We start from the raw sequence: 124,358 nt of genomic DNA on the forward strand, positions 1-124,358 counted from the left end.
GGGCCCTGCCCTGGGGACCCGCAGCTGTGGGCATTCAGGGCCGCGATGCCTGGTGCCCGGGTGGCCAGGACCGGGAGCGCCCGGCTGCCATCTGCCTCCCGTGTCCCAGGTCACCCTGGGCAGGCAGACCCCTCGTCCCTGCCGACCCCACTCTGTCCACACTCGGGACCTCAGACAGGTGGGCACCCGCCATCTTCGGGTCTGAACCCACAGCAGACGCTCTGATGCCCGCCCCCCAGCCTCCCAGCCCCCCAGCGGCCACCTGTGGACACAGCAGCTTCCCCTCAGGCCGCCCGGGAGCTGGTATGGGAACAAACAGGCCCGTGGTGGCTCAGGCTGAGACATTCCCACAGAGGGGGCGGCCTCTGTGTCACCTCAAATATTCAAACCCGCCTCCCTCCTTCGTAACCAAGTCTGACATTTGCTGAGCACCAGCGTGCACCAGGTCCCAGGCTCAGCTGATCCTCAGGACCCCATGAGCTGGGTCCTGTGGCCGCCTGCCCCCCGCCCCCCATCAGCCTTGCTCCCGTCTCCAGAAACAGGGCCCACATCCCCAGGGGCCTTGTGCCAGCTCAGCTCTCACATGTCCGGTCCCCTCGCAGGCAGCAGCGCCGGTGTCAGGCTCCGGGTGAGGGAAGGGGTTCACTGTGCCGGGGTCCGCTCTGCCCATGGCCTCGGGGCAGGACCGCCAGCAGCCACCGTGGGCCACGAGGGGCGTGAGGGAAGTGCATGTGGAGAGTGGGAGACGGGGTGTGGGGGGCTCCGCGCCCTCCGGCTGCCCCCCCGGAGGGAGAGAGACGCCTCCACCTGCTGCTCCCTCTGTCCTGGGCCCAGCCCGTCCTCAGGGGAGCACTCACTATCCCCAGCACAGGGAGATGCGGCTGGGAGGGGAGGGCGCACGCGGGCAGGGCCAGGGTTCAAGTCCACCCACAGGGAAGACAGTGGGCGCTGTGCCAGCTGGAGGAGGCGCCGGTGGGTGGCCCTGGCATCTGCCCGAGGCCTGTCCCGGGCTGACAGTGTCCTGGTGGGACAGACCCAGGGGAGCCAGGCGGCGGCCACACCCCTCCCGCAGGAAAGCCACTCCCAACGGAAAGAACTGGGTTTATTTGCAGTAGAATAAATAAGAAAAACCTATCGGCAAACGTACAGCCTGTGCTCCACTTGGCGTCGCCTTCAGCTGCGGGACCCCGACTTCTGACCCACATGCATGGGGCTCCATGTTCACAGCCAACCCCAGGCCCCGGCCTGCAGCCCCTCCGGAGGGCACCCCGCCTCCTGCCGAAGGGAGCCGGAAGCACCCCATCCCCGCCGGCCCCGAGCCCTCCTCCCCGCCGGCCCGGAGCGAGCGGAGCGGAACCAGCCACACTGAGTCCTTGTTTCCGCACAAAGACAGGAGCTGCAGGACTTGGGACCCGCGCGCCTCCCCAGTGGCCCCGCGTCGCCCGCCCGCTTCGCGATGGCCTCAGAGAGACACACGTTCCCGTCTTATAAAATCTCTTCCTTATATTCACAGACACACACGGGAGCTTCGGACGAAATAATTACAAACTTCTTTTCCCCTCAAAAAGCAAACAAGCCCAACAACAAACACAAAACCTTCCGACAGCAGTAAACAGAAGGGGCCGGTCCCTCCCCTCCATCGGGGCTCGCAGCCAAGGGTCAACGCAAAGTGCTGGGTGCGCCCCAGTGACGGGATTCTTCCCTCCCCCCGGCCCACCGCCCGCGGCCGCGACCCTCACCCCCGCTTCTCCAGCCCCTGCAGGCTGCCTTCTCTCCTCTCCCTGCTGCTCACCACCCCCGCCTCGGCCCCACGCCCGGGGCTGCGGGAGCCCAGCCTGCAGGCTACCAGGCTGACCTCCGAGGACCCCGGGTGCAGCGTGGAGGACGAGGCCCCGCCTGGCCCTGCTCCCGGCACGGGGCTCGGAGGGAGTGGCACTAGGTCTCATGCAACATCCAGGCAGAGAAGGGTCCGGCCGAACAGCCAGAGGCCAAGGCCAGGGGAGGCAGGAGGGGGCGCCCCAGGGCAGAGCCCCCCCCCCCAGAGCACTTACTTCGGGGCCCGTTCACCAGCTATGGGAGCTCCTGGAGGAAGACCCGCCCACCGTGAGAGCCCACGTCCTGTGCCAAGGCCGGGGCCCCTCAGGGACCACCTCGCAGGACCCAGGAGACCCAGAGGGCACCCCGCATGGGAGGGTGTGGCCCCTTCTGGACAGGAATGTGAGCAGCAGGGACAGCGAGGGGACCCGTGTTCTTCCCGCCCGCATCGGGGTTTCCAGTCTCCCGGCAGCAGGCAGGACAGACAGCCTCGGGTTCGGGCAAAGACAGTACCATCGACCAGGGGGAGGGGGCAGCTCCCTCGCTCCCAGGGCACCTTCCTGAGAGAGGTGCCCGGGGCAGAGGGCACGGGGAGGTCAGGGGACGGCCGGGCCCCTTCAATGCCCTCTCCTACGCGAGTCACCCTGGGAGCAGCAGGAAGCAGGAGGGCCGAGTCCAGGGCTGAGCAACGTGGGGGAGGCCCCTCCCCGCCCCGGGACGGCATCGGTGCTCCCACCCCGGCTTCTGAACGCCGCCCGACAGGACGGGGCTAGACGAGCTCCGAGCTCCGACTCGGCGGCGGCCGCCGGCGCTGGTCCACCCGGCGCGAGCGCTCCGGCGGGGCAGCCACGCAGGCCGCCCGGGTTCCTCTATGTACAAGCGGCGAACCCAGGACAGGCCATCGAGGGCAGACTGACGGGCACGGGCTGCGGTCAGGACTCAACACCCTCCCCGTCCCCGCGGTGGATGGAGATGGAAGGTCGGCAGGCATTTCCCGGTCTGGGTCCAGGACTGGACACGGATGCCCACGACAGTCCCTGAGTCCCGCCTGCGGCCTGTCACTGGATGCCCTCCTCTTCCACGTAGGTTGAAGGAAACCAGCCGATCTGAAAAGAAACACGGCGAATCACTAACAGTGTACGTGTGCATGTGTGTGCATGTGCATGTGTGCATATGTGTGTGCATATGTGCGTGCATGCTTGTGCATGTGTGTGTGCATGCACGCGTGCTGGGACAGGGTGAGAACAGGCTTGTGGAGGTGGGGGACCCTTCAAACAGCGACACCAGCCTGGAGAAGAGGCGGAGCCCTGGCCCCAGTAGGTGCCCCCCTCCCCCCGCGAGAGGCATGGCCTGAGCAGATCGCGCTGAGCCCGCCCTCCAGCTGCCGCCGGAAAACGAGAATCGCCTCTGGAGGGAAGAGCACTAGCCAGGCCTCCACCATGGCCGCCTTCCTGTCGTAAAAAATTACTTTATCGATTTCAGAGAGGAAGGGAGAGGGAGGGAGAGACAGAAACATCAGTGATGAGAGAGAATCACTGACTGGCTGCCTCCTGCACGCCCCACACTGAGGATCCAGCCCGAAACCCAGGCATGTGCCCCGACCGGGAATCGAACCCTGACCTCCTGGTTCCTAGGTCAGTGCTCAGCCACTGAGCCTCAACGGCCGGTGTTAAAAAAGAGTGGAATGAAAACGTGTCCCCATCCAGCAAACACTAAGGACTTACAGACAGACTCGCCCGGAGCACGACCAGGAGGAGGAAGTGCCGGCGGGGGAACTGGTCTTGGGCGATGCCGGGAGGACCCTGGAGCCCCGGTAAAGGTGCATCTAAATGAGCACTAGCTGCCTAAAGCAAGTCACGCCCTATGGGGCTAAAATACGTAGCGTGAGATACATGCCCGGCCGGCGTGGCTCAGGGGCTGAGCAGTGACCCAGGAACCAGGAGGCCAGGGTTCGATTCCCGGTCAGGGCACAGGCCCGGGTCTCGGGCTCCATCCCCAGTGTGGGGCGTGCAGGAGGCAGCCGACCTATGATTCTCTCTGATCATTGATTGGTGTTCTATCTCTCTCCCTCTCCCTTCCTCTCTGACATCAATAAAAATATATTTTACAATGAATTTTTTTTCTTTCTTTTTTTTAAATATTTTATTGATTTTTTACAGAGAGGAAGGGAGAGGGATAGAGAGCTAGAAACATCGATGAGAGAGAAACATCGATCAGCTGCCTCCTGCACACCTCCCACTGGGGATGTGCCCGCAACCAAGGTACATGCCCTTGACCGGAATCGAACCCGGGATCCTTCAGTCCGCAGGCCAACCCTCTATCCACTGAGCCAAACCGGCTTCGGCTACAATGAATTTTTTAAGATACATGACCACACCTTCCCCAAAGCTCAGGGGGGAGTGGGCAGTCAAAGATGGGGAGGCCCTCGTAGGCGGGAAGGTGGTCGTGGAGGTGGGTGGGGAGCCACTCACCCGGCCGTTGGCCTCGCCCCTCCACCAGCCCTGGTCCCCACCGATGCGGCTGTAGATCTTCACCACGTCGCCTTCCCGCAGCGAGAGCTCCCGCATGTCCCGGGCCGCGAAGTTGTACCTGGCCACGGCCGTGCCGATGACGCGGGGTGTGAACACTGTTGGGGAGACGGGCGGCGTCACCGGGCTGCGGGGCAGGGCCCAGCCAGGGCGGGGGGACCCTCAGGCCGAGCGGCTCTCTCTCCCCAGGCGTCTGGCCCATCCCCAGGGAGGCCTGGTGGCATAAAGGCTCTGGAGGGACAGCCCAGGCCCCAGGCCCGGGGCCCCTGGCTGCTCTGTGGCCCGAGATCCCCGTGGAGGGAACCAGAGCCGGCACACCCACCCTGGGAGCATCACAGGCAATGACCGCGCTCCCACGGGGACAAGAACAGACGCCATGCTCTGACCATCACAGCGCCTGCGAGCCCCACCCCTGCCCCGCCCCCCCACCGTGTGCTCGGGCGCCACAGGCCAGGGGACAGCTGTGTGGCCGTCGCCCAGCTCTCAGCTTCCAGCCCATCCTCCGACGGAGCACCCTGATGGGACCCCAGGGCACGGTACCCGCCCCCCTCAGGCCCCCCTTCCAGGTCCCCAAACTGGAAACCCAGCTGGACCAGCTCCCCCGGGACCCAGGAGTCCTGATGGGCAGGTGACAGTGACCGCGACAGAGAGAGAAGCAGGCACAGCGGCTGGGAGGGCTCTGGCTCTGGCAGCGGAGGGAAGGCCGTGTGGTCGGCCACCGAGACCCCGCCCCCTGGCCCCCAGGTCCCACCACCCCTCGGACGGCACTGAGTGGGGCCGCAGGTCTGCTCCCCCTCCAAGGTGGCCGCCTGGCTGTCAGCCGCTACCAGAGGCAAAGCTCTCCGTGAGCAACGCGGGCGATGGCCGAGCGGCTGCGCAGTGGCCATCGGGTGAGCGTGTCGAGGGGTGACAGCAGCGAGGACAGCGCCAGGCCTGACGGGGTCTCAAGTGCAGCAGCCCCGCCTGCCCCCCGCCCCCCCCCCCCCCGCTGCTGGGACACCTGCAGGCAGGGTGGGCCAGGCCCCCACGCCCCGAGGGCAGCGGTACCTGACCAGAAGGGAGCGGAGGGGCCCTGAGAAGCAGAGCTGAGGCCCTGAGGACTGAGAAAAGAAAAGCTGTAGGAGGCACAGGAAGCTGCAAAGAGGTGAGAGAGAACGTGAAAGGGGCGAGGAGCACCCACGGGACCCACCGCACACGCTCGCAGGCGGCGGGGACGGGCCCAGGCCGTCCTAGGAGCTGGGGGGAGGGGGGCGGCCTCAAGGCCCACCTGGGCACAGCTCAGTGCCACCTCTGGGTGCCCTCCCTCCAGCTCAGCTCTCTGCTCCTGCCCCCAGAGAACAATTCGGGCCGCCTCTCCCAGGGGCAGCGAGCATGGGATGGACGTGCCAGGAGCCTGCCCCTCGCCCAGCGCACAGTAGGTGCTCACGAAGGCCCGCCATGCCTCTCCTGGCCTGCTCTGCCTGGGTGGACCCACGGCTCTGCAGGTCCTGCAGGCTGCGGGAAGCGGGTGGCTCAGGGTGAGTCCTGGGCTGGATGCCGGCCCAGCCTGTCCCCCACTCCAGGGTCACCCCCTCAGCTCAGCCCCCGGCCTGGGCCACAGGGCCTGGTCTGCACAGCGAGGCCCCTGGGGGGCGGGGCACAGGGAGGGATCTGAGGACAGGCGGGACCCGCCCTGTCCTCTCCCCATGCTGACCTTGGGCAAAGGCACCCAGGCTCAGAGCAGCAACTCAGAGCGGCATTCCTCACCTGACACCCAAGACCACCAGGGCACCGGCCTGGGAGGGCGCTCGTGATGGGCCACTGCTCTGGGCCTCGGTCAGCGTGGCCCACAGACAGCCTTCCTTGAGGGCAGGTGGGCAGTGGGGCCTGGGCCGTGGGAACCGGGGCAGAACGGACACCTCGGGGGAGCACTGGTGAGCCGTGAGCGGGCACTACCTGGGGACCGGCTGGAGGTCCTGGAGGCCGCGCGCTCCCGGGACTTGTAGGGGTACTTGAGCGTGGTATCCAGCTGCTTGAAGCTCTCCTTGAGAGAGTGGCACTGGTAGTATTCCACCAGCTCCTGCAGGACACACACCCACTGACTGCCGCCGCCTCCAGGCAGGCCTCCGGGGTGCCCCGGCCGCCCTCTCCCACCTCCTCAGGTCCACACAGGCAATTCCTCTCCTGGACCCTCGCGGGCCCCCTCCTCCTCTTCCCCCAGCACCAGGCCCTGGCGGGTGGCCAGCGTCCCAGAGACCTTTGAACCAGTCATTTCTCTCCCCAACGTTTCTAAAGGAAAAGCCTGAGAAATGCTGACGTCAGGGGGCAGGGGCGCTCCCTGCAACTCTTATGTGGAGAAAAGCGGGGACCCCACGTGCCCAACGCCAGGGAAATGCTTCCAGAAATCACGGCTTGTCCAAGTGGCCGAGGCCACGCGGGCACCAGCCAGGACAAGCGGGGGTGGACTGACGGGCACGTTTTTCACTACGCCTGCCGGGGAGCAGGCGGGGGCTTTCTGTTTTACGGGGCGCCCCGCTGTGGCCGCTGCGGGTCTAAGGGCTCAGGTGGTCTCGATACACGGCCTGCGTGTGAGGAGGAGAATGCAGGGGTCCCGTCTTAAAGTCACCTTAAGAAGGACTACGCCGGAGCTGCATCCGGCTGGGCTGTGACCCTGCAGTGGGGAGGCGGGGGGAGGGCCGGCGGGGGAGGGGTGCTGTGGGGAGCAGCCACGGGCGAGGTGGGCTCACATCAGGCCCCACTGGGCCATGGTTTCCGGCTCCGGTTGGAGGATCGGCGGGGCCCTCCCTGTCGCTGTCCACCACGGTCAACCCACCTGGCCCTTGGGGGGGCTTGGGGGGACAGTCCTGACTCAGGGGCCCTAATTGTCCCAAGATGCGGGGAGCAGGAGGTCTCTCCTCCTGGGAGTGGCGGCCATGGGGGCCAGGGCCCTCCCCCGACCCCGGGGCCCGGCTGGCGGGAGCGCCTACCAAGAGGCTTTCGAACTTCTTGGCCTCCGTGATGTGGATCCAGCTGTCTTTCTCCACCACCTTAATGTGCTTCACCTCGTCGTTGAACCTGGCGAAGTCCATGGCGAGCTGTCACCCACGGGCCCGGCGCCCCGCCCCTCGAAGTCCATGGCGAGCTGTCACCCACGGGCCCCGCGGCCCCGCCCCTCAAAGTCCATGGCGAGCTGTCACCCACGGGCCCCGCGCCCCGCCCCTCGAAGTCCATGGCGAGCTGTCACCCACGGGCCCCGTGGCCCCGCCCCTCAAAGTCCATGGCGAGCTGTCACCCACGGGCCCCGCGGCCCCGCCCCTCAAAGTCCATGGCGAGCTGTCACTCACGGGCCCCGCCCCTCAAAGTCCATGGCGAGCTGTCACTCACGGGCCCCGCGGCCCCGCCCCTCAAAGTCCATGGCGAGCTGTCACTCACGGGCCCCGCCCCTCAAAGTCCATGGCGAGCTGTCACTCACGGGCCCCGCGGCCCCGCCCCTCGAAGTCCATGGCGAGCTGTCACTCACGGGCCCCGTGGCCCCGCCCCTCGGGGCCCAGGCTCAGGAGCCAAGACCCACCGGGGCCTCCGGCTCACCCCTGCTCTCCAGCCCCTGCCTTTGGGTCCTCCCCCCCCACGCCCCACCGGCTCCGGGCCTGCCTCCGACGGCTTGTCTGTCCGTCTGTCTGTCCGCCTCTCCTGCCTGAGCTCCACGCTCCCAGCCCAGCCTGCACGGCCTCCCCCAGCCACTTCCCCACTCGGGGTTCCGCTCACCCTCCTCTCCGCCCTGGGGACCCCTCGGCCTCCTGTTTCCCCAGCGCCTGTGAGGCCTTTGCCGCCAGGGCGGTCGGTCCAAGGCCTGTCCCTGGCCCAGAGGCCTGAGGAGGCAGCCTCGCCCCAGCTTTGACACCGTCTCCTAACGTTCTCCAACTCCACACCCTCCACTCGGGCTCTTCCTCAGTCACGCCAAGCACTGCCCGCCGGGCCCTGGCCCTGGCTGCCCCTCTGCCGTCCCCTCCACGCCCTCTGTGACCTCAGGTCTCGGATCCAATGTGGCCTATTGGCGAGCCTCCTGCTCCCCCTCCTCCCCAGGTGGCCCCGCACCCCTTGCCGCTGACACGATCCCAAAGACCCACAAGGAAGAAAATGTCACACCAACACCCTTACGACCGCAGGTGCAAACCCTTCAGCAACCGGGTCTTCCCACACAAGCCACACGCTTATGAAGGACTTCACACCACAGCCAGCGGGACATCTCAGGGAGGCACGGATGGGGGGACACAGGACCCCTGCGTGGGGCTCTCAGCCCCGTCCCGCTGACAGCAGGCCTCTAATCCCTGGCCTCGAGCCTGGCCCAGGACTCCTGCCCCGTGGGTGTTCCATGCCAATGGTGACCAACCACCAATCAGATTCTGTCTCTTGGAGAGGTGACAGCAGACCCGGGAGGGGTGGGGGTGGGGAGGGGGCAGCTCTGGGCAGGAGGGCACCCCGACTGAAGACCACTGGCGGGGGCTGCAAGATGGCAGCCGTGTGACCCCCGTGCTCTCCGAGGCCACCTGTGGGGCTGCTGGGAGCCCCTGACCCTCACAGCATCCTTGCCTGCTCAGTGGCTGAGCTTGTCCAGTCCCTGACCCTCACAGCATCCCTGCCTGCTCAGTGGCTGAGCTTGTCCAGTCCCTGACCCTCACAGCATCCCTGCCTGCTCTGCGGCCGAGCTGGGAGCCCCTGACCCTCCCAGCATCCCTGCCTGCTCTGTGGCCGAGCTTGTCCAGTCCCTGGAACCTGGAAATGTCAGCCACGCTCGCAGGACAGCTGTGGGCCGACGGCAGCCAGGATGCTCACGCAGACCCGTGGACACCCTTCCATCCTGAACGTGTCCAGGTTTGGGCACTACATCCCGTGACCACCCAACCCAACGTTGACCTGCAGGGAACGTGGGCTCTGAGGTCCCGAACGGCATCGGGGACACGTACTTGATGCTGATGGCGAAGCGCTCCGCCTCGGCCGGCCGCTCCCGGATCAGGTAGGTCCCGCTGGTGTGGGATTTGAGCAGGTTGTCCGTCTGCTGCCGCTCCATGTTGCCGGCGAACCTAGAGCGGCGGGAGGAAGCGAGGGTGTCACTGCCGGCCTGTGACAGCATCCCGCCCGCGACAGCATCCAATCTGCAGACCGGGCCCGCTGGGAAGTGAGGCCACGCCCTGGGCCCCGCACTGCAGCTGCCCCTGCTGCGGCCACTGCGGGCGCTCATTCTTCGAGGCAGCCTGGTGACCTGGCGGCGGAGACGAAAGCTGGACCCCGGGCCACCTGCACCTGTGGCTCACCCCTAGACCGCCACCTTCACGCCTGTACGAGCACCAACATCCCCCTGTCCCAGCGAGCGGCTGCCCGTGTAGACACGGGACCAGGCCTGGCCTTAAACACACTGCTCTCACAGACTGTAGTGACTCTTCATGCAGAGTGTAAGAAAGGACTTCACTCTCCCAACTGTTCCCCCTGATGATCGGCTCTGGCAAAGGAGGCCGTTGCCAGGGATGGGGGAGCCCCCCAGACCCAGGCGGTCAGGGCCGAGGACGGAGCAGGGTGGGCAGCTGGGCTCCGCCGCCTGGAGAACCCGGACCCGGCCTGCTCACGGGCTTATGGAGCCACTCCCACAGCCCAGGAGCCCCCCACAGCCCAGAGATGCCCCCCCTCACAGTCAAGGGCCCCCCACAGCCCAGAGATGCCCCCCCTCACAGTCAAGGGCCCCCCACAGCCCAGAGATGCCCCCCCACAGTCAAGGGCCATCCCACAGCCCAGAGATGCCCCCCCTCACAGTCAAGGGCCCCCCACAGCCCAGAGATGCCCCCCCACAGTCAAGGGCCATCCCACAGCCCAGAGATGCCCCCCTCACAGTCAAGGGCCCCCCACAGCCCAGAGATGCCCCCCCATAGTCAAGGGCCATCCCACAGCCCAGAGATGCCCCCCCTCACAGTCAAGGGCCCCCCACAGCCCAGAGATGCCCCCCTCACAGTCAAGGGCCCCCCACAGCCCAGAGATGCCCCCCACACAGTCAAGGGCCCCCCACAGCCCTGAGATGCCCCCCACACAGTCAAAGGCCATCCCACAGCCCAGAGATGCCCCCCCTCACAGTCAAGGGCCCCCCACAGCCCAGAGATGCCCCCCCACACAGTCAAAGGCCATCCCACAGCCCAGAGATGCCCCCCCTCACAGTCAAGGGCCCCCCACAGCCCAGAGATGCCCCCCCACACAGTCAAGGGCCCCCCACAGCCCAGGGCCACGCTGGTCGGCTCACCAGGGGTAAGCACTGTAGTCGATCTCCCGGGACGGCAGCCGGCCGATGGGTGGCTGGCAAAAGAGAACATGGGGGTTAATGCCCCCCCGACCAGGGGCCGCCCACACAGTGGGGTAAAGGGGGCTTGTCGGCAATGACCTGACCCTTGGGGCCCAGAGCCACTGGATTGCGGGGTACCTGAGGGCAGTGACCGGGACTCACCACCTCTGAGTGACTGGTCACTGTGTTTGAATGGATGAGTGAATGGATGAGTGATGATTGGTTAAATGAATGAATGAATGAATGAGTAGCAACCAGCCACCGGGCACCTGCCCCCAGGAGGGTGTGACAAAGGCTGCAGAACGTCTCGGGGGCCACGAGCACCCCCACAGCTCTCAGCGCTCAGGCCCGAGGCCCCGGGCAGGCATCTGCTGGCAACATGGCCTCCAGGTGGCAGCTGCACGCAGCGGGTGACCCCTCGCGGGCCTCCCTGGCCAGAGCCTCCCGACTGCCCCTGGCTGGACCAGGATGGGCAAAGCCTCAGACTACCTATCCCCTCCCCACCCCTTCCCTGTGCAGATGGGGAAACTGAGGCCCAGAACGGGGACGAGCCCGGCCCCAGGCCACCCGGTGTCAGCGACACTTTTCCCCCTCTGCCGCGTGGTCCCCTGGACCGGCCAGCAAAGCCGGTCCCGACCCCAGGCGTCCTCCTGCGTCCCCCTTCCCCTGGGCAGGGAGGCCGCACAGACGCTGCGTGCGGGCAGGGGTGCCAGCGGCCAGGCGGGCGCTGAGGCAGCTCCTGGTTTCAGCCCATTTCTACATCTCTGACACCCGTGACGGAACGCAACCCCCACTGGCGGGGTCCTTCCAACAGGAAGGCACCCTGCCCTGGGCCCCCACCCATCTTCTCTGGTTGCAGAGTGCTCCGGGGCCAGCTCACGGCCGTCAGCAAGGAGGCCCCGTGCGAAGACGGCCCCCGGCCCCGGCCCCAGAGCTCACCCGTCCGTCCACGGGGCAGGGCTTCACCGACGCGCTGGGGAAGCAGCCGGACTTCCTGGTCTGCACCAGCCGCCCCTGCGGCAGAGGGAGGACACGCTCAGGCCGTGGGCCTGGGGGGGGACCTGGGGGGGGACCTGGGGGGGTGTTTTAGCCCTCACTGTCTCCTAGGGACAAGGACGGGGAAGGGCCATTCCTGAGACGCACGTGACGGCATCACCGCCCTGCTGTGACCTCCGCTGACCTCACAGCCCTCCAGGCAGGAAGGGGGCCTCCCCACGTCACAGAGGAGAACAGGAGCCCACAGAAGGGAAGCAGCTTGCTCCCAGCTGGGAGAGGGCCTCGGCCCGGCTGCTCCGTCCCATCCACGCAGCCTTGCCCTCCCGGTCCCCCTGCCTGAGGAGCCCCGGTGCCCCGGCAGCCGCCCCCGGCCCTCCGCTGTCACAGCAGCAAAGCGTCCCTGCGAGGCCACCGGCACTGACGGCCCCGGTCACCCCTGGGAGGGTGTGCAGGACGCAGGGCGGCAGGAAGGAGACGGGGCGCCCGTACGGCCTCCTCTGTGAGGGCGCCGCACCCTCTCCCAGGGACAGCCACCGCCCCGAGGCCCTGCCCACAGCCCTCGTCCCTCCACCCCTGCCGCTCGCCCCCACCCGCCCCGCCGGAGGTGCGGGGCCTCTGCCTGGGCCAGGGGCGAGGGAGGCGGCCGGGGCCTCCACCTTCCAGCCCAGGACCCACCTCCCACCACTGAGACTCGGGGTCCCCTCTTAGCAGCTCAATCACGTCGCCCGTCTGGAAGGTCAGCACCGGCTTCCCGGGGGGAGCGGGGTTGCCGTGGTAATTCTGCACAGCCACCATCTTGGGACCTGTGGGGACAGGGGGGTGGGGGTGGCTCGGGGACTCCATCCTGCCCGGACTCCCGCATCTCCGCTGTGTGCGTGTATGTGTGCATGTGCGTGCGTGCACACGTGTGCGCGAGTGCATGTGGTAACAGGCTGGGGGGCCGTGTTCTGGAATGGCGCTTCCCGTGTTTCCTTTCAGCACCTCCCCTCCTGGGACCGACAGCGGCACCCGCAGGAGGCGAGCTCCCTGGGTCAGAGAGCAGGGTGGGCCGGGCCCGGGATGCGCCAAGGCCAGCCCGCTCACTGGCCTCGGCGGCGCTGGGGCCGACAGGGGGGTCCTGGCTGAGCCCCTTAACCGTGAAGGCCACGCCTCGTCAGGCCCTGCTCTGGTCCGGCCGCCCCGCGTGGGCCTGTCCCGGTCCCGGTGCTGGGTCCCAGCGGCAGGGGCGTGGCCTCTGGCTTTGGTTTCTCGTGATCAAGCCACGTTCCTGTGATGCAGTGCAGGGTTTGTGTGCGTAGCATGTGTGTGGCGTGTGTGCGTGGTGGGAAGAGGAGACAGAACACGGGAGAGCAGCCGTGCTCCCGTCTGCTCGGCTCGGGGCCCAGGGTGACCGCTGACAAGGACGGCAGCCGAGAGGCCCACGCCCGCACTCACCTGGTCCCGCTCCAGAGGCGTCCTGTGAGGGCAAGGACAGACGACAGGGCTCAAGAAGGCCGCCCCAAGCCCGACACTCCCCCTCCCCCCGAGAGGAGGGTCAAGGCGGGGAGGGGCGGGACAGGGACGCGTCCTAGCCTCCTGCTCCCCTCTGTGACAGCCCCCCACTATTTCTGCCGTGTCTACCCCCTTTGCGCCCCTCTACAGCCCTGGGACATCCACCCCTTCCCTCGCCCATCCTTACCACTAACTCCCACCTCCTCCAGGGAGCCTGCCCTGACCACCCCAGCCCTGGAGCCTCCCTGATCTGAGCCTGGGTTTGTCGCCTGGGACAAGTCCCGCTGCACACGCCTAGACGTCTCCCTCCTCCGGGAGGGCGTCTTTCACCCCAAGCAGGGCTGGTAAACACGCTTCGGTGCTGGTTAACTTGACTGGACCCCACAGCTGGGGCAGGCCCCGACGTCTACACCCCATAGTGACGTCAGGGACACCTCAGGCCAGCTAAGCAGAGGGCTGTGAGCCAGAGGGGCAGGCGGGCAGATGCCGGTGACAGAGCCGGGCACCCACGGCCACGAGCCAGCCACCGGGCAGGTGGGGAGGGCGGCGGCCGGGCGGGGCAGCAGCCACCGGGGCCCTCACGACCGCAGTGGCTGTGCTCGCCGACGCGGCCCGGGAGTGCCGAGAGCTGGCACCACGGGGCCTGGGGGCCACACAGGGCGCGGGCTGCAGGCGGCAGGGGAGGGTGGCGGACTCACCAGGTCAGCAGGCGAACCTGGAAAGGAAACATCAGGCCTCAGGGCGAGCCCCCGGCATGGGCCTGCACTCGCCGCAGCGGGCGAGGGGCACGTCTGACCTCGGCTTTTCAGAGGCGGGGAGCTGCCCGTGTGGGGAGACCCCAACGACAGGTGCAACGGAAACTGCACAGGCGGCCGGGCCCGGGGTGAGCGCGTTCACGGAGGGCGGGCGGCGCGGGCCAGTGGCACGGTTCTCTCCTTTGCTCTGCCCACATTCGCCACATTTCCCCCGGGCAACAGCACGGAACGATCAGAACGACCAGTCCTCTGAAACGTACTGGTCTGTGCGGCGTGCCTGAGATGGTTCCGGAAGGTTTAGAGCCGCCACGGCAGGGCCGGGGGAGCCTGGGTCCCGTGGGGACAAGGGACCTGCGGAGGCCAGCCTGCTCCCTGCAGCATGTGGGCGGCCCAGCCTGCCCCCCCCCACCCCCGCGGGCACTGATGTCCAACCCCGGTCCACCCTCAGGGCAGCTGCGCTGAGAGGGTCAGCTCCTCCAGGAGACAGAGAGGCGCCCCGCGGCTGTCGCCTGCTGTCACCCGGACGCCACGGCCGGGAACAGGGGCTCTGCCCAGTCCCGTTGCTGCTGAGGCCGAGCCTGGGGCCCGGACAGGGGAGGAGGGCCGGACAGGGCGGCCCGGCCCCCAGACCGAATACCGCCTCTGGTCATCTCTTCACCAGTTCATGGGGGACATTTATTTCCTTCTCTATTTCATTTCTTCTCTCTTTTTTTTCCTTCAAATTTTTGACAAGGATGTTACTTTTAGGATCAAAAGAACAACAAAAACGCTTCCCCAAATGCCAGTCACCCAGCGCGAGGGACACGCGGCCACAAGAGGGCAGTGCTGGTGGGCAAAGCCGCGGGGGGCCAGCGGGCGAGGTGCTGTCTTCCTGCCGGGAGAGGCCTGGGCCTGGGGGGCTCAGGGACTGGGCTGTCAGACCCTCCCCCCCATCAGGCACTGGGCCAGACTCAGCAGTAAATGGGAAAGTGACTAAGTCTGCTCTTGGTGAGTGTGCATGCGTGTGCATGTGCGTGTGCGTGCGTGTGGACATGAACCACCTACAGCACGGCTGCAGCTAGAGGGCCAGGCGCTCGGCGCAGGGGAAGCGGGCGCAGGGGTTTCTCTGAGACCAGAGCCTCCGCACACTTGCCCGGAGGTTCTGTGTCCATGGTGGGGGGAACCCCACAAGCCCCCAGCTGGGATGAGGCGGGGCCACGGGAGAGGCAGAGAGAAGCCCTCCAGGGCACAGTCAGGAGGAAGGGTGGGCATGGAGCCCAGGCCCCTGGCCCTCGACGCTGCGCCCCCGGGCAGGCGTCCTCCCCTCGGAGCCTCGGTTTCCTCAGCTCTCCCCGCGGGGGACCCCACAGCGGGAAGGAGAGCGTGCCCCCTCAGCCAGCGCCAGGAGGGCGGCGAAGGGGGCTGTGAGCCGCGGGACCCTCGGTGGGGAGATGTCAGGTGTGGCCCGAGGGCCAGCTCCCGACGGGCATCGCGGGCGGGCAGCGGTACTCACTGATCTTGCAGGGCGGCGTCACCTCCAGACACTCCTTGTGCGCCCCGACCCCACACTTGGTGCACAAGTAGCCCTGGTAGAAGGTCCCCCTGTGCCGGGGCGGGGGGGTATGAGGCACTGCCCGGGTCCCCACACCCGGCAGCTGCAGGCAGGGCCCAAGAGCCCCAAGCCCACCCTGCTGTCCCCCCAGAGCGCCCATCCCTCCCAGCCCCAGGCCTCGGAGACCCCCATCCCGCTCTCCCCAAGGACAGCCCTGCCATCCCACACAGCGGGCCCTGGGCACCCGCAGGGACAGCCGCCGCCCGCCCCTCCAGGCTGGATCTGAGCTGATGGGCCCAGCCCAGGGCGGAGGAGGAGGTGGTCGGAGGCGGTGGGCACGGGGCCCCCTCGGGGTGCGGGGGGCCGGGGGTCGCTCACCGGAGAAACATCCTGCAGGCCTTGCAGTTGGTGGTCTTGTCGAACGTGTACATCTGGAAGCTGTGGTGGTTGGCGTTGGCTTTGTCGGGCTTGATGTTGGACCTGGTGGATGGGAGGGGGCAGGTTCCCTGAGCCCCACGCCCGCCGGGCTGGGCCGGGTCTGCCCGACACCCCGGCTAGACAGGGGTGCTGCCCGGGCAGGAGAGGCCTGGGTGCAGGTCATGGCTCCACCTTGACAGGGTCTGGGGGGGCAGGCGCGGGCACTGGTCAAGACTGAGCGGAGGGGCTCTTCGGGACGCCACTGGGGACGCGTTAGCGATGAGACTCCGAGTAGCAGTGAGCTGGACTCACAGCAGGCACCCGAGCATTCAGGGGGCGTGCGCTGTGCCTAATTCACCCAGAGGCACATCCCCTGGCAGCCAGCACGAGGCCGGGGGTGGGGGGTAGACAAAGCCAGCAGGTGGGATCGGAGAGTTCCTAAGAAGGTACGAGGAGGAACTGCCACCCTGGGAGCCGGGGGCAGAGGTGGAGGGGGACAGCATCTATCTTTCCCTTTTTTTTATTTTATTTTTTATTTTTTTTAAAATATATTTTATTGATTTTTTTACAGAGAGGAAGGGAGAGGGATAGAGAGCCAGAAACATCGATGAGAGCGAAACATCCATCAGCTGCCTCCTGCACACCCCCTACTGGGGATGTGCCCGCAACCCAGGTACATGCCCTTGACCGGAATCGAACCCGGGACCCTTCAGTCCGCAGGCCGACGCTCTATCCACTGAGCCACACCGGTTAGGACTCTTTCCCTTTTTTAAAATATTTTGATTAATTTCAGAAGGAAGGGAGAGGGAGAGAGAGACACATCAAGATGAGAGAACCATGGATCGGCTGCCTCCTGCATGCCCCCCCTCTGGGGATGGAGTCTGCAACCTGGGCCTGGGCCCCGACCGGGACTCGAACCCTCATCTCCTAGTTCACAGGTCAACGCTCAACCCCTGAGCCGCGCCGGCCGGGCGGTCATGTGTCCTGACGTGTCCTGGACGTGACCCCCTCCGGCCCCCCTAACACACCCCTAACCGCCTCCTTTCACCGCCGGTTCACCAGGGGGAAAAGGCCAGGAGTGGGCGCACCTGCCTGTCGGACCGCAGAGTCTGAGGACACAGGACCTGCCACTCTGGCCTCGGGTCCAACGTGCCTGGGTTCCCCAGGGACCCACTGATCACCTTCTCTGTTGGACAGAATGGGGCCCCTCCTACATTTCATGGAACAGTTCTGTGCCTTCCACAGAAGGTGCCAGTCCCAGCCTGGGGCCCCGAGGAAGCGTCCCCAGGGGTCCATCTGGCATTGCGACCATTGCTGGCCACGCAATGCCCTGCCAGACGTGTGCAGGGCTCAGCCTCGGGGCAGCGGGCAGCGGAGCCCACCTGGGCCAGAGGGAGGGCCCTGTTGCCCGGGGAGATTGTGATCAGCTAGGATGCCACCAGCGTGGGGCTGGGGTGACGGAGTTCGTCTCGATCTCTGGGCATCTGCCCTCACCCTCGCCTGAGAGAGTCCTGGACAGTGTCCCCCCCACCCCCGGGGCTCCCGAGCCCCCACACTGCCCCCTGGACTCCCATGGCCATCCCCAACTGCTCCATCCACTGGACAGAATCCCCCCTGGGGCTCCTGAGCCCCCCCACGCTGCCCCTGGACTCACATGGCCATCCCCAACCGCTCCATCCACTGGACAGAGTCTCCCCGGGGCTCCTGAGCCCCCCCCCACGCTGCCCCTGGACTCCCATGGCCATCCCCAACTGCTCCATCCACTGGACAGAATCCCCCCCGGGGCTCCTGAGCCCCCCCACACTGCCCCCTGGACTCCCATGGCCATCCCCAACTGCTCCATCCACTGGACAGAGTCTCCCCACCCCCAGGGCTCCCGAGCCCCCCCACGCTGCCCCCTGGACTCACATGGCCATCCCCAACTGCTCCATCCACTGGACAGAGTCTACCCGGGGCTCCTGAGCCCCCCCACGCTGCCCCCTGGACTCACATGGCCATCCCCAACTGCTCCATCCACTGAACAGAGTCTCCCCGGGGCTCCTGAGCCCCCCACACTGCCCCCTGGACTCACATGGCCATCTCAAACTGCTCCATCCCCTGGACAGAGTCTCCCCGGGGCTCCTGAGCCCCCCCACGCTGCCCCCTGGACTCACATGGCCATCCCCAACTGCTCCATCCACTGGACAGAGTCTCCCCGGGGCTCCCAAGCCCCCCATATTGCCCCCTGGACTCACATGGCCATCCCCAACTGCTCCATCAACTGGATAGAATCCCCCCTGGGGCTCCTGAGCCCCCACGCTGCCCCCTGGACTCCCATGGCCATCCCCAACTGCTCCATCCACTGGACAGAGTCTCCCCGGGGCTCCTGAGCCCCCACGCTGCCCCCTGGACTCACATGGCCATCCCCAACTGCTCCATCCACTGGACAGAGTCTCCCCGGGGCTCCTGAGCCCCCACACTGCCCCCCGGACTCACATGGCCATCTCAAACTGCTCCATCCACTTCCGCTTCGTGTCCTCCGTCTTGCAGAAGAACTGGAAGCCCTGCTTGCCTTGTAGGTGGATCAGGTAGAAGCCATAGGACCACTGTGAGGGGAGAGTACACGTGTGTACGCATGTGTACGGTGCACGCCTATGCATGTCTCTGCCTGCGCGTGCACATGTGTGCATGCATGTGCATGGGTACAGTGCACTCGCATGCGTGTTTGTGCCTGTGTGTGCATGTGTGTGTATACAGTTCACTCATGTGTGTGCATGTGCATATGGGTGTGTGCAGGTGCATGTATACAGTGCACTCACGTCTGTGTCTGCACACGTGTGCATAGGTGCATGTGCACACCCCTCTCAGGATTTCCTGGGACCCCCTCCCACCCCCTCCACGGTACGCCCTCAGCTGAACTCCACGGGTGCATCCGGGCCCTAAAGACTGAGCGGGGTCCCCGGGGAGCCCGTGTTCAGGAACTGGCCCGGGCCCTCCCTCACACCACACCGGCCCCCCCACTCTCACTTCCTCAATGTGAGCGAAAGGAACGCCCTGCGCGGAAGCAGGTCATCCGAAGGCACGGGGAGGGAAAGGCCCTGGGCCTGGAGCCCCGACCAAGCCCAGGCCGCTGCCCACCCCCTCGGCGCCCCCGGCCTGGCACCTCAGGGGCTGCCAAAGGCCCCGGGAAGGAGCTCGGAAACCCGGGGCCATGTGTTAGAGATGACGGAAGGAAGGGGGGGGCGCAGAGAGGAAGAGGGGGGAGGGGGGAGGGAGGGGGAGGGGAGAAAAGACAGAGGGTGACAGAGGGACACCAGACACACCGCTGACCAGCCATGGCCTTAACCTCCAGGGAACGGAGCAGGCGGGGGGACCAGGCAGGGCGGGGGCGCCAGGTAGGATGGGGGGACCAGGTAGGATGGGGGGACCAGGCAGGGTGGGGGGACCAGGCAGGACAGGGGGACCAGGCAGGGCGGGGGGACCAGGCAGGGTGGGGGGACCAGGCAGGGTGGGGGGACCAGGTAGGGCGGGGGGACCAGGTAGGATGGGGGGACCAGGTAGGACGGGGGGACCAGGTAGGACAGGGGGACCAGGCAGGGCGGGGGGACCAGGCAGGGCGGGGGCGCCAGGTAGGACGGGGGGACCAGGCAGGGCGGGGGGACCAGGCAGGGCGGGGGGACCAGGCAGGGCGGGGGGGGCCAGGCAGGGCGGGGGGACCAGGCAGGGCGGGGGGACCAGGTAGGATGGGGGGACCAGGTAGGACGGGGGGACCAGGCAGGGCGGGGGGACCAGGCAGGGCGGGGGGACCAGGCAGGGTGGGGGGACCAGGCAGGGCGGGGGGACCAGGCAGGGCGGGGGGACCAGGCAGGGTGGGGGGACCAGGCAGGGCGGGGGGACCAGGTAGGACGGGGGGACCAGGCAGGACGGGGGTACAAGGCAGGGCGGGGGGACCGCACTTGAACCCTCTGTAAGAGGCAGGCCCTTCCTCCTGCACACATGTCACGGTCTTAAGTAAGAAACTAGATGAGGAGGAAGAAGGCCATGAGCCCGCCCCTCCTCGGGCCCCCGGGTCCCCAGGCCCCCACTCCCGGCGCAGGAGGGCAGTGCCGCAGCGGCCCGAGGTGAGGAAGGCGTGAGGGGGCGCCAGTGCTTACCATTTTCCCATGAGACTAGGCAGCATGAGGAGAGGAGAGGAAAAGGGGGGGCGAGGTCATGACGGGACTCACAGCCCAGGACACGGACCACTGCCGAGAGCCCTGGGGTGGGGCAGCCGGGCCTTCCCCACGGGGGAAGGGTCAGGGGCTGGGACACGGGGCAGCGTCTCAGCCTGGAGCCTGGGGAGTGGCCTCAGCTCACCACCTCTGGGCCGCAGAAGCTTGTTTTGGACCTCAGGGTTAGGCGGGTCCCCCAACAGCTCTTCCAGGCGGCCCCCCCCGCTCTACACCGTGAACTCTGAAGTCCAGGACCTGGGTCTTAGCACATTGGCGCCTGGCCCCTCACCCAGCTCAGGGCTGCAAGTGAGGGCCCACGCTCTGGGTGCAGAGGCCTCTGCAGAAGCAGGACTGAACCGAGAGCAGGGCAGCCCCATCCAGCAGCCATGGCCCCACCCCAGCAGCCATGGCCCCACCCCCAGCTGTCATGGCCCCACCCCCAGCAGCCATGGCCCCACCCCCAGCAGCCATGGCCCCACCCCAGCAGCCATGGCCCCACCCCCAGCAGCCATGGCCCCACCCCCAGCAGCCATGGCCCCACCTCCAGCAGTCATAGCCCCACCCCCAGCAGCCATGGCCCCACCTCCAGCAGCCATGGCCTCATGCCCAGCAGCCATGGCACCACCCCCAGCTGTCATGGCCTCATGCCCAGCAGCCATGGCACCACCCCCAGCAGCCATGGCCTCATGCCCAGCAGCCATGGCACCACCCCCAGCTGTCATGGCACCACCCCCAGCTGCCATGGCACCACCCCCAGCAGCCATGGCCCCACCCACAGCTGCCATGGCCCCACCCACAGCAGCCATGGCACCACCCCCAGCTGCCATGGCACCACCCCAGCTGCCATGGCACCACCCCCAGCAGCCATGGCTCCACCCCCAGCTGCCATGGCCCCACCCCCAGCAGCCATGGCACCACCCCCAGCAGCCATGGCACCACCCCCAGCTGCCATGGCACCACCCCCAGCTGCCGTGACCCCACCCCCAGCAGCCGTGGCCCCACCTCCAGCTGCCGTGGCCCCACCCCCAGCTGCCATGGCCCACTGACTGGGCAGCAGTCTGACAGCTGACGCCGCGCCCACCCAGGGCCCTCCTCGGCAGGGGCGGGCAGGGGTGGGCAGGGGCAGGAAGGACTGCTTCTCTAGGGCCAATGTGGACTGGAGCCGGGGCCAAGGTCTAAGGCTGACTCCCACCGAGCACTTGGCTGGGTCCCTCTGCTCCTCCCCTCACTTGGGTACTGAGATCCTGGCCACTCCCACGCCCGGGAAAGATTCAGAGATGAAAGCCAGGGATGGGCTGGGCCCGGCGAGAGGGGCGCCTTCAGCAGGAGTCACCGTGACAGAGGATGACTGAAAGGAAGCCCTGTCCCACTGCAGCCCCCCTGTCCCGAGGCCACTCGGCAACAGCCCCTCGGTGGGGCATCACCGGCACCCTGCCTGTGTGCCCCGCTGCCCCACCGTCCCCCCCAGAACCCGGGCCCACCTTCTTGACATCCTTGTTGTTCATGGGGTCGTCGGTCATCTTGTGGAACAGCAGCTCGATGATCTCCTTCAGCTCGTAGCTGTAGCCCCTCCTCTTGCAGACGATGACCACCTTGTCGAACAGGAACAGGTACCTGGCCCCGGGCGCGGCCGGGGCGTCAGCATGGCCCGCGCGCCGTGCTCCCGGGCTGTGGGATGGAGCCCAAGCCCTGCCCTCTGCCTGGTTCACCCGCCAACGCTGACCCTCGGCCAGGTCGCCGCTGCTCTCAGGTACGACTCCTCCAGGAAGTCCTCCTTGACCTCACCCATGGCCCAAGGAGCATATGGACTCCTCCATCCCCAAGCTCCATCTCCCACTAACCAGACTGGGAGCCCCGAGGGAGCCGAACCCATGGGTGCTGTGACCCCAGCCTCGGCCCAGGCCTCGCACACAGTAGGAGTGCATGGAGGACTGGACAGCTGCCGTGCCAGCTCAGCCAGAGCCATCCCTGTCGCCCGCCTGGACACGCCCTCAGTCACCTGGCAAAGGGCTCCTGTGGCCCCTCTGGCTGGCCGGCTGCTAGGAGCCTGGGAGCTCGCCGGCCAAGGCCTCCGGCTGCCCCCCAGCCCAGCCCAGTGCCGGCCGGGCAGGGCAGCCCCGTGGGCGTGGCGGCCGCCGGCTGACGGTGGCCGCTGGCTGACGTGGCTCACAACGCTCTCGCCGAGAAGGCAGGAAGCAATTAAAACGGAGCGACACAAAGCCGGGTGGGCAGGCCGCCCTCTCCAGCAGAAAAGCCGTTTCCACACCGTGGGGGCGGGTGCCCGGCTGGGCTGGTGCCACCGCCCGGGATGCCCGTCGCCCGCTCACCTGTCCTGCTTGGTGTGGTTGACGATGGACCGCACCTTCAGCTCCCCGTCGATCTTTGGCCGCCCAAATTCCTCCAGTTTTACTTGCTAGAAAGACGGGGAGGGCTGTCAGCTGGTAGCCCGTGCCAGGGCAGCCGTCCCCCCCATCCCCTGCCCGGAGGAAGGGCTGTGTGCCCCCGTCCCAGGGGCCGATCCCCCGGAGGCGGACACCCAGCCAAAGAGCCCGGTGGGTCCTGGCCGGTGCTTAGAACAAGGGGCGGCGGGGGACGGAGAAACAGGCCCGCGGGCTCCTGTGCCCCAGCCCCCCCAGGAGCAGAGCCATTCACGTGGGCAACCTCCCCAGGCCGCTGCGGCGGTGCCCAGCGCAGCGACCCGGTAGGAAAGGCCAGACGCCCGGCCCGAAAACCAAGTTCAAGGGAACAAAGAGCATTGGACAGACGGACGGAGGGCGGGCGGGGTGTTGGTCCCGCCCGGGAGCACAGTGTGCGGGCCGTGCTGACGCCCCGGCCGCGCCCAGGGCCATGGGACAGGCTTCCCGTCAAACGCTCTCTGCTCTGCGGAGATGCCGTTCCCGTTTCCCGTGAGGCTTGTATCTTGGCTACTCTGCTCTGGACACGGTCCTGTGTGGCCCACGTGAGCCTGCCCTCTGCCTGGCTCCGGCACCCATGCCGACCCGCAGATACGACTCCGCCAGGAAGCCCTCCTTGGCCTCCCCAACCTTGAGGAGGCCGTGTCTGCGTGATGCTCCGACGGACGGGTCTCGGCATCTTCTTCTGAGCTCTTGGAACTTTCCAGAAGCTGCCAGGGCCAGACTCACGAGCACAGCGGCTCGGTGTCCCAGAGGGAGACTGAGCACCCTGCACAGCGACTCCCTCGGAGCCTCCGCGTCTCGCCTGTAACGTGCGGGACGAGCGTGCCGCCGCCCCCCGGGGGGCGCGTTTCCGGAGAAAGAGCGGGCTGCGCGGGGCGCCTGGATCAGAGAGCGCGTTGCACCTGCTCGCCACCGGGTCGGGTCGTAGTTTTGTCACTTCAGGAACAAGTATTTCTCATTCGCTAAACAGAAGTGTTTGAGTAACAAACAAAAATCGTCTTTTTTTCACGTCGTAATGATGCCCGTGCATCACAGGGCATCGAGGACACACGGCTGATGGGGAACCCGGACAGCCTCGCTCCGCCAGGCGCTGAAGACACTGCCCCCCCGTCCGCGCCCTGCCCCTCGCCCTCTGCCCCTGGGCGCTCCAGGTTTGTTCTAAGACAGCCGTGGGCAAACTACGGCCCGCGGGCCGGATCCGGCCAGTTCGGCTGTTCTATCCGGCCCGCGGAGCCGAAAGAGCGGAGGGTTCTCTTGCTCTCCCCTCCGCTCCTTTACTTTGAATGTATATTAGTTCACACAAACACTCCATCCATGCTTTTGTTCCGGCCCTCCGGTCCAGTTTAAGAACCCATGGTGGCCCTCGAGTCAAAAAGCTTGCCCACCCCTGTTAAGAGGAAGGAGACACGGAGCTGTGTCCTAACGCTGCCGGGGAGCGTCTTTTCGTCACTCGGCGACACGGTACGCGCGTCCCTGGCCGTGTGCGCGGAGGGGTCCTCCTTGGGCTCTCTCGGAGGTGAGGAATGGGCAACGGGCACCAGGTGTGGGCCTGGGCACCCGGGAGCTTCCTTTGCCCAAAGCTTCTGCGTGGATCTGACTTCCACAGAGACTCGGCGAGACCAGCCAAGTTCAGGGGCGAGAGTGAGAGCGTGCAGGCCGGGGCTCTGAGCCAGGGCCAGTGCTGTGCCCGGGGGCACCTGGAGACGTGCTTGGCCATCATCACTGGCTCCCAAGGGTGGGGGTGCTACGGCATCCAGTGGGCAACGTGCAATGCACAGGACAGACCCCCCAACAAAGGACGCTCCCCACGGTCGACAGAGCAGAAGTGGGGGAACGCTGGGGGACACACTGGCAGGTCGGCGAGACGTCGGCTGGGACAGCAGGGAGTGCCCACTTCCGACGGCCCAGCTCCTCTCTCCCACAGGCCACAGTGGCCACCCAGCACCCAAGGGTGATGCTGAGAGGGTCCCGGGAGGTGCCTGCCTGACGCCCAGGGGAGGGGAGAACCCGAGGGCAGCTCCCGGCAGCGTGGACACACGGTCCGTTGTCCCCCAGGGGCCAGTGGAGGCGAGGGGGGCCAGGGGCCAGGAAACAGGAGCCGCAGGCCCCCTGGGAGCCACCACCTCTAGGACCAAGAGAGTCCTCGGTCCAGGCCAGAGGGGGAGGGGGGCTGGTGCCGTCTCCCGCGGGCCTGCCCCTGGGCAGCAGGCCACCTGTGAGCCCCGGGCGCCGGGCTGGCTGGCTGGCAGAATGTCGGGGCTGCACCAGCTCCCCGGAACCGGCCGGACAAGAGTGTTCTCACACTTCCGCGTGTTCAATGTGGAGATGGGGAAAGACGTTTTACAAACACACGCAGGACACGGACATGAGTAATCTTCAGCCTCTGGCCCTGGCTGGGGGGGCTCAGTTGGTTGAGTATTGTCCCAGGCACCAAAAGGTCATGGTTCGATTCCCGTCAGGGCACGGGCCCGGCTGTGGGCTCGATCCCTGGGGGGCAGGGCGTGTGCAGGAGGCAGCTGATCCATGATTCTCTCTCACATCTATGTTTCTCTCTCTCTCTCTCTCTCTCTCGCTCCCTTCCTCTCTGAAATCAATAAAAATACACTGAGTGGCCAGATGATGATGATCTCTGAACGCATAATAACCTGGCCACTCAGTGTATATCCTATATAATAAAAGGCTAATATGCAAATTGTCCCCTTGACCAGGAGTTCGACCAGCAGGCAGGCCAGCCAACCGCCCATGTCCCCTCCCCCTGGCCAGGCTGGCTGGACCCCACCCACGCATGAATTCATGCACCGGGCCTCTAATACAGGGGTCCTCAAACTACGGCCGGCGGGCCACATGCAGCCCGCCAAGGACATTTATCCAGCCCGCCAGGTGCTGCTGCCTGTCCTGCTTAGCAGCCAACGCGTCCTGGGCCCGCAGTGCACGTAGGAATTTGTTCATAGTTTTTTTTTAAACTATAGTCTGGCCCTCCAACCGTCTGAGGGACAGTGAACTGACCCCCTGTTTAAAAAGTTTGAGGACCCATGCCGAAACCGGTTTGGCTCAGTGGATAGAGCGTCGGCCTGCGGACTGAAGGGTCCCGGGTTCGATTCCGGTCAAGGGCATGTACCTTGGTTGCGGGCACATTCCCAGTGGGGGGTGTGCAGGAGGCAGCTGATCGATGTTTCTCTCTCATCGATGTTTCTGGCTCTCTGTCCCTCTCCCTTCCTCTCTGTGAAATATCAATAAAATATATTTAAAAAAAAAAAAAAGTTTGAGGACCCCTGCTCTAATATATATATATATATATATATATATATATATATATATATATATACACACACACACACACACACACACACACTGAGTGGCCAGATTATTGTGCGCTCAGAGGTCATCATCATCTGGCCAATCTGTGGATATTTAAAAGGAAAGTCCCCATTCTTTGGAGAGTCGGCCACACTTACCAAGTTTTCTATCGAACTCTGAAACTCGCTGATTTTCTTCAGGGTCTCTTTGTCCCGTTTCACTTCATTTATGTACATTGCCAAGTCCTTGAAAACAGCAGTGTGGGGCGGGGTTGGCAGGCCCACACTGGGCAGGGCGAGGGGCTCAGCCCCCAGCCCCCAGCCCCCAGCCCCCATCCCACATCCGCTCAGAGCTGGGCACTTTCAAAGCACCTCCAGCCCGGCCGGCGAGGCTCAGGGGTTGAGCGTGGACCTGTGAGCCAGGAGGTCACGTTTCAAGTCCCGGTCAGGGCACAGGCCCGGGTTGCGGGCTCCATCCCCAGTGAGGGGTGTGCAGGTGGGAGGCAGCCGATCCATGATTCTCTCTCATCGTGGATGTTTCTGTCTCTCTCCCTCTCCCTTCCTCTCTGAATCAATAAAAAAATAAAAAAAATGTTTTTAAAAAGCACCTCCCCCCATCTGCCAGAGGTGGCTGGCTCTCCGCAGCAAGGAGTGAGAAGGGCCAACCCCCCTTGACAAATAAGAAACTCGGGAAGAAAAGGAAGAACCAACCCCAAAGCACACGCCAATCAGTGGGCCAAGAACCCCGAGCTCCTGCCTCCTGACCCCCTAGGTGCGAATAGATAAACAACAGCCAACTAGACGCGAGCAGGCGTGTCTTAGCTCTGGGGAGGGGACCCCCCCCAAAGGCCACGGCCTCCGGGAGCCCCAGCTGCACGTGGGCGAACCCCAACCGGGTGGCCAGCTGGCCATGCCATGCAGCCTCCTGCTGGCCACCAGGGGGCAGTGCCCACCGCGATCCAGAGGGCAGAGCGACTGGGCAGGGCACCCAGCGCTGCGGAGAGCCAGGGACCCGGCCCACCCTGGAGAACCCAGGAGGGCGCCGCTGCCCCCGCCCAGCAGGAGCACAGGCTGCCGTGGGTGGAGCCGCAAGCCAGGCCGCGGTGGGGCCGGTGCAGCCTCCCCGCAGAGCTCCGGCCCGTCCCCACGAGGAGCCCAGCGGCACGGCATGGCCGGACCCGAGGCAGAAACGCCGCAAGACGGCCGGCCAGCTGTGCGCCCGCTGCACCCCGCGGCGCAGGCCACGGCCCACGCGGACGTGAAGTCCCCCACGAGCACAAGGCTGCTCCGAGGCGCGCTCAGCGTGGAGCATGCGCAACGGGGAACGGATTCCAGGGGGCCACCCTCCTGGGACACGTCCCCCTGCAAAGACTGGGGACACAGCAGGGAGAGGGGAGGGGCCCGGCCTGCCAACCCTCAGAGCGGGGAAAGGCTGGAGGGTGCTCGGGGCCTGGCGTGGCCAAGCATGCCTGGGACGCGGGCACGTGGCAAGCACACCGCAGAGCCACACTGGCACGCGGAGAAGCCCGTGCCTGACGGGCAGTGGGAGCCACAGGAGGTCTCGGGGCAGCGGGCCACGCCAGCTGAGCTCTCCTGCGGGAGGTGTAGCTGCCAGAGGGCTGGCACGGGCCTGGGAGGCAGGGGAGGTGGTGCGGCTGGGGGTTGGGGGGGGGACAGGGGCGGGCATGTCAGAAGCAGAAGTCCCAGGGCTGAGCAGCAGGCAGCACAGGACAGATGCCCAGAACGGAGTCCAGGGCCTGGGAACCGGGCGGCCCCAGTGGACGGCGGGAAAGCCTGCAGCGCCCCCGGCCCCGACCCTCTGCCCGTCGGTGGGTCTCCCCCACCACCCTGTGCCCTGCTCTGTTCCGTGCCCCCCAGGAAACTCGACATTTCGGGTCACAGGCTTGTTCGTGAGCCCCGTTCCGGCCCGGCCTCTCCCTGCCTCAGTTTACCCCCCACCTGCATGGCTTCCAGTGCTTCTTTCAGCTGCTGCCTCTCGGGCCGGTCGGTGGAATGGCTCAGAAGTTCCTGAGGGGGTGAGAAGGGAGCCACAGGTCACCCCTCAGGGGTCCTGGCCTGGGCCCCCGCCCCCACCGGGCACAGAGCGAGGCCCCCTGAGACAGCCGGGCTCCGCTGCCACCTCCAGCAGACAGTGGGCCCCCCACCCAGGCCACGCACTGCTTCAAGGGAGGGGTGTCCGCAAGTCCTGTGGGTAACGGGAGGGACGCTCGCAGCACAAAGCTGGGTGCTGAGCTCCCAGGGAACCGGCTGGTTCACGGAAGAGCCTCACTCGGCGCCTCCCAGAACCAGCGTCGCCCCAGGTCCGTCCGCCCAGAAGGACACCCCATTCCCCTTTCTCCGTGGCCACCGGGGAGCTCCGGGCGGCCAAGGCGCAGCCACGGGAACGCTCACTCCCGGCCGGGGGCGCTTCCCGTCCCTCCCGCTTTCTCTGCTCGCCTCCCCGCTTGAGCCCTAGCTCTCCTCTGCACGCTTCCCGCGGTGCCAGCACGCAGAGCCAGCTCCTCGCGCACGTGCCGCTTCCAGGCGCCGAGCACGGCGTCCTCCTGTGGCGGCTGGCTCTGGCCTCCCTGGGCCCCGCCTGGCCGGCCGGCAGAGGCCACGGGCTCACCTTCAGGAGGAGGTGGTACTTGAGCACCCGCTGCATAGGCACCACCAGCAGGTCCTGCAGCTTGAACTTCCCGTCCTGGACCTTCAGCGTGCATTCCTGGGCATCGGGGCAGCAAGGCGATGAGGGGCGTCCTTGCCCGGGGACGCTGGACCCCGACGCTCCCACACCCCGGCCGGGGGCAGACCTGAGGCCGGAACTAGGGCCCAGGTGTCCCGTCCTTGTCTGGCCTGGCTCCCAGAGGCCCCTCTCCCCCATAACCAGGTGTGGGGCTGCCGCCTCTCACGGCCTCGGGTCCGTAGGGGCCACACGAGGGCTGAAATGCTGGGGCTGGCGCCCACGGGGCCTGCCCCAACACCCTCGGGGAGCCGGCTCACATCAGGGGGACCACCTGCAGAACCAGGGCTCCCCCATTGCCTGGACCCTGAGCACCCCCGCACCGCGGAGCAAAGGGACCCAGCACCGGGACCCACTCCGGAAGCAGGGTCTGACGGGAACCCAGCTGGGGAGCAGCCTGGCCCACCCCAAGGAGGAGAGTGAGGACAGGGTCCTGAGTGGGGCTCACGTGGGAAACCCCACAGGAGACCGGCCCTGAGCCCGGGCGAGGATGGGAGAGTTGGGGGGACGGCGGGGAGGATCCACAGCTCCCAGCAAACATTCGTCACCTGGGGCCCCCTTGGGGTCCACGTAGGCCAGGGTCAAGGGTCGGTCACAGCCCCTCACTGAGCCAGATCCGGTCCTTGGGGCCTACCTCCCCTGCACCCAAGGGGCCAGGCTGTATTCTGGCCTGGGACAGTGACCTCCACCTGCTCAGTGCCCACCCCACAAAGGAGGGGGAAAAAACCACCTGTTAAAATCACCTACAAAAAAAAGTCCTATCAGCCCGGCCGGCGTGGCTCAGGGGTTGAGCGTCGACCTAGGAACCAGGAGGTCACGGTTCAATTCCCAGTGAGGGCACAGGCCCGGGTTGCGGGCTCGATCCCCAGTGGGGGCGTGCAGGAGGCAGCTGATCCATGATTCTCTCTCAGCATGGATGTTTCTATCTCTCTCCCTCTCCCTCTCCCTTCCTCTCTGAATCAATAAAAATTAAAAATTTTAAAAAAGAAAAAGTCCTATCACTACCCCGTCCCCACCTTCCCACAATGTGGGTGAGCAGGAGGCCATGGAGCTGCGGCTTCGGGGGACGAGCCGGGGACGGGGCAGGCCGGGGGCAGGGCAGGGGCAGGGCAGGGACTGGGCGGGAAGCCACTGTCACCTCCACTTTCAGCCTGAAGTCCTCCCGGCTGGCGAGGAGCTGGTTCAGCGTGTTCTGAGCGTGCTCCATGTGGCTGCAGTACTCCCCGTAGATCAGGAGCCTGGGCATGCACATGCGGACGTGTAGAGTCACATGTGTGCACACACGTGCATGCACATGCACATGCGCACACACGCCACCTGCCGCGGGCAGCACACAGCCAGGGGACCCCGCCCGGTGAAGCCACAGGTCAGCTCTGCACTGTCCCGTGTGGACCCAGAGAGATGCCCAGGTGTCCGCGAGGCCCCGCAGCCAGGAGGGGCCGCCACCCACCTCTCCTTGAACTCCAGGAAGACCTTGGCCAGCGTGCCGCCGCCCGCCATCATGGCCACGTCGATGGCCCTCAGGAAGCTGTGGTGCACCCTGATCAGGTCCTGGAGGGAAAGCCGTCGGCATGTGAGCAGGCACCAGCCAGAGGGGCCCACGGGTCCATGATCACTCTCGATGGAGAGGCCCGGGCGCGGGGGTGCGTCCCACATAATGTGGGTGTAACCCAGCCAGGAGGGCTCCCGGGCTGGCACCCAAAGGAGGCCTGAGCACACACAAGTCCCCCGAAACCAAGTCCCTCCTCTCATCTGCCAGCCATAAAAACACCCCTTAGCCAGGACCCACCGAGCCCCAGGCAGGGATGCAGCGCAGCCTGGGACCTGGGTACAGGCATAGCAGGGGACCCAGGACAGAACCTGCAGGCGGGCGTAGCCGGGGACCCGGGACAGAGCCTGCAGGCGGGCGTAGCCGGGGACCCGGGACAAAACCTGCAGGCGGGCGCAGCCGGGGACCCGGGACAGATCCTGCAGGCGGGCGCAGCCCGGGACCCAGGACAGAACCTGCAGGCGGGCATAGCCGGGGACCGGGACAGAGCCTGCAGGCGGGCGTAGCCGGGGACCCGGGACAGGGCCTGCAGGCGGGCGTAGCCGGGGACCCGGGACAAAACCTGCAGGTGGGTGTAGCGGGGACCCGGGACAGATCCTGCAGGCGGGCGCAGCCCGGGACCCAGGACAGAACCTGCAGGCGGGCATAGCCGGGGACCGGGACAGAGCCTGCAGGCGGGCGTAGCCGGGGACCCGGGACAGAGCCTGCAGGCGGGCGTAGCTGGGGACCCAGGACAGGGCCTGCAGGCGGGTACAGTCTGGGACCCGGGGCAGAACCTGCAGGCGGGTACAGTCTGGGACCCGGGACAGAGCCTGCAGGCGGGTACAGTCTGGGACCCGGGACAGAGCCTGCAGGCGGGCGTAGCCGGGGACCCGGGACAGAGCCTGCAGGCGGGTACAGTCTGGGACCCGGGGCAGAACCTGCAGGCGGGTACAGTCTGGGACCCGGGACAGAGCCTGCAGGCGGGTACAGTCTGGGACCCGGGACAGAGCCTGCAGGCGGGTACAGTCTGGGACCCGGGACAGAGCCTGCAGGCGGGTACAGTCTGGGACCCGGGACAGAGCCTGCAGGCGGGTACAGTCTGGGACCCGGGACAGAGCCTGCAGGCGGGTACAGTCTGGGACCCGGGACAGAGCCTGCAGGCGGGTACAGTCTGGGACCCGGGACAGAGCCTGTAGGCGGGCGCACAGGGCCTCACCTCCAGGTTGATGAAGACAGCCGCCATGTCCGCCGGGCTCAGCACCAGCCTCAGGGGGCCCATGTAGTTCTGGAAGACAGAGCCGATGCTGCCTCAGCCTGGGGGGCAGCCACCTTCCAGGCCACAGCTCGGCCAGGGGGATCCGACAACCCCGCCGAGGTCAGGGCTCCCTGCAGGCGGCTCCCAGGCCTGGCCCCGGCCGGCGCTCAGCGCTCGCTGGAGAGCATCGGGGAGGCCCGGCTCCGCCGCGCGGGGCAGGCGGGAGGCGGCCTGAGCACCGACCGAGGGCCACACCAGCTCCCTGGGGGCACTTGCGTCGCGCTGGACGCGAACCCCACAGCCACCGTGGAGCGCGGCTAGCGTTTGAGACGTGAGGAAACAAAGACCCCGGAGGGGGCATCACCCACGTGCACCTCTGACGGTGACAGGGCCACGGTCCCCAGCCTGCGCCCCTGAACCTGCCAGGAGCGGCTCTCCACGCCCAGAAGCTCCGCGAGGCAGGCGGTGGTTCTGCCCGAGCCGCCTCGGTTCTCACAGGTGCCAACGTCCCTCCTGCCCGGGGAGGACTCCGCCTCTCCCCGGGGGCCCTGCCCGGCCTCTCCCGGCCACTGGACGGAGCGGGAGGAACTGCCCACACGGACAGGCTGCCCTGGCCTGTCTGACGCGGGGACAGCGCACCTACCTCGAATGGGGAGGGGAGGCCTATAAACAAGGTTACCCCCCAAAGCACACGGCATGCCCTGGCTGAGGCCCCCAACACCACCCGGCCGCGCCAAGCAGGAGTGGCCGCTGCCCCGCGAGGCTGAGCTCGGGGCGGGGGGGGGGCTGGAGCCGGCGCCGCGGCGACGGCCGAGCGCACCTTCTCGATGTCCTCCAGCGTGCGGTAGTACTTGGCCTCGGTCTCCTGGATCTCCAGCAGGCAGCACGTCCTCTTGTCGTCCTCCGTCATGCCCATTTTCTACGGGATGGACACGGGGCGTGAGCAGGGACGCCCGCCAGGCCTGCCACCCGCTCACCGCCGGGCTTGGCCACCGTGGGGCCGGATGGGAGACGGAAGGGGCCCAGGCCTTCCTTCCCCTCCCGTCTTGCAGATGAGGAAACTGAGGCACGCGGAGGGGCTGTGCCGGGAACCTGAGAACTGGCGGCAGTGCCGAGGAAGCGCGGCTTCCGGGCCAGGCCGAGCCCCGCACAAGCCGCCTCCGGCATAGACAGCAGGTGTGAGGTGCTTAAAGCACCTACTGTGTGCACAGGAGAGGCTCTGACCAGCTCCCCAAGGACCTGTGTCCGCCAACTAAGCGGCTGTCCGGCGCCGGCCAGCTGGTGCCTCAGAGAAGGACACCGATTCCTCACAGGCTGGCCCTTCCCAGCGCCCACGGGGCTCACCCAGGGGCCTGTGCTAACAGCCACCGGCAGGGCCGGCCCCCACCTCTGGGGGGAACAGGCCGGGGGGGGGGGGTCGGGCTGACCAAGAGACTGCGGTCACAGGGCTGGGGAAGGGGGGTGATGTGACTGCAGAGGCAGCCACGCTCTCGGGCCCCCAGGCTGAGCCGTGAGCCAGGCCCTGGGAGAAGGAGCTGGGACCCGTGGCATGACGTTTGGACCCCGTGTGCCCTGACCATCCTCCTCCTCCAGGAAGTGCCAGGCCCTGCTGGGCTCTGCCGGGGCCGCAGCTCCAAGGGCCGCGCGGGGCACATACTCCAGGGCCGGGTGACAGCCCTGCTCAGCCAGGGGCTGCATCGTGACTCTCGGGGGCTCCATGGGGATGCTGAGTGACCCCCTAACACAGCATGTAAACAGCCGACAGTGTCTCCGGGGCCAGGGCCGAGATGGGGGAGCCGCGCGGGCGGTGCTTACCTGCATGTACCTAATCTGCGAGCATGGAAACAGACGACAGAGACCCGGTTAGCGCCCAGCTGCACGTGGGTCAGGGAGGCCCACGCGCACTCAGCCCACAGCCTCAGGGCTGCCCCGCTGCCGGGCTGGCGGGGAGGGGCAGCCCCGGACCCAGCACGCGGCTGGTCTTCCCACGTCTGGGCGGAGAGCCACGCCTGCCAACCTCTGGCTTTATCTCCCTTTGCAAACGTCACCGTCCCCATGACCTCCACTGGGACTGCGGGGGGAGCCCCAGCTGTGGCAGGGGGTGGCAGGGGATGAGATAAACTGGCGGCGGGTCCCAGAGGGTGTAGCAGGAGGCCCCCCCACCCGGGATGGACGAGGCGGCCTGTGAGCACCAGCCCGGGGCGTTAGGACACTGAGCAGAGCAGGGCAGGGGGCGCCAGCTTATCCCCAGGATATGGGGCGGTGGGGGGGGGACATGGTGTCAGCCCCCAGGCCCTGCCGACAGCCCCGGGTCCCGCTGTGTGGGCACCAGGACAGAGGGAGCTCTGGAGGGCCCTCTCCAGGTCCCCGCAGGCCAAGCACCTGTGGGGGGTCTCGGGAGCCTGTGAGATCTGGGCTCCGGGTCCTGTCCTCGCTTCACAGAGGACACTGGCCCCCAAAGGGCTGGGGGAGCCCAGAAGGCCGGCCAGGCTCCTGGGCAGCTCGGGGCGGGGAATCAGGGACCTCCAGCAACAGGCGAGGGCGGCCTTCCAGCCCCGAACGCCCCCCAGGGGGGCAGGGTCGCCCGAGGCCACGCCCCACAGCAGACTGACAGCGTGAGACCTGGTGACTGAGGGAAGGGAACCCACACCACACCCTCCAGGGCAGTTTTGGGGCTGCGAGCGCCACGACCAGTATGTCCCGTCTCCCCCGCGTGATGCCAGAGGGGCCGCTGGTGCCCCCGAGTGGAAAAGCTTCTCTGAAAGACTGGGGGAGCTGCACCCCGCTTCGCGTGTGCTCGCCGCCACTGCTCACTCCCACATGGGCCCCGAGTTCCCCTGAGACATTCCCCCAGTTCTTGTGTGAAAGCAGATGGCATCAAAAGCCTCCCGAGCTGGCAAGCGGCACCTCCACTGCCCGTGGGGGCCCGAGGGGCTGTGGCCAGGTCCCCATCTCCCCAGCCAGCCAGCAGGACCCGCCTTCCCCCCAGCAGCTGTGGGCATTACCCCGCACCGCAGCCGACGGGCGTCCTAGGCTGTTAGCCATCGCACATAAAGCTCGCACAGCTGGCTAACCGGGGCGATGGCGGGTCCCTGCGCTGCCCAGAGGCCGACGCCTGCAGTGTGAGCTGACGCGTGCGGTGTGAGCCGATGCGTGCGGTGTGGGGTATGAGCTGATGCGAGCGGTGTGAGCTGATGCGTGTGGTGTGAGCTGATGTGTGCAGTGTGAGCTGACGCATGCAGTGTGAGCTGATGCGAGCGGTGTGAGCCGACGCGTGCGGTGTGCGGTGTGAGCTGATGTGAGCAGTGTGAGCTGATGCGTGCGGTGTGAGCCGACGCGTGCGGTGTGAGCCGACGCGTGCGGTGTGAGCCGACGCGTGCGGTGTGAGCCGACGCGTGCGGTGTGAGCCGACGCGTGCGGTGTGAGCCGACGCGTGCGGTGTGAGCCGACGCGTGCGGTGTGAGCTGACGCGTGCGGTGTGAGCCGACGCGTGCGGTGTGAGCCGACGCGTGCGGTGTGAGCCGATGCGTGCTGTGTGAGCCGATGCGTGCGGTGTGAGCCGATGCGTGCGGTGTGAGCCGACGCGTGCGGTGTGAGCCGACGCGTGCGGTGTGAGCCGACGCGTGCGGTGTGAGCTGATGCGTGCGGTGTGAGCTGATGCGTGCGGTGTGAGCTGACGAGTGCGGTGTGAGTGGGGCTCCCGCTGAGAGCTGGCGGCTCCAGACGGGAGGGACTCTGAGGCCCTCACAGCCTTCGAGGAGAATCCCACAGCTACCCATCGCAGAAGACGGGCAGGGCCATGGCAGCGTGTCACATCCCAGCCTCCTGAGGAGACTTCGCAGGGATGAGGGCCTGTAGCAGGCTGGGCCCAGGAAGGGGGAGGAACGGGGTGGAGAGGACGGGGCAGCCTCTGGAGCTCCCTCCACACGGGACCAGCTCCCCCTCAGTGGCCCGGGCCCGCGGCCACTCATTTTTAAAGAAAGGGCCAGAATCAGCCCGGCCGGCGTGGCTCAGGGGTTGAGCGTCGACCTAGGAACCAGGAGGTCCCGGGTTCAATTCCCGGTCAGGGCACAGGCCCGGGTGGCGGGCTCGATCCCCAAGGTGGGGCGTGTGGGAGGCAGCCGATCCGTGATTCTCTCGTCATGGATGTTTCTCTCCCTCTCCCTTCCTCTCCAAAATCAATAAACGTATATACATATATTTTTAAAGGGCAGACGGCTCTGCCAAGTCTAAAAGCCCGTGCGGGCGAGGAAGAGGGTGCGGGGGGCATGGGGGGCGTGGGGGGGCGGGGCGCGGGGGGCGCGGGCGCGGGGGGCGCGGGCGCGGGGCGGCTCACCATGGGCTGCTGCACCTCCACCTTGATGATGTCCTCGTAGATGTCGTCGCCCTCCTCCTCGCACGGGACGCAGTCGTAGATGTCCTCGCCCACGTCGTGCTCGCTGCGGGGAGGGAGCGGTCAGAGGGCCGGGCGCCTCCGTCTCCTGGCCCCACAGGTGGGCACCTGCCTCCCAGGCGCCTGCGCTGAAACCGCAGGGTGCAGAGCCCGCTCCTGCTTTGCCTGCCGTGCTTGAGAAGGACCCCGAGACGGAGCCCCAACTCCCCCAGCCCCTCCCTAACTGCCAGGGACACAGGCGGAGGCCCGGAGGTGCAGGGGGGACCCCCACGGGAGTCTTCGCGGGCTAGTCGGCGCGGTGCCCAGCTCCGGCGCCCGGGCTCCTGCCTCCTGGCCCAAAGCCCTCGCCACGGCCAGGCCGGGCACCTGCAGCCGAGCGCTCGGCCTCCCTGTCCCTGCAGACGCTGCGCCCAAAGGAACGGCTCCCGAGGCCCTGCCCGCCGGTTCCTGAGGTCCAGACAGGCCCTGCAGGTGCCGGCTGCCCCGGCCCCTGTTGCACAGCAGAGCGGGCCTGGTGACAAGGCCAGCGTGAAACTGTGGCCGCCACGTGGGACAGAGGAGACGGGACGCTGCAGGCTGCTCCCTCAGAGGCAGGCAAGGCCGCTCACATGGGGGGGGTGCAGTGGAGGGAGGGGGCGGGCAGTGGGGGTCCGGGCAGCCACACATTTTACGAACTAATGACATTAATAAAGAGAACGGGAAATAGGCCCAGAAAGGGGCCTCCAGGTCACGGTGCAGGGGCACCAAACCGCCAGCACGAGAGCCCCCTTCTCCTCCCATGTTCGGGGGACATTCCAGTTGATCCCCGCTCAGGATCCTGCCCCGCAAGGACCTCCCTGCAGCCCCCCCACAGGACTGGGTGCTCAAGATGCAACCTCCTTGCCCTGGCTGGTTTGGCTCAGTGGATAGAGCGTCGGCCTGCGGACTCAGGGGTCCTGGGTTCAATTCCGGTCAAGGGCATGTACCTTGGTTGCGGGCACATCCCCAGTGGGAGGTGTGCAGGAGGCAGCTGATGGATGTTTCTCTCTCATCGATGTTTCTAACTCTCTATCCCTCTCCCTTCCTCTCTGTAAAAAATCAATGAAATATATTTTTAAAAAAAAATGCAACCTCCTTACTGCCCCACGCACGCCATGGCGCCCACGGCTCTCGCGGGGCAGAGGGAAAGTGGGGTGCCCAGGGCAGGGGGCTTGCCGAGCTCTCCAGAGCTGGGGCACACCGTCCCGTTCCACTGCGTCCTGCTCAGGGGGCTTCCTGGACAGGTGGGCTTGAAAGATGCTTGGAGGGGTCCGGCCGGTGTGGCTCAGTGGTTGAGCATTGACCTATGAACCAGGAGGTCACGGTTCGATTCCCGGGGGGGCTACTTGGCCCTTCTCTGCATTTCTGTTTCTCCGCTGAGCCCCCCACCTGTCACTCAGGCGGCGCATTCTCCCCTCTGAGCCCCTGGCCGTGTTTACAGCAGCGGAGTCAGCAGTGGGCTGCTCTGGGCCCGTTTCTGTTCTGGCGATGGCTCCCTCCTCCCTGTGCTCTGCAAGTCTGGTGGCTCCCGTTGGACACGGGACAGGAAGCGTGTTTGTGGCGGTGCAGGCCGCGGTCCGTGTGAAGAGCCATGTTTGCTGAGACCGTTCGCTCAGCGGGGCTCGGACAGTGGGCAGCAGCGGGCGTGGCTGCTGAATCCGCCTCCGGCCGCTGACTTCCCGGCAGGAAACCCGAGGCACCTTCCCGTGGGTGTGAGGTTCCGTGGTCAGCCAAGGGTTGAGGTGGATTAGAAGATGGGCGAGGGGGGGGTTTCCCTGCTCTGTGGGTCCCTCCCTTCCAGCGCTTTCTCAATGTTCCGGCTGCCCGACCACTTCCGATTCTTTTCCCTGACAGCTCAGGCCCGAGATGCGGCTGTCCGCACGACTTGGGGGGGGCCCCGGGAAAACCTTCCAGTTCCATCTGCAGCGAGCACTCGGGGAGAACCTGAGGGCCCCTCCGGGTGAGAGTGAGACGACGTGGTTCCCCCTCCTCCCCCCGTGTGCTCAGGGAAGGGACAAGACCCCGAGACTGACAGGGGAATACCTCCAGGGTGGTCACCTCCCACCCCGTGTCCACTGCCAAGGTCCCCACCTGCTTCTGTCCTCAGAAGAGAGACAGGAGCACGCGTGCCCGTGGCATTCCCTCCCTGCACCCCTCCACTCGCAGCTTCCCACGTCCCAGGGCCCTGGGACCTGCCCAGGCAGAGAGCTGTGTCCTGGCACCTAAGGTGGGACGGAAGCGCCTCAAAAACGCAGGCACCGCCCCTCCGTCTCTGCTCTGCAGAAGGTCCACCCTCTGCCTGCCCATCTCCCACGGGGGATGGCGAGCCCCTCCCTCGAGCCCCCCACAAGGCACGGAGCACGCACTTCCTACACTGAAGGCTCTGTTCCCCCATGGAAACCCTTCCCAGCCATTGTTGTTATTATTATTATTATTTTGTTGTTGTGAATCCTCATCAGAGGACATTATTTCATTTATTTGTAAAGCGTGGAAGGGCGTGGGAGAGACAGACACAGAGAAACGTATGTGAAAGAGACACATCCATTGGCTGCCTCCCCCGTGCGCCCAGACCAGAGCCGGGGTTCGAGCCTGCAACCAAGGTACGTGCCCTTGACCAGGATCAAACCCGGGCCCCTCCCGTCTGCAGGCCGACACTCTGTCCACGGAGCCACACGGGCCAGGGCCCCAACCACTATTCAGTTCGGGTCTATGAGCACAAAGGAAGGTAGGTTCATGCCTATTATTTGAAGTTAGAGACAGGAGCCGGGAGAGCCCCTTCCGCACGCCCCGTGGTACAGGGGAGGAGGGGGATACAGGGCGAAGGAGTGACTCTTTTCCATTGAAAGTATGCGAGTGATGAGACGTGTGAGACTCAGCCGTCACAATACGGACGCCGTCAGATTTGATGGGTTAGAGCCGTGGTCGGCAAACTGCGGCTCGCGAGCCACATGCGGCTCTTTGGCCCCTGGAGTGTGGCTCTTCCACAAAATACCACGGCCTGGGCGAGTCTGTTTTGAAGAAGTGGCGTTAGAAGAAGTTTAAGTTTAAAACATTTGGCTCTCAGAAGAAATTTCCATCGTTGTCCTGTTGATATTTGGCTCTGTGGACTAAGGAGTTTGCCGACCACTGGGCTAGCTCAATACACTTCCTAAGACCAGTTCCCGCCAGTAGCTTACTGGGGTCCGGAGAGGACGCGGGCACCAGCTCTGGGCCAAGAGCTCACAGCCCAGGTGGGGAGACGGACGAACGGGCAGCGTGACGTCGGAGAGGCAGACGCTTCTAGAAGGCAGCAGTGTCGTTCGCTGGGGTGACCCGCTCCGGTCCCCAACAGTCCTGCTCTCTGGTCGGAAGGCACAGACATTCCACGACCACCTTGCTGTTCAAAGGCTGTATCTCCAGACGCACGTCCCGAGCGGGGCGGGGCTACAGGCCAAGTCTCGGCGTCTGTGGCAGCGGATCAGTCCCGTCCCCACCAGCGGGGCCCAGGGCATCTGACCGCCGAGGCCGGAGCGGACACACTTTTGTCGTCACCCGCCGGCGTGACGGTGGCGTCTCCAGCCAGTGGGACCGACCTCCTGGCAGCTCTGCACACCCAGGCGCTCTCCCCGCCACATCCCAGGCGCAGGGAAGTCCTCCCCGAGTCCCAGGGGACTTCGACCATTCTGCTTCCTCGTAAATCCCGTGAGGTGTGCTTCCCCGGGGCGATGCTGAGCCACGCCGCGCTCTCCCGCCTCACCCCACTCCCTACCTTCTCCTCTGTGGGGCACTGTCCCAGCCAGGCCTCTACAAGACGCTCCACTTGGGCTCTAAGACCCAGGGGCCCCCTCTTACGAGGAGCCCTCCTGGATTTCTGGGTTAGCATTGACCCAGCCCCAGTCCGGGCTCCCACGGGGTGGTGCTTCTGTGTGCAAACTCCCTCCCAGCCCTGGGCGAGGGGTTCCCCCAGTTCAGGCACCTCACCCCGGGCCAGCCCAGGACTCGGGCAGGTCTGAGACGGGAGGAGCAGCACCCCCAGCTTCCTCAGAGCGCCCCAGGAGGAAGAGCGGCTCTCAGGGAGGGCGAAGCCAGATGCAAACGCGAGGCATGCATCACGAGAGCCATTTCAAAGCAGGCCGCCCGTGTGCTTGCTGAAGCGTTCTTAAGCGGCAGCGTTTTGTGTTAATTTTTCCAACCAGCTGCTGTCCTGTTCAATTATACATGACTCAGGGGCCTCGGCCCCGAGCTCGGAGCCCCGGAGCCCATCCTCCTAACCCAGCGCCCTCGGTCAGGCACACGGGCTTCTGAGCTCCCGGGTCACATTCTGACCCGAGACCCCCGCTGCCCACCTGGGCCGCCACCCGCCGGGGCCGTGAGCTCCCCGCCGCGGCGAGACCCGCTGAGCTGCGCCCGCGGTTACGCCGAGCACGTCTAAGGGTACGGTGTGGAACCGGCGGGACCTCGCTTCTCCAACGCCGCCCACCTCGGACGGACGGCCCCCCCACGCGGACGCCCGTGTGACGGCCACGCGCCTCTCGAAGGGGCGGGTGCACCAACCGGAGTCCGTTTCCCGCGGTTCACACCCCAGGATGTTGTGTGTGAGTATCTTCGCGTTTTGGGTTTCGTTGTTTGCTTTTGTTGCTGCTCATAATTATGGGTAAATGTTCCCATCTCCCTGTTCATCCCTTCCCTGTTGGTTAGGTTTCCGCCTCCCTTTCACGTCCTTTTTTTGTTTTCCTCGCGCGCACTCACACATTAGCCAGGACGGGAGGCCTGGCCCGCCTATCGGAGGGGACGAGGCAGGGACCACGGGAGGGCCCGGGACGCGTCATTCCACTTACACGACTTCTAACGGGAACAAGTGACTGTTCCGAACAGCCCTCCGGAACGAGTTAAGTTCCAGGAACGAGGCCCCGCTGCATTTGGGGACGTTGGGGACATTGGGGACGTTGGGTTAAACAAAAATACACCCTTGCCCTAACCGGTGTGGCTCAGTGGATAGAGCGTCGGCCTGTGGACTCAAGGGTCCCAGGTTCGATTCCGGTCAAGGGCATGTACCTTGGTTGCGGGCACATCCCCAGTGGGGGGTGTGCAGGAGGCAGCTGATGGATGTTTCTCTCTCATCGATGTTTCTAACTCTCTATCCCTCTCCCTTCCTCTCTGTAAAAAAATCAATAAAATATATATTTTTAAAAAATACACCCTTAACAGCCACCTCCTGTGCTGTGTTCTCTTCCTTCTTCGCGTCTTGCCGTTGGTCTTTGGTGTGGCCACTAGAGAGCTCCCCGTCGCACGCGTGGCCCGGGGGCCGTTCTCTGGGCGGCACAGCCACAGCCGCTCGGAATCCGGGGAGAAAGGCCACCTTCGGGGTAAGACGGGTCGGGAGTCACCGTCCCAGCTGAGCGCCCGCGGTGGGTCTCTGTGCGCTGTGCCGCCCACGTCACGGGCGACCTCCCCAGCCCGGTCCCCAAACCAGGTGCAGACGCTGCGTGTCACACACGGGAAACGAAGGCACGGCAGGTGGGAAGCGTGCCAGGCGCCACACGAACGGGACCCGACAGAGCCAGGTCCTGGGCTTGTCCCACAAGACAGCCTTGTGGCTTGGGAGCAGGCGGGGCGGGAGGGGGCGGGCGGGCGGCGGCCTTCGCTGAGGAGCCGTGCGTGGCGGGCAGAGGCTGCGGGGCCTCCACCACCCACTGGGCTGGGGCAACAGTGGGGGCTGACACCCCAGGCAGAACAGCCTCTCAGAGGAGGGTCCGCATGGGGGACCCACGCTTCTCCTCCAGCGCTCGCCCCTCTGGCAGCCCCAACCCTGCCCTGCCCGGAGCACAGGAGCCTGGGGCAGGGAGTCTCTCTCCCCTTTATGGTCCCAGCTCCTGGGACACGGAAAGCACTAGCATCCAGTCAGCAGCTGGACGAACACACGATCGACTGACGGACTGAATGAATGAATGAATGAATGGAAGCTGACGTCGGGCGCTCGCCATGTCGGTCCCTCCCCAGCTTCCCCGCGTGGGAGACAGCGGTGCGGCACGCGGCTGCCGTGCTGGAGGAGGATCCGGATCTAGCTGCGGAGTGTCGGGTCCGGGCCACTTCTGACACCTGGCCGAGAGCCCACGGAAAGAAGGAGCAGGTTCTGCTCACACTGCAGCTGCTCACTCCCGGCCGCCCAGAGGAAGTGGGGGGAAGTGGGGGCTCCCCTGCTCCCAGCCACCCAGAGGAAGTGGGGGGAAGTGGGGGCTCCCCTGCTCCCAGCCGCCCAGAGGAAGTGGGGGGAAGTGGGGCTCCCCTGCTCCCAGCCGCCCAGAGGAAGTGGGGGGAAGTGGGGCTCCCCTGCTCCCAGCCGCCCAGAGAAAGTGGGGGGAAGTGAGGGCTCCTTGCTCGCAGCCGCCCAGAGGAAGTGGGGGGAAGTGGGGGCTCCCCTGCTCCCAGCCACCCAGAGAAAGTGGGGGAAGTGGGGGCTCTTTGCTCTCGGCCGCCCAGAGGAAGTGGGGGGAAGTGGGGGCTCCTTGCTCCCAGCCGCCCAGAGGAAGTGGGGGGAAGTGGGGGCTCCCTTGCTCCCAGCCGCCCAGAGGAAGTGGGGGCTCCCTTGCTCCCAGCCGCCCAGAGGAAGTGGGGGCTCCCTTGCTCCCAGCCGCCCAGAGGAAGTGGGGGCTCCCTTGCTCCCAGCCGCCCAGAGAAAGTGGGGGCTCCCTTGCTTCCAGCCGCCCAGAGAAAGTGGGGGGAAGTGGGGGTTCCTTGCTCCCAGCCGCCCAGAGAAAGTGGGGGGAAGTGGGGGTTCCCTTGCTCCCAGCCGCCCAGAGAAAGTGGGAGGGAAGTGGGGGCTCCTTGCTCCCAGCTGCCCAGAGAAAGGGGGGGAAGTGGGGGCTCCCTCGCTCCGGGATGCCCTGATGAGGTGGGGCCGCTGCCCCAGCTCCGCCTCGGCGCGCACAGCCCCCGTCTGCCCAGCGGCCTGGTGAGAAGGGGCGCTCCTGTTTGCCTTGTAAGCGGCCCTGATGGGGAATATCAACCCAGGTCCACGGGGACAGGATGCGAGGGATGTGCTCTCCGTGGAAGGAGGGGGGGGGGGGGGAGCTTGGAAATTTATTAAACTGGAGCCGCTGGGACCAAATCCCAAGTTAAAGACCCACATTCATCCCGTCCCTACAATTCATGATTTACGTCTGCAATAACGGCGCCGTAGGAATCCATCGGAGTCAGGCTCGCTCTGAACGTCACAGAGGATGCCACTGAACTGTGCGAAGCCACGGCCCCGGACCGGCTTCTCGCCGAGAGGAATCACACCCCATGTTTCGGTTCGGGGGCCCAGTCCCACGGGAAGGGGCAGAGAAAGGGGGCATGGGCGCCCGGGTCGCCACGGTCTGACTCGCCCCATAGAAACCCCCCAAACTGCCCGTGCACCCCAAGCCACTGGGGGCAGGCAGGAACCCGGGTGGCAGCTGAGGGGGAGGGGCTCTGGCTGGTTCTGGGAAGGCTCGTCCAGCCACGTCCCGGCTGCCCAGGAGCCCTGGGCCGGCTGACACCTCAGGCTGGCCACCTGGGACAAGCGGCACGTCTCAACGGCCCTCGCCCTGGGACGGGGGGCGCCCCAGGCTCTGGGGGGCTTCGACTTCACATGGTCGGGAGGTGGGGGCACAGCTCGGAGTCAAAGCTGAGCGACATGGACCAGGGCTTCCCCTCGCTAGGCCTCAGTGTCCTTGTCTGTGAAATGGGGCCGCCTGCAGACAAACCTAACAGGCAGCTGGGCCAGCGGACATCCGGAGGTGACGTCCCAGCAGTGGCCGCGTGCAGGCCCTGTCACTGTCACCCGGGGCTTCCGTTGCCCTGCGCACACGCCCGCGCTGCTAGGGGGCCTGAACGGGGTGCTCATGACGACACAAGGTCTGACCCCAGGAACCTCCCAGCCCAAGGAAGACAGGCATTTACCTCCCAATCGCCGTGCACCCCATGGACCGCCACGCAGGGTGGGGGTGCTCTGCAGGGTGGGGGACGGGCGGTGGTGCTGGCTGGGTGGGTGGACTGGAGGGCTGTTCCAAGGGGGAGACACTCAGACCCGGATTTGGCAGATGAGGAGGAGTCTCCAAGGTGGAAAATGCCAGAAGGGGGGCTCAGCCAGCAGGAGGGGGGGCAGGAGGGAGGGCGGGGACCACCTTCCAGCTGAGCCTCTCTGAGCCCCGTTTCCTCATCCCTGCAGGCGGGTGAGCAGCTCCTCACTCAGCCGCACCCCTAAGGGCCCACGGGTGGGGTGATCCTCTCACAGTCATTTCTAAGACCCTCTCTGACTCCTGGCACTGGTCAGGGCGGGGGGCGGGGAGGGGGGCAGTGGCATCCAGGTGGGCTGCTCGGCCCTGGCTGTGACTTACATGGACCCCAGGCCCCTGTCTCCCTCCAGGCTGCTCTCCCGCCCTCACCCACACGGGGTCGACCAGACGCCCCGAAGAGCTCCGTGCCTCCCAGTGGGGTTGCTGCAGGCCCCGGGCTCTGGAACAGGGGCTGTGGCAGCCACTCCCACCCGTGTTTCACGCCCACAATCACAGGACCTCGCCGCCAGCACCGTGCCGACACCTGAGTTCTGAGTGGCTCGTGTTGCTTTAAAGAGACGCTGCTGCTAAAGGTATCGGCCCGGCCCCCACCCTGGAGGCAGCAGGGATGTGGGTGGGGTGGGCGGCCACGGCTGGCTCCCACCCGGCCTGTGCTGCAGGTGGAGAGAGACGCTGAGCGTCTTCCCACAGCAACAGCAGCTTCTCCGGGGTCCAGCAGGGAGGAGGCGCCCGTCGCAGGAAGCCTGCGGGGTTCCCCGCCTGGCCCAGGGGCTGCGCCGGCCGGCTCAGGAGCCAGGGGGGGCCACCCGGGGCTCAGGCTCCCTCCTGCAGGATGGGCACCCCTGCCTCCTCCGGCCACTGCCCCCCGCCCCCAGGGAAGCGGCCCGGCCCTGAGCGCAGGCCACACGGTCCCACCCCTGCCACAGCGACCCCGCAGAGCCAGGCGACCTCTTCAGGCTCCTGCTGGTCCCTGGGGGCAGGGGGCGGGGGGGAGGGGGGAGAGCATTGGCCGGGACTGTACGGTGAACCAGCCCAGGATGATGGCCAGGCGGGGCTGCGTGGGGACGCCTGAGGAAGCCCTCGGAGAGAGGAAGGAAGGAGACACAGCCACAGGACGGGCCACCCAGAGACGGGGGACCCCTGTGGCCTCAGGTGGCCTGGTCTCAGCCCCGCGCCCGCCCTGATGGGCCAGAGGCAACGCTGGGCCCACCCACTGCCTGTGCTGTGGCTCGGGCTCCAGGGGCCCTGGCTCCAGGGACGCCCACATCCCCCAACACCCCCCCCAACGCAGCACCGGGCTCAGAACCTCCCAGCCCAGCCCCGTCCCGGCGGCCCAGCTCTCTCTGTGGCTCTGAAAACAGAGGGTCCCTGACAAGAGGCCTGGGGAGGAAGACCCCTCCATGGCACCTCCAGACACGCCGGGACCTCCGAGAACGAGGGGGGGGGGGTGAGGTGCAGAAAGGCTCATGTTTGAGAGAGAACAGACCCTCCCGCTCACACTCCCACTCTGCTGGGGGGACCGCACCAGGGTCCTCAGGACTGACAGGTGTCCTGGGCGAGGCTCTAAGGCCTCAGTGGGTGCCCTCCCTCCCCCCCCTCCCCCTCCCCCTCCCCCTCCCCCTCTCCCCTCCCGCCCCCTCCCGCCCGCCCTCTGTCCAGTCCTCCCGGGGTCCTCACTCACTCGGCCAGCTCCTCCAGGCTGCGGTACACGTCATCGTCGTTCTCCGCCGTCTCCTCCGAGGGGAAGGGCCTGCGGGAGGAGAGAGGAGTGAGGCGAGCAGGTGTCTGCCGTCGCCGCTGGTCGGGCCGGGAATAACTGTGCTTAATCCACCACCTCCCCCTGGCTCTCCCCTGCACTCAGCCCCAGCTCCGCACCACGCTCGGCGGGCTGACCCGCCAGCATCACCGCGGCCTCTTCCAGGCTGAGTGGGGTGCGGGTCTGCTCCCCTACGGTCCCTCCGCCCCGGGCAGGAGCCCCCGTGCCATCCCCTCACTAACCCTAACCCAGCCTGCTGCCCCCGCCCCGGCCCCCCAGACCCTGGAGAGGGCGCTGGCCAGAAGCCAACAGAGACCCCACCGCCTCCGACGCCTTCATCTAAGGAGAGACCTCCGGGGGCCGCTGAGAGCAAGGCCTCTGCACGTCCCAGACCCGGGTTCCACCCCCGCTCTGCTCCCGCTCAGCGCGCTGTGTGACCCCGGGGGGCTGTGTTACCTGGGGGGCTGTGTGACCCTGGGCTGTGTGACCCTGGGGGGCTGTGTGACCCTGGGGGGCTGTGTGACCTGGGGGCTGTGTGACCCTGGGGGCTGTGTGACCCTGGGGGCTGTGTGACCCTGGGGGGCTGTGTGACCCTGGGGGCTGTGTGACCCTGGGGGGCTGTGTGACCCTGGGGGCTGTGTGATCCTGGGCTGTATGACCCTGGGGGGCTGTGTGACCCTGGGGGGCTGTGTGACCCTGGGGGGCTGTATGACCCTGGGGGGCTGTATGACCCTGGGGGGCTGTGTGACCCTGGGGGCTGTGTGACCCTGGGCTGTGTGACCCTGGGGGCTGTGTGACCCTGGGGGGCTGTGTGACCCGGGGGGCTGTGTGACCCTGGTGGACTGTGTGACCTGAGGGGCTGTGTGACCCTGGGGGGCTGTGTGGCCCTGGGGGGCTGTGTGACCTGGGGGGCTGTGTGACCTGGTGGACTGTGTGACCTGAGGGGCTGTGTGACCCTGGGGGGCTGTGTGACCCTGGGCTGTGTGACCCTGGGGGCTGTGTGACCCTGGGGGGCTGTGTGACCTGGGGGGCTGTGTGACCTGGGGGGCTGTGTGGCCCTGGGGGGCTGTGTGACCTGGGGGGCTGTGTGACCTGGTGGACTGTGTGACCTGAGGGGCTGTGTGACCCTGGGGGGCTGTGTGACCCTGGGCTGTGTGACCCTGGGGGCTGTGTGACCCTGGGGGGCTGTGTGACCTGGGGGGCTGTGTGACCTGGGGGGCTGTGTGACCCTGGGGGCTGTATGACTCGGGGGGCTGTGTGACCCTGGGGGCTGTGTGACCCTGGGGGCTGTATGACTCGGGGGGCTGTGTGGGAGGTGTTAGCACCAGGTACAATCAGGCTCAGCTGCATCACAGCAGGTGTGACGGGCCAGGCGGCGGGGAGAGGTGTTGTGGGGAGGCTGTGGGAGCCCAGCCCAGCACCCCTCGCCCCAGCTCGCCAGGGAAGCAGCCAGGCTCACCCTAGAGGCGCATCCGGAGCGCAGCCGCGAGGCCCCCGCAGGCCGTTCAGTTCCTGAAGGAGCCACCGGGTGCCGCCTGCTCACTGGCGGGCAGCCCTCGGCGCCCGGGGGTTCACTTATAAAAACGCTCTCCTGCTCCTCGCCCCGACTGTCCACACAGGCCGACGGATCCCCTTTCTTTCTCAGCCCCCACCTCACCCAGGGCAGACGGCCAGCGCCAGGCCAGACACCCCACCCACGCCCACACCCAGCTCAGGATCACCCTGAGCCAGAGGTGCGGGGACCCACAAGCAGGCCCCTGGGAGCTGAGGGGACAGGGAGGCCCCGGGGCCCGGAGAGCAGGAAGAGGCTCTGGGTGAGACCAGGCCTGGGGAACCAGGAGGCGGTGGGGGGCTAACTCCGAGTTCAGGACGCGGCCTCCTGTCACACGGGGACAAGCCCGGGAGCTTGCCTCGGGCTGTGGGCCTCCGACAACCTCCGTTAACGCATCTGTAAAATGGGGGTAAGCCACCCGCCTCACAGCTGGGCTGGGAAGCTTCCCGAGACGCAGGGGAGACGCGCTGCCCCCAGGCCGGGCACTGAGGAGGGAGGACAGTGACCCTGGATGTGGCAGCCCTGGCAGAGGTGACCACGCCCGGCACCCCAGGGGCATGGGGGCTCCGGGAGGCCGGGCTGCACAGGGAGAAAGCCGGTGGGCCAGGTGGGGCAGGAGTCCATGGGGGCCGGGCACAGGGACGGGTGGGCCGGCCTGTACAGCCTGGATCTCAAACCACGGCCAGCAGGGACGGGGAGGGTCTCTGGCCCTGTGGGGTAGGGGTCGAAAGGTGGGGAGACGGAGGTGAAGCCACTGCCACGACCCTGGCGGGACCCCGATGTCTTCAGGGGTGGGTGCGGCACATGTGGGGGGTCCCCCAAATCCCAGCCAGGCTATTCCTTCCTCCTCTCTGGGCCCCAGCGGGTGGAGGAGGCGCTGACCTCAGGTCAGGAGGGAATGGCTGGTCCCTGCCATCTGATGCGCCGGGGCGGGGGGGGGGCGGGGGGCACGCGAACCTGGTGCGGCTGCCCAGGGCAGAGCGACGGCCCTTCCCAGCGCCGGGAAGCGAGTGTAATTGTGATTTCCTGCATGCTTCTCGGAACAGCAGAGTGTGGAGTGGGAAAGCCAGCGTGGGCACGGCCGCCCCCCCACGAGCGACCAGCCCGAAGCCCTCGGCGCCTCCCTCCCTGGACTTGGCCTCTGCCCGGGGGACGCTGCCGGGCCAGGCAGGAAAGCCCGTAGGCTCTGCCCAGACAGACGCTCGGGATGCGTGCCCCAGGGGACAAGAAGGTGTCACAGAGCTCACCCCGGGCCTGCGGGAAGGCCACACGGGCCAGCGGGCTCCGGGAGCCAGGCCTGTACAGCCAGCGCCCCCACAGCTTCCCCCAGCCCTCAGGCTGGGCCTCGTGTCCCCCCATTTCCACCAGCAGAAAGCCACTGCACGCTCCCTGCACAAAACGCTCCCCAACTGTCTGTCCCCCAGCCCTGGCCCGGGTTACGGAGGCCGAGGGCACGGGTGCCGGGCAGGGAGAGGCAGGCATGCGGGCAGGGAGAGTGACGGCTGACCCTCGAGGAAACAGACACAGGGATGGGTGGACGGCAGGCCGATGGCAGCTCTGCCCCAGGTCCCAGAGGCGCCAGCCACAGGGCGGAAGGCCGCCTCCTGCCCGCAGCCCCCCACTCTGCCCCAAGGGTGCCCCCGAGGCCCCAGACCGCTCCCCACAGGCAGCCGTGGGCCTGAGCTGACACCACAGCCCGGGCACTCGGGCAGCTACTTAGAAGCCAAGACGCTTCCCTTCCCTCCTCCTCGTCTAAGCTGTCCCCTCCCGGAATGGCCCCAGGGCCCGGTGAGGCGGGTAGTGGCAGAGCAGGGCCCCAGCAGCTCCCCGACCCCCCCGCTCCCCAGTCCCACAGCCGGCGGTGCTGGGGCTCGGCCACGGGCTTGTCTGCCTTTGCATCGGGCACAGGAGTGAGTCAGACACGCGATGTGCCGCGGGCATCGTCCTCACGGCTGACTCCACGGAAACGTGTCGAAAGCAGATCTGAATAAGCACAGCATCTGGGGACACGATGGGCACCCTGCTCAGGGTTCTGGGGGGCCGGCGGGGTCCTGTGCAGGTGCAGGGAGTACGGGATGACCCTGCCTGACTTCCCTGCGTCTCCCGGGAGAGGAAGTGTCCCGCGGCAGCCCCATTCCCGGAGCCCTAAGGCCTGGATCCGCAGGACGTGGGGCAAACCAGGGCCTGCCTGCCTGCAACCACTGCCCGTCCCAGCCCCTGGCACAGCAGCATCGCGGGTCGAGCGCGGTGGCCTCTGGCATCACGCTCCAGGCGCAAGGGCAGCCCTCCGCCTCGGCACTGTTTCCCAGAGGTGAGTGGGGTCAGAGGTGGTCAAGCCTCCGCCCCCGGCGGGGTCCGGGGTGAGGGCAGGCCCACTCACCTGGATGGCAGGGCACGAGGGAAACCCAAGCCGCCCCTGGACTCATAAAGGAGGGTCAGGGAAGCCTCGGGATGGGGGGGGGTCCCCCAGGTTTCCTCCAGTCACTGCCCACAACTGCCCACAAGGTGGGCACCAAGGCTCAGAGAAGGGGCGACCGTGGCCCCGGAGACCAGCCAGGAAACGGCAGAGCCAGCCTGGAGCCAGGGCTGCTCCCAAGAGGGCCACGCGGGGAAGCACCCAGGCAGGACCAGCTGCACCCTCCCACCCTCCCGGGACAGGGGGGCTGCGTGCTGCGCGTCCCGGCTGCGGGCATCCCGAGCCTGCGTGCGGACGGGCCGGTCTGCAGCCCTCCCGCCGTGCACCAGGGGGGTCCGGCTCGGCCCTGGGAGCGGAGTCCTGGACCTCGGCCCCCTGGACGGCGCGGGCCAGCAGCGGAGGCGGCCCTGGAGGTGGCTGGGCACGGGCCTGCGATGGCTCACCTTGGAGTCCGGGCCTGAGGGCCCAGCCAAGCCTCCGGGCCGGGCTCCAGCCTCAGCACCAACCGGAACCACTGGTGCCTCACTGCTGCCCTCCGGGAGGGGCCGTGCTGGACTCTGTGCTATCGAAACCTGCGCCCGGACGGCGGGCCACAGCCTGTCGCAAGGAGAGGAAGGTCTGCTCTGCCCGCCCCCCACCCGCCGAGGACGGGTGGCAGACACTGATGCGACCAGGCGGGCGATGAAACCCCCTGCTGGCAGAAGTGGCTAACGGGCACAGGAAAACCGCCCCTTCCCGTCCACCGCCTCTCTCCTGCTCAGTCCAATCACCTGGAACAGCCGTGGGCAAACTACGGCCCGCGGGCCGGATCCGGCCCGTTCGGCTGTTCTATCCGGCCCGCGGAGCCGAAAGAGTGGAGGGTTCTCTTGCTCTCCCCTCCGCTCCTTTACTTTGAATTTATATTAGTTCACACAAACACTCCATCCATGCTTTTGTTCCGGCCCTCCGGTCCAGTTTAAGAACCCATTGTGGCCCTCGAGTCAAAAAGTTTGCCCACTCCTGACCTGGCATCAGCCAGGCGGCACCGGGCGGGAAAGGGGCGTCAGCCCGAATGGGAAAGGGCGGCGGCGAGCACGGGGACCTGAGCCCAAGAGAGGCCTCTGGAGCCGTGGCCAAGGCGGCCAAGGTCTGTGAACGCGGGGGACACGCGAGGAGAGGCGGGGCTCCGGGCAGGACAAGACCTGCCCTTGGAGAAACCACAGTCTCGGGTCCCCCGAAGGCACCCCAGACCCTCCCGATGGGGACGCAGGACGGAGTCCTCCGGCTTCAGAGCTACTCGGCCCGTTCAGGTGACTCGGGAGGCTCAGGGCCTGGGGGGGAGGCCCGGGCGCACCCCCACCTGTGGACGGCTTTCCTCGCTCTCCTGCATGGGGCTTCAGGGCACCCCGGCCCCTGGAGACAAAGGCAACCCTGTTGGGGGCTAAACGAGGGGACTCCCCCAGGCCACAGGCTGACTTTGGTCTGTCCCCCACGGGAGCCTCAGGGGTGAAGGTGCCCCACCTCCGGCAGCGGGGAGACCGGGCGGTCACTGCCCGTCCCCGAATGTGCTGCTGCGCTCAGATCTGCACCTGGGTGTGTGTGACATTCTGAGAATTCTCCTCAAATTGGAAAAGGGAGTCCCAGTCACTGGGGCTGGGAATCCAGTGTCTCCCCCGCTAACCCCGGGCCTCCACCGAGGACAGAAGTCGCTCAAGACCGCCAAGGGGCCTGGCCGCTGTCTCACGGCCCCAGAGCCTCCCTGCCCAAGGTCCCTGGGCGGAGGCTCCTGGCCTCACCTCTCAGCCTCACTCCCAGCCCCGCCCTTGCCATCCCCTCCGTCCCCGGCCCTCGGCGCTGTCATGGAGAAGGACGTCCCTTGTCTGCAGGATCAGCTCCCGGCTGCTACAGGGACCTGCGTCCCCCGCGCTGAGCCGGACGGGTTGACACGGGCCACCCCCGCCTCACCGCCGACCCTCCGGCAGCACTGGGGGGGGGGGGGGACTCCCGGATCAAGTCTCCCATTCATCGCCTCGGAGAAGTACAATTGGGCTTTGATGGAAAACCAGCTCAGTGTTGGGAAAATGATCATTTTTTTAAAGGAGCGCGTTGGGCTCCCATCCAGTTTTGAGAGGAAGAAGCGATCCGGCCGGGCGGCGGGCTTGGGGTGTGGGTTTGGCTGAAGTAAAACCTTTCGCTAATCGGTGGCCCCGCGCGAGGCTCTTAACGGGAGAGCCCCCTGGGCGCTCGGCAAGGTGCCGGGGCCCCAGGATGTCCAGTGGCCTGTGGACACCTCTCCGCACCCCCAACCCCGACGCTGATCTGGTCTCCTCCTGCTGTGCTGTGGTGGGGGCAGCGCAGAGCAGTGCTGCCGGCCCGAGCTCACAGGGTGGGCTGCGAGGTGGCGGAGGGCCTGTCCCGGGGCTGCGGGCAGAGGGGACCCCATCTGCCGGCTCAGGGCCCAGGGCCAGGAGCTTCCGCCCATGGCTGGTGAAGCACCTGCATCGGAGAGCAGCTCGGGCTGGGAGCACAGGGCTGTTGGGGTGCAGGGGCCACGGGAGAGGGGGCCACAGGGGCAGGAAGACCAGGAGCGAGGGCACCACCCAATTCCAGGGGCCTTGACGCCCATCGGAGGGCAGGACACGCACTGGGACAGACGCAGGACAGCTATCGAGTCCTTCTCCACACTCTACCCAGGGGTCCTCCAGCTTTTTAAACAGGGGGCCAGTTCACTGTCCCTCAGACCGTGGGAGGGCCGGACTATAGTTTAAAAAAAAAACTATGAACAAATTCCTATGCGCACTGCGGGCCCGGGACGCGTCGGCTGCTAAGCAGGACAGGCAGCGGCACCCGGCGGGCCGGATCCATGTCCTCGGCGAGCCGCATGTGGCCCGCGGGCCGTAGTTTGAGGACCCCTGCTTCTACACCACCCAGGGTCTCAGCACCAGCCGCAAAGCCCCCGGGGAACTGGGGCCTGGGAGCTGCAGGGGGTGGGGACCGCCCGGGCCTCGGGACGGAGAGCCCAGAACAGCGCCGAGGAGGCCCCGAGGCGGCAGCGCAACCAGTCGGTGCCGTCAGGCCGCCCGCGCCGCCCCCAGGAACGTACGGGCCCCCCCGGCGCCGGGCCGGTGCGGAGAGAATGTTGAAAGAACTTGGAGATCACACTCCAGCACCACGTGGAAGAGCGATGGAATGACCGAGCCTCGCCCCCGCCTGCCCACGGTGGAACGTGGACGAGATAAGGAGCTGCTGCGGGGACCACGGCCCGCGGACGAGGAACAGGCGCTGTCTCCGGGAAAACGAGACGTAAAAACCGCGGCTGCCTCTGCACCGGGAAGGACACGCTCCTGACGGAACAGCTCTAACTGCAGACCGCAGCAGGCACGCTGGGAACCGGCCTCCTGGTATCGGCCTCGCGGTACCGGCGGGAGCGGGTGCGGGCGGAGGGCTCCTGGGCTGTTGTCCTTCACACCCTAAGGCAGGGGTGGGCAAACTTGTTGACTCGAGGGCCACAACGGGTTCTTAAACTGGACCGGAGGGCCGGAACAAAAGCATGGATGGAGTGTTTGTGTGAACTAATATAAATTCAAAGTAAAGGAGCGGAGGGGAGAGCAAGAGAACCCTCCGCTCTTTCGGCTCCGCGGGCCGGATAGAACAGCCGAACGGGCCGGATCCGGCCCGCGGGCCGTAGTTTGCCCACGGCTGCCCTAAGGCATCAGATACGCTCGGGTATGTGTGTACTCTCGAGTTCAGAAACACTGTGACACAGCCTACCCCGTGTCTGACGTTAACAACAAAAGACAGCCCAGCCGGCCTGGCTCAGGGGTTGGGCATCGACCTAGGAACCAGGAGGTCAGGGTTCAATTCCCGGTCAGGGCCCAGGCCCAGGTTGCAGGCTCCATCCCCAGTGTAGGGCGTGCAGGAGGCAGCCAATCCATGGTTCTCTCTCCTCATGGATGTTTCTATCTCTCTCCCCCTCTCCCTTCCTGTCTCTGAAATCAATAAAAACATATTTTTTAATAAAACCAAAAGGCCTTAACTGGTTTGGCTCAGTGGATAGAGCATTGGCCTGCGGACTGAAAGGTCCCGGGTTCGATTCTGGTCAAGGCCATGTACCTTGGTTGTGGGCACATCCCCAGTGGGAGGTGTGCAGGAGGCAGCTGATCAGTTTCTCTCATCGATGTTTCTAACTCTCTATCCCTCTCCCTTCCTCCCTGTAAAAAATCAATAAAATATATATTTTTTAAAAGAATTCCTTCTTTAAAAAACAAAAACCAAAAGCAAAAATCCTCAATTCAATGGAATGCCTAAGTCCCCTGAGATCCAGCAGGTGGGCGAGGCACCCTAACATCTGGGTGACGCTGAACCTGGGCAAACAGCCCCACTGAGGGGCAGCTGTGCTGGCCCAGGTCCCCCCGAGCCGTGGTCCTGGGACCCCCAGCCTGTAGGGGGGCGGTGTCCCCCACGGACATCACCAGGATAAGGCCCCCTCCCAGAGTCTCAAATGAGGGGAGCTGTTCCCACCTCCCAGGCCTGTCACTCCCCCTGCTGGCCCCCGTCCTCCCGAGATTCAAAAAGGGCCCATCCCTACTGGATCTGGAACCCGGTCCCCATGCCGCCGTCTCTCGGACCCTAATCTGAGAGCCAGAACCCACAATGAGCAGCTGCCATGTGGAGCTGCCCTCCACCACACCCCCGCCCGTGGGCCCCTCCACGTGTCAGAGGTGAGACGCCAGACCGCGGGGTGGGGGCAGGATTCTGAGCAGAACGGACACCAAGCAGAGACGGTCCTGCCGGGAGACCTGAGGCCCAGGTGGGCGGTCCCCGTGCCCTGTCTGTCACTACAAACAACCGCCAGCTCCTTCATTTCCACGGAGGCCCCGCTTCTGACGCGTGCAGAGCACACGCATGCGGGCAATGATCTGTGACAGGATTCATTTGTTCACCTAATTGCCTAAATCGAAACTGATTTCGCAGCCATCAGTAGCATGCCGGCGAGATCTTCCTGGTGCGGGCAGACGCCTCCCCCTCCTCCCCGCCCAGCCAGCCGCGGCCTACAGGGGACCCGAAACACGTTGAAAATGGACGACAAGGCTGGGACCAGGCCGCGGGGCAGGTGGAGGTGGCGGGCCTGTGCCCCGGGGCTTACCTGATCCCTTTGTTCTGGGCCACATTGTGCAGGGACAGTCTGGACACGGCGGAGATGACCTGGGGGACGACAGAAAAAAGGCTCCTGTCAATCACAAGGAAACGGAAGTCACCGGAAAGCGGTCATGCAGCCCTCGCCAGCTCGGCTCCGTGGACAGAGCGACGGCCTGCGGACTGAAGGGTCCCGGGTTCAAGTCCAGTCAAGGGCACAGGCCCGGTTGCAGGCCCGATCCCCAGCAGGGGGCGTGCCGGAGGCAGCCAATCAATGACTCACTCATCACTGATGTTTCTATCTCTCTCTCCCGCCCCCATCCTCTCTGAAATCAATAAAAAACATACATATTTAAGGTAAAATGAAATAAAGCGGCAAGGCAAGGTCTTGTAGAAGCAGAGGGCTGTTCGCGCACCCTGCACCCTGGGGGGGACACAGGAGCTGGTACTTAGGCGGACACCTGTTCTGCACTTACTGCGCAGAATCGGTCATTTGGGTGCACTGATCTCCGAGGGCTGCCTGCTGCCGGTGCAGGTTCAGAGTGCGTGAGGGGGTCCTGGCGGTGCCCCCAGACCAGCAGCTGTGTCAAAAAGGAAGCTGTGTGCCGAAACCGGTTTGGCTCAGTGGATAGAGCGTCAGCCTGCGGACTGAAGGGTCCCGGGTTCGATTCCGGTCAAGGGCATGTGCCTTGGTTGCAGGCACATCCCCAGTGGGAGGTGTGCAGGAGGCAGCTGATCGATGTTTCTCTCTCATCGATGTTTCTGGCTCTCTGTCCCTCTCCCTTCCTCTCTGTGAAAAATCAATAAAATATATTTAAAAAAAAAAAAAAAAGGAAGCTGTGACAGGCTCAGGGACGACCATGGCCACTCCTCCCTGGGTGGCCCCCACCCTGTGTTCCGGCCAGCCTGTCCCAGGCACACAGCTCCCACCCACCTCGGCGCAGTTATTCCACAATCTTCAACACGACGGGCAGCTAGCGGGCATCGGGCTCTGCACTGACTGTGGGGAAACCGAGGCAGGGAGAGGGAGGTGGCTGACCCCGGAGCACAGGGTATAACACACACCAGCACAGCAAAGAAGCTGCTCACGAATCAGTACAGGGAGGCGGACGGCGGCCTCGCCTTGGAGACGCCATTGTGCGAGCACAAGTTCATCTGTGTGTGCTCGTGTGTGCGTGCGTGCTTGAGTGGGCATAAGAGCTGAAGTGTGTGCTCTGCGCGTGTGCATGTGTGTGCATGAATGTTCGTGAGTACGTGCATGCTTCTATGAGTGCCGGGGTTCTTGTCCCAGCGTTACAAAGGGTTTCAGCCATCTGGAGAAAGGGGCTGTGCGTAGATTACGAAGGAGTCCAAGGACGAAAGATAGTTTTGAATGGCACTGAGGGTCAGAGGAGCTTCAGCTAAAGGAGCTAAAAGACTACCCCTTGTCTAAGGATCCCTTGCTATTTATTAACACAATTTGTCTTAAGGCAATGTGGAGACATGCACTTCAAAGGGTAAGATCAGGCGTCCTCAAACTTTTTAAACAGGGGGCCAGTTCACTGTCCCTCAGACCGTTGGAGGGCCGGACTATAGTTTGAAAAAAAAACTATGAACAAATTCCTATGCGCACTGCGGGCCCGGGACGCGTCGGCTGCTAAGCAGGACAGGCAGCGGCACCCGGCGGGCCGGATAAATGTACTCGGCGGGCCGCATGTGGCCCGCGGGCCATAGTTTGAGGACGCCTGGGTAAGATTTACAGAAGCATTGTCGGGTTGGGGAATAGCCTACAGCTCTCCAGGTGTTTGGCCAACAGGAGGCAATAACATGCAGATTTAAGATGCCCTGAGCTGTCTGGCAGCCAACGATTATCCTATTCAGGTTTGGGGAAGTGCCGTTTAGCCGTTCCAACAGGTAATCACATATGTGGCTCAGCCCTTGTTGAGCCGCTCAAACTTCACCAACCTGTTGGTGAAACTCTTATAATTATGGCATGTTGGAATTGGTTCCTGGCATGTGAGCTTGAGTGTGCATAAGAGCTGAAGTGCGTGTTCATGTATGTGAGTGTGTGCGTGTATCTGGGGAAAGGGAACCTGAACATGACCCCTGGTGGCCGGCTGCTAAATTCACAGACACCCCCTGCTGAATGCGGGGTGTCCCAGGAACGGAGCCCAGTAGGCCTCTAAGAGCCTCGCCCTGGGGCACCCTCGCGCCCCTCCAAGGCCTGACCTGCCGTGCACACTCGGGAGACAGGAAAACTGAAGGCAGGTCCCCCACCAAGGCCCCGCGGCTGGGACCCATCCCCCCGACGTCCTTTTAGACTGCTCTCCTGCCAGCAGCAACTTCTTAAAGGCTCGGGGAAACCCCCACACCGTACAGAAGGGCCCTTTCTCAGCCCGCGAGGCAGCAGACCTGGCCAGCAGCCGTGCGTGGTTCTGTTTCAGGGGCCGGGGCGCGCGGAAGCCGTGAACCTGCGGGTGACAGGCCCCGTCTGTGCTCTCAGACAAGACTCCCTCGCGCATTATGCAGCCGCCCCGCCGGCTCCCGGCCCGGAGCTCTGAGGGATCTTTCACAAGCAACCTGGCTTGGGCTGTTTTTCTTGGCTTTTAAGACCGCCAAATATTTACAGAGAACAAAATCAGAGCAGCACTGCTGCGTGCCCTGGGACGGCTGGCGGACGATGGGGCCCCCCTCCGATGCCCACCGGGCAGACATCACCCATCAACGGGCACACTCCTCCCCGACGCGCCAGACGCAGGCTGGACCCCCCTGCAGAGCCGCCGGGCACCAGCCCTGGGTCAGCATGGACACGGGCGACAGGACCATTTGCCGACCTGGAGCCGGCGCAGAGGCTCGGCTTCGCACGGCGAGGAGCTGCCGCAGCGCGAGCCGCGGGCAGGAGACGGTCTGCGCCGCCCTGTGCTCGTGGTCCCGGGGCTCAGGGTGGCTCCTCCAGCGGCTGTGACCACAGCAGCCTCGGGCCGGTTTCACGGCCACGGCTCCAGGCTGGACTCAGCTCCGTGAGCAGGGTTCCCGGTGCCCGGCTCCGCCCGAGGCCTGTCCCTCGCTCCGCCCGCGGGGCTGTGTGCTTCCCGGAGCCACGGAAACCCCGCGCGGGGGCCTGAGGACCGGAGAGGCTGCGGGCAAACGGGAGGCCCGACACCGCCGTGGGGTGAGCTGAGGCGTGGCGTGGCCCCTCGTGAAAGGCCCCGGAGCAGGGAGCACCGCCCTGCAGGGCGCCCGGCCTCCCCGGAGCCGTCGCTCGGGGAGAGGATCTAAAACCTCCCACACCGCCTGCCAACGCCTCTGAAAACGTAAATGTCAAAGGATGACATTTTCCCACTTTTATCTCCACGTCTCCTCTTCCCGCAGTTAATGAATGAAATGGAGACACACCGCCCCGTCCCTGCCCACCCCCCCCGCCCCCACGGGACCAGCACCACCTGCGCCCACGGAGCTTCATTCCTGGGCCAGCAAAGGCCGTGTGTGCGAGGGGCATGGGGACAGGCGGGGAGACCGGGGGGACAGCCTGCGTGGTGCCCCCCAAAGCCGCTGCCTGCGCTGTTCCCTGAAGGCCCTCCCCCCGCCCCTGCCCCCACCCCCACCCCCACCCGCCTCACATGGCATAGAATGTCGCGGCTCCTTTAATGCTGGTGAGGGGACTGGGGGGCGGGTGGAGGGGACAGCCCGAGGGGGGACACTGGGGTCTGAGGCTTTGACCCTGCCCCCACCAGCGTGGCCGACGCGGACCCTGGCTCTCTACCAGGTCTAGATCCCTGGACACCAGCAGGCCCCTCACGTTACAGGAGGAGTTCAGAATGCACCCCTGGCCCCCGGCTCTGAGTGAGAGGGGTTCCAGGAACCTGCAGGTCTGTGTAAGGCCCCACGTGGCTCGGATGTGCGGCCGGCTGGTCCCGGCACTGTCCATCTCGGGGTGGCCTGCGAAGCCGGGGTGCTGAGGTGGGGAGCCCAGCGGAGTGGGCAGGGAGGACGTCTGCAGAAAGGACACGTGGTCTGGACCCCAGGACGCTAAGGGCAGAGCAGCGTCCAGTGCGGACCCCAAGCCCAGAGCCGGATGGGGCTCCCAGGACCCTGCCCGGAGGGGGGGGGGGGGCGGGAGGGTCACTGCCTCCTCCGAGGAGCCACAGGCTGACGGCGTTTGGGCTGCTGGCCCCGCGGGCCCCTGAGACCGGGCAGCGCCCCCATGCCGGGCCGGAAACTCCAGATTCTGCTCCTGCCGGGCAGGGAGGCGGCAGGAGGGCTGAGGACATGTCCCGAGGGGCCGGGTGACCGGTGTGGCCGCAGCAAGCCCTGCGGGGCAGGTGTGGGAAGCCCCCCATTCTCCGGGCCGGGAGCAGCTCACCGCCCTCTGTGCCCACTGCCGGTTCCCAGTCCTCACGCCTCACAGACTCTGACAGGCTCAGGCTCAGGCTCAGGCTCAGGATGACGGGCCGGCAGGACCTGGGACCCAGGGTGCAGCGTCCCTGCTGGAGCTCCCCCCGCGAGCCACAGGTGCAGGTCGTGGAGCTCGGGGTCCAGCCCTGAAGCCACAGCCTTAAGGTCCCCCTTGTCCTGGGTCAGGGCTCAGGGCCAGCTCTGGGCCCAGGGGCTGTGCGGGCCTGCACACCGGCTGCCAACCCGCGTGGAGGTGAAGGTGCCGTGAGAACATTCCAGAGGCCTCATTGCTCAGCACCGCTCAGAGGGTCCGGCACCAAGGAAGGCTCCAGGGGGTGCCCGCTGGAGGGACCCTGCCGGATCGGGCTGGGGGCGCTCTGCAGGCGGAGCCTTAGGAAGGCGTCAAAGACAACGGCCGCGTGACAATTTAGTTCCGGACGCGTTCACTGCAGCCATTTACAAACAGGCGAAAATCTGGCAGCCGCCTGGCGGAGAAACACAGAGAAATAAAGAGGAAGGCGCGCCCACACAGCGGGATCCTGAGCTGGTGTCGTCGTAGGAGGGAATGTATTGCTACAACACATTCATAAACACCATCAGGAAAAAACAGGTTGTAAAACACGTAGGGGAGAGAGGGCCTGGTTTTTAAAAACATGAGCTCGTTCAGAGCTCCGGCAGGTGGGGTGCCATGTCAGCGTGGGCAGAACGGCGCCCTTTCCTCCCCGTGTTTCTGCCGCGAACACACCGCACGTAGGGGATGTGCTAGGAGGGGAACTGTCTGCGGGTGTCCACCCCCCCAGGGGGGGCCTCTCCCCGAAGTCTCGGGCATTAAAACATGTCACTCAGCCGAAACCGGTTTGGCTCAGTGGATAGAGCGTTGGCCTGCGGACTGAAGGGTCCCGGGTTCGATTCCGGTCAGGGGCATGTGCCTTGGTTGCGGGCACATCCCCAGTGGGAGGTGTGCAGGAGGCAGCTGATGGATGTTTCTCTCTCATCGATGTTTCTAGCTCTCTATCCCTCTCCCTTCCTCTCTGTAAAATATCAATAAAATATATTTTCTTTAAAAAAAGAAAAGGTCGGTGGGATAAAGGTGTTAAATGCAAGCAGCAGCTCATCTCCCCCGCTATGATCCAGTCCAAGCCTCTAACCAGACACAGGTCTGCTGCCCCGCGGGGAGTCACAGCCCCAGAAGGTACAAGAATCCCCAAAGCAGCCCCCTGGTGCCCAGGCCTGGCATGCGAAATGGGCCGTGCAGACAGCACGGGGCGGGCAGAGCCCTAGGCCCACCGGAAACCTCCCCTCTCCCTGTAGTGGCCACTGAACCAGGGGCCAGAAAGCAGGGTCCACACAGCTGGCTCCCCAGTGGGCCCAGCCGCCCCGGCCCAGCCCGCCTCTGGCCGGCACACTGGTTCCTGACTCAGCCCGTGTGGTCCGGCCCCAGCACACCCCTGTGGAGTGGGGACCATCCGCCCATTTCCCAGGTGAAGAAACTGAGCCCGCCCATCTGGCCCGGCCCTTTCTCGGCACCGTGGGAGTCACTGAGGCGTGAAGAGCCTCCCAGGGACGTGAAAAGTTGCCAGAAACGGGATGGATTCTGTTTGGGGATGGATTCTGTTTGCCCCTCCTGTCCTCGTCCTCGGGGTGCCTAGAATCGGTGCCGGGGTGGCGGCAATCTGCCAGAGGACAGCCAAGGCCCAGCCCCCAGATGCTGGGGACCCGCAGCCCTGGGCACGCAACCATTTCCTGGCCAAACCGGCAATCCCGCCGAGTCAGAGCCCAGAGCAGCGCTCCGAGCACCAGGCCCACCAGGAACCTCCTGGAGTGAACTGAGCTGAAGGGACCTTCAGCCTGAGCCCTGACCTCCAGCCTGAACTCTGACCGTGAGCCTGAGCCCTGACCTCCAGCCTGAACTCTGACCTTGAGCCTGAGCCCTGACCTCCAGCCTGAACTCTGACCTTGAGCCTGAGCCCTGACCTCCAGCCTGAACTCTGACCTTGAGCCTGAGCCCTGACCTCCAGCCTGAACTCTGACCTTGAGCCTGAGCCCTGACCTCCAAGCCTGAACTCTGACCTTGAGCCTGAGCCCTGACCTCCAGCCTGAACTCTGACCTTGAGCCTGAGCCCTGACCTCCAGCCTGAACTCTGACCTTGAGCCTGAGCCCTGACCTCCAAGCCTGAACTCTGACCTTGAGCCTGAGCCCTGACCTCCAGCCTGAACTCTGACCTTGAGCCTGAGCCCTGACCTCCAGCCTGAACTCTGACCTTGAGCCTGAGCCCTGACCTCCAGCCTGAGCCCTGACCTCCAGCCTGAACTCTGACCGTGAGCCTGGGCACTGGGCTCAGAAGTCACCCCGATGCCTCACCGAACCATCAACCACCCACGATAGTCAGACAAAGACACCGAGGGTCAGAGTGGTCGCCTGCCCGCAGCAGCAGGGCGGGCTGAGAACCTGGATGGTCTGATTAGTGCCAAGTGCCCTTAAAGGGGAAGCGGCCAGAAGAAGAGTTCAGCCTCCTGGCTAAGGTTTCTCCCCGGAACCCCCTCGCACGGCATTTCTGGCACATCCGCTCCGGGCTCCCAGCCGCCACTCTCCGTCAAACCCGCTTGCTAATAGGAGAGAGGGACAGCAGCCGCTGCCTGGAGAGACGATGGGTTTCAGAGCTGCTTCTTCGCCCTCCCTGACGAGCGGCCACTTTAACGGGAAGGGGAACAGAAACCGTATCTCGCAGCTCGCGGCAGCAGCTTTTCAGGCGGCACCCCTGTCTCGGACACGATGGCTTAGGAGCCTGGCTTTTACGCGCCAGCACAGCACAGGCCAGCCGTGGGCAAACGACGGCCCGCGGGCCGGATCCGGCTGTTCTATCCGGTTCTCTTGGTCTCCCCTCCGCTCCTTTACTTTGAATTTATATTAGTTCACACAAACACTCCATCCATGCTTTTGTTCCGGCCCTCCGGTCCAGTTTAAGAACCCATTGTGGCCCTCGAGTCAAAAAGTTTGCCCACCCCTGGCCCAGGCGCACGAGGGCGGAATCTCCCGCTAGATCAGCTCCTTGACCCTGGCCCGCGGGGAGCTGGCTGAGGCTGGAGCACCCGGAGCCTCGGGGGCGTGTGGCACCCTGCCCCCCCCCCCCGTGTCTTCTCCCCAGCCTGTCTCGTGGCAGAGGCGGGCGGGCCCCCCTGCACAGGGCCAGCAGGTGAGGGCGAGCGTGGCTGTGTGCTCCTGTGTCCTGTGAATAGAACCAGTGTCTTCACAAGGAGACCCGGAAGGTGAGTCCCCCCCCCCCAGGCGAGAAGGCAGCCACTGCAAAGCAAGAGAGGCCCCGCCGGACCCCACCATTTGGGCCCCTCGGAGTCCCGGCCTCCGGAGGTGAGAGAGAACCCTGTGTTCAGGCCCCGGTCTAAGGTCCTTCTGTTACAGCTGACCAGCAGCCTTGCAGCGCCCATCCCTGCCAGCCCCACCCACACCGGCCTGGGGAAAATGCCCAGGAAGCCACGCCCGGGAGACCGCCCTTAGCAGCAGCCACTGCCCACTGCCCACTGCCCACTGCCCACGCCAGGCGTCTCCATCCGGCCGGCAGGTTTCCAAACAGGTCAGCAGGGCCTGGGGGGCGGCGCGGGGGCAAGGACAGCGCTGGCCCTGGCGCGGAGGTCCTGCCGGCCTCCTGCCTGCGTCGCACTCTGGGTACGAGAGAGACCCTCTCCCCAGAGGGGGGCACCGCCCAAGACCCACAGGGACCATGGAGGCGGGTGAACTCAGCCTTGGACTCTCTGCAGGAGGGAGCGGGGGTGGGGGACCCTGTCCAAGGTCTCGCACTATCCCAGCCAGGCAGGTGCCTGTCCCAGCTTCCGGCCCGAGGTACAGCCCCAGGAGGGGCGGGTGCCAGCCTCGATGTCCCACACGGGCTGGCCTCCGCTGCCCACGGTCCCACCATCCCAGCGATGCCCTGAGCTCCAGGGGTCCCGGGCCCTTGTCTGTGACGTGGGGACCACAGCCGCCTGCCGAGGGGTCCTCGCTCCTCGTGTGTGTGCAACAGCATTCGGGAGCAGCTACGACGCAGCAACCCCAGTGCTCGGGACAGAGCCACCACAGGCCTCTGGATCTCACAGGACCCTCTGGGCTCCGTGCTGTGGGGCAGAGGACAGGCCAGCCAGGGGGGTGGGAGCCCCAGCAGGGCCTCACTGAGGGGGTGGGGAGATCAGGGAAGGCCTCCTGGAGGAGGTGCCTGGACCTGAGGCCTGGGGGGTGACGGGAGTGTGCAGCAGGCAGCAGCCTTCTCGCGGGACGGGGTGGGCGCCTTGGCCCCGGACTGCGGGCTGCTCGCACGGACCACAGCGGAGAACGGGCCCTCGCTTCCTAGGCTGCCTCAGCTCGGGCCCCTGCGCCCACATGCCCGCCCACATGCCCACCCACGTGGCCAACGGGCGGTGCCAGCAGAGGCAGAGGTCAAGGCGAGGTCCCTCCGCGCACAGCGTGTATGGAAACAGGTGGGACAGCGCAGGCCGCTTCCGAGAAAACAGGCCTCTGGGTCCCCCTGGGGAAGGCCGGCCCACTCGGGGGTCACGGAGCTGAGAGACCGCGAGGGAGGCGCGGGAGGAGGAAGAACGCAGGGCGAGGCCGCCGTGGGCACCTGCCCGGAGCCAGGAGCCATCGACACAGTCCCCAAAGGGGGCCCCGCCAGCGCCTGGCACGACGGACAGGTCCCCGGAATAAGCTGTCATGGCCAACTGCAGTCTGTACTGAGTTCGAGGGCCCCCCAAATCCATGTCCCTCGCAAAACCTCCCAGGTGGAATTGGGGCAAAGGGCCACTGCACGTGCGATTCGCTATGACGAGGTCAGGATCAGGGTGGGGCCTTCACCCCCTGTGCCTGGTGTCCCTGTAAGAGACAGAGACACCGAGAGGCGAAGGCAAGTGACAGTGGAGGCAGAGACGGAGCGAGGCAGCCACCCGTCGGGAGCACGGGGGCCCCAGGAGCTGGAAGGCGGGGACCCTCCCTGGGGCCTCTGGGGGGAGCAGGGCCCTGGGACACAGAACTGGGCGAGAAGGAACTTGGGGTGTGTGGTCCTTGGCTGTGCAGCCACAGGCTGCTGACCGCCACAGACACCGGGCCGGGGGGATGCCTGCCCCCCAGAGCAGACAGGCCCCGAAGTGCTCAGCGATTAGAATGGCACAGCCGCCACCCCACAGACAAGCGACAACGCTGAGCCAGGGCAGGGCGGCACCTCCCGGGTGGGTCGCTGTGCTAACCTGCGGTCTTGCACCCTGCTTTCCGGCTGCCCTATGGCTCCCCTGCCCAGGCTGGGCCTCAGACCGGGGTAGGCACGGCGCCCCCGGCCCACCCGCGTGCGCACGTGCCGTGATGAGCCGGCGAGCGAGCGCCGGGAGCTTGACCAGGCCTGGAACTGCCCGCAGGTGGCGCTCAGCCGCTGCCAGGCCACCACCCGTCGCAAGCCGCAGTCCACACACTGCCCGTGCCCAGCGCCAGGCTCGGCAGAAGCAGGGACCTTGAGACCAGCGTATGATGGGGTCCCTGCTCATCCCCCAGCCTCCCCGCCAGGAAGAGGACCCCAGTAACCACGCAGCAGGCTGAGGCCGACTCAGAGGGGCTGCGGAACCGGCCGTGGCCACCCAGCGAGGGCAGCTGGCCCGGGATGCACACCAGCTCCGGCCGCGCCTGGACGAGGGGCAGCCCCCGACCTGAGGGGCACCATCTCCCCCCCAGGCGCCCAGGCCCGTGTCAGGGTCTGGTGGGCGCAACACCACCCTCCTCCTGGAGACCAGGGAACCAGACAGGCCCTGAGCCCGGGCCGCTCACTGACAGGCCCCCCACCAGGAACTGCGTTCTCTACTGGAACACCCGCCCAGCAACCGCCCCGGCGGTTCCACCAACAGAGGCCAAGCTCTGGTCACGGGAGAGCGGGGCTTCAGCCGGCACAACAGCCGCTTGCCTGCCAGGCTCCCCGGAAAGCTGCGCCCCGGAAAACCACCTGTCCCGGGGCAGGGCGCTCGGGTGTGCTCAGTGCCCAAGCCGCCGAGCTGGTTCAGGCCCAGAGGGAGCCTTCCCTGCCCAGGCCACGCCGAGCACCGACTGCAGCCGGGGGACCCCGGGGCTCCGGGTGGGACCGAGGCAGACCCCGAGGACTCCAGGCCGCCTCTCTCCTCTGCAGAGGGGGGTCTCCTGGTGGGGGTGTTATCCTTAGAGGGTTCCCTGGGCTCAGGCCCCCTCAGAGGACAGAGCCGGCCACCTGCCCGACCCCAGGACAGCAGGTCCCAGCACAAGCGGTGCCCCCTGTGGGGTGGGGGTGGGGGCAGGGCGGGCCATCTGCCAGGCCTGTTCTGTGGGAAGTGACCTTCACACACACACACACACACACACACTCACACACACACACACACACACACACACGTGCGCACACACACATGCACGCACACACACTCGCACGCACACACTCGCACACACACGCGCACACACGTGCGCACACACACATGCACGCACACACACTCGCTCGCACACACACGCGCACACACATGCACACACTCGCGCGCACACTCTCGCGCGCACACACACACTTGCACGCACACACACACATGCGCACACACGCACGCACACACTCGCACGCACACACATGCACACACTCGCGCACACACGCACGCACACACTCGCGCGCGCACACACACTCACACACACACGCACATGCACACACACGCACGCACACACTCGCGCGCGCGCACACACACTCGCACGCACACACACACTCACACACACACTCACGCGCGCGCACACACACACTCACACACGCACACACATGCACACACACTCGCGCGCGCGCACTCACACACACACACGCGCACACGCACACACTCGCACACACACTCACATGCACACACGCACACACGCGCACACACACATGCACACACTCGCGCGCGCACAAGCACGCACACACACTCACGCGCGCGCACACTCACACACACACGCACACTCACACACACGCGCCCGCACACACACACACACACACACACACACACACGCACCGCGGAGCCCTGAGGGACTCCCTGCAGAAACGAGCTGTGTGGAAGTGCACATGATGCCGCGGGGATGTGGTAGGGGGACAGCGAGGCCCCACGGGCCCCTCGGAATGGGGCACAAAGCAGCCTCAGCTGCTGGGAGCCCACCGCCCACCGTTCCCAAGGAGGGGGCGCCAGGAGGAGCCAGGTTTTCAGAGACGCAGGCAGCTGGGCTCCGGGAAGGATCTGGGTCCAAAAACAGCAGCCCCTGTCCTGCCGGACCCCTCCCGGCCCACAACTCCCAGGAGGGGCCATGAGAGTCCACGCACCCGTCTCAAGACCAACAGGGACCCCCTGGGGCCCCCGGACTCCCAACGGCAGGAGCGTGACGGCACTCGGCAGCAAGCACACGACCAGGGCCCCGTGAGTGCTCGGCGCGGCCTGCCAGCCCTCCCCGCTCTCCCATGTGTCCCCACGGGCTGGGGGAGGTGGGATGAGCCCCGGCTGAAAGATGGGGGGATGGAGGCTGGAGGGGAGGCGACTGCTCCTGGGCCCCGGCCCCCTGCCCGTGGTGATTACTCCAGGGCGTGTTCGTCAAGCCACCCACCAGTTCAAGAGCCCCACACGGTCTGCTTTCCCCGCTGTAACTCCCCCGCCTCTGGTTTTGCCTGGACCGACGGGGTGGCTGCAGGACACGGTGGCGTGTTCGGTGCCACAGAGCTGGGCACGGCAAAGGGTTAGGAGGTGAGTGATGTGATGGGCGTTTCCCCAAAATAACCCTAAGCCGCTCTGAGTGCACACCCACAAGGGCGCCCGCCATCGGCCCTATGAGAGCTGGTTTGGGGGTTCGAGCAGGGGCGCGCAGCTCTATCACACCCTTGACCGAAGACCGGTCCTCTCCTCTGGGGGAAGGTCACCCTCTTCCACCGAGCGCGCAGCTTCCGGAGCGACGCACGCGGATCGGTGAGGGAGGAGGGGGACACCCGCCTAGCCAGCCAGGTCAGCCGAATCAACCCTGGCGATCAATGGGGTGACAGATGTCGAAGCCAGATCGCCCTCACATCCAGGCCATCGGCCCTTTGTACACAGGCGGGGAGGCGCTCGCCCGCTTCCTAACGGCCGGGGTGGGCCCGATGCGACCGGCTGAGTCGCCCAGAGCGGTTCCCATAGGAACCATTGCATCCATCCGTGCATCCATCCGTCCGTCCATCCGGGAGACCAAGGCAGGCATCTGGGGCCTCACATCTCGAGCCCCAGGCTTGCTGCGGCGACAGGAGGCCACGACGTCCCTCCCAGGGTCAGAGCCGGTCAGCATCCCGGTCAGAGCTGATCGGCTCCAAGGGCATCGCCCGTCAGCTGCTTCAGGCGCTGGCACCGCACTTCCAGGCCCCGAGGCCGCCAGCGGCCAGATTAATCACACCCACGACGTGATGCTTTTCCTCAGCACAAACCAGAGAGACCTCTCTCCCGGTGAGAGGACGCCGGCCCTGGTGAGTCGGCGAGTCATTCACAAGGAGACACACCTGAGCATTTACAGGACGTGAGGCCGGAGTGTGTCCCTGCGGGCACCACGCGGGAGCCAGCCGCAGGGCCCCTGCAGGGGCGAGAGCATCCGAGGGGGCGCCAGCCTGGCCCATCCCAGGTGGCCACGGGGAGAGGCTGCGTCTCGGGGTGCGTCTCGGGGCCGCGCAGCTTGGATTCACGGCCGTCCCGGCTCACAAGCCGAGAAACCCGGCAGGCGGCCGAGTGGAGGGAAAGCGGACACGCTCTTGGGATCCTCACACCGCCGTCTAGAAACACGCTCAATGAAGCCACTCGCCCAAGGTCAGGCAACCAGTGAGGGGCCCCGGGTCCCCTACGCCAGACTTAGAGGGTCGCCGCCGGCCGCGGCCGGGCCGGGCACAGGGCTGCTGAGGGTCTGCCTGCGAGGACGCGGTCCCGGGTCTCCGAGCCCGAGGGAGACGCCAGCGCAGAGGGAGGCTGCCTCGGGGACAGAGGGGGACAGGCCCAGGACGCAGGCTGGGCCAGGGGAGGCAGGGGACGGGCCCCCACACAGAGCAAATCCCAGCGGGGCTGGTACTCCCAGGCCTGCAGGATGCAAACTCCGGGCTCTCTGAGGGCACAGCCACGTCTGCCTCCCCCCTGGAGCCCCCCGTCGTGCCCAGAGCCGGGCACCCAGGGGCCCTCAGAAATGGGTGCCGGCCCAGCCAGCGTGGCTCCGTGGTTGAGCGTCGATGTATGAACCAGGAGGTCACGGTTCGATTCCCAGTCAGGGCACATGCCCGGGTTGTGGCTCGGTTCCCAATTGGGGGGGCGGGGGGGGGGGTGGAGGCGTGCAGGAGGCAGCCAACCGATGTTTATCTCCAGTCATGGATGTTTCTATCCCACTCCCTTCCTCTCTGAAATCAGTACAACAATTTTTTTTTTTTTAAAGAAAAAGGAAGAAAAGAAAACTCCAAGCTTTGGACACGTGGCCCAGGAAGACGGGAGGCGGCAGCTGCAGTGGGTTTGGGGAGGTTTCCAGCCCTGGGTCCTCGGACACACACCCACACGCGTGGCGGGAGCCCGCGGCAGGCGGCAGGAGCACGCCACCTGCCCGCATGGACTCGGCCGCCTCCACAGCCCCGAGGACACGTGTGTGGGGGGCCCAGCCCTGGTAGGTGACGGAGGCCAGGTCACTGCGGCCCAGCAGGGCTGGCCAAGGAACTCCGCTCGGACCCCAAGTCGAGCGCTCACACGCCTCCCCGGGGGGAGGGGCATGAGGAGCGAGGGGCCTGTGGGGACCGGGGACGAGCATTGGGGTCACAGAATGAACTCAGAGGTTAGAGTGTCAGCCCTGGGACTGAAGGGACGGGGGTTCGATTCCGATCAAGGTCACCTACGTCAATCCCTGCCCCGGTCGAGGTGTGTGTGTGGGAGGCAACCAATCAATGCGTCTGTCACGTCGATGTGTTTGTCTCTCTGTCTCTCCGTCCCTGAAAGACAAAACGGAAACAGAAAGAAAAGGGCTCGCCGTCACAAACGGCAGCGCTGGCCCGCATCCCGGCGGCGGCCGCTTCGGCTGTGCCACCAACCTGCCGCCCCTCCCGGCGGGGAACGCCCGTGAAAGCGGTTATGGACTCCGACCAAGCGTCTCCGTCTCCCGGGGGAGGCGGGCTGGCACGGGGGGCTGGGCCGGCTCCCTTCCGCGTCTGCCCTCCCCGGGACGGGGTGGGGCGTGGGCGCCTCTTCAAAGCCCCTGCCTCAGAGCCCCTCACCTGCCTGGGTTTGAGCCCGGAGCCCACCATGGGCTTCAAGACCCAGCTCCTCCTCCTCCGCTTCCTCTCCTGCCCAACGGGAAGGCAGACAGACCGCCGAGACCAGCAGCACCTCCGCGCCCCCTCCTCCCAGCCACGTCTTGTTCTTGACTCGGCCGAGGGTGGGGACACAGCCCACGGGTGGCTGCGCGGTGAGCGCGGAGGAGGGCGGGCGTGGGAAGGGGCGCGCCTCCCCTCCGGGCATGTCCTGTGCCACCGCCTCGGAGAGCTGCACGGAGGAAGTGCCCTCACTGAACGTCAGCCCGGTGCCCCCTCGTGCCTCCTGCTCCAGCCGCCGTGAGGACGAAACCCACCGCAGCCAGGAGGCCCCGGCCCCGGGACCGGCCTGCGGAGGAGCGCACTGCCTGTCGGGGTCCACCCCGAACCCTGCGCCCCCCAGGCCGTTGGCAGGCACGCCACACAGAGGCACGCCCACGGCTTCCCTTCCCCGAGCCTGGCAGGAGGTGGGCACAGGCCAGGCCGGCCCACGGGAGGAGGGAGGAGGGAGGAAAGGGGTCTTTCCCAGACGCCTCTCCGCTCCTCCCCGGTGGACACCTGCTCCGTGGGGGAGGCAGGAGGCAGGGCGCCAGGCTTGGTCCGCTCAGATAAGCGGGAAGAAAGGACAAGATGAATTGCCGGCCGAGCCCATCACTGGGGCTGAATGCTGACGGACAGGGATGCATCGGGAAGTCTCCCGGGAGAAAGAAAGAGAGGCGAGGTGGCAGGGCGCGCCCGGGACCCGCCAGAACGTGCCCACCGTGCCCACCGGCCGCTCAGAGCTGTCAGCGGAGCCGCAGAGGCGCCGAGCTGGGAGTGGGCGGCGTGTCACAGGGAGGGCGGCCCTTTGAGGGGGAGCAGTCGGGGAGGGGGAGCCTCGTGGCCCGAGGGAGAGGGAGAAGGAGGGGCGGAGAGAGAGGAGGAAGGGAGGGGGCGGGAGAATCCTTTCATCATTACCTATTCCTGATTCAAGTTTTTCCCCGGGATTCGTTCACTGGAGTACGGGATGGGGGGGTGAGTGCCTATGTCTCAAATGTGGAGTTTTCTTCCATTCTGGCTTTGCGTTATTCTCTTTTAAAAAAAACAGCATCAAGAGCATACACTGGAGTGTTTTGTTAAGCGTTTAGGTTGAGCCCTGGCCGCACGTACCTGGGCTGCAGGTTAAATCCCAGGCCCAGCCAAAACCGGTTTGGCTCAGTGGATGGAGCGTCGGCCTGCGGACTGAAGGGTCCCGGGTTCGATTCCAGTCATGGGCATGTACCTTGGTTGCGGGCACATCCCCAGTGGGAGGTGTGCAGGAGGCAGCTGATCGATGTTTCTCTCTCATCGATGTTTCTAACTCTCTATCCCTCTCCCTTCCTCTCTGTAAAATATCAATAAAATATATTTTAAAAAAATATCCTCAGATGAGGATTAAAAAAATTTTTTAAAAAAAATAAAAATAAAAATAAATCCCGGGCCCAGGTCCGGGTGCGTGCGGGAGGCAACCCATTCTGCGCCTCTCTCCATCGATGTCTGTCTGTCTGTCTGTCTGTCTCCCTCTCAGGAGGGGAACCCCATGGCAGGCATCGGGAGCCCCGTCTCTGACCACGGCTGGACTTCCCAGAGCAGCCACAGCGCTGTCCACAGCCCGAAAGCATTGGCTGGGCGCCTCCTGCGTGCAGACAGGGGCGCCGGGTGGGGCCGGAAGGGAGAGCCTGGTGCTGAAGGCCCGGCTCTCCAACCAACGGCACCGGCTGTGCGAGGGGAGCCGGTCCCTCCACCTCCGGGGGGCCCGGGGTCCCGTCCATCCTGAGGCCTCCCGCAGCAGCCCGAGCCTCCAGGCAGGTGCAAAGCCACTGCTCACAGGAATTAAAGAGCAGGGCCCGGCCGGCGGGGCTCTGCGGCTGAGCGTTGACCGATGAGCCATGAGGTCACGGTTCGATTCCTGGTCAGGGCACATGCCCGGGGTGTGGGCTCGATCCCCAGAGTGGGGCATCAAAGAGGCAGGTGAGCAATGATTCTCTGTCATCCCTGCTGTTTCTCTCTCTCTCTCTCTCTCTCTCTCTCTCCCTTCCTCTCCAATAAATAAAAAAATTAAAATTGAATAAAATAAAGTCACCGATCGCATCCACGACGCTCCCGCCTCATGACGGAACCCGGCCGCAAAGGCCTCACCTCTGACCCCTCACACGGAGGCCAAGGCTTCAGCGCGTGAACTGTCGGGGACACAGCACTCGGTCTGGGGCGGCCGGAAGCCTGCTGGCAGAGACCAGGCGGCGAGAGAACTGGCGGAACGCTGGGAGATGCCGGGTCCCGCCGGCTGCCCGCCCTCGGCCGCCGAGACCCCGTCCCTAGCCCCATCGCCTGGCCCCCACGAGCTCCCAGACCCCCTTCCTTCCCCGACCTCCCGCCCAAGGACGTCTGCAATTTCTCATTTCCCTGCTTCACCGACTCCATTCCCCAGAGCGATTGAGATTCTACACCATCGAGGACAGTTTAATTTGCTCTCCCCGATGACATGCCCACGGTATTAGGACAGCTCTCCCTTTCCGCTTGGAGGACATGGCGGTTAAATTAATAGGGTGCCTCCAGCTCAGCGAGGGACTGTTTAAATGGAGGGGAGCCCTGGCCGGTGTGGCTCCGTGGATATAGCGTCGGCCTGCAGACCAGAGGGTCCCGGGTTCGAATCCGGTCAAGGGGCATGTACCTTGGTTGCAGGCTCCTCCCCGGCCCCGGGCCCTGGTCGGGGTACGTGCAGGAGGCAACCCATCGATGTGTTTCTTTCACGTCGATGTTTCTCTCTCTTTCCCTCTCTCTTCCACCCTCCCTAAAAATCAACAGAAAAAATACCCGGAGAGGAGCATGGTCCCAGCGGGGCAGAAAGTCTCTGCTGTCAGCGTCTCATTGCTGCGTCTCCAAGTGCTTCCCTGTGGCCATCTGACGCACGCCCAGTGGCCACCCGGACCCAACATGACCGGGAAGCGCCCAGGCATCCAGGCCAGAGGCCAGCCCCTAGAGGGCGCCCTGCTCCGGGCACCTGAGGTCGGAATGGGGACGGGCCGCCCCTCCCAGCTCCGCGAGGCTGACGTCATTGATGTGATTCCAATGCCCGTGATGCAGATAAGACATTGAGGGCGTGGAGGGCGTGGAGCCGCACCAAGGTCACGCGTTCAATAAGCACAGAGGCGGAACCAAACCCTCTCCCCCAACCCCCCCACCCCCGTCCTCGGCCGCTGGCACCCGCGGCCACCGGTCAACAGCCACACTGCCAGGCACTGCCAGCCCCTCCGTCTTACCTTTGCCCTCGCCCTGACCTGGCCACGCTCCCAGGGGTAGACTGGACTGTCCACCCCTCAGGCCTCCCTCCTGCCGCGGCCTCCCCTTCTGATACGCCCCACCGCCCGCCGAAGGGAAAGCCACCCCGTGCGCGTGGCCACGCCTCCCCGGGGCCCCCAGCCCCGCCCGAGAAGCTGGTGCTAACGGGCATGGCGCCTGGCGGCAAAGAGGGAGGACCCAGCGGGGCTCGGAGATCGGAGCCCAGGGCTCCAGGACTCGGCGATTCGGGCGGCACCCACAGAGCCACCTCCCGGGACCCGCCCTGACACCGCACAGGCCTGGCCAGGGGGCTCCTGGAACCCAGCACCCAGACCCCCGGCCCAGGGCCCCGCTGTCCCACGGCCGGCCGACTTCCTGGTCAAAGCTGCCCTCGGGGCGGGAAGGCACCAGACACCGGACTTTCCCGGAACTTTCTCCCGTCTCAGGAGGGGGAAGGGGCTCTGAGCCATTCCTGCCACCAGCTAAATATGTCAGTCTCAGATCAACGAGGAATGCACGCAAGCCAGAAACGGCACTGAAGCCGGGACAGATGGATGCGGCCAGGAGGCCAGCCTGCTCTTGGCGTCCGTGGGCGGAGCCGAAAGGGCCTGGCCACCCTCTCCCTGAGTCCTCTGTCCCTCGCCGTGGCCCTGAGAGCTGTCTGCCGGCCACCCTCTCCCTGCGTCCTCTGTCCCTCGTCACGGCCCTGAGAGCTGTCTGCCTGGCCACCCTCTCCCTGCGTCCTCTGTCCCTCGTCGTGGCCCTGAGAGCTGTCTGCCGGCCACCCTCTTCCTGCGTCCTGTCCCTCGTCGTGGCCCTGAGAGCTGTCTGCCTGGCCACCCTCTCCCTGCGTCCTCTGTCCCTCGTCGTGGCCCTGAGAGCTGTCTGCAGGCCACCCTCTCCCTGCGTCCTGTCCCTCGTCGCGGCCCGGAGAGCTGTCTGCCGGCCACCCTCTCCCTGCGTCCTCTGTCCCTCGTCGCGGCCCGGAGAGCTGTCTGCCGGCCACCCTCTCCCTGCGTCCTCTGTCCCTCGTCGTGGCCCTGAGAGCTGTCTGCCGGCCACCCTCTCCCTGCGTCCTGTCCCTCGTCGCGGCCCTGAGAGCTGTCTGCCGGCCCAGCCCCGGGGCGGGACTCGCTCTGCTCGGCTGGGCACTGCTGGCCCCTGGGCGCTCCGCCTGGGCCTGGTGCTGGGTACCCACCCACTACCCACACCCGCGGGGCCAGGCCTCACCACCTCCACCCGGCGACCTCCGATGTGAACGCCGGCGCGCAGACAGGGAAGGGCTGCTGTCGGGGGCTGAGCCCAGAGCCTCAGGCTGGTCAGCCCCGGGCCATGCTCGGCCTGCCCCTCACCCAGGGCCTGGCCTCAGGGTCCAGGATCGAAGCCACAGAGCAGGCCCAGTCCTCGCCAGGCCTCCGTGTCCCCCTCAGGCCTCCGTGCCCACCCCCCAGCTGGACGACGGCCAAGGCCCGCCGTTCCCGAACCTGTAGGCCTGGGCCACCGGAGCGGCTTCACGGAGGAGGCCGCAGGGTCAGCCCGGGAGAGGAGAGCCCAGGGGGGGGGGGGGCGGAGATGCCCAGTGTCCCCTCTGCCTGCTCACCCAGCCGGGGAGCCTGGGCCCCAGGCTGCAGCTCCGTGGAGACCTCACACACAGCAGTGAATGGGGGCGGGGGGTCATCCCCCCCAGATGCCCGCCCTCTGGGCGCCCCAGCGGCTGGCTGACCCTCCCCCCAGCCCCACAGCACAGAGAAGCCCTGGGCTGGCTCGGGATTGGGGTGCTGCCTGGCACCCTCTGCCGCCTCCCACAGTAACAGGTGCCACCCGCCCACCGTGCCGCCTGTCGGTGACCACAGTGCCAAGTACCCGAACTGGGGTCCTCGCAGGCCATCGTCCCGGGGTGAAGGCCATCGCCCCGGGGTGAAGGTCATCCCAGAGGTCGCCAAGTGCCCTGGACACGCCCAGCTCAGCTCCCCGCCGGCCCTCCCGGCCAGTGAGCCGCCTGTGCGGGCGAGCCACCGTCAGGTGTGGAGAGGAAATGCTAATTGGAGACGTAACTCATCGTGAGGCCTTGATTAATTAAAGATGGAAAACTAATTACCTAGCGAATGTCGTTGGTTTCATACGCACAATCTCTGAAAACGGAACGTCCTGAGAGGAGAGGGGAGGGTATTTAAGAGGGTCCGTGAGGGCCACAGCCGGGGTGCAGATTCGGCGGGCTCCCCAAGACCTCAGCCCCCAGCCCCCAGGCTGACACGGGGGAGAGCTGCCCCACTCCCCTTCCCCACTCGAGAGCAGGGGCTGGGGTCTGTCTGCTCACCACTCTGTCCCCTGCCCCCAGGGCACCTCACAGTGTCTGTGGAATGAATGAATAAATGAATGAATGAATGAATGAACAAGCAAGCAGCGTCTCCTTCAGACCACAGAATGTCCAGGTGGAAAGCTGTGTGTCTCGCTCTCGGCTTTAAGCTCAGGTGGGGTTGAGCGTCGACCTATGAACCAGCAGGTCACAGTTCGATTCCCACTCAGAGCACATGCCCAGGTTGTAGGCTCCATCCCCAGGAGGGGGCGTGCAGGGGGCAGCCCATCGATGATGTTGCTCTCACATGGATGTTTCTAGTTCTCTATCCCTCTCCCTTCCGCTCTCTCTAAAATCAGTAAAAACATATATATTTCTTAAAGTCAACCAAGCCTCCCCAGCATGTGCATGTCCACAGCCGGGCCATTCCCAACAGCCACAGGGTAGAAGCCGCCCCACTGTGCGCCAGCGGGTGACGGATGAACAAAACGTGGTCCGTCCACACACACAGTGAATCGGCTCTCCTCTGGGTGATGAAAAGTGTGGGACTAGCCCTGGCCGGTGTGGCTCAGTGGATAGAGCATCGGCCTGCAGACGGAAGGGTCCCGGGTTCGATTCCAGCCAAGGGCACATCCCCGGGTTGCGGGCTCGATCCCCAGTGGGCGGGGGGCGGCGTTCGGGAGGCAGCTGATCAATGATTCTCTCCCATCATGGATGTTTCTATCTCCCTCTCCCTTCCTCTCTGACATCAATAAAAATATTTTTTTAAAAGTGTAGAATTAGACAGCGGTGATGGCTGAGCAACCCCGAATACATACAGTGAATGACACTGAACTGTACACATTTTTCAAGGGTTAAAATGATCAATATTGGGTTATCTCCACTTTATCATAATGATTGTTTTTTCCACGGAAGTCCAAAGAGGATCACCCAGGATAAACATTCCAGGGCACCAGCCCAACCTCCTGAACCTGAGTTGCAGGCAGAGAGGGGGGTCGGAGGGCCTGGGAAAGGCTTTCTGACCCGCAGCAGGGCCTCCCCCCGCGACGTCTCCGCTGCACCCTGAGATCCGGAGGGGCTCCCCCACCCAGCACCCGCCTGGCGCAGAGCCCCGTGCCTCGGGAAACCCCGGGTCCTGGAGGGCCTCCGGGCGCCTGAAAGGACACCTTGTGGCGATGCACTCGCTATCTCTTGATATTTGTTTCTTCTCACCTTCCTAGTCTCCTTCCGTCTCTTTTGCAACAAACATCCAATTGCTAGGCTTCAACAGAAACAATTAATCTCTTGGGGAGCCGGGGAGAAGCAATTAGCCAATTAAAATTTAATTAACTGTGGACACAGGCAAAAAAAAAAAAAAGCATGCTCACACCACGTGGAGTTGGGGAAATTCAAGCTCCCAGCCATCTGAGTGGGATGGGCAGGGTAAAGGACGTGGAGGAGAGAGATGACGGAGATGGGAGCCCGTGGGGACGAGAGGGGCACCCCTGACGGCCGCCATCAAGTGGTCATCCAGCCAGTCCTTCAGCTTACACACGGGGAAACTGAGGCCCGACGAGGTGAGCAGCGACCGGCCCTGTGCGGTGAGGACCAGTGGCCGAAGCCGGGCCTGGATGCACCCCGCCTGCCCCATCACCTCCATCCCAGGCTTCTCCACCAGGCGTGAGGGCTGCACCCCGGGACCGGAGTCCCTGCTCCCCAGGAATGAATCGTAAGCGAGAAGGGAGAAGACAGGTGTGATCGCTCACCGGGGGTCAGGGACTCACCTGGGCCAGCAGCCCCTCTCGGAGGCCTGACCGGGTCTGGGAATCACCACCTCCCTGGGGCCCACCGAGGGGCACCGAGGCACCAAAACAGAGTCCCAGAGGCTCCTGGCCTCACACACACGCTGAGAGCATCCCGCCCGGGAGGGAGGCCCACAGCGCCTGGCGCTCAGCTCCTCAGATCTGCAGGGGCCCGGCCACCAAAACCCAGGGGCCTCCCCCACCATCGCCCACTGGGAAGGCCTGCTGACGGATGGCCACGGCTCCCGGGGAGGGACGCAGAGAGAACACGGAAACGGCGGGTCAGCGCTCATGGCTTCTCTGACTCTGTGCACGAGTGTGCACGTATGCAGGTACATGTGTGTGTGCGGAGTATGTACACGTGTGTGCAGGTGTGTGCGGACTGTGTGCACATATGTGCAGGCATGTGCGTCAGTGTGTTTTACTATGTATGTGTGTGCAGGTGTGTGCGCTGGCTGTGTACATGTGTGAGCAGGTGTGTGTGGACTGTGTACACGTGTGTGCAGGTGTGTGGACTGTGTGCACACGTGTGCAGCCATATGTATGTGTGTTGTGTGTGCTGGTGTGTGTGCTATCTATGTGTGTGCATGCTGGCTGTGTGTGCGGGTGCATGTGTGTGGACTATGTACACGGGTGCAGGTATGTGCATGTGTTTGGTGTGTACATGTGTGTACAGTGTACATGTGAACTGTGTACATGTCTGCAGGTGCTCGTGTGCATACGTGTGCCTGGTTGTCGGTCCTTCTGAGAGCGGGTGGGCTGACGGTGCCCGAGTGACGAGGAGCACATGGAAGGAGGACGGTTTCCCAGCGGGCGCTCAGAGACTTCACCAGCCTGGGGCGGGGAGCCTGGAGGCCGCGCCCGCGGCAGCAGCTCTGAGCACCGGCCGGGAGCAGCGAGGCCTCTAGAGCCAAAGTGTCCGCACCCGGCAAGCGGATGAGCAAACAGGAAGGGAGAGGAGCCACGGACACAGACGGGGGTCGGGTCGATGCCCGAGGCTGCCCGCTCCCTCCCTCCCTGACCAGAGCGAGCCCGGGACGCAACCATCGATGCGCCTGCTCGGGGAAATCAACGGCCCAGTGGGTGGCAGCTCCACACCGGTGGGACCTGGGAGGCTGGGTCAGGCCGCACCCTACCCACAGCCATGGCCACGCCCACTGCTCGGTGCACTGGCCTCAGGCCACCACCCGAGGGCAAGCCAAGCACAGCGCACCACCTGAGACCCTCGGCCGGCCGTCCTCCGAGGCCCTCGACAGACGCCGAGAGGGAGGGGGCCGAGGGTCCAGCCAGTGCAGCCTGGTACTGACCCGCCCGCTCCCAGCATCCTTCTGTCCTGAGCCCCTAAAGGCGTCTCAGCTGGCCCACTGTCACGTCCAGAAGCACCAGCTTCCCCAAGAAGCCGGGGGACAGTGGGGGGGGGGAGGTGTCTGCGGGAGGCAGGGCTCCACACTGGCCTCCTGCCTGGCTTCCCAACCTGGTGATGGCAGAGCCACATGCTGACCGGGCCTGTCCCTGCCGACAGCTGCCCGCCTGGCAGAGGGCAGGGGCACAGCAGAACACGAGACTCCACCTCTGCCGTCGGCAGGACCCGACCAGCCCCCTGTTCCACCGTCGCTGTGGGACATGAGGGAGACCTGCCTTCTCTGTTCCCTCCCTCCCTCTCTCCATCGTTCCCTCCCTCCCTCCCTCCCTCCCTCCCGTCCTTCAGGCCGGGACTTGGGGGCACCCAGAGCCCGCACACAGTGCAGGGGCCCACACTGAGCGCTTGCCGGTGGAGCTGGGGGGGGACGGAGGTCAGCGACAGACGGGCACCTGGGTGAATGGGCCGTGTGGCCGCTTCGCTGAACGACTACACGGCCTGCCGGTCAGTCGCCCCGCCTTGGCCCGGGCCGGTTCGCCGCTTCAGAAGTTCTGAGCCAGCAAAACGCTCACTGAGTAACAAACAGGCGGGTGAAGCCGTTCATCAGAGGCTGCGCGCTGCTCTTTATCAGCCGCGGGCCTTCCTCTCGGGTCAGTCCTGCCCGAAACGGAGGCGACCGTGAGTGAGCCCAGGACCCGGCAGGCCCCTGGAGCAGGGCAGCAGCGGGGACCTCCCTGGAACGGTCCCTGACCTGGCGGGGACACCTCTAGGCGAGATCCTTGGGGCCCCCAGGATGTCCAGTCTCCCCAGGCCCGGAAAGGCGGCTGGGGCAGCCGAAACCCCCGATCCACCGAGGTGCCTCCCCGCTCCTCCCATGAGATCCGGGTGGCCAGGCAGACAGACAGGTGCCCTCGGCCCACAAGCCCCAGCCGTCCACCAGGGACCTCGGGAAGGAAGGGAGGGAGGGAGGGAGAGGGGGAGGGAAAAGGGAAGGAGGGAGGGAGAGAGAGGGGGAGGGAGAAGGGAGGGAGGGAGGGCGAGAGGGAGGGAGGAAACCCAGGCCTGCAGGGAAGGCGGGTCACACTCCTGTCCCTCAGCAAGGGTGGGACTGGGGGTCCAGTCAGGTCCCGCTGGCGGCGGGTTCTGCCGTGCCCCCGCCCTCTGCCGAGTGACAGCTGTTGGCAGGGTGGTCAGCTCCGCAGGACTCACTCCAGGTCTAGTGACCGAAAGCCCCTCTCTCCGGCCCATCCCTCCCTCCCCCAGAATGAACGCGGGTACCGTGGAGGCGGATGGCCGGTGGCTTCCCTGGCGATGCAGGCCGCTCACCGGGTGTCTGGCTGCGCCCTTGAGGGGCCACCTGCCTGCTACCCCCGAGGCCTATGCCAAGGGTCTCCCCAGGAGCCCTGAACTGGGGGGGGGGAGGGAGCAGAGAGAACCGGCACCCTCCCATGTGCTGCTCCCTGCCCGGGGCACGGCGGTTCAAGGAGAGAGCAGATCCGTGGGGGCTGAGAGCCCTGACGGGGCAGGAACCCACGTGGCTCTGGTCCGGAGTCGGGAGGGGGGGGGGGCGCGGGGGAGGCCACCAGCGGACGCCGCTGAGTCAGAGACCTGGGTGGTTGCACAAAGCGACGGGCTGGTGAGCAGGGCCTGAATGTCCTCTCCGCAGAAGCTCAGGAGCAGGGAAGCGTGCCGCCAGGCCCAGGTGGCTCATGGGAAACTCCTGGCCTTGATGCTAATGGGACGCCTCTCCGCCCTTCAAACACGGACACCTCAGCATCTGTAACTGCCCCTCGTAAACCGCGGACACTCCCCCAGCCCCGCCCTGACCCCGGTCCTCAGATAAACAGGCAATAACCTCCCGAGAGTTCCCATCAGAGGTGGGGCCGCCCTGCAGGCCATCTGGGAAGCGCGGTCCGCGGAGCCCGCCCGTGCCAGCAGTGGGGGGCAGGCCGGCCTGGGGATCCTGCAGGCGCTCCAGGGGACGCGGGCCATCGGGGGCCATGGGCAGCGCGGCACCAGGTCTGCACTCAGCCCCACACGCAGCCCCGGGCCACCCAGAGGTCGTCGTGGTCCTACCCAGCTGTGTACAAGGGGTGGCCTTGGCCCTGCGGTGCTATCTGGTGGCACGTGGCACCCCGAACCCGGGCTCACCAGGACGCCCGGCATCAGCCTTTGGACGGCCCAGCCTCAGGTCCCCGCCCCGTGTCAGCCGGCTCCGAGGACAGCTGCCCGCGAGACTTCCCCGAGGCATGGACCCAGGGCATCGCCTCCGGGACCTTGGGGTTCAGGCGATCACCCCCTCCTTGCCTCACACCTGCCGGACCTGTTTCAGGGTCACTGCGAGGGCCCCTCCCACCGAGCGCCAGCCCAGCCCAGCACCACCCCGCCGGCTCCTGAGGCGCTGGGACAGGCACCAGCCTTCTCTTCCTTGGAACCGAAGACTCGGGCAGGACGTAAACTCTGGGGTCCCCCAGCTGGACAGGCAGAGCCGGGGGGCTCCACCCAGTTCCGTCAAGAGGGACGCCCTGCGGTCCCTCCACCTCCTGGCCTCACCCCGAACGGCCTGAGGACGGGCTGGCCTGCTGTCCCAGCCCCCGATCTGGCCCCTCCTGTTGGCACACAGTCCCGCCTGCACCTGCCGGACGGGACGGGACGGGACGGGACGGGACGGGACAGCCCACTCCGCGGCGTTGCAGGGGCCGGCCCCGCCTGTTTACTGGGGGCCCCGCTGCCGAGCCGGCTTCGGCCACCAACCTGGGGACTGAGACGGAGGAGGAGGGCACTCACCTTCCCAAAGTCTCGGACATCGAAGAGGTCGAAGGGGTCAAACAGCTCGCTGTTCCTCAGCCCGAACTTGTCGTGGCAGACTTTGAGGAAGGTGCGGATGTTCTTCAAGCACAGGAACTGGGGAGAGAAGGCAAAGCGGTGAACCCTGGAGCCGAGCGACGGATTCCGCGGCCCAGGGGCCCGCACGGTCCCGCTCAGGAGACGCACCCGTGCATGTCCCACCGCCCAGCGTCACCGACGGCACAGCCCTCGGCCACTCACGACCATGTGCCCGCCCCCCGCCCCCGGGGCCCTGTCCGAGGGGACCCAGCACATTTCAACCTGACAATCATGACTGGAACAAAGATGCTGCCTTGAGTGAGCAAAGATGGAGCTTACACACACACACACACACACACACACACACACACACACACACGTGCACAAATACACACACCTGCACCTTCCCGGGCACAGACTGACCACAGTTACTTTACAGGTGACAAAGCCCACAGCGGGAAGCGCGCCCTGAACGGGAGCAGCACAGGCCAGAATCCCCAGATCAACATCCAGGCGGCTCCTCCCCGCCCCCCCCCCCGTACCCCAACACCTGGGCTCCCGGCCTGCACTGGGCGTGGCTCCGCAATGGGGGAGGGGGCATGGGGGGAGGCATCGCCGGCTTGCATCCTCGAGAGAAGGAGCTGGTCCAGCCGTGGGCACACTACGGCCCGCGGGCCGGATCCGGCTGTTCTATCCGGTTCTCTTGCTCTCCCCTCCGCTCCTTTACTTTGAATTTATATTCGTTCACACAAACACTCCATCCATGCTTTTGTTCCGGCCCTCCGGTCCAGTTTAAGAGCCCATTGTGGCCCTCGAGTCAAAAAGTTTGCCCACCCCTGAGTAGGAACTTATGGGCGGCAGGCGAGGTGGCCGGAGCTCAGCCCACAGTCACTGGCCCTGGGGGCACCCTGTCGCTGATCCTGACTAGCGGGACCAGGGGGAGTGGCTCAGCCCCACCCCCCCCACCCCCCGCGAGACCTGGTTCCGAACACGAAGCCCCTCACCGGGTTAATGTTGTGCCCTAAGGGCACGGGGTGGTGCTCAGTGTATGGGAGCCCCCGGCCCACCACGTCCACCTCCAGCTCCAGCTCGGCGTGGGCGCCCCGGGGGGCGAGACGGCGGCACACACAGCAGAGAACAGCGGGGTCTCAGTCATCCTCCCCGTAACCGCTCACTGGGTGCCCGACGGCTCCATCCCCAGCGCCGCAGAGAGCCCGCGCCTGCTCCCCGGAATTCAGACCAATGGCCAGTTCAGGTGAAGGACCGGCCAGATCGGAGCTCCGGCAGCCCCCCAAAACCGAGCTGCCCTAAGGACGCCCCCCAGCACTCCCGCCCAGCCCAGCCCAGCCCTCTGCCCACCCACCCCGCTCCCAAAGGCAGTACCCCTGCCTCAGGCCACTCCTCCCGCCCGCCTGGGCTGGTCCCTGGTCACGTGGAGACCGACTTTCCCCGTGTGTGTGTGTGTGTGTGTGTGTGTGTGTGTGTGTGTGTATAGGAGGCTGTGTGTATCATTTTTTCTGAACCTTTCCCCGTGTGTGTGTGTGTGTGTGTGTGTGTGTGTGTGTATAGGAGGCTGTGTGTATCATTTTTTCTGAACCTTTCCCCGTGTGTGTGTGTGTGTGTGTGTGTGTGTGTGTGTGTGTATGTAGGGGGCTGTGTGTATCATTTTTTCTGAACCTGTAAGAGAACACTGCAGACTCGACCCCCCTTCACCCCAAGCACCTGAATCTGAGTGTATTTCCCAAGAACAGGACACCCCCCCCCCCCACCGTCCAGCTCCCACGTCAGATCGGGAGGTTCACTGGGCGCCCCCACGTGCTCACCTTCCCGCACACCTGCTCTCATTTCTTCACCGAGAAACGACAACCAAGATGCCATCGGGGCGCAGAACGACACCCCCACACCTGCAGCTGCCACGTCTCTCCGTGGCCCCAACAGCAGCGCCGCGGGCACCTTCTGGAACCACGGAGATGCCCTCTGCACGCCCGCTGAGCACCTGGACGGTGGCCGCGCCAGCTGAAAGGCGGCACCTTTACCTTCATTTCATCCTAATTCATTTAAACGGAGCGCCCACAGGCGGACCCAGCACACCCCAGTCCCTCCCCCCCAGACCTGGCATTTTTAGGAATGTGGACACAGGAGGACGAGCACTGCGGGTCCCCCGCGGGTGAGGCACCGGGGCAGCTGAATGCACAGCCGGGAAGCGCGCCGGGGCCGGGCTGCGGAGGGAGGGGGGCTAGGGTTTGATGGGCCCTAAGGGCTTTCTGTTTGGGCAGATGAAAACGTTCTAGACGCAGGGGTGGGCAAACTTTTTGACTCGAGGGCCACCATGGGTTCTTAAACTGGACCGGAGGGCCGGAACAAAAGCATGGATGGAGTGTTTGTGTGAACTAATATACATTCAAAGTAAAGGAGCGGAGGGGAGAGCAAGAGAACCGGATAGAACAGCCGGATCCGGCCCGCGGGCCGTAGTTTGCCCACGGCTCTAGAGAGGACAGTGTGATGGTTACATAACCCTGTGAACTACTGAACTTTCCCGTGTACGCTGGCCATGGCTAAAATGGTAATAGTTACACTGTATAGGTCTTATACATATTGATTTTTTTTAAAGGGGCCCTCGCCGGTTCAGCTCAGTGGTTAGAGCGCTGGCCCGCAGACCAAAGGGTCGCAGGTTCGATTCCCGGTCAAGGGCACGTAAGTCCGTTGCAAGCTCAATCCCCGACCCCAGTTGGGGTGCATGCTGGAGGCAATCAATTGGTGTGTCTCTCTCACATTGATGTTTCTCTCTGTCTCTCCCTCTCCCTTCCCCTTTCTCTAAAAATCAATGGAGCCGAAACCAGTTTGGCTCAGTGGATAGAGCATCGGCCTGTGGACTGAAGGGTCCCAGGTTCGATTCCGGTCAGGGGCATGTACCTTGGTTGCGGGCACATCCCCAGTAGGAGGTGTGCAGGAGGCAGCTGATCGATGTTTCTCTCTCATCGATGTTTCTAACTCTCTCTCCCTCTCCCTTCCTCTCTGTAAAATATCAATAAAAATGTATTTTAAAAAATCAATGGAAATAATATCCTTGGATGAGGATTAACCAAATAAATACACACACACACACACACACACACAGTAAGGGACACAGACACAGACCCCGGGGAGGGGGCACTGTGACAGGGGGGCAGAGACCAGGGTGCTGCTCCCAGGAGCTGAGAAAGGCGGAGGCGGCCAGGGAACCACCAGGGCGCGGCTCGGGACTCGCCCTCAGAGCCCCAAGGAAGGCCGGTCCTGCCTACACCCTGACCTTGGACCTGCGGCCTCCGGAGCGGGAGTGGGGACAGAATACACTTCTGCGGCCTTAAGCACCCCCTCGGTCCATGGGGCACAAACCCGCGCCTGAGCCTGCACTCCAGGGAGGGGGGGGGTGCGCGGCCAGCCCTCATCCTGCCCCTGTCAGCCCCTCAGCCCCCCCCGGCCCACCGCGGGACGCTGCAGCTGCCGGCGGGCTCCGCTATTTTCTGCACACCACTCGTCTCTAATTTCCACGAAGCGTTTATTTTAATTCCTCCTCGGCCTCCCATTTTGGGAGTTAATTACACAGCTCCGCACCATAATCGCAGCCGGCACGCCAGGCTTCCTTTCTGGCCTCGGGGCAGGACGCAGCGTCGGCCCGGCCTGGCGCACTCCCCCCGTGGCCACCCGGGCCCCGAACCGTCCAGACCCGCTGTGGCCAGCGCCCGGCCGCCCAGGCCAGCCTCAGCGAGGCGCACAGACCGTCCGGCTTCAGGGAAAGGGACACGGCGCGTCGGGGCAGAACCAGACGCCAGGAGCCGGCTCGGCGCCCACGCGGCGGCCGTTTCCTGGGCGCCGGGCGCTGGGCTGCAGCTTTGCCCGCCGGCGCCAGGACCCCGAGCTCGGGCGGGTGAAGAACGCCGGCTCCAGACGTGAAGGTGGCGGAGCTGAGACTTGAACCCACGTGCTCCCGGCCGGTGAAGGCCCCTTGCGAGAACAATCTCCGGGGGGCCCGTGAGCCGGGTCCCCTGTCCTGCGCACCTGTCCCTGGCATCCCCTTTCATGTCCTAAGTGGCTGGGGTCTTGCAACAAATGATGTGGTCATCGCAGTTAGGGAAACCGAGGCAGAGGGGATGGGTGCCGGTTCTGGGAGACCCTGCAGGTGGGACTGAGAGGACGCAGGTGGGGCACGTCACAGCCACAGGCCGAGGGACGGGGCGGGGAGGCCAGACCCTGGCCAGCACCCGGCCAGAAGCTGCCCGTCTTGTCCTGTGGCCAGCAAAGGCTGGCCGGCCGGCGGTGTCCCTGTGGCTTCGGGGCAGCAGCACCGTCTCTCTCCTTTCCTGCAGGGCTCCCTGCAAGGGCGGCCCCGGCCTCGCCAGCTTCTTGAGGCTGATGCTCAGCCTCGGACCCAGGCTGTGGCCACATGAGCGTCTATCTCCAGAAAACTGGCCCCGGACAAGCGGCCCAGAGCTGAGCCAGACCCCCTGGGCTTGTTTAGAGACCGGGCACCCCACCTCGCCCCCCGCCCCCGCCCCCAGGGAGGCCTTTCACCCCTCGCTCCAAACAAAGCCCCCCCCACCCTGTTCAGGCCTGGCCGGGGCGCCAGGAGGCAGGCGGCTGTGCTGGCCACGTCGGCCTCCTCGGCCCTAATGGCCGGAAATGAGATTAGCGTGAGGGCTCAGGCTCCGCGCCCAGCGCCCACCTCCCCGGGGGCTGCGGGCAGCAGCGCCAGGCCTGCTGCTCTCTGTCAGTTGTCATTTAGCTCTCAGGAGGCCCCGGCGGGGAGCCCGCTGCCAGAGTCAGGACCCTGAGTCCCGGGTGCACCCCTCGGGGGGCGGAGGGGCTGGCCCATTATGGCCACATAAGGCCCGCCCACTGATTGGGAAGACACTGCCAGGGACAGCTCCCCCTCGCCGAGATGCCACGGATGTCCTGTCCCCCTGAGGAGCGCCTCGGAGCACACGGCCCAGCATCTAATACACAGGGGGTACCAGGGCCACGCCTCGCCCCGACGCTACCTCAGCACCGAGAGGCAGCTGCAAAATGGGAAACTGAGGCAAAGAGAGGAGAAGCCACTGGCCTGAAGTCACACCCCCCACATTCCAGACCCCGCAGACGGTAATTACGCCTGGTGGTGAGAGCCCTGGCCTGGCCACTGGGCCGTGCCTCGGTTTTTCCGTCTGTAAAATGGGGACGATGCCCTGACCAGTGTGGCTCAGTGGATAGAGCGTCGGCCTGTGGACTGAAGGGTCCCAGGTTCGATTCCAGTCAAGGGCATGTACCTTGGTTGTGGGCACATCCCCAGTGGGAGGTGTGCAGGAGGCAGCTGATGGATGTTTCTCTCTCATCGATGTTTCTAACTCTCTATCCCTCTCCCTTCCTCTCTGTAAAAAATCAATAAAATATATATTAAAAAAAAATGGGGAAGAAACCTCTGCCCTCTGACCTCCAGGGTGCTGGGAGACACCTGCTTGAAGAAGCCACAGTTGACCCGGGGCTATCTCCCCCGGGGGGGCCTGCAGTGCCCGCGCCCAGAGCTCCCGGTGACATCACGCCCTGGGAGAGCGGAGGCAGGGGGCCGGCCCTCCAGGGCCCCCTTTACTCGGGGCCAACATGCCCCTGGCCCGGGTCAGCTGGAGCTGCGGAGTGGCCGCACCCAGATGGACCTGGCCCTCCACCCACACCTCCGCGGGCCTCGCATTAGCAGCCGGGGGCTGGGCTGGGCTGGGTGACCGCAGGCCACCGAAGACCCCGGGAGAAGGTCTGTCGGAGGCTCTGCTCACAGCCAAGCCGGCGAGATAACGGGAGGTGACAGCATGCTCCCCCAAACCCCAGCCTCAGGAGAGGCCCCTGGCCCCCACAGCCCCAGAGACAGAGGGGCGGGCGGCATCCCAGACTCAAGAGAACAGGAATCACTTAAAACCTCTGCATCGTCCCGAGGGGGGCGGGGGTGGGGTGTCCTCCACATCCGAACTCCGTGTGGGACAACAGAGGCCCAGCGCGCCCAGACACCCTGCGTTTCCTCGAGCTATGTCAACACGCGGCACTAACCCCGCTCCACTCTGACAAGCCACACGCCGTCGGGTGACGGGAACCCCGGGGGCCGCACGGCTGGGCCTGCCAATCACCCGCGCGGACTGGCCGCTGACCATGTCTGTGATCGATATCGCAATGGAAAAGTGAATTAATTGTTTGTCTTATGTATGACCTGCTGATTCCAAAAGACATTTAAAACGTCTTCCTTCTCAGTGAATAGATAGAGGCAGCCTGCCGGAATAAAGCTTTCGAATTCGGGGCCCTCGGGGTAAACAGGTGGCCTTGGGGTGACCCGCTGGCCCACGCCCAGGGGACAGCAGCGGGGACCTTCCTCCCCACCCCACCCCGTCCCAAACACCCTGGACAATGGCCCACCCCAGGGGCTCGAGACCGAGTGAATGCACGGGCAAGCGAAGGAGGAAGGAAGGGCTGTATCGGAGAACCCTCAGCTGGCATCTCTGGAGCGGCCCTGTCCCCCCACGATGGCTTCGGAGGCGCCAGGTCCCCATGAACAGCGGCCGCTGCTTGAGGGCCGGCCTCACTCCCTGACGCATCTCCCCCACCAACAAGCAGGCAGGTGGAACTTGGGGCTTGGCCACGAACCCCACTCCTGTCCTCGGGCCTCGGTGCACCAACCAGTCGGGGCCATCTGCTCGGCGCACCTACCACCACCGGCAGCGCCCCTGATCACCCATTCTACAGATGAGAAAACCGAGGCTCAGGAGGCGGGTCTGGGATTGGAACTCCACCCTGGCACCAGAGCCACCGAAGCCGCCGTGACTGGCCCCAACACCGAGCGCCAGGAGGCGCCTGGGGAGACCGACCCAGCTCACCACCCATCCGCTGCTCCAGGCAGGAGCCCACAGCCCAGCAGGGATCTGTCTGAGGAGTCGGGGTTCGATTATGTCTGGACAACTGAACATGAGCATCTCCTGCCCTCGGGCCACTTCCCCGTGGCACGGCGCACCAGCCGCAGATGGATGGGGCGGATGGATGGGCGCCGCCTGGGTGGGCCCTCCGGCCTCTGGGCCGCTGGGGGGAGGGCGGGATTTCTTCGTGGGGCCAGGTGTTCCAGGGGCCGTGCCACGTCGGGCGTGGCAGCACCGTGCCCACCGCTGGCCACTCAACAGCCGGGGGTGGGCAAACTTTTGACTCGAGGGCCACAATGGGTTCTTAAACTGGACCGGAGGGCCGGAACAAAAGCATGGATGGAGTGTTTGTGTGAATTAATATAAATTCAAAGTAAAGGAGCGGAGGGGAGAGCAAGAGAACCCTCCGCTCTTTCGGCTCCGCGGGCCGGATAAAACAGCCGAACGGGCCGGATCCGGCCCGCAGGCCGTAGTTTGCCCATGGCTGGCTTAGCCCAAGGCTGCTGGCTCTGTCCCCCAGAAAGGACTACGAGCGTGGCGCTCCGTCTCACCACCGGTGAGGTCTCCCGCCGAGCCGGCGAGCACGCAGGTGGCGGAGACAGGTGACAGCTCCCTTTCCCCTGACCAGCAGCCTGGGCAGCGCCAGGCACCGCACGCCGGGCTCACCCCTCGAACACAATCACGCACCCCGATGCACACGTGGGACAAGGGCTTGGGGACCGCCGCGTGGACACGCAGGGAGGGGAGGACCCAGCACTGACCCAGGTGGTCTGGTCCAGTCCTCATGGTCTTGTCCGCCATGCAGGGCACCTCCCATGACAGACCCCCAAAGCCACGGACAGGGGAAGCCCCCTCAGGGGCCGACCCCGAGGAGGCCGAGCCAGGCTGTGGGGTGGAGACCAGCTGCTCGGGCCTCCCGGGGCCACAGGCTCTGTCCCTGGGGTCCCAGCTCTCCAGCGGGGCAAGCGCTCCCCGGGGGGGGGGGGGGGCGGTGCCTCCCCCACCCGCAGGGCACAGTTCTCCAGCCGTCACTGCAGCCGTGACCACCAAGGTGACTCAAAAGGCCCCGGCCTCCGAGGCAGACAAGTCCAGCCTTAGCAAGCCTCCTGACCCCTGACCCCTTCTCAGGACCCCTGCCACAAGGATGCCCCCACAGGTTTCGGGTGCACTCTGCCAAATTCCGGGAAAACTCGGCAGGAGCTCTGCCTTCGGCCCGGCCTCTCCCCTCTCCCCTTCGGTTCCCCAGAAGGCGGCCGGGCTGTCTGGGTGCAGACACGGCTGACACGGGCTCCGCTGGGCTCGGGGCCCCTGGCCACGTGTTCCCGCAGCTCCACAGGGCCCTGTGCTCACCCAGCGGGCTCCCCTCTCCCGCCCACCACGGCCTCCCACAGCGGCCACAGGTCCAGGGGCCATCTGCTTGCACCTATAGACAGTTGCCATGGTGAAACGGGCAGGGGCTTCCCAGCGACCCTGGGGAGGGGCTCAGGGAGCCGCGGAAGCAGGCTCTGAAGGGTGAGGGGGTCGCGCTCTGGGGCACCAGGGCGGCTCGCCGGCAGCCACGCAGGGCCAGGCCGTGCCAAGCCGGTGACGGCTGCAACACGGTGACCCCTGTCCTGATCGCAAAGGACTTCCTCATCCACATTGGAGGGAAAGGCGCCAAGAGAAACAACCCTGGCACAGCACCGCGTGGAAGCGGGGGTGAGGGGCAGCCGGGAGCTTCCTTCTCAATGCTGCTCCTGCCCAGGCCCCAGCCCGCAGACACTCCGTAGGTGCCCGGGGTGCGCCAGGCCCTGCCGGGCCCCAGGCTCAGAGAGCAGACGGGGGAGGCAGGGACCCCTCTGAGCCCACAGTGTCCGTCCGGGGCAGAACCAGGACGGAAACTTCCCAGCAGCCCTGGAAAGTCCCGCTGCTCCGGCGAACGGCTGTCTGAGGTGGAGGGATGAAGAGTGGCTCGTGCAATCAAGCCTTCAAGGTCGGGTCAAAGCAGAGGTTTCCTACAAAGCCAGCAGGAAACAGCTTTCCTGGGGTTTCTCTGCGCAGCCACCGCCCCTAAGCCGGCTTCTGGACGCCCGAGGGTTCCCATCCCACCGCCTGCCCGGGATGCCTCCAGCAGGCGGGCTCCGAGGGATCAGCGGGGCACCGCCTGGCACGGTGCCCCCCCCACGCCCCAGGATCCGCTGCGGATCCCACGCCCGCTTCTCTCCCCTGTGAAATCGCCCCTTGCTTCTGGCACTTCATGCTTCAGACGCCCCTGAACTGGGGTGGATGGGCTCAGGCAGACCCAGGCAGCGTTCAAACAGAGCTCCCTGGGTTCAAGTCCACACTCTCCCTGCCACGGTCCCTGCGAGCCGTCCCTTGTGACTCCAGCTCCAGGTGAACCTGGGGCTCAGGCCCCCAGCTCGGCCTGTCTAGTGGCTCTATGAAAAGGTGCCCAACTTGAGCACCCCAAAATCAGGTCACCCCAGGAGTGCGCCCTCCATGGGGGCCACCTCCACCTCACCTGCAGGCCGGAGCCAGCACCTGCTGGCAGCCGAGACGCCCTCATCCTGGACAGTCTGATCCTGCAAGCAGCCTCCCGTGTGTGCGCTCACCCAGCCCATGACACGTGATGATTTTAAGTCTCATCCCCGAAACATCAAGGGACAGAAAGCAGCCTTCTCCGTGGCAGCAACGATGCTGCAGACGCTCGGAGCGGTGGGGGTCCCGGGCCACAGCATTTCGAGAAGAAAGGAGAAAAGGCCACGTTCAGGGATGCCCCTGGCTGCCGGGGGTTTCTGAGACGGGGCAGGGGCCCCAGTGACTGCGGGCTCCCCCAGTCAGCTTTGCTGACCAATCAAAGCAGCTCTGTATTGACCAATCAGGACAGTGCTATTTGGGCCAATCAAACTGTACAAATTTGGATTCCTCATTTGCATAAAAATGGACCAATCAGGGGCTAGGGTGGGCACGTCTATATAAATCACTGGGAGAGGCCTCGTCCTCGCTCTGCAGGCACCGTAGGCGTTTCCAGAAGCATCTCTCCCAAATGCTGCAAAGGACCCAAGTGCCCAGCGCGGGAAGGAGAACACATAGTAGGTGCTCAGGAAAATGGAGTGACTGCATGTGGGTGCCCCGCCCTCGTTGGTTTGGCTCAGTGGACAGAGCGTCGGCCTGCGGACGGAAGGGTCCCAAGTTCAATTCCACTCAAGGGCACGTGCCCAGTTTGCAGGCTCGATCCCCCGTGGGGGTCGTGCCGGAGGCAGCTGATCCATGATTCTCCCTCTCATTGATGGTTCTCTCTCTCTCCCTTCCTCTCTGAAATCAACAAAAATATATTTTTTAAAAAACAAAACAACTGCCGAAACCGGTTTGGCTCAGTGGATAGAGCGTCAGCCTGTGGACTGGAAGGTCCCAGGTTCGATTCCGGTCAAGGGCATGTACCTTGGTTGCAGGCACAACCCCAGTGGGAGGTGTGCAGGAGGCAGCTGATCGATGTTTCTCTCTCATCGATGTTTCTGACTCTCTATCTCTCTCCCTTCCTTTCTGTAAAAAATTAATAAAATACATTTAAAAAAAAAAAAAACTGAGCACCTAAACGTGGGTGTTACAGGAAGGCTGGGGGGTGCAAATATATGTGTGTGTCAGGGTGGCTAAGCTGAAGAGTGGAGCCGACAGGCCCGCAGGTGGACAAGGACCGAAAGAAGGGCTTGCCGTCCGAGCAGGTGGCGGCTACGACGCAAACACACTTTCCCGTTTTTCACGGCACTTCGCGCTCATCACGCCGTTGGTGCGTCATCAAAGCGAGTTGAAGGCGATGAGGAAAGAGGAAGGCACTTCCTCCCGCGGCTGCCCCAGCGCCATCCGCACAGCCAGCAGCCACCACAGGCAAGCCGAGCCGGGTGGAGGCCAGTCCAGGCCCCGGGGCCCTTCTCTGGATCCTGCAACCCATCACCATCCTTCATTCGGTCAAATATCCACTCACTCGTGCCCCAAACATCCAGGTGTCATCTCCCTCCCAGGTTGCAGGGACCGCGGGGCGGGGGGAGGGGGGAGCCACACCCTCTCTGGGGAGGCAGGTGGGGGTCCAGGTCCTGATGCCGACACCAGGAGCCCCCACCCTCCTCTCCACTCCCCGGGCCTCCCCTGCTCGAGGGACGCCCTTTCTTTTTTTCTTTTTTTTAAATATATATTTTATTGATTTTTTACAGAGAGGAAGGGAGAGGAATAGAGAGCTAGAAACATCGATGAGAGAGAAACATCGATCAGCTGCCTCCTGCACACCCCCCACTGGGGATGTGCCCGCAACCAAGGTACATGCCCTTGACCGGAATCGAACCCGGGACCTTTCAGTCCGCAGGCCGACGCTCTATCCACTGAGCCACACCGGTTTCGGCAAGGGACGCCCTTTCAGTATGAAGTCTCAGGCTTGGCGTCTGAAGTCACTCCCCTCCCACCCACGTGGACAAAACTGCCCACAGGCTCATGGCGGCCCCTGCTCCCCGTCTGCGTAAAAGGCACCGCAGGAACTATCCGGAACCCAGGCCCCGCCTTACTGGCCACCGAGGACAGAGGGACACTGGAATACGCCTCTGCTCAGGGCACAGCTCGGTCACCCTGACCAGGTCTCTGCCCCTCTCGGCGCCTCCGTTTCCCCAGGTCAGTGAACGTGAACGCAGCCCCTGGAGTTCCAAGGAGGCAGACCCCTCCCTCCCCAATTTCTGGGGGGCAGTGGGGAGGGAGGGCATCCTCCCCAGTGTGTGTCCCCCCCATAAGTACGGCTACTGTGGGAAAGACACAAAGTGGCCTGTGCGGGGAGGATGTGGAGACGGGACCCCTCACGCGTGCGCTGTGGGTGGGGATGGGAAATGGTGCCGCCACTGGGGAAGCCGTGTGTGTGTGGAGGTTCCTCAAAAAGTTAGAAATAGCCAAAGCCGGTTTGGCTCAGTGGATAGAGCGTCGACCTGCGGACTCAAGGGTCCCGGGTTCGATTCCGGTCAAGGGCATGTACCTTGGTTGTGGGCGCATCCCCAGTGGGGGGGCGTGCAGGAGGCAGCTGATCGATGTTTCTCTCTCATCGATGTTTCTAACTCTATCCCTCTTCCTTCCTCTCTGTAAAAAAATCAATAAAATATATTTAAAAAAAAAAAAAAAAGTTAGAAATAGAGCTACCTTCCGAACCAGCAATTCCACTTCTGGGTATCGTCAACAAGACGAGTCCCCAATCTGGGGTGCGGTCAAGGGGAAACGTGAATCGGGTAGACCTGTGGTCGGCAAACCGCGGCTCGCGAGCCACATGCGGCTCTTTGGCGCCTTGAGTGTGGCTCTTCCACAAAATACCACGGCCTGGGCGAGTCTATTTTGAAGAAGCGGCGTTAGAAGAAGTTTAAGTTTAAAAAATGTGGCTCTCCAAAGAAATTTCCATCGTTGTCCTGTGGATATTTGGCTCTGTTGACGAATGAGTTTGCCAACCACTGGCCGGTAGACTTCACAAACCAGGGAAACGTTATATTCTCCCCTTCAAGGAACACAGAAGGTCATTTATATAGACGTGCCCACCCTAGCCCCTGATGGGTCCATTTTCATGCAAATAAGGAATCCAAATTTGTACAGTTTGGCCCAAATAGCACTGTCCTGATTGGTCAATATGGAGCTGCTTTGATTTGGTCAGCAAATATGCAAATTGAGAACTCCATGCAGAGCTCCCATTGGACGGGGCAGGTATCAGCCCATCGGTGGAAAGCCTTAAAAAGGAAGAAAATCCAGACAACTGCTACCCCATGGATGAACCTGGAGGGCCTGATGCTGACTGAAATAAGCCAGTCACGGAAGGGCGAGTTCTGTGTCATTTTGCTCATGGGAGGTACTTGGTCAGATTCACAGAGACAGGAAGTCGAGTGGTGGCTGCAGGGGCCGGAGGAGGGGGGTGGGAGTGAGTGATTGATTAATGGTGCAGTTTCAGTTTGGGAAGATGAGAAAGTTCTGGAGACCATGGTGGTGCTGGTTGCACAACGACGTGAACGTATTTGATCCCCACTGAAGGGTGCACTTGAAACGGTCAACATGATAAACGTCATGTTGTATGATTCATCTTGGACGCCCCCGCACCCCTCCACACCACACCCCCAGTGCTGGGGCTCCCGGAAGGGTCCCTGGCTCTCGCAGGAGGAGCAGATACAACCTCGGTGACCGTCACAGTGGGTCAAGGTGCCCCGAAACAGGGGTGCCACCTGCCTGCGGGCTGCGGGGTGTCCAGGGAACTTTGCCTGTCCTGAGTTGCTTCATGTTTTTATTTTTTCCAATGAGTCAGAAAAGTGAAGATCCACGGGAGAAGCTGCACTTTCTGGAAATTCCGGCAGAACCAGCGCCAGGCCCCAGGGCAGGGCACGGGGGTGGGGGTGGGAGTGGGGGCGGGGGGGGGAGTGGGGAGCAGGCTCCATTGTTTGCCGGGCAAGCAGCTGGGTTCTCTCCCCTGAACCGCAGGTCAGGAATGCTCACAGCTGCAGACTCACCCTCCACCCCCACCCACCCGGGTGGGAGCCAAGCGGGGGAGGGCGGCTGGGCTGGGGCCTGGGGACAGAGCCTGGCCAGGGGAGGAGGGGGCAGGAAACACCCCCAGTTGTTTTTTGCACAGAAAAAGCCAGAGCCAGGGCTGGTATGGAGCTGAGCTCAGCCTGGCCCCACCTGCTCAGAGCGTGTGCGGGGAGGGCAGTCCTCACGGGGAACAGCAGCCCCCAGGCCTCTGCCATCGGGCCCTGGCGAGTCTCTCTGGTCTTTCCCATCCGGGAGGCCTTGCCCCTCGGGTAACAATCACCACTTTACTAGGTGGGCTAACAGGCCAGACTGGCACTGAGGGGCCTCCCTCCCCCTGCACCAGGTGCCAACAACGAGTTAGGTCTGATTTGTTTGATTGTTAAACCTCACCCAAGGATATTATTTCCATGGATTTTGTAATTTTTTTTTTTTTTTTTTTTAGAGAGGAAGGGAGAGGGATAGAGAGAAAAAACGTGGATGAGAGAGAAACATCCATCCATCAGCTGCCTCCTGCGTGCCCCCTCCTGAGTGAGGATCGGCCTGACAGGGAAGTGAACGGGTGACCACTCACTCGGTTCCGGGGTCAATGTGTGACACACATCGATGGGCTGCCTCCCGAACGTGCCCCGACTGGGACTGGGGATCGAACCTGCAACCCAGGTACCTGCTCCTTGATCGGGAATGGAACCCTGGACCCTGCGGTGGGCAGGCTGGCGCTCTAACTATTGACCACACCAGCCAGGGCTGTCCCTTCTGGTTTGAACAGCAGGCGTGCCCAGGAGCCATCCCAGGCCATCAACCCTGCTTTGTCTTTTCTCCCCGAGGAGAAACTCCTCTGTAGATAAGGGGGGAGGTGGGATCAAAAATCTCCCGGCCGTAAAGCACCACTTAACCATTTTCTTGACTCTGCAGGGGTTTTTGGTGGTTGTTTTTTTTGTTCTTTGGGGGGTTTTTTGTGTTTGTTTTTTATAAAACTGACCGCTGGGAATAACACCCAGTCCTGAGTCCTGGCACCGAACCGGCCCCCTCGCTGCTGCTGTGCAGGGCTGGGTGCGCGGGAATCTCCCCCTGGCCTGGGCCGCGCATTCCTCACCCCATCCCCTCCGACATTCCGGCCGTTTCCAGTTTCACGATCGCGTCTGCAGGATAGTGACCGGCTTTGTTCTGCTAAAGGCCCCCGGGAGCGGGGCCACCAGACACCCCGTCCCAGTCCAGGAGCCTTCGGCCCCGACAGGACCACGGAGTAGAAATGGTTGAGCCCCAAGGACCTCGGAGAGTCCCGGGCACCCATCACCCACCTTCATTCATTACCCATTCATTCATCGTCCCTCTCACGCACATGGCCGTCGGGCCCTACTTTGTGCCAACCCTCGGGACACCAAGAAGGAAGTGGCACCCAGCCAGCGTGGCTCCGTGGTTGAGCAGCGACCTATGAGCAGGAGGTCACAGTTCCATTCCGGTCAGGGCACATGCCGGGGTTGCAGGCTAGATCCCCAGCAGGGGGCGTGCGGGAGGCAGCTGATCCATGATTCTCTCCCATCAGTGATGTTTCTCTCCCCTTCCCTTCCTCTCTGAAATAAAAAAAAGGGGGGGGGGGGCAGAGGCATGCCCTTGTGCACCCTCCACAGAAGCTATTACATGGGGCTCCCTGGCTGAACCTCAGCGTGCCCGCCCCCCCCCCCCGTGTTATTTTCGAGATGAGGGACAGGGCTGGCCAGGGGAAGTGAGAGGGTAGCGGAGCGGCTCGGGGTGAGGTGGGGTAGGGGTGGGGGTGGGGGTGTGGGAACCTGAGCGAGGCTCACCAGCTGCAGACTCAGGGGCGGCCCAGGCGGGCGCTAGTGGGGAGGGGGATGGAAGTGGCAAACGCAGGCACCAGGGAGACCCTGCTGCCCCATGGGCCCTCGCTACCCAGGCTGACCGCCCAGGCCTCGGCGGGAAAGCCCAGCAGGAGGCACAGCTGGAAGCCAGAGTGCAGACCCCAACAGCCTCCCCACCCCCCTCTGCTCCCCGCTCCCCACCACCACCTCGGCCCGGCTGAACTGCTGAGACTGCCCCACCCCGGGTGTGGCAGGCAGGCAGGCCTGAGCAGAGCCAGGTACGCGGGCCAGGGACGGGACGGGACGGGCCAGGGACAGGCCAGGGACGGAAGGTCACGGGGTGGAGAGCCCCAGGTGCCTAGCAACGGAGGGCTGGAGGGTGGGACCTCGCCCCAGGGTGACGCTCCCTCCCCTAGCACGTGGCTGGCCTTGTGGGTTGGACCCCCTGACCTTCTCCCCTGGAGATAAGCGAGGCCTCGGTTGTCTGTCAGCTCCAGGCCCAGAAAGGCAGCTGAACCAGCCCCGGCTGCCCTCAGGACCTGCGTTGGGTAATGACCCTGCCCAGCGCCTGCCAGTCCATCAATCCGCAGAGACCAGGCCCTGAATGGACCACCCGGAAGCAGCTGAAGGTTCTAGTGAGATCCCCTCCTGGGGCCTCCCCTACCGTCTCCCCCTTAAACCCTTCGGGGCAGGGGACCCAGGGCCCCCCCTCCCTCCAGGGAGCAGGCTGAGCCGCTCCTTCCCCGGCCCCTCCCCCACTCCCCCCCCCCCCCCGGGGTGTTACCATCAGCGGCCTCACTCCCAAGCCCCCCGGGGCCCTTCCTCAACCTCGGTGACTTGTTTCCTAAGCCCGTTTCTTTTCGGAATTACTTTTCCTTCCCCCGTAATTCACCCAATAAATGTCCTCTAGTCGGAGTCTTGGCTCTGAATTCTTCCTTAGCCAGAACAGAGCACAGGCTCTGACCCCCCCGGCCTAACAGCACCCAGTGCCGTCCCCACCGCCCACGGCAGGGTCCTAAGCCACCCTCTCGCTCGGCCATTCAGCAGGGCCGAACCCCACACCCCCGCCGCGCCAGGAGCCCAGGCTAGCTAGCAGGTACCGAGGACCCAGAGAATGCCGGACGGAAGAGAGAAAGGAGGGTGCTGCGGGTAAAAGTGCCCCCCCCCACCCCCAGGAAAACCCAAAGACATGTCCACGTCACCACTCCTGGGATTCCAGAACCGGACCTTATTTGAATAGAAATCTTTGCGGATGGAACCGCGGTAAAGATCTCAAGGTGGCCCTGGCCGGTGTGGCTCAGTGGATAGAGCGTCGGCCTGCGGACTCAAGGGTCCCGGGTTCGATTCCGGTCAAGGGCATGTACCTTGGTTGCGGGCACATCCCCGGTGGGGGGTGTGCAGGAGGCAGCTGATTGGTGTTTCTCTCTCATCGATGTTTCTAACTCTCTCTCCCTCTCCCTTCCTCTCTGTAAAAAGTCAATAAAAGATTTTTATTTTTTTTTTAAATAGATCTCAAGGCGGAATCATCCCGGGTTAGGGGGGCCCCACATCCAAAGAGCAGTGTCTTTTTTTAATTTTTTTAATGTTAATCCTCACCAAAGAACGTTTATCCATTGGTTTTCAGAGAGAGTGGAGGGAGGGAGACACAGAGAGAGACATTGGTGTGAGAGAGACACACCCATGGGTTGCCTTCTGCTCACGCGATGACCAGGGCCAGGGATCAAGCCTGCAACCCAGGTGTCCTTGACTAGACTTGAACCCGGGACTTTTCAGTCCGCAGGCCGCCACTCTACCCACTGAGCAAACGGCCTGGGCAACAGTGCCTTCCTAAGAGGCAGAGGAGGAGAGAGACAGTGAGGAAGAGGCCGCCAAAGACAGAGCAGGGCGGGAGGGCCGTGGCCACAAGCCAAGGAACAGAAGAGGGTCCCTCCGAGAGCCTCTGGGGGAAGCCAGGCCTGGACCTCCGCCCTCCGGCTTCCAGAACCGCAAGAGAATGAAGTTCTGTTGTAGCAACTTCGTTAGGGCCACTCCAGGGCATTGCATGGGGGGGGGGGGGTAGGTGCGGGGGGAGCAGACATGACCCACCCTGGGCCCTCACCTGCAGACACTCCTCGGCGGGGTCACTGCTCCCTGCTCCTCTACCCCAGGAAGAACCCCAGGCACGGGGTGGGGGTGCTCTGAGGCCTCTGGGGGAGACCCCGCCTGCTCAAAGCCAGCACCATGGTGCGTGGGGAGCTCAGAGCTGAGAATGATCTGGTCTGTGGGGAATTTCATCATCACAGTTTAGCTTGTAAATCACAAGAGACTCAAGACTTAACTTCCCTGCCTCCCCCTGGTCCCCGGAGAGGCCTCGGCCACTGGACACAGCCCAGAGCAGCCGGGCGCCTGGGGACGTGGGGGAGGCAGCCCGACGCTTGCGGGGCGGGGGGGGGGGCGGGTCCTCCACTCCACAGCAGTGCCCACACCAGGAACCAAGCACCCGTGGGCGAAGGAAAGGGGGAGGGAGGGCAGGCCCTGGCTCCTTCCAGGAGTGGGCGGAGCCGAGAGGGGCGGGCCCAGGTGAGGGGGGGGCTTCCTCGCTGGCTGACAGGGAGATGCACCCCTAAGCCTGTGGCACTGGCCACCTGACCCTACAGCACCCGTTCAGCAGAGGGGTCCGGGCCCAGGGGGGCTGGAGGGTAGCAAGCTGCTGCTCCCTGGGGAGATGGGCCCCTCGTTGGGGGAACTCGGCGGGGCCTCCACTGCCGGTCCAGGGAATGAACCCCCAGGGCGGCACCAAGGGAGTGGGAGTGGGCAGGGCCTCTGAGCGGGGGCTCCGCTGGCCTTGGGGGTGCAGAGGAGGGGAGCAGCCCACGGTGGGGTGGCCCCGCAGGCTCCCAGGCTGAGCTCAGACGCCCACCAAGGGGGCGGACAAGAGCGTCCCCTCATCACCCCCACTCGGCTGACATCACTAACCCATGCGGCACCCCAGCAGCCACGCCCATGTGCCCCTCCCCCTCCGGGTGCTTCCAGGCGGCTGGGCCTGGGCAGCGCTGGGGGGCCTGGGTTTCCCTGACGGAGCCAGGTTCTGGGGAGGCTGGTGTCTGGGCCGCAGACCCCATGAAAGATCTGGAACCCCCTGTCCGCTCTGGCCGGGCCTCAGGAGACCCGGGACGGGCACACCCAGGGACGGTGCGCGGCCCCTCCCCCGGGACCCTCAGGCAGGCAGGGGCCACCGGCTGCGTCTCCCCCTTCCCGACTCGGAGCCAAAGGGCCGCCGGGTGGCCACTGGTGCCCACAGGCCAGAGCAGCGCGGGGTTTCGTTTCCTGTTTCCGATCCCCACGCTGAGGGTTTGGGGAACGTCTCCGCCAGCGGCACCTCGCTCTTTAAGGGACACGGACAAGTCACCCCCGAGCTCTCGGGATTGGGCCACTAAAAGCCACCGGGGAATCGACACCCGAACCCCTGAGCCTGAAGCAGCGTGCCGATTGGGGCACCGGCGATGCTCAGAGGTCACGCACCCATCCCCGGGCCCACAGTGGGAAAGGGTGTCCCCGGAAGCGCCCCTCCCTGACTCCTCTCCCCACACAGGGGTCCACGCCGAGCCCCCAGCATCGTCCCCCATCTCCTGACAGCTCGGTCCTGGGACACTCTGCCCTCAACCCCAACTCTGCCCACCAGCCCCTCTCGGACCCTCATAGGCTCCCGAACACACAGCTGGGCACAGAGAGAGGGGTGAGGAAAAAGAAGCTCCCCCCCGCCGGGGGCACAGGGGCTGGGTAGGGAGGGGGAGCTGGCCACTCACCATCCCCTGGGCACCTGGGCTGCCAGGTGAGCCCACAAATCAGGACACCTGCCCAGGCCCCCTCCTGCTCCATCTCTCCCCCCGCAGAGCAGAGCGTCCCCACCCCCACCCCACCCCCACCCCCGCCGGCTGCGGGCTGGGCCTCGGCGCACTCCCGGCTCAGCGATGACCTCACCCCCATGGGAGACACTGGACACCATGTGGGACGCGCTCAGGCGGGCCGGCCGCCTTGCACAGCTCGCCCGAGGTCCTGTCTGCTGGCGAATGTTTGTTCCAACGTCCAGTTTTGTTTTTCAGGGTATCTTGTCTGCTTCGACAGTACCCAGCGGGGTCTGGCTCCGCGGCTCGGGCCCTTCCCGTCCTCCTGGGGTGCTCCCGAGGCCGCTCCCTCCATCCGGCCCACTTCTTTCGGGTCCAAGTGCAGGGAACGGCCTGTGCGCAGGTAGAGAGGCAGGAAAGAGACGGCCTGGTCTGGGAACGGTGGGGGGGGCGATGGAGCCCAGGTCCAGGAAACCTCCGGGGTGGGGTTGGGGGCCCAGAACCCTGTCTGCCTGGACCCTCTGCCTCCTTGACCTTCTTTGCTCCCGGCTGCCTGGCCAGGGAGAGACCTGCACAAAAGGAGGCTTTGAAGCGGGAGAGGGGGATGAGGAAGGAGGGGCCGCGGGTGTGTATTTTGGATGGCTTCTCAGAAATCTCCTCCTCCGACACCATGGCAACCAGGCGGCAGCTGGGGGAGCCGCCTGTGAGCTGGGCTGAGTGGAGGGGGAGGTGGGCTGGGGGGACGGACCTCTGCTCCCCTCTCTGAGCCTCAGTTTTGGCATCTAGATGATGGGCACCACAACCCAGCTGCTGGCTCCTGTCAACCCAGGTGCTCCAGGAAGCCGAGGCCCAGGCTGGACTCTCGAGGGGGAAGGCCGGGAGGGGAGGGCGGGGCTGGGGGGGGGGCCTGCACCGTCCTGCAGCTGGGGGCTCGGCCAGGCGCCTGCGCTTCCCACCAAGCAGCCCGTCTGGTGTGCCCACGGCGCTGTCACTGCCCAGGAGCCGGGGGAGCGGGAGGCAGGGCCGAGGCACAGACACAGGGATGGGTCTCCCTGTGAGGTCTGCGGTGAGAGCTCTCGGGGATCCCCCCGCCGGAGCACAGGGCTCAGCTGTTCCCAGAACCCAGTCAAAGCCCCAAAAGGAGAGGCAAGGAGGGGTTCACGTCCTGGGGCTGCTGCTGCGATGACGACAGGCTGGCCTACCCCAACAGGAACACGTGCCCTCCCCGTTCTGGGGCCAGGATCTGAAATCAGGGTGTCGGGGGCTGTGCTCCCCCGGAGGGCTCCAGGGAGGGTCCTTCCTGCCTCCTCAGCTTCTGGGGGCTCACGTGGCCCCTACTCTGTCCTCACGTTCTCGTGCGTGTTCACCTGGCCCCGCCACCCTGTTCCTGTGCCCACGCTCGCTCGATCACACGGCCCCAACCCCTTGTTCACGGCCCCAACCCCTTGTTCACGTGCCCACTCTTGCTTGATCACGTGGCCCCGCCCCCTTCACGTGCACACTTCCGGCTGATCACGTGGCCCCGCCCCCGTTCACATGCGCCCCCTGTTCACATGGCCCACCCCCTTGAGACCTTGGATGGTCTCTGTTTTGGGGTGCCGCTGTCTGCCCCTGCTCTCACACCTGTCCACAAGTCCTTCCAGAAATCGCTTGTGCGTGCCCTCTCCTGCTGGGACTGTGGCCGCTGGGATTGGGGAGACAGGAGCGCAGTGGTCCGTCAGGGGTCCATGCCAGGGGTCCAGAGGGGCCTGTGCCGTCCCTGGAAGGCTGGGGGAGGGGAGGGTGGGGAGGCGGGGGTGCGGATTAGGGAGCAGAAAGCCCTCAGGGCACGTGGGGCACACACACCATCACCCACACTCCCGCGAGGAGCAGCTGTGGCCCATTGAACGAGGCAGAGAGGGTGCACAGCAGAGCTAAAAATGGAAGCCTGGCCCTGGCCGGTGTGGCTCAGTGGATAGAGCATCGATCGGCCTGCGGACCAAAGGGTCCCGGGTTCGATTCCGGTCAAGGGCACGTACCTTGGATGCGGGCACATCCCCAGCCTGGGCCCTGGTCGGGGCTCGTGCAGGAGGCAACCCACTGATGTGTTTCTCTCTCTCTCTCTCTCTCTCTCTCCACCCCCCAACCCTAAAAATCAATGGAAAAATATCCTCTTTTGAGGGCTAACCAAAAAAAAATAATAATAAAAATAAACATAAAAATGGAACCCTGGGCTGCCCACAGCCTGACTCCTTTACCGGTGACCTCTGGGTGCGGCCCCTCACCCTGTGGCCATCTGCTCTGATGGGCTTCATCTTTCCTCCCACCCCCGCCCCCGCCCCCGCCGACAGGGGTCCTGCCGTTGCACCAGTGCCTCTGGGCGGCTGCTGACCTTGTCCCGCGGTCCCTCCCAGCTGGTGCCCTTAGTGGAGTCCCACTGCATTGGGGTGAGGGCCTTGTGGGGACCGCGCTCCGCCTCCCTTCACCATCTGTGGCTTCGATGACCAAGTACCATTATTTTCCCTGTGTCTGGCTTCCGCCGATGGCCACTTTTTTAAAAAATACGTTTTTATTGATTTTTAGAGAGAGGAAGGGAGACAGAGAGAGAGAAACATCCATGATGAGAAAGAACCATCCACTGGCTGCCTTCTGCACGCCCCCTACTGGGGATCGAGCCTGCCACCCGGGCACGCCTCCTTGACTGGAATCGAACCCGGGACCTCCCGTTTCCTGGACTGACGCTCCACTGCTGAGCCACACCAGCCGGGCCCGACAGCCACTTTTATTTTTGTGTTGATCGTTCCCACCGATAAGAAGCCTGCGAATTATTTAAAGGCCAGCGTGTTTATTTCCTGGAGCAAAGGCCCTTGCACGGGGGAAAGAGCAGGGGGGCCGGACCACATACAGAGGGCTGGCCCTTCCACCCTGCAGGTCCAGGGGACGGGGGGAGGCGCGACCAACTTGCGTATCCATTCACCACGAACCCACTGGGGACCCCAGCCCTCAGCACAGTCGGCGGCCAGCACTGACCAGCAAGGCTGGACCACCCACAAGGGGGTGGGGGGCGGGGGACAGGCGGCAGGCCTGAGGACCCCTGTGCAGTGAGGACCCGGGGGAAACGGCCCCACTCCCTGGGCCAGCTGGGCCGGCCTTTCCACGGGAGAAGAGCGTGGCCGTCCCTGTGGCGGGGCGAACAGGGCGGGCTTTGAAAGGAGGCAGGCTGGCCCGGCTGGAGCGGCTCGGCTGCTTCGGGCCTCGTCCCGTACACAGAAAGGTCACGGGGTTGATTCCCGGTCCGGTTTCCGGTTTCATCCGGGTCAGGGTGCGTCCGAGAGACAGCTGCTCTCTCCCACCCCCCGCCCTTCCTCTCTCTCTCTAAAATCCATTTTTAAAAACTTCCCGCTTTTTAAAATAAAACGGTGGGCCGTGTGTGTCCAACCACCGAGCAATATGGTGGCATCACCCTTGGACCATCCGGACTCCAGGCAGCCATCGAGAACCAGCGTGCGGCCTGCCGGCGTGGCTCAGTGGCGGGGCATCGACCTATGAACCAGGAGGTCAGGGTTCAACTCCCGGTCAGGGCACAGGCCCAGGTTGTGGGCTCCATCCGTGGAGGGCGTGTAGGAGGCAGCCGATCCATGACTCTTTCATTATTGATGTTTCTCTCTCCCTCTCCCTCTCCCTCCTCTCTCTCTCTATCTCTCTCTTCTCTCCCCCACCCTTTCCTTTCTAAAATCAAATACATATAATTTTTTAAAAAAAACCAGAGTGTAAAATGCTGCATTTCAGGACACGGAAGGCAGCAGGGTCAGGGGTAAGGCACCACCTGAGGCACCGTACGTGTCAGCGGGGAAAGCGTTTGCCCGAGACTCGCACTCCACACGCCCTGACTTTAAGGCTCCGAGATGCACCTGAGGTCAGAGGTGCTGGGATATGAAAACAGTCCACCTTGGGACCAGTGGGAAAGGGGTTGCACCCGGCGACCCTCCGACCCGGGGGAGGGGGGCTGCGAGAGGCTCATGTGGGGCCACCCGGAGTCCCAGAGTGCTCCTGGCTGAAGTCGCTGAGAACCGGGGAGGCGGCCAGGGACCCCTCCCGCCCGTCACCGCTGCCTCTGATGGAAGCTTTAACAGCAATAACGCCGTCCCCAGGCGTCACCCTCAGGCCAGGCCCTTTTTAAGAAGGGCGCTCTCCACAGGCAAGAACCACTTTCAGCCAAAACCGGTTTGGCTCAGTGGATAGAGCGTCGGCCTGCGGACTCAAGGGTCCCAGGTTCGATTCCGGTCAAGGGCATGTACCTTGGTTACGGGCACATCCCCAGTGGGAGGTGTGCAGGAGGCAGCTGATCGATGTTTCTCTCTCATCAGTGTTTCTAACTCTCTATCCCTCCCCCTTCCTCTCTGTAAAATATCAATAAAATATATTTAAAAAAAAAAAAAGAACCACTTTCAAATAACGCACAAGGACTGGGGGTTTCGGCAGTTCGCTGGGTGGCCACCGAGGCTGTCCTGTCTCAAGAGGCCCCGAGAGCTGGGTCCCCAGGCCAGGTCCCCACGCCGGATCCCGATGCCCGGCCCCGAGCGTCCATCCGAGGAAGGACTGTGCGCTGACTTGCGAGGAAGTGTGAGTTTCTGAAGGCAAAGCTGTGGGCTCGGGAGAGGGGAGATAATCACCGAAGGAGGAGAACGCCGGAGCTACGTCCGCGCTGGGCAGAGGCCGCGCGTCCAGCCTGGACAGCGTGCGGTCAGCCGCCCCGGCCGGAAAAGCAGCAGGAAGCCCAGAGGCAGACAGAGGACCCGCGGGCGGGGCTCGGTCCCTCCTCCCCGCCGGCAGGGCAGATCCGCCAGGACAGCTGGGAGAGCCGCCTTCCCTGGGCCCTCGGCCAACAGCGGACTCGCAGCCCCCGAGGGCTGAATCGCGAGGGCCACTGCCCAAGCCAACATCGGGCACCTCCTCACCCCCCGTGACCGACAGGGTGCTAGCCCAGCCTAGCCCCGGCCTGCCCTGAAGCCGGCTCCTCTCGCTCCCCGGTCAGTTTCCCTGCCTGGTGACCGCATGCTCCCGGCCTCCCGGCCTCCCGACTCCAGGCCTGCCCCCAATCCATTCCCAGCACCGCAGCCACTTAGGAACTTCCTGAAGCCACATCCAGGCACAGGGTGTCCTCCACCCCCTTCCCGGGCTCCTCAGCACCCCAGGATGAAGCCACGCCCACCCCCCACCCCACCCCCCTGGTTCCCTAGAGCTGTGGTCGGCAAACTGTGGCTCGCGAGCCACATGCGGCTCTTTGGTGCCTTGAGTGTGGCTCTTACACAAAATACCACGCCTGGGCGAGTCTATTCTGAAGAAGTGGCTTTAGAAGAAGTTTAAGTTTAAAAAATGTGGCTCTCCAAAGGAATTTCAAACGTTTGTACTGTTGATATTTGGCTCTGTTGACTGATGAGTTTGCCGACCACTGCCCTAGAGCCTTTGAAAGCCGTGATTATGAGTTCCTGTCACCTCCCCTTGGCAGTGAGAGCCGCTCCGGGGGTCCTGGGCCCCTTCTGCTCCCTCACCCTGGGCTCCAGACCACCCCCCCCACCCCGAAGGAGTTGTCAGGTCTCGCCCATCTTTCCCCTCGCCTGAGTAGTTACTCAATAAATGTTCCCTGAGAACTGGAAGGTCCAGATGACCTATAGGAGTTGCAGGGAGAGCTGGTGAAATCCTGGAAGACTCCCTGGGGGAGGTGAGAGGCCTGGCCAGCCTTAAAGGAAGCAGCAGCTCCAAAAGGCAGCGGGGAAGGCGGGCCCTGGAGAAAAGGGGCCACTCCCCCAACACCAGAATCCGACAACTGAAGTGACCCTGGGTCCAGGCGTCCTCCACGGGAGCCCACCTGTGCCCGGCATGGTCCCTTCACACCGCGCAGCGACTCAGAAACCAGGGCCTGCGGGGTCCCCAGAGTGCATGCCACCTGGAGCGGCCGTTTCCAGAGTGAAGGGCGGCAACCAGCGAGCAGGAGCCCACGGCAGCGGCAGCCAGGGGCTTCAGCCCACAGCGGCCGCACTGCAGCCCCTGCACCGAGGAGCCGCTGGGATTTGGGCAAATGGGGGAAATGGGGGGACTAAGAAGCTTGGTCAGCCCGGCCGGCGTGGCTCAGGGGTTGAGCATCTACCTATGTATGAACCAGGAGGTCACGGTTCGATTCCCAGTCAAGGCACCTGCCAGGGTTGTGGGCTCCATCCCCCGTGGGGTGGGGAGGGTGCAGGAGGCAGCCGATCCATGGTTCTCTCTCATCACGGATGTTTCTATGTCTCTCTCCTCCCTTCCTCTCTGAAATCAATAAAGATGCATTTAAAATAAAAAAAGAAGAGAAAGGGAAAAAGAAGAAGCAGCAGCTTGTTCAGGGCCACACACAGCCACGGCCACAGCGGGGCCCCTGGTGTGAACCCGGTCTAAGAGGGTCCGCCTGGCTCCTGCCCACCAGCGCCCACAGGCTCGGGTTCCGGGTCCCTTGGGCACGTGGGGGCTGTGCAGACAGCAGTCGCTTCTCCCCTGAGCCCTGGCCATGGCCAAGCCCCAACACTTGGCAGAGAGGGGCCGGGTGCCTCCCATTTTGGGGGGCCCACCGCTGGCCTCTGGTCCAACCTCAACCAAGGAAGTTCTTGCTGCCCTCAGGGGGCCAAGTACAAACGCTCGGGGGCCCCTGCATCCTGGGGTGACGGCATGGCCTCTCGGTGCCCAGTGATCCTCCTCGGGGTGGGTCTGCGGGCGAGTCTGTGCCCCGCGGGAGAGACAAGCCCCGCCCCCACTCCGGTTCCACCTGCAGTGCTGCCCGCCCGGGCCTGGCTGGCTAACAGATGTTTCATTTAAGCAGCTAAATTAGCACAAAATACACCCGAAGAGATGACAGGCAGTTTCTCCCGGGGCCTCTCTGCATGAGAAGGGAGTGGAGGGCGAACATTCTGCCTTCCCTTTCCTGAGAGGAAAAATGTCTTAGCGCACGAGTGAAGAAGAAAGAGTGGCTGCCGGCACGGGGCTCACCCACGGGAGCGTTCGCAGGGATACGGTAAATCCGCATCCCAGGGGCCCTCCGGCGTCCTCGAGGTGCTGAGCCTGCGCGGGCCTCTGTTCCCAGCCTCAGTTTCCAAGTGGATGAGGATGACCCCCTCCTACCTCCCAACCCCCCCCCCCCCCGACCCCCCAGCTTTGCTTTCCGGGCTGAGAGCCTCCAGCGGTGTGACTAATGAGGACCACCCGCGGGGCAGCCCGGAGCAGGCACTCCGCGTGCTGGGGGAATGGCACAGGGGGCTGAGCGCTCTCGAAGGAGAAACTGTCCTGGCCGGACCCGCTGGCCACCACTGCCGACAGGCAACCCAGGTGCCAGCGCGCAGTGCCCCCGGGCCACCGGACGGCAACGCAGAAGAAAGGCCGCGGGCCAGAGCCACGCTGCTGGCCGAGGGGCGACATGGCCGTGACGCTGGCCTCCTGCCCGGCTGCCCATATCCCACCCGGAAGGAGCCCACCACCCCCAGCCACAGGCCCAAGCAGGAGGGAGGGGGCAGGACAGGGGCAAAGAGCCGGTCCAGGGCACGCCTCAGCCACAGCCATGGGTCCCCGGCCTCAGCAGAGCCTGCTGTTGGGCGGACACCTGTGTCCTGAGACTCCTGGCCGGCAGGTGACCGAGGCCCCCAAGCAGACAGGTGGACAGAGCTCCGCGGGCAAAGCCAGCGGGGCCTCGGCTGCTGCGGGAGCGTGGACACAGGCCCCCAACAGCCCAGCGGAGCGATGGCGTTGCCTTAGGGGGGCGCAGGCCGGCACAGAGGTGGCGGTCTCTGACCGAGGGCACAGCACAGACGGCAGGCCCCGCCTGGCCGCCTGACCCCACAGTCCACTCGGATTTGTCACACACACACCAAGGCCCGAAGAGCACGCCGCACAGCCCACCGCAGAGGCAAGGCGGACTGTGAACGCACACACTCACACACGCACATGAACACACACGTGCACACACGTGCACACACATGAACACACGTGCACATACGCACACACGCACATGCACACACACACATGCACACGCACGCACACCCCCGCGGTGGACAGTGAGGGCTATGGCCTGGGATTACTGACTCCCACACAAGGCGCCTGTCCTCCGCGGCCCAGCCCTCAGCTCCTGCTGACGACAGCATCGGGACACGCCCGGCCCCACACGCGGCCCTTCCCTTCGTGGGACTCTGCAGGCTCCCTCTCCAGCCTGAGGGCGGGCGGGCGGGCGGGCGGGCGGGCGGGCTGGCGGGCTGCGTGGGAGCAGCGGGGTGAGAGCACAGGGCGGGGAAGGTTCCAGCAGCAGCGTCATCAGCTCCTGTCGGGAAACAGATTCTCCCAAAGACACAGCAGAAATCCCACGTCGTGCTGAACGCCGAGGCTGCCCGGGCGCTGGTTCCCGGGACAGTTGCAGCTCCTGGCCGTGGGGGAAAGCACCCCTTGGGAAGGGCCAGAAGCCCGGCCGGCGAGGCTCAGCGGTTGAGCGTCGACCTAGGAACCAGGAGGTCACGGTTCGATTCCCGGTCAGGGGGCACAGGCCCAGGTTGCGGGTTTGATCCCCAGTGTGGGACGTGCAGGAGGCAGCCGATCCATGATTCTCTCTCATCACTGATGTTTCTCTCTCTCTCCCTCTCCCTTCCTCTTTGAAATCAATAAAAACCTGTATTTTTTTTAACTTTTTAAAAAAGAAGCACCAGAGACGGGCCTTGTCTCCCAGAGCGCAGGGACCCCGGAGTCAGAGGCAGGGGCTCCCCACAAGAGCGTTACACGCAAATCCCGCGCTTCCCCTCCCAATGCCCTGGTGGCACGTGGCTCTGTCATTCGCTCCTGCAAGGGGCATGCAGGCACCCCACCGCCCTCCTCCCAGCCACCCGTGAGGCACCGAGAGCGGAAACGATACCCCATTTTGCAGGTGGGGCAACTGAGGCGCAGGTGCGAGGCCAGCGGCCCGAGGTGCCACGTTCCTCGGATCAGGTGCTGGCTCCGCACGGGAGGGAGGGGAGGCCTTTCTCCCGACCACTCAGCCGGGACGCTGCCCGGGCCCTGGTTCCGGTGCTGAGTCCAGAGCCTGGAGCAGGGGCCTATCCTGGCCCATCACCCCTCCAGCCCCCCTCCTGGAGAGAGGAAGTCGGAGGCACTCCGGCGGCCTTGCCACACCTGCAGAGATGGGGGCTGGGCTCCAGGTGGCAGCGAGCAAGGCCGACAGGTGCTGCAGGCACAGAGACCTGCGCCCCGTGATCGTGCCTGTGGGAGAAGCAGCTCAGACATGGAGGGGCCCTGTCTCTCGCCCACGTGACTGTCAAGGGTTCCTCTCCCGTCCCAGCAGCAGGCAAGCTGGGCCCGGGGGAGGGAGTCAGGTGCCCCTGACCCTGGGGCCCAGGGGCAGATCAAGAGTCAGAGAGTTCGGGGGTAAGGAGGAGGGTCCCAGGATGTGGGTGTCATGAGCATGAGGGACCAGAACCATCCGCCAGCCCCCGCCCCCCCCACCCCTCCCCAGGGGGGAGGACATGGGCCCAGAGCTCTGGCGTGGAGAAGGCGGGGCAAGTCCAAGGCCTGAGGATGGACGGACGGACGGAGGGACAGAGGACGGGTGGCAGCTGTCCCGGCCCCCCGCCTGCCCGGCCGCTCTCACCGACACGGCGTGTACGCTGCCTCTGAAGCCAAAACACACACGGAACAAGCCCGCAGAAGCTCCGCGGGCTCCCGGACGCGGAGGAGGCGTGTGAAAAAGACCACGCTAATCCTATGTGCACCACAAAGACCCACAGCGGACCCCGCAACACAGAAATGCGTGTCTTAGCAGCGCGGTCACCCCCAAAACCTGCGGCCGGCAGGTGGGCAGCCTGGTTTGGTGCCCCCCCCCGCCCCCGCCCCGGCTGGCAGTCCACACACCTGCAGCCCACACCCGCCAACAGCCCGCCTCCTCCCGCTGCGCCCGTGTTTGCTGTTCTTTCTCTTTTGTATTCAGAAACCCAAACAGTCGTGGCAGCTCCAGGCTGCTGGCCAGAGGCCCTGAGTCAGGAGGTTCAGGGACCCCCAGCAGGGGGCTGGCGAGCAGGGGGCTGGCAAGCAGGGGGCTGGCGAGCAGGGGGCTGGCGAGCAGGGGCCTGGCGAGCAGGGGGCTGGCGAGCAGGGGGCTGGCTCGTCCAGATCTCTCTCTGAGGGCATGTTTCAGGGCGCGGGGTAGGGGCGGGGCAGTCACGGGGAGAAGCCGCAGCCCCAGGCTTCAAAGAGCCAAAATGCCCAAAGTGAGGGTGTCCAGGGAGAGGAGGGCACCCCACGGTGGGGTTGGGGCGGGGGGTGCTCCGTCCACCGAGCACCTATCAGAGCCAGACACTGGGCTGAGAGCTTTGGGCCCCTCTGTACCTCTGTCCTCGGTCAGACACCCCCTTTTAGAGACGAGCTAACAGGCCCGGGGGGGATGGGGGTGGATTGGGGGGTTTGCACAGCCAGGTGAGGCAGGACTTGAACCAGGTCTGAGAGGGTCCAGGGTTGCACCCCCCTCCACCCCAGGGACGAGCTGGCAGCCACCCCACTGAGCGACAGCACCCAAGGCCACGTGCAGGTGAGAAAGGAGTCCCAGGTGGGGCTTGCACCCAGACAGCTCTGCCAGGTCCGCACCCAGGGGTCCCAGGGCGCGAGGCGGGCCCCCCCCACCACCACCCGGAACCAGGACAGAGGATGAGGGCAGGGCTCGGTGAGGCCCAGCCCCCGGCTTAGCACCGCTCACAGGCCAAGACAGGTTCCCATCTTCTTAAACGACTGGGAGGGAAGATCAAAGAATGGTATTTCATGACACATAAAAATCGTACGAAATTCCAGTTTCATTTTCCATAAGCACATTGTACTGGGCACAGCCGTGCGTCCACACAGACCGTCCACGGTGCTTCCCGCCGTGAGGCCAGAGTTCATAGTTGCGACAGAGGCCGTCTGGCCCCCAAGGCCTGAGACGCGGGTTCATTCACACCGGGCCTGCTCTGGGAGGGGTGGCAGTGGCGGCTGGGGTGCTCAAGGGGCAGTCAGCGGGAAGGGAGAGCCACGGTGGGGCCTCAGCCGCAGGGCTGCGGGGCTTGGGGTCTGGGCACCTGCCTCACCCAGGGGCCCCCGCACCAGCCCCACCAGCACTGGCTTTCCCGGGTGACCCTCCCCGCCAACTTGGGCAGCCACGGCCACGGCCACAGCCGCAGCCTGAACACAGGAGGATGGGCCAGCGTGGGGCCAGCCGCTCTGGGAGGAGGAGGGCGTCTCCTCCAGGGAGGGGCCACCCTCGGTCACCTGGACCTCACGGCAAGAAAGGGCTCAAAAGAGGCCTGGGGTGGGGGCTCCCCGAGGCTCCTCCCCTTGTCAGGCTCTGCCCCCATCCCGGGCCCAGGCCCAGCTGAGCTCCCAGTCCAGGCACGGAGACACCCATTTCCCGGGCCCAGACCAGGGTCCCTCCCAATGGCCTCTCCACCCAGAACACAGCATCGCTCTCGGTTTCAGCCGAGGCCCGTGCAAGCCGGACCTCGTCATCAGTGCGCACACACCACACAACCAGTTCACGCCACGCCGGGGCCGGGGCCGGGGCTGCCCTGCCGGGACCTGGGCAGCTGAGTCCAGACCCAAGCCTGGGGCCCTGCGCCACACGGCCCTGCAAGCCGCTCCAGGCAGTCCGGTTGATGGGTCGATGCTAAAGCGAGACCCTGGCCCATCAGCCTCTGCTCTCCCACCCCAGCCCGGCCGGCTCCCGGGACTCCGGCGGCTGCTGCTGCTGCTGCTGCTGGCGCACCCGGCGCCGCGTGGAAACGCTAATGCCCGGGAAACCCTGTTTCTTTTCATTATCACCCCCCCGAAGGAGCTTTTCCAGGCATGCTTCCTAAACACCTCCCGCAGGAAACTTGAATGCCACAGATGTAGAGTAGTCTGTACTGTACTCCGTGCACATCTGCGCTTTAGGGTAAAAAGAACAAATTTCTTCACCCCCAAAAGAGCTGACTGCCACTCCCCTATGGAGAGCACGTGAGCAAAAATAAAATGTATTTTTTAAAATTAATGGTGCCCTTGCCGAAACCGGTTTGGCTCAGTGGATGGAGCGTCGGCCTGCGGACTGAAGGGTCCCAGGTTCGATTCCGGTCAAGGGCATGTACCTTGGTTGCGGGCACATCCCCAGTGGGGGGTGTGCAGGAGGCAGCTGATCGATGTTTCTCTCTCATCGATGTTTCTAGCTCTCTATCCCTCTCCCTTCCTCTCTGTAAAATATCAATAAAATATATTTAAAAAAAAAATTAATGGTGCCCGGCTGGTGTGGCTCAGGGGTTGGGCATCGACCTATGAACCAGGAGGTCACTGGTTCAATTCCCATTCAGGACACAGGCCCGGTTTGCAGGCTCCATCCCCGGTGGGAGGCGTATAGGAGGCAGCCCGCCATGGTTCTCTCTCTCATCACTGATGTTTCTCTCTCTCCCCCTCTCCCTTCCTCTCTGAAATCAGGTAAAACGTGTATCTTGTTTTAATCTGCCTGAGGGGGATTTTAATCTTCCAGGGCGCCCTGTTGCCCTGGAATCCATCAGCCCTCCTGTCTCTGCTCCCGGCCACCCGCCCGGTGCCACAAACCCTGGCCGCCACAAAACCCGGCCGCGGGACCAAGGAGCCTCCTGCTTGCCCTCGGGGACTCTCTGGCCACCTAAAGGCCACTCTTTCGGTCAACAGGCATCTGGCCACCACCCACTGCGGGTCCCTACTGGCCTGGAAGCTTTGGGCCCGGCCCACCCACAGGGCCTGACAGTTACCCCGTCAAGAGAAGGAACCAAGCGATCAAGGCGCGAAGGGACCAAGGGCGCCAGGCCCTGTGGGGACCCAGAGATGACGTCTCGGCCGGGAGGGCGGGAACAGACGACCACCCACGGGGGCTGGCGTCCCTCTCTCTCGAAGGCTCCCAAGTGGTAAGGAAATTGAACCAAAGTGGGGAAGGGCAGGCTCAGGGATAACAGCAGGTACACGGGGCCGAGGCCAGGCTCACCACCCGCAGGATGGAGGCGAGGGAAATCAGAGGGGACTTCCCAGAGGAGGGGGCCTCTGGACTAGCTCCTTCGGGAAAGAAGAGGCTCAGAGGAGGGCCAGGCTTCCAGCAAGGGCCACAGCACATGATGGACAAAAAAGGCACGGGGGCAGGGCAGGCTGGGGCAACCAGGACACAGGGGTGGGACGGCATTGTGCAGGAGGTGTGGGCGGGGAGAAACGCCCGGGGATGGGGGGGGGGCGCCCTGTCTGTGCAGTGTCCCCACAGCCCGGCTGCCCAGTCTGTTCTTCGGGAGGACACCCGCCAGGGTGGTGTGGGCACGAGGCTGGGCGGGTGGTGCCCTAAAGGCTCAGACTGCGGACCGAACGCCAGGGCTCCCTGCTGGCATCAGCAACCTCAGGACCACACGCCCGAAGCCGCTCCGGCCGCTTGCGCTGCTCTTCCTGCGATCAGCAGATTGTGGCCAGACCTAATTAGTTTAATTAAAGCCAAGGTGGCTGCCAGGCATTTGGAACAAAAAAAAAAAAAAAATAAAGCAGACCCTGCCAATTCCAGGAGGGAGTGACAAAGAGGCGGTGTGGACCTCTGTGAATACCTCCGCGGCCCGGCCCTGTACACAGCAGGTGCTCAATAAGTGCCTGTTGCTATTAAGCTCCTTTAGGGCCAATAATCCAGCTGAGATCAACTCAAAGCGGGGGGGGGGGGGGGGGGGGGGGCACTCCAAAAGCTACCTTCTGAAAGATGATGTCACCACGGGAAGCCGGCATGGCCTTCTGAACAGCAGAGACATCACAGAGGCCTTGGAGCGGGACTGCAGGCCGATGCCGGCGGCACAGTCGCCAGGTCCCCACGGTAAATAGGCACGCGCCCCCCCCCCCCCGCCCATCCCCTGGAAACACACACACACACACACACACACACACACACGCCATGAACAACCCAAGAAACAGGCCGGGAACGTCCGTCAGAAAGCCAGCAGGACGGCCGAGGGCAGCCTGAAGCCATAATTTGCTTAAACGGTCCTGGACGGGAGTCCTAAGTTCAAGTTTGTTTTGCCACTGACCCCCTGTGTGGCCTGGGCCCAAGCGACTCTCCCAGTCCCTGCACAGCCACTGGTGGTCAAGACGGGGTCTCTGTCGTTGTGAATACACAGGCGGAGCCACACTAACGCCCGGAGCACCTGCAGCCACCCCAGCGCCTACAACAGCCCCACCCTCTGAGAGGGCAGGTCGGGGAGGCCAGCCCTCCTCCTCCTACGAGGACCGTAGTCGCAGCGTCCCGGTGACCGTCCTCCCTCACTGAACCCTCACAACGTGGCTAGGAGGTGGCTACTAGTATGGCCCCATTATACAGATGGGGAAACTGAGGCCCCAAAGCCGGTCACCTACCTGGGAGGTGACAGTGCCAGGTTTCAACCAGAGCGTGTGGCCACGAAGACACACAGACACCCACCTGGCTCTCCTACCACCCAGCCCCCTTCACACCCCTTTCCCCGGGGCCAGGGCAGGGGGGTGCCCACCGAGGGCTCCAGAGACCCCGGGAGGCCTCTGCACCTCCAGCACGGGGGCTGAGCCAAGCCACCTGCCACCGCCAGCCCTCCTCCCCATCCCGCCTGAACCCCAGCTGGGGGGGGGCAGCTCCAGGCCCCAGTGGCCCACCAGACCCAGCCTCTGCGATGTAGACCCACTCACCCCACGCTGCGCCCTGTGCCCCGGTCACCCTGCCACTTAGGTGGAAACCTGCCAGGAGCAGCCGGCCTGGGCAGCCCCTGCCATTAGCCAGAGGCGGGCACTCCCACTCAGGGCCCAGCTCTGCCTCAGCAGCCCTCCTTCTCCTGTTTGGGGGGGAGGGGGGCAGAGGAGGGGACTGGATCTGAGATGGTACTCTGTGCAGGGCCGGGTGCCGGCCTTGGGCTGCGGGCACTGGCAGTGCCTAAGGACGGTGCTGGCTCTGGCTTGGGGGAGCCCTGAGGACCAGGCTGCAGGGCGGGCACCACAGGGCTCCCTGGGGGCGGCCCACCTCCTCCGTCCTGGCTGGTGAGGACGAACGGACGGAGAGGGCAGCGGGACCCTCAGGGCTCTTTGTCAGAGGCCACACTCACCCGGCTCCCTGGAGGGGGAGATTCCCCATCTCCTTGGAAACACATTCGCAGCCAAAGGGCAGAGGCCACGGAGCCCAGCCTGGAAAAGCAGTGACTCACTCCAGCCCCTTCCCTGTCACACTTGTGAATGGCCCTTGTGCACTGGGGTCGCCCTGGGCCATGAGGAAGGGGGACAGGGCAAGGAGGCCAGGCCCAGGCTGGGGACCCTTCAAAGCATGCTGGGTGGGGGTTCCACGACCCCAGAAAGGCAGAGGAGAGCCTCGATTCCCCTTAAGTCTGAGCCAAGTTCTCTTTAAAGGGCCAAGAAAGGCAGCTCCTGCCGGCGGAGCAGACATTTTCCTACCCAACAGCGACCACACGGGCCTTGGCCACGACAAAGCCACCCTGAGGGCGCCCACAGATGGCTCCAACGGGAGAAGCGAGGGGGCTCCCTTCACGCCAAGTTGCGTGGGGGCCCGAGGCCGGCTCAGCCCACAGTGGTCTGGGAGGAGGCGGAGGCCGAGAGGGGGCAGCGCCCCGGACCCACCCGCTCCCCCCCCCCCGCCCTGCCCTGCGGGGCTCCAGATCCTCGCCCTGCGGGGGCCCCCAGGCCGCGCCCCAGTCCCGCTGCGCCGGCCCGTCCTCCACCGCGTCCAGCCCCGGTGCGGAGCCGGATCCCCGCGACACCAGTCGAGGCCCCAGGCGCAGCGAGCTCCCCGGGGTCGGACGGGACCCTGGCCGGCCTCCGCCTCCGGGAGCGCGAGCGGCAGTGGAGGGCGCCCCGCCGGGTTGGAGTCTCTCCTCACCCGGGGCAGTGCCCGCGGGCGGCGGAGGCGCGCCCTCAGCTGGAGGGACTTCGGTCAACTTCGCGCCTCCCTGAGTCGCCCCTCGCAGGAGCCGGCTCCGCGACCCGGGATGCGCCCCCCTCCCCACGCCCCCGAGCCCGGCCACCGTCCTGGGACTGCCCGCGGCTGCGACCTCCGAGTGCGCGCCCCCGCGCCCGGGGGCCGGGCCCCCCCTCCCGCGCCCCGACCCTCACCTGGGACATCTGCGGTCGGAAGTTGATGTCCTTCAGGTCGATGGAGCCAGGGGACAGGTTGTGCAGCAGCTGGCACAGCAGCACCCCGTCCCGCAGCGCCTGCGCCAGGTCGAAAGCCACGGCCGAGGGCCACACCACGCGGTGGTTGGGCGGCAGGACCTTGCAGTCGATGAGCCAGCGGCCGCACTGCCGCCACTGCTCCATGGCGCCCCGGCCGCTCAGCGCCGCGCGCGGGCCCAAGTGCGGCGACCGCGGGGCATCCCGCCCGGCCGCGCCGGGCTCGGCGGCCGGGGCGGGGCTTCGAGCGGGCACCCCGGTCCCCGCCGCGCTCCCTCCGCTTCCTCCTCGGGCTCCGCGCGGGCCGCGGCTCCCGCCCACGTGCGGCCGCGGGGTGGGCTCCAGGCAGCGCGCCGGGTCCCCGGTTCACACACACGAGTCCCCGCGGGCCCCGGGCCGGGCTCCACGCCGTCCGCCGCCGCAGCGCTCCGCAATCGGCCCCGCCGCGCGCCGCATTCTGCGCTCGGGGCGCCCCGCAGCCGCCGCCGTTCCTGCCCCGCCCGAGACAAAGGCCCGGCGGGTCGCTCGCTCCGCGCGTCCCGGGCCTGGGCCGCCCTCGCCGCCGCCGCTTTGTTCCCGCCGCCTGCGGGCTCCGCGCTCCGCGACCCGCGCTCCGACTAAGAGGCGCAGCGGTTCTTGGCGCGGGGGGCGCGGGGGCGCGGGGGCGCGGCAACGGCCGGGCGGGGCGGGGGCGGGGCGCTGGCCTGGCACCTCCCCGCGATCAAGCGCCGCCCCCGCCCCCACTCCACTTCCTGCCCCGCGGCCGCCCGCAAAAAGTTGCGGAGGGCGGGAGCCCGGGGCCGGCCGGCCTCCTGCAAGCGGCACCCGGACTTTGGGGAGCTCTGCGCCCGGGGCCAGCGGCCTCGCCGGTGGACTGATGGCCGGTCGCTTCTCTCCCTTTTCCGCCCTTGAAAACCTGGAGGGGCCCTTGACGCGCTGGGCTGCTCCGCGTGGCCCTTCGGGAAGGACAGACACTGAAGGGGCCACCGATCGGGTGAGGCCTCCCCGCCCCCTCGGCCCATCAGGCGGCCCCCGCGGGATGACTTGAGGCCGGCGGTGCGCGCGGACGGGGACGCACCCACAGCTCCGTTCCCATCCGCCCTGGCGTGGGGACCGGCAGGAAGCCCCCCCTTCCGACCCCGCACAAAGGCAGGGACTCCCCTGCCTTCTGACCCAGAGGCCAGCACTGACCACTCGCAGCTGCCCCGAGGGCCAGGCCTGGGGTCCGGGCAGGAATACGTGAGATAAGTAATTGGGAGACAGGGAAGGAGAGGAGGCCAGGCCGGCCTGGGGCCGCGCCCTCCCCTGCCCGCTGCTGGGTCCCCTGACCCTGCCCTGAACTCTTCCCTGGGCCTCGACGGAGGGGGTGGGGGGGCGGGCTCTCCGCAGCTGGCCTCCTGCAACAGTGGGAGGGCGGCTTGGGGACATAAAGAGCCCATCTGGCCACGAAGTGGATTCTGACTCAGCTGTCAGGAGCCCTGGGTCCTCACCACTGATGGATGGGCCACCCCGGACGAGTCTGAGCCCCTCTCTGAGACGCAGGTGTGGGGCACACAATCTCGAGGGGCCCCCTGCCTTGGACACTTGTGGTTGAACCTGCACCTTGGTCCGCCGGGGCGGTACTAGGCAGTCGCCGGGGCAGAGTGACACCTCCCACTTCATTTCCAACCCAGAGAGGGTCCCCTGGGCCCTCTGCTCTAAGACCTGCCCCTTCCCAGACTGAGGAGGAAGCATGGGGGCCCCCGGAGAAAGGTGGGGGGAGCTGGCCTCTGAGGGCACACAGGGCCAGAGGAGGAGGAGGAGGAGGAGGAGAGTGGGGCCGAGGGGCTGTGAGCTCCCCGCTCCTGTCCAGCATCCTTCCTCGGAGGAAACGGGTGTGGCACCGTGGTGACCGCGCTCAGGAAGGACTCTGCCTCTGGGTGGAAGACGCCAGCCTTTGACGGAGACAAAAGCAGACCATCTCACCGCAAAAGCGGGGCACGGAGCCTGAACCCCAGCCCCTCCAGCCTCCGCTCCGAGAGCCAGCTCGACCATCTTCTGCTGGCAATGCCCGCTCCGCCCCTGCAGAAGGGAGAGCACCCACCCGCTCGGAAACCCTGGGGGTGAATGAAGAGCACTGATTCCTCAGAGGCTTTGCGCGGTGCTTGTGGCAGAACACGGCTCCCCAGCCCCTCCCTCGGGGTGCCCTCTGCATGGTGCCCCATCCATGCCTGTGTCTCTCTCCCACAGGTAGTTCCCCCAGCAAGAAAGGGGCCTCTGTCCTTGAGCCCTTGGCCTTGCTGCCTGGGCAGAGGACCAGCCTAAATGATGAGCCAGGGGCCCCACACAGGCTGGGGCGGCCCTCTGCTGCCCCCTGGTGGCTGTGGAAGGCACTGTCGCCACCTGGCTGCCCCTTATTGAGTGCCACTGCCCAGCTCTGCTGGGAATAGTCACGTGGGGAGGCCCAGCCCGCCCACTGTGTGGTCCTGAGCCAATCACAACTCTTCCTGAGTCCCAGTTTTGGGTGTTTGTTTGTTTTTAATATATTTTTATAATATACTAGAGGCCCGTTACACGAAGAGATTCGTGCGATAGGCCTTCCTTCCCTTGGATCCCAGCACCAGTTTTCCTCCGTCACCCGGGATCCAGGCCTTCGCTCCGGCCAGAGTCTGACGTCTTCGTCTTCACTGCAGACTCAGGCTGGAGTCTGCCATCTTTATCTTCGATGCAGACTCTGGAGTCTGCAGTCTTCGTCTTGGCTGCGGCAGAGTGCCGCTCCTATAGATCCCTTTGCCCCCCCACCCCCCCGCCCTCCCTCTCATAGCAGGGCGTCCTGTCCCGCCCGGCCACTCCCGGCCTGGAGCAGCTGGGTGGCTGCCATCTTTGTCCTTCTAATTTGCATATTCCCTCCTGATTGGCTGGTGGGTATAGCAGAGTGATGGTCAATTTGCATGTTTCCCTTTTATTAGTGTAGGTTGTTTTTTTTAATATATTTTATTGATTTTTTTACAGAGAGGAAGGGAGAGGGATAGAGAGATAGAAACATCGATGAGAGAGTAGCATCGATCAGCTGCCTCCTGCACGCCCCCTACTGGGAATGTGCCCGCAACCAAGGTACATGCCCTTGACCGGGAATCAAACCCGGGACCCTTCAGTCCCCAGGCCGATGCTCTATCCACCGAGCCAAACCAGCTAGGGCTAGTGTAGATTTTTATTGATTACAGAGAGGAAGGGGGAGGGAGAGAGAGACAGAAACACCAATGAGAGAGAATCATTGATTGGCTGCCTCCTGCAAGCCCACTACTGGAGATCGAGCCCACAGCCCAGGCATGTGCCCTGACCAGGAATCAAACGGTGACCTCCTGGCTCATAGGTCGATGCTCAACCACTGGGCCACACAGGCTGGGCGGCTTCTATTTCTCAAGTGCCAGGTGGCTGACCAAGGGCTCTGGCTGTGGTGCCTGCAGCGTAGGCTCTCGGGGCGGGGGGGGGGGGGGGGGGGGAGGGGCAGAACACAGAACCCAGAGAACTCCACAGCCCCCGCCCCGCCCAGAGCTGCCAGTACTGCCCTTGGCCTTGGCAGGAGGCAGCCCCATCCTGGGGCCCTTCCTGGAGCAAAAGGTGGGCACAGCCGAGGGGAGGTGCCTGCTGGCCCTGCTGCCCGGCCGGGCCCAGCGCCAGTGACCTGAATCCTGGGACAGTCCCTTCACCCTGCAATATACCCACGCCCCTGGCTGTCACCCCAACACCCTGCCCGCCACGCTCTGTCTGTCTCCGCGGAGCTGCTTGTTCCGGAAGTTTCTGTAAACGGATCAAATACCGTGTGGCCTGTGTCTGGCTCTTCTCCCTCATGGTGCCCAGTATCCATCCACAAGGACTTTATTCCTGTTTGTGGCTCATGGGGAGTGGAATCCGTTCTAGTGACACATTGTACTTGAGCCAATGTATCTGAAATAGTGTCCTTTCAACGTGCAATCGGCCTGGCAACGTACGGATGAGGTATTTTACGTTCCACTTTTCAGGTTAAAGTTTCCAGAATCCACTGTGTACTTGACACTCGGGGCACATGTCAGCGGGGGCGCTAAATTCTCCCCAGACACATTGGATGTGTACTCCGGTGTCACAAAATGTATCGTTGAAGAAGGAGACCCAGATATATTTACAAGTTTGCCCAACACTGAACTGAGTATCAAACTTTTAAGTTAATTAAAAATAAATACAGCCCTAACCGGTTTGGCTCAGTGGATAGAGCGTCGGCCTGCAGACTGAAGGGTCCCGGGTTCGATTCCGGTCAAGGGCATGTACCTTGGTTGTGGGCACATCCCCAGTAGGGGGTGTGCAGGAGGCAGCTGATCGATGTCTCTCTCTCATCGATGTTTCTAACTCTCTATCCCTCTCCCTTCCTCTCTGAAAAAAAAATCAATAAAATATATTTAAAAATATATTTCTCGCCCTGACCGGTTTGGCTCAGTGGATAGAGCGTCGGACTGCGGACTGAAGGGTCCCGGGTTCGATTCCGGTCAAGGGCATGTAACTTGGTTGTGGGCACATCCCCAGTAGGAGGTGTGCAAGAAGCAGCTGATCGATGTTTCTCTCCCATCGATGTTTCTGACTCTGTATCCCTCTTCCTTCCTCTCTGTAACAAGTCAATAAAATATATTTTAAAAAATATATATATAAATTTCTCTCTTTCCCTCTCCCCCTCCCTTCCACTCTCTCTAAAATGTCAATGGAAAAATACCCTCGGGTGAGGACTGACCAAAATATAAAAATGGTGAAGGTGGCCGAGACCGGTGTGGCTCAGTGGATAGAGCATCGGCCTGCGGACTGAGGGGTCCCAGGTTCGATTCCGGTCAAGGGCATGTACCTTGGTTGCGGACACATCCCCAGTGGGGGGTGTGCAGGGGGCGGCTGATCGATGTTTCTCTCTCATCGATGTTTCTAACTCTCTATCCCTCTCCCTTCTTCTCTGTAAAAAAAATAAAATTTAAAAAAAAATGGTGAAGGTGGTCCATGTTACGGTATGAGGGTCTCATCGGACACCTCATGCTTCCCAGCTCCCCGCCCCCACTCCAACACGTGTGCCTGCCGGGGCGTCCCGGGAGGCGGACCCTGGCATGCTATCAGGACTGGCTGGCCTCGGCAACAGGAGCCCAGTGCTGTGGTAAGTGGGGTGCCGAGAGGCCCTGGTGCGGGGTGGAACTGCCCCGGTGGGACAGGAGGGGGTGCCTGCGGGAGAGCGGCCTGGGCCGCAGGATCTCAGACGCTTGAGTGGCGGGGGGAGTCATTGTTGGAACCATGGACCCTGATTCCAGCCAACTCAATAATGACGTTTATCAGGTAATCAGAAGACTCTGAGCACGGACCAGAGGTGAGCTACTGTGAGTAACTGTTCCTTTAAGATGGAGGTGGGATCGTGTTACTGTGGCTATGTATGAAAACACCAACGTGTTTACAGGTGAAATAATACGATGTCTGGCATCAGCTGCTGTCTATGTTCTCACAACCTGTCATTTGCTTCCTACTTTGAAATCTTTGTGTGCGTGTGAAACATGGCATACAGGAAGATGCATGAAACATTCATGTACAGCCGCCTAGCAGGTTTGGCTCAGTGGATAGAGCGTCGGCCTGCGGACTGAAGGGTCCTTGGTTGATTCCGGCCAAGGGCACATGCCCAGGTTGTGGGCTCGATCCCCAGTGGGAGGCGTGCGGGAGGCAGCCGATCCATGATTCTCTCTCATCATTGATGTTTCTATCTCTTCCTCCCTCTCCCTTCCTCTCTGAAATCAATAAAGAAATATGTATTTTTTAAAAATAAAAACATTCTGCCGAAACCGGTTTGGCTCAGTGGATAGAGCATCGGCCTGCGGACTGAAAGGTCCCGGGTTCGATTCCGGTCAAGGGCATGTACCTTGGTTGCGGGCACATCCCCAGTGGGAGGTGTGCAGGAGGCAGCTGATCGATGTTTCTCTCTCATCAATGTTTCTAGCTCTCTATCCCTCTCCTTTCCTCTCTGTGAAATATCAATAAAATATATTTAAAAAAAAAAATTCATGTACAGCCCGGCCAACATGGCTTAGTGGTTGAGTGTCAACCTATGAACCAGGAGGTCACGGTTCAATTCCCGGTCAGGGCACATGCCTGGGTTGTGGGCTCCATCCCCAGTGTGGGCATGCAGGAGGCAGCTGATCCATGGTTCTCTCTCATCATTGATACTTCTATCTCTCTCTCTCCCTCTCTCTTCCTCTCTGAGATGAATAAAAAAAATATTTTTAGAACACACACACACACATTAATGTACAGCTTAGTGCAGCGCCACAGAGTAAGAACCCACGTACTCAGCACCAAGTCAAGAATCAGACTTTGATGAGACCCCAGAAATCCTCAGCAAGTCTTTTCTGAGGCTTACCCTCCTCCATTCCCCCAAAACTCAGCGATACACTGACGGCCCTGGCCCTCACTTTCTTCTGCAGCGTTACCCCCAGCATCCGCAACTTTTTTAAATATATTTTATTGATTTTTTACAGAGAGGAAGGGAGAGGGACAGAGAGTTAGAAACATCAATGAGAGAGAAACATCGATCAGCTGCCTCCTGCACACCTCCCACTGGGGATGTGCCCGCAACCAAGGTACATGCCCTTGACCGGAATCGAACCTGGGACCCTTCAGTCCACAGGCCGACACTCTATCCACTGAGCCAAACTGGTTAGGGCCATGTGGGGTAGTATTCTTTTTGAATTTTATGTAAACCAGCAGGTGGGCTGGCTCTCTTGCATCGATACAATACTTTGTTTCTGTGATGCACGTGTGGGTGTTTGGGTGTTGGTGCTGCGGTTCATTCACTTTCACGCCCAAGCACAGTCCTCCTGTGACACTGCCCCATGCATTTCCCGATCCAATGACGGCGGCGGGCGCTGGGGGCACTGGGGCGTCATCTCAGGATGACCTGTGAGGCCTCCTGCCGCCTTGCACACCCTCGGCCGTGTGTGCGTGCACACAGCTCCGGGATGTGTGTCCCTGGGCGTGGAAGCGCTCCATCCAGGATATGGGAGCCCTCAGACTTAGCGCAAAACGATGCGTTTAGTGGAAATGGCGTGTTTTATGGGCTGGTTTTCTTTCCTGTGGCCTGTTTATGTTGTTTTCCAAAGGGTCCGTCGATGGCCTCGGGCAGCCTGAGACGGTGACCAGCCCCCACAGGCTTGCCACCGCTGGCACATGGTCTGGGCAATGTTTTTGCGTTGAGACTTCCTGTGGATGCGAGTGGTTTCGCGTTGTTGTGATTTGGATTTTCCTGGTTACCTTTTTTAAACTGCCGGTTTGTCTCTTTTTCTTATTAAGCCGCAGAAAAATGTTTATGTCTGACGGGAGACCTGCTTATTTATAAACGAGTGGCGGCCAGCCCCAAACCCACCCTCATGTACTGGGCTGCTGATGCGGGGCTGCTGGCTCCCCCCCTCTCCCCTTCCTCCCCCCCTCCCCGCCCCCCGCCCCCCGCCTCAGGTTCTGCCCTTAGGGGCGCTACAGGGGCTTATAACAGCTTCTGTTATTAAGTCCCCTTTTCATTTTTTAAAGATATATTTTTATTGATTTCAGAAGAGAGAGAAACATCCATGATGAGAGAGAATCATGGATCGGCTGCCTCTTGCAAGCCCCACACTGGGATGGATCTTGCAACCCGGGTGTGTGCTCTGACCGGGAATCGAACCCTGACCTGGTTCATAGGGCGAGGCTCAACCACTGAGCCATGCCTGCTGGGCTTCTAGTTACCTTTTTATTGTTGTTTTTAGGACCAGTTTTCTTTCCTTCTGTGACCTATTTGTGTACGATTTACTTGCTTTGAAAGGTGTTGAAACTGGTGTGGTGGGTTTTTGTACATGTTCTGTGTCCTTGTGAAGAATGAATCCCACAGCTGCGGGCTCAGTGCTCTGGGGACGTCCTTGGCGTCATTTCCTAAGGAGCACCGGAGGGAAGCGTTTCAACACAACTTCAGTCCCAGAAAGGACAGAGCCTCCCAGGAGTGTCACTGGAGCAGGACCGGAGGTGGGGTGGGCGGGGACCTGCTGACCTGCGTGAATTCAAGACCTATTTCGGACAGTGTTCCCCGGGGCAGCACTAAATTATTTAAAAAACAATTGCATCAGTTCCTAGGAGTGAGAATGCTAATAGCTAAAGTACGCAAGCAGCTGCACATAAGTACCGTCAATAGAGTGCTGGGACCAACAATGAGGTGGGAGGACCGGGACTCCGCGCACCGCTCTCCAGTCCCCTCCTCCACGGCAGGCCCCGCCCACGGGACCCAACTCCGCCCACCGCTCTCCAATCCCCTCCTCCAGCTGCAGGCCCCGCCCTCCCCAAGCTCCTCCTCCAGCGACAGGCCCCACCCACGA

The 124,358-nt window shown here is 64.6% G+C and overlaps 1 protein-coding gene across 9 annotated transcripts; it reads right to left on the reverse strand.

Moving 5' to 3' along the window:
• Positions 1-1,086: 1,086 nt before the first annotated feature.
• Positions 1,087-116,625, reverse strand: VAV2 (vav guanine nucleotide exchange factor 2). 9 transcript variants are annotated; one of them, XR_013960716.1, is made up of 29 exons: positions 115,936-116,625; positions 80,728-80,844; positions 54,545-54,603; positions 45,377-45,445; positions 35,603-35,705; positions 32,087-32,185; positions 31,228-31,296; positions 29,931-30,031; positions 29,619-29,718; positions 28,367-28,462; positions 27,697-27,765; positions 25,897-25,983; positions 22,352-22,437; positions 21,506-21,638; positions 19,968-19,982; positions 18,310-18,419; positions 15,796-15,897; positions 15,379-15,467; positions 13,830-13,846; positions 13,075-13,096; positions 12,316-12,443; positions 11,584-11,658; positions 10,606-10,658; positions 9,287-9,403; positions 7,310-7,397; positions 6,279-6,402; positions 5,391-5,443; positions 4,287-4,441; positions 1,087-2,921 (listed from the first exon to the last, which is right to left on the reverse strand). XR_013960716.1 is itself a non-coding variant. In XM_080670734.1 (29 exons), the coding sequence occupies exons 1-29, from the start codon at positions 116,137-116,139 to the stop codon at positions 2,874-2,876; spliced, it is 2,619 nt and encodes an 872-aa protein (XP_080526860.1). In that variant the 5' UTR covers positions 116,140-116,625; the 3' UTR covers positions 1,087-2,873. The 9 variants fall into 9 exon arrangements, 8 of the variants coding, with proteins under 8 accessions (XP_080526860.1, XP_080526859.1, XP_080526866.1 ...); XM_080670734.1 differs by having other exon boundaries at positions 5,391-5,477; positions 6,279-6,399; XM_080670733.1 differs by having other exon boundaries at positions 5,391-5,477.
• Positions 116,626-124,358: the final 7,733 nt, after the last annotated feature.

The sequence above is a fragment of the Plecotus auritus genome (assembly GCF_963455305.1).
Source record: "Plecotus auritus genome assembly, chromosome: 5".
NCBI classification, from domain to species: domain Eukaryota; kingdom Metazoa; phylum Chordata; class Mammalia; order Chiroptera; family Vespertilionidae; genus Plecotus; species Plecotus auritus.

Excerpts from the sequence above, each read along its gene's own strand:
- VAV2 (XM_080670733.1), bottom strand. The coding sequence starts at position 116,139 with ATGGAGCAGTGGCGGCAGTGCGGCCGCTGGCTCATCGACTGCAAGGTC. Across the intron at positions 29,719-29,930 it reads TTCCTGGAGTTCAAGGAGAG|GCTCCTGATCTACGGGGAGT; the intron begins GTGGGTGGCGGC and ends GTGCATGCCCAG. Across the intron at positions 6,403-7,309 it reads AGAAGTTCGAAAGCCTCTTG|GAGCTGGTGGAATACTACCA; the intron begins GTAGGCGCTCCC and ends TGTGTCCTGCAG.